At 47.5% G+C, this 144,179-nt stretch overlaps 1 protein-coding gene across 3 annotated transcripts; it reads right to left on the reverse strand.

Moving 5' to 3' along the window:
- Positions 1 to 1,416: 1,416 nt before the first annotated feature.
- Positions 1,417 to 69,110, reverse strand: SH3BP4 (SH3 domain binding protein 4). 3 transcript variants are annotated; one of them, XM_067298668.1, is made up of 6 exons: positions 69,058 to 69,110; positions 60,519 to 60,672; positions 22,998 to 23,263; positions 16,802 to 19,164; positions 4,892 to 5,080; positions 1,417 to 4,562 (listed from the first exon to the last, which is right to left on the reverse strand). In XM_067298668.1, exons 3-6 carry the CDS (start codon positions 23,113 to 23,115, stop codon positions 4,338 to 4,340), a joined length of 2,895 nt encoding a protein of 964 aa, XP_067154769.1. In that variant the 5' UTR covers positions 23,116 to 23,263; positions 60,519 to 60,672; positions 69,058 to 69,110; the 3' UTR covers positions 1,417 to 4,337. The 3 variants fall into 3 exon arrangements, with proteins under 3 accessions (XP_067154769.1, XP_067154770.1, XP_067154771.1); XM_067298669.1 differs by lacking the exon at positions 60,519 to 60,672; XM_067298670.1 differs by lacking the exons at positions 1,417 to 4,562; positions 4,892 to 5,080 and adding an exon at positions 12,867 to 13,179.
- Between the last annotated feature and the right edge of the window lie 75,069 nt (positions 69,111 to 144,179).

The following is a 144,179-nucleotide window of genomic DNA, read 5'->3' on the forward strand; positions in this document are numbered from 1 at the left end:
CACATCTTACATCTGGCCTCAGCCACTTGTGTACCAGACTGCCAAGGCAGAGCAGCACTCCTATGAACTCAAATACACCTCATTGGCAAGCACTAAAGGCAGCACACAATCACTCCTGGAAATCTGGACTCGTGCTCTCGTTAGCTGCTTATGTGCATCCTCCTGCAAGCCACAGTCTACACCAGGCTTTTCTTAGGAGGCATGTTAGGCAAGCTTCACCAGCACCTGCAAATCCCATGCGCTCTCAAACCCAGCACGCAGACAGCCGGGAGACAGGACTGCAGACATGTCCAGGATTTTCTGGACTTCCAGGAATCAGCATTTTCAAACTTCATCCAGAAGCACAGATGCTTTCAGTGAAAACCATTCGAGGGAGTTAAGGCAGCTGGAACCATCTCTTGGCTCCTCACAACCATGAGCTGGGGCTTTCAGGGGAACACAGTGCAACACCTGTGCAGGCATGGGCAGACGGACGGGCGCGAAGCAAGGCCTAACCACATCCCTCTGCATGATGCATCTTCCTTGTCATCTGCAACAAGCAGCAGTCCTGGCTCAGCAAGCCGGATGTGCATCTCTGTGCCAGACCGCAAGATGCATTTGCCAAAGATTAAATCAAACCATCATGTCTATCCTTCATCCTTGGCAAACCGAAGCCACCACCAGAGCCAGATAGCTAAATACCTCAGCTTCATGTCCTGATATCTGAATTCAGCTCACACCAATGACACTGTGAACGTCAGCCTGAGGTGGGAGTCCAAGTCCATGTGGTTGGGGCATCAACCCACTGGGACTGTTAAAAGCAACCTGGCAGCAGAGATTTGGGAATATGAACATTACACAATTGGAAATTCTCTGCCTTGATGTCTTCAATACAACTCTCTAACAGGAGACATGGTAAAGTCCATTTTTACACATCCACTCACCTTGTGCAACTGTCTTAATAGCCTTCGGCTGAGGATAAAATACATGTTTTCTCCATTCAGAAAACAGCCCCAAAAAATCTTTGGAAGATATTGCACCAAAACAAATCTTGCAAAGGGGCAACCAAATCTTTTCCCATTTTAAAAAATTTCTTAAGTCTTACCTAGTGCTTGGACACAAACAGCAGCTTGGGAGGCTAGAATAGACACACTGCTAGAAAGTCTACACTTTGCTTTTCTCTCCTAAAATCACCAAGCTGCAGTGGGATTGTTTTCAGTGAATTTCCTCTGGAAAGGTCAAGATGGAAATACAACCTGAACTGAGATTTGATTGAGATTAAAAACCAGGCTTGAAACCCAAAGAATCACTGGCTCTAAGTGCAGAAAGGTGCTCCGAGAAACAGTTGTTCATATGGTGAAAACCTGTTAAATTAATCCCACGCATCAAAACCGCCCTGTGACCATGAAACAACAGTAGATGAGTTCTACTCAGTAGCACTGGAATAATAACAGCTTTAATCACAATATTTTTTTCCAAAAACTTTTTTCTTAAAAAAAAAAAGAATTAAATTTTAAGTACAATAACCAGTTACTGCACAAACTGTAGTAATGCAAAGCCCAGACCGAAGTTTTGGAGAAGGGCTTGACATTTAATGGGCAAAAGGCATTTGAAGGATGTACACTCAGTCCTAGTACATGAGGAGAGACTGGACTTCTGACCGAGGATGGGGACAAATTAACACAGCGGTTATTCCATGGATCCCAAAATGTGACGGCTGTGCTCATGTGGTTCTCAGGAAGGGTGAGGGCAGATGCATACAGTAGAAGAGCTGAGCATGGTATATTTTAGGCTGCCACTGAAATGTTAAGCCAGGTGTACAGAGTACCTGAGGTAGTTAGAAAAAACAAGGGGGAAAATAAAATGCTGGACTTATTCAGGGATGTTCCTAACTTGTCAGAACTGCAGGAGGCTAAAACTTCTGCCCTGGGGGCTAATGGCTGCTTAGGAGACAAGCAAGGCCTTTGCCCCTGCCTCCTTCCTCATTTGCCTCGAGCAACCTGGCCTGGCTCAAGTCCTCAAAGAGCCTCTGCCAAGCGTCAGTGAGGCCATTCTGCAGAGCTCTGGACCAGCACAGCTCTGTTCGCAGGACCAAAGCCTCGCACACTACATGCCTTTTGAATAGCAAAAGCCAATATTTGGGTAAAGCACATGAGAAAAACTGCACAGCATGTCCACGAGCTGGTCCATTAGCAGATCTGCCTGTCAGCATGCGCTCAACCTCTCTCTTACAGGAGGTGTTCCTCATTGCAATGGAGATTTTTGCTTGGTGCATGGAAAATATGCTCTTATGGTGGCCTGTTCTTGTAAATATAAAGCAGATACATGGGGGGCTCAGGTGCCTGACAGACCCTATTTCTGTGCTATGGTAAGTTGCATAGGAAACTCCTTAAAGCCCCTGAGGAGAAATTAAGGTGCTATTTACTTTTTGTCGGGTCCAGTGAGAGCAACTGTTTCCAGGGATCTGTTTTCGGGAAGAGGATATGAGAGCAGACAGGCTGTTTTTTGCAAGAGGACCATTCCCTTCAGAGACTGCCTTGCTAGCATGATCCACCGGTGTACCAAGAGCCCATCAAATGCCCACATACTGCCCAGATCAGGCACACGGCATCAACCTGCCTATATCTTAGGTCACAGGGAGAAGAAGAGCCGTACAACACGAGCCAGCCAAATTGTTCCAAGCACAGCTCTGGCAGGGGAGCTAACGTCACCTGCAACTTCCTAAGCTTTGCAGTGGAGAAACAAAAGGCTAATGTTATCATCTCCTGCAACTGGCTGATAAATGCCCATCCTGCTTGGCAGCAAGGCCACAGTAATCTGTTTCTTGTGTGCTCCTATCAGTATAAAGTTCTGGGATTTAAAAGATGCATCTTTCTCAATTTTGGGTGGGTTTTTTTGGATCAACTTGAAAGAAAAGCATCTTTAACGACTAACCTTTCTGTGGTAGCAGCGTTTTGCTATAAAGGAACTTTGCACTTAAAATAAAGTCATCTTTCTGTGCAAAAATATTTTCCTCCCATGTAAAATATTTCAAAGCTGGGGAGCAGGAGGAAGAAGGAAGTCATTCAAAAGAGTTAGCTATAAAAAGAAGGGGAAAAGTATGGGCACTTAGTGCCACATAGTACTACTTAGCTCAATGGCACCAGTTTTATAGCAAAGAATATTTACAAGTTAAACTGGAATTCAGTAGCCTTGAACAGCCCAATTCAAAGCCCGCTGAAATCAATGGCAATGAGAATTAAGTCGCATAACAAATCTCCAGTGAGTAACAAGTCTCCAGTGAGCTTTGGACTGGATTTCAAGTTAGGTGAGACATTTTCTCTTTTTTCTTCTTTTCTTTAAGGGACATGTAGATCACAACAATTCCCTCTGCTTTTTTGGCCACTTCCCCAGAACATGAACTCCAGGGGAGAAGTGGCCAAGCACAGTTTACTGTGATGGCAGGGTTAACCATTCCCAGCATCTTTCCAGCCTCTATTACAAGGCAGCAAGGAGTGGGTCTCTGCTGAACCAAAACTCTCTCCAGCTTCTTCCAGATGTCCCCTGCAGCAACCAGCTGGGATGAACCATCCCCTCAGCCAGGTGTGAGGGGCAGCACCAGTTCTCCTGGTTAAAAATGGTACCTGTGCATTTGAAAATAGGCAATGAGCATCTCTCCATCCACAAAAGAGAAAATGCATGTTCGCATGTACATAAACAAAAAAACAACCAAAAGGGTCATGGGGGCTGTGAACAAGAAAAAAAGCTTCTTTTCAGTGTAAGAGGCTTGCTGGGTTGAAGACATCCCAAGTTGATACGGTGTTTTACAAAGAGTCATGCCTGGTGGTTAGCCAAAGCCTGATAGCAGAGGTGGGGAGAGGGCATTCACTGTGCTTTGTCTTAAATACGTATTTACATGATTCATGTTCATCTCAAAAGTGATAATTTAAAAGCAGTTCCTACAACATAAAAAACAGCAACAACTTCCCCCTAAAGTGGTTACAACCTTTACTGCCCACTAAAAAATTAGATTTTTAATTGCCTAAAAAATGTGTTCTCTTTTTGTGATCCTTCGCTCCCACTCCCCTCTCCACCCCTCGCCAACTTTAAACTTTTTAATAGAAATAGTTTAACTGGTATCAATTCTCTACCGCACAGAAAAAACATCCGCTCTGGATGCCTTCCCACTAGGAGGAGAGATGTCTCCTGCTGATTTCCAGTCCTGGTGAGAACTTGCAAACTTTGGCCTCTTAAAACCTGGGGAGAGCAATCTCCACTTATTGTTAAAATTAACTTTAAAAAAAGGGGAAAAATGCAGAAAATAAAGACACCACCAAAAAACAAGATGTGGAAGAATGAATTGCTACAGGAAACCCCTCTTAGATGGCAAAATCTTCATGGTCTTGGGGGCTGAAGGCAGCTGCCCGAAGCATGTCCAAGGAGTTGACGAGGATCAGCGTGCCAGTGAGATGTTTCCAGCGCTTGGTGATTGGGTTCTTCATTTTGTCCAGCCCTATGTGCAGCTCCTGAATCACGTCGCGGTAGCTGTCCCCGATCTGGCCACTCCAGGTGAGCAGGAAGTCATACGCTGGTTTCCACATGGCCTGCATCACACAGGAGAGAGGGAAGGAGAAAAGCAGAACTTAATGCAAAGCTCAGGCTCTAAACAGTTTGCCTTGGCAGCTGCTTTTCACTGTATTTGGGACAGAACAGCCAGCAAGCGAGTAATGCTATCCCCAACATGCAGTGATCTCCGAACAAATATATTCCAGGTAAAAACACCCCAGAATGTCCTCAGTATATTAAAATCCCATTTATTCCCTAAAGACACATCAGAAGAACATGCTGTAGACATCTAGAGCACTGGCCATAAGCAAAAACAATCTCAGGAAATGCATGAAACCCTCCAACACTGAGAACCGTCCATTCTCACCTCGCTGTCCACCACCCCCGTTTTATCCCGGTGTGGGGCCTCATAGGCATCCATCTGCTGCTTGGAGACCTTGACTAGCTTCTCAGCGAGCTCCCTCCAGCGCTGGGCCACCTCCACGGCCGTGGTCAGCAGCACGAAGTCCTGAATGAGCCTCACGACCAGCCCCTGACAGTCCATTTTCAGCAAGGCCTGCAGGACCGTCATGAAAAACCAAACAGAGAGAGTCAGGGAGGGTGGCAAAAGGCAGGTTACCCAGGGATTACTCAAGGAAGTCTCTCAAGATGTCACCCCCAAATCCTCCCACCTCCTTTCCGGCAACAGCTGGTGAAATTAGGCCAACAGGCTCAACAGAGCTGTAATCCCATTAATTGAATGAAGTACCCTACCCCAGTTTGATGTGGTGTGTAGCCTGGGCTGGCCAGCATAACCTTATTTTCCAGGCAATCACTCAAGATGTTCAGTCCCCGCATAAGCAGTTTAAAGCATCTCAGAGCTGAGAAAAACAGACGCCTTTAATCAAGATAATTAATCCAACATAGTCAACACAGCTTGCATCCGCAAGCCTGGAGAACTGTTCCTTCACTACAGACAGCAAGAGGGCCCAAGGATTTCCCCGGAGCAGCTATAGGTTAAACAGACCATTTTGGGACAAGGCCTGGACAGCAGTTCTGGGAGAAGATGAGCTGGGGTGAGACCCAGGTGAATGGCCAGTTCAGAGCATTATAGGACCTGACCATAGCAGCCACTTTGCTTGAGACGCTCTTATTCCTTTCACAGCCACTGCCCCTTCCCTAGTTAGTTCAGAAACCATCTCCTTAAATCATTTACTGACTTAAGTGCGAATGACTTTGAAGAGCTGGGGAGGAGAAAATGCTTCAGCTAGGGAGACCCACAGCAGGAACAGTTTTCCATACAGCAGTGACTTTAGCCAGGAAAAAAGGACAGCGTGGGTTTGGAAATCTGCTGAGGGTTGCTATCTTTGGGTAATAACATCATGTTAATGTCTGCTCAAAACGAGAAACAGGTTGCAATAGCAGAAACCTACAATATGGCCCAGGAAATGAAGGGTTTAAAGGCAATTATCAGGCCACAAGACCTGACCAACAGCTCACTGAGGGCTCTCCAACATTTGCCAGAGTCAAATGCTTGTAGTGCAACAACATAAGGAGCAAACCCTGTCCACGGATAATGTCACCTCTTGAACCTCAAGTGATTATTGAAATGTGTTTTAAATTATGAAACAGGCATCCCTTTTTTAAAATGTCAAAACAAAGCAGGCAAACCAAAGACCGTCCCTTGGGTGATAGTTTACCACCCAGAAATGTTTAATCATTCTTCATCTCCCTCTACACTGCCTGCCCTGGGATAGCTCGCGGCAGTCACTTCCACAGGTTAATCGCAGGCTATAAAAAGGAGTTCTTCAATACGTTTTCTATTTGCTGCCTTTCTGCTTTGTCGAGTACCCTCTTGATTTTATATTGCTAAGCACTGGAGCCATAGAGAGAGCAGAATTAGGACTGCGGGTCCAGGACGCCAGAACACCAAGGGCACTACACAGCATTTTAGCAGGGGGATCTCATTTTACCAAATGCAAACTACAGCTCAGGGATAAAGAGGGCAAAACCCCAAATGACTCTTACTCTCACTAGGGAGACACTACCACCACAGCAGTATTATAGCCATCCCAGCCACAGAGCCGGGGAGAAATTCTCTGTGGTCTGAACACGGCAAGAATCCCCCTCCTTTCTCCTGCTAATTCCTCTCTTTTTTCATTTCAAACGCACTTTGGCAAGCCTGTGTCAGGCACTGGCATTTAGGCAGTAGGATGCACAGCCAGCGGGCGGCTGAGACGGGGTTAACATGCCATTACCCTGCAATGCTTGCCCTTGCCCCTTTGCTGCTGTCCCCACAGCAGAGGCAGGGGCATGAGGCTGTTGTCACACCAGCGCACAGGCCCGAGCACCTCTCCCCATACACGAGGTCTAGGCGAACCCAGCTGATTTCACTCCAAAGCAGAGCAGGGGTTAAATCCTCCCATACGCCAACTCTCAGGGACAGTAACAAACAGCTGGGAGAAGAGGGTAACATCTGAAACCACTCCAGCAATTTGCAAAGCAAATATATGTCGATTCCCTTATCTGTTTCCAGCTTACGCAAAGCAAAGCAGGGCTCGAATCTAATTATGGCTGTGGACCAGCCTTAGCTTTTCAAGCAAAGTGCTTACACGGGCTTCCTGTATTAGCGAGAGAAGTAATAAACTCTCTTGTTAAGCAAGCAAGGAAAAAACATTTGAAGAGCGTAATTTTTTTTATGGGTATTAAAAAAGCATTTAGATCTCACATCTGTGACGTGCTCATAACTGCCTCTGCAGAGGACTCCAAGTCCAGCTCTCCGGCAATACTATCTTATCGAGCAGCCAACAGATTCACTGCCCTCTCATCTGGAGCAGCAGGACTCAGATGGTCCTAGAGAGGCCTGGAGTTAGGTCCTCTCTGAAACCACAAGTACAAACCACTATAAATCATATAAATGGCACAGCGGTACCATGCCCTCTGCATGCTCTTCTGGTTGCACATGCTGGAGTTCACTCTAGCTGCCCAGCTGCAGTTTTGTGTGTGATCAGCTGACCCTGGTCGGAGTTGGACACAATTTGCTTCTCAGGGCTAAAAATGGTTGGGCGAAACACACCTCGGTTCACTAGGAAAAGAGGCAAAAAGGAGTAACGGTGGGGAGAAAGAGGAGGGAGAAGAGAAAACTCATCTTCCTGGAAAACATGGGCTAAAGCACCGCATCCAAGCAACTTTTGCCCTGGTGTCGTGGAGAGATGCTTGCTCAGCCAGCTGCACGTTCAGGCACAGGCTGAGATAGGGGATGAGACACCTCTCGTTGCACGCGATCGGGACAACCCCCCCCCTTCTTAGAGGTCTCAGTGAGGGAAACGAGGGGCAGGAGCTCGTCACCCATTTGGCAGAGACGGTGGGAGAAAAAGCACCGAGGAACCGACAGGAGGGGCAAGAAAGTTGACCCTCAGCGCCGCGAGACTCAGCCGGCTTCCAGCAAACGGCGGATCTGCCCCGTCGCGGCCGACTCGCCGCCCGAGCGCAAGCATCTGGCTGTGTTTTGCAGACAGGTTAATCACTGACGTACAAACGCCGAAACGATCTGGTATTTAGCAAACAGCAGGGCAAGCAAACACTGCAAGCGAGCCGCTCTTATCTCTTCCCGGAGCCAGAGTAGGTAGGAGGCAGCGACTGATTGCTCCCCGCAGGCGTTTGAGCAGGCTGCTAATCGAGTACAGTGCCAAACGACAGGCAGATGCCGAGCAGGGGAGCGCACCAGGACGAGGGGGAAACGCACCCGGCAACCAGCTCACGCCATGCTCTCGGCAAAGCTCTGCTTGCCGCTGCCCGGAAAGGCTCCTTGGTCCGTCGCTTGGCTGCGGACATTCAAAATAAATTGAAATTCAGGGAAGCAGAGACGCACATGTTGCAAAATGGTAACCAATGCGTTAATAAACACGTTTGGCTAAACTGCTGTGGATTTTCTTCCCTGGATAACAGGGGGGGGACGATAGGTTTGAAGGGTCTTTTAAAAAGACAGCTTTCTTCTTGCTGGCCACTAGGAACAAACTGTAACTAATGGGTGAAAAGGGCTGGTGCTGGTGGGGTTAGTGCTGCAGAAGGTAGATCCTCTGGGTCTTTCTGCTGCTCACAGCGCACAAGAAAATGTCACCGAGTAAAGCAACTGTGAGCCATGTAACTGAGCACTGTAGAGTGACCCGAAGCAGCAGATCTGAGAGAGACAAATTGCTCCCTTCAGCTCAGCAGGTTAACTCTGAAACCTACAGACAACAATAGAAACACCTACCGTGTTCACTTTGCCTCTGGTTATCTCAGCTGGGAAGGCTCAGCAGGCAAATTATTCGCCAGTGTGCGCCGGGGGTAAAACACTGCCAGAACGGTGTGGTGAGGCGATGCAAAGGGAAGGAAGAGCCATGGCATTTGCAGATAGCGGGGTGGGAGAGAGGGCAGGGCTCGCCAGTCTGGCACGCAGGCCTCCCTGCTGCATTTTTGGGCTCCGCTCTCACCTCCCTGATGGCCCACAGCAACACAAGACCCTGATGCTCCCGATTTGCGGCAATTTCCCCTGTTCAGCACAGAGTTCAAGGACAAGCCGCACAGGATCAGGTCCATGTTCATTCTGCCGCAGAGGTGCCGGAAGCGTCCTTGCTTTGCCTGCCCCATTGTGGAAAGCTTCTCTGAACGGCAGAAACCAGGGAGCTGGGAGCATCGTGAGCTCTAGAAGAGCCAGGGAAAACGAGGGAGAGCGGACGGTGTCAAAGCTGTAAGGGGACAGGGCAAAGAAAGAGCCGAATGGGCCTGGAGGCCCTTCAGGAAAGACTGGGCACACAGCCTCAGAGGAATGGGGCCTCTGCTCAGATGTCAAAGCCAAAGCAGGGAACTAGCAGTAACGGTGAAATATTTTTCATCCATACACAAAGGAACCTCCACAAAAGCCCACAGCGCAGCAGGGTCTTGTAGGGACAGCACGGAGCAGCTTCAGTCACCAAATGCAAACGTGCCAGGCGATCCCTGGCCAGTTCACAATTCATTCCTTTTGCCACAGAAATACATAAATTACAAGCAGGCTCGGGGGTCTTTTGAAAGCTGTGACTAGCCCAGCTGGGATTAGCAGAGTTCACAACAGACTTAATCCTCCAGCAGGCGCTTTTGGGATTACTCACCAATTCTTTTTCCATCCTCCTCACTCACCCTACACAAACCTCCCAGGATAGCTGCATACACACACCCGGCTTATACAATCGCTCCCTTCCAGTTTCCCCTGGTACCCAGCTATGTTCACTTCTGAGGCTTGACCTACGCCGTGCTATTACTGCCACTGCTTTAAAGCTGAGCGTTGTCAATGCTCTCCAAAGTATTCATCAGCTGCAGAGAGCCTCCGAGCCTGCTCCACCAGATGAGCGTGCAAGGCAGCAAAGAAGACGGTTTGATATTCAAATTCCATTTCAAAGCGGCGCAGAAGAACCTATACTTAAAATGCATCCGGCGAGGCAGAATTTGCATCGCAGCTCTGAAATGCAGAATCCCATTTCCAATCCTCTAATCATGGAAAACAGCATCTAAGCAAACACGTCGCAGAGAGCCCCGAGGGGGTTTCAGCGCAAAGCTGAGGAAACAGCTAACAAATGCTGGCTGTTCTGCACAGTTTGGGGTTGGCAATTCTGCATGTGTTTCCTGAACACCCCTTTGGCCCCCCCAGTTTTGCTTATACGTGTTAGCTTATGCAGAAAGCAAGAGAAAACAAAGGGAGTAGGCAGCTACAGAGACTGGCTACACGTGTGGCTACCCTAGGCAGCCACTTCTATGCATGCACAGCAGCAGAAGGCCAGTCACGGCACGCTTAACGCTCACTTTTGCGAGCACAGCTGTCCCATCCCAGCTCAAGGGCCATCAAGCCCTACCCTCTCTCACACATGCATGCATGCAGTCTCCCATGGCCTAACTCTGGTCTTGACGCACGCTTCTCTTGGCGATTTGGTGAAGCCCTTTGAACTTTTGGCACCTCCTTTTTCCCTGCCTTCGGCAAAACCGAGGAGTAAAAAACTTTCTTCTTTGCCCCAGCCGGGTAGAACGACGCAACATTAATTCGTGTCCACCAAGTGAATCACAAGAAGGAAGTCATTATGGAAATGGACTTTAATTAGTTAATGATTTCTTAAACTGCATTTAACTTGGAAAGCACCCTGGAGAGCCGAAGTGTTATCACACATTAATCAATGTCTGAAACTTTTGTAAGGCGGCGTTCAGCTGAGTGGGGGTGGGGAGGAGGAGGAGGAGGAGGAGGAGATGTGGTTACAGTAAGTAGTAATATTTAGTGTCCTATTAACTACCACAGGAATGCGTAAGAGGGCAGGGATTGGGATTTGAGTTAAAAGCTGAAGGAAGAGCAGGAGGGTTTTCAGGGAAGGCACCTGGGGAGGTATGCGTGGGGGAAGCATCCCTGCATCAGAATTTTTTTTGCTGGAAGAGGCTGTAGCCCCATCCAGCAGCTCCCGGCTGGCTCACACATCACACACATCTCAAACCACCGTGCTACACATCCACACCCTTCAATGAAATTATTTCTGCCTCCCACATTAAAGCACGGGCTCTGTGGGGCGGTCTCCTTGAACACGGTTCCCAGCTAAGGTCCTGGGGTGCTGAAGGCTTCATTTCTTTTGAAACAACATTAAGTGCTGCACTCCCAATGGGCTTGGAAAAGGTGGTAAATGCAGCTGCCTGAGACTTTTTTTTTTTTTTTTGCAAGAGCAACTTTACACGGGAGCAAGAGCAGAGACAGCAGTGATAAGGCACAAGAGTCTAACTCCTGTAATGAGGAACACGAGAATGTTAAAGATTTCCTACAAATCCCAGAAAATAAAAGCAGGTTGCCTTTTGCTGTCTGCAGGGCAAGCAGCCTGCAGAAACAAATTGCACAGATGATTGCTGCGAGTTTCTTTGGTGCAACCCTGCTCTGGCCAGCCTGATTGTCAGGAGCTTGGTGGCAGAGTTTTCCCATGCCACTAACAGCAGCTTGCCAGCTGTGTTTGAGGGAATACTTTCCTTTTGTTCTGAGCACACCACCTGGGCCAGGCTGATGGAGGAACGAGGAGCAGAACACTACATTTCTGTAGCTTTCTCTTATTTGATAGGGGTGCGGGGCAAAAAAAGTTATTTAGGTTACGCATGTGAAAAGGCCCTGCTGGAAGCCACCTGCCTGTGCAAGGATAAGCCACGTCCTAGAGAAAAATTCCCACCAACTTCAGTGTGGCACTTAGGCAGATCCTTACGGGAGCAATGTCCAATATCTACACGTGCAGGCGGGGATTTGCTCTCCTGAATGCAGAGAAAACGCAGAAGATGGCTTTCACCTTGGACACCAAGTCAGCACTACACAGACAATACAACCAGCCAGCAGATTGCTTCTGGATGCAGGAGCAATGGGGGACCAGCATAAGCAACTTTTGGCTGGCCTGCTTCACACATGTTAGTGCAAGGTCCAAGCAGTGTACACCCTGCACTGCAGGAGATTAAGGGGACCCAGAGCTATTCGGGCTCATCAGCAGCTGTTTGGGGTCTGTACAAACTACGGACAAGAAAACTCCGTTGCTTCTGAGCAGGGTCTTTTGGTAGAAAAGGGCAACACATAGATATCTGCAGTCACAGCAAAGGACGGAAAACAGAATGGGGGAAAAAATCAGCTTTTTCTGTATGAACTTTAGAAGTAATCTGGAGGAGAAAAAGCTAAATAAATTCTGCAATCTCTGCAAACATACCTAGTGGCATTCCCAGAAGACCAATATTTTCCCCATCAGCAGCATTTTTTGGAAAGGAAGAAAAATGCAAGGCTCTATAAAAACACTTTATCAAAAATCCAGTGAGACAGAAATGCTGCGTCTCATCACATCTTTAACTCCAGCTCCAAAGGACCAGGTAGTGTAGTCACTCTATGGCAAGTTGGGTCTTGTTTCTCAAATGAAACCTGGCATGTTTCCCTGTAGCAACTTGAGTGTATTTGATTATGGTGCGGTAGGTGAGTAACATTTGCAAAAGGACCCAAAGGCTTTTTCCTACAAGCCTGAAACCTATGGGTTTTTTGCACACTGAAAGCTTGTAAACTCTAATGGAGTTTCCTCCTGTCAGCTGGGCTGCAGTAACTGGCCACAGGGGTCCTTTCTGCACATGTGGGAGAAACATATTGCCTTAAAGCTCTTCCATGGAGACATAAGCAAACACACTTCTTTTTCCCTCTGTAACAGCCAAAGAGAGCACACAGCCAGTTACTGGTGGCCCGGCTGGAATGAGGTTTGTCCGAGATGCTTTTGGAGAAAGTACCTCTTCACCCATGGGAGGGAGCACAGCTTAGAAACAAGGCTTATCTATGGGCACAGTGGACAGCTAAAAGCTGAGCACAGTGCAAGCATCTCTGCCAACCTGAGCAGATAACAATGGCCATAACACTGTCAAAGGGCATAGCACCCATAGGTCCAGTTGAGCGCACCACCTGGCAAAGTAAAGTCTTCCTAAGCAGTGAGAAGCATAAGCACAGCTCAAAGCATCTTGCAAATTTGGGACTTTAATTATTACAGGCTTTTTTAGTTAGGCAATCTGTGTGTAATCTGCTTTTGATAGGCAGAGCAGAGAGGAGAGGTATAGCTCCCTTCCTCATGTGATGACTAACTTCGGAAGAACGTTCTCCTCAGTTACCTTCACACACTGCTGCTAATGCTAGGTTAAAAAAAAAAAAGAAAAAAGTTAAATGCAGATTATTTATTAACTAGTCATCATGACAGGGCACGCCATTCACTTGGGAGACTCTTCTACGCTTGGTTACTGGTGTATGCCTCTGCCAGCATGATTTCGTGCAATCAACATTGAAGTCAGATGAGCCTGCTTACTATTCCCCTCCTTTGAAATGAGACATCCAAATTTAACATGAAATGGCCAGATCAGAGTTTAATCCAACTGATTCTTCTCACCAGCAGATGCTGGACAGCAAGTTACAAATAAAATCAGATTTTAACACAATAAAAAAATATTACTGCTCAGTTGTCATCCCCTGAAACACCTATTTATTTAAGATCATGCTTGATCTAATTTCTCTGGAAGCTAAGGAGGATTAGACAGCAGTGAGGGGTTTAGAAGAAGTGTTGTCTTCCACCTGGAACAGGGCTCATCCTTTATCAACGGGCTCAGACTCACAAAGATCTCACGCAGAATAGGAAACAGAGTCAATGTTCAGGGTTAATCTCCATTTGAATAAAGAGAATAAAACCTGCTGTGGGATTCTGCACTAGATTCATCCCTTTGGGAGAAATATGTTTTTCAGGCAACTAATGGCTCTCCCCTTGAGTTAGCTGGTTTGTTAGCATCTAGAGAGCCTTATCTTTCTGTTCATTTACCCATTTAGGTCTGGCACAGTTTTTCCATGACCTACAGACTGCCTTTGATCCTTGGAGACAAGACACCATAATGCTTACAACAGGTTTTCAAAGCAGTAGGGCAAACAGCTCAAAGCCCTTAAGTATTTAGCAACAGAAGTATGTACTTCACCCTGTCGTTCACTGAAGCTATTGATTCAAGGAGCAAACTTTCCTTTGGAGGAACCACAGGGCTGTTTCCAAGGCCAGAAACCAGCCTTGACTGCAGCCTCTGTCGGCTTACAGGGTGAAGAGGAGAGATGAGCTGTGGCAAAACACGGCATGGGACACAGCTGTGCTCAAGGTGCACTGAGCCCACACTGCATATGGATTGGAGGTGCAAACCATCACCCCAAGCTTCACCTGGAGGTGCAGCAGGCAAGTGCAGATGGCAGCAGCACAAAGTCCTTCCTAGCATGCTGCTGGGGGGAGGTGTGGGCTACAGAGTCAGGTCTTACCCCATGCTCCCTCTAAGCCCCCCGAATCCTCTTCCTACCTGCTTGTTCCTTCAGGCGTAAGTAGTGCCCATGCTCTGCTACAGGACCATTGGGGGCTGGGAGGACAACGTGGCTATACCAGTTGATCCCTTTTAAGCAGATCCTGTCTCAGGAAGGTTTTCACTTACAGGCTGCTCTCTCTCTCTCAAACACAGCATCTGGCTGTTGAGGATTTTAAATGGCTCCCTGAGACACTGGCATTTTGGTTACTGCCTTTTTTATTCAGTCTTTATAGATGCCCTTCAGAACAAATGGATGAGAACACGCTGTTCCATCCACAGTGCTGAGCCCAGTGTCCAGCCAGCCTGCTGCTGCCTTCAACGATGGGAGAAAAAAATCCCACGTTGTGCAGCAGTATTTTTCCCTCCTGGATGGCCCTGAAGACAGAGACAACTGCATATGATGGCAAGAACCCCTAAAAAGCAGCAGCATTGGTGGCATTGCCTGGAGTCTGCAGGTTACCGAAAGCCAAAGCTGCCCTATCAGCCACAAATTAGTACTTGCACAGCAAGATTACCCGCACTCTCCTCTAATCTCTGTCTGGCCAGTTAAATGTTTTGCAACAGCAGATCCTCAGCCTCCTGACACAGTGCCTGGCCTATAGTTTAGAGCAATCATGGTTTTGGTCCACTAAAATGGCTAATCATGCCAATAAACATCTGCAAATAGTGGGAGAGTGTCTGAAGAGGTGCAAGCCTCATCTGTTAAAGCTCACTGTAACACCACTCTCTCTCCTTTTGGCCAACTCCATCAGACTAGCATGCAGGCAGTTCCCTTCAAAAAGGGGCAAGAACCCAGCTGAATTTGGAAGAAAGCTGGTCCAAGCCTGCCAGAGGAGCACAGGGGAACCAGCAATATCCTCAGTAATTACAACCTAAACTTCTCAAGTTCTCTGGGCTCTCTTGAGCAGTTCAACCCTGTATTTTAACGTACTTACCCTAAATGAATGTGCACAAAGACAGCTCCAGTGATCACCTTAATTGCAATGTAACAAGTGTGAGTCACAGCTTTCAGAAACTATCTTCCCATTTTCCACATTGACACCAAAAGTTGGACAGGGTTTCTTATAAAGAGTTATTAATTCTACTGCACTATTAGGCTGAGGAAATACATCCACAAGTAACCCCTTGAACATGCTAGACATGATTTCCATGAGTAATGAATGGCTCCACACTCTTCTTGATGTCTTATACCTAATATTTAATCCTCAAAATTTGCCATTCTTATCAAACGGAAGCAGTGATATGAAATACTTTTTAGCTCCAGTCCTCTTTACCTAGGTTACTCATTCATAATTTCATTTTGCATGCTGCATGTTCTTGCACTACTGCCTGTGCACATCACTGCCAAGAGAAGCTTTTGCTATTCCATAATTAAATTGGCATTTTAAAACACATGATTTGCTATAACCCAGTTATCTGCTTCTGCAGGAGAGACTGTTAAAAGTCAAGATCTGCAAATCTCTTCAAGTCAGTAAGTCCTGTCTTTTCTTTGGCTTATTTCCTATGAAATGTTAGAAATTGTCCTCATGAAGATGATTTTTCGTTAAGAGACTTCCTAATGGCATCCTAGGGATACTCACAGACAGCACTTCACCCCAGAGGCCTGCAGAGAGCCTTTTAGGACATAAGGCAGGCTGGCATTTTAGACAATTTGCAAATGCGATCCACAGCTGAACACAAAGCATCCGAACTCAAAGGTGTCCTTGGTTTAGATGCCACTCAAGGAGAGAAGGACCAGACATTATTATTATTAATTTTTTAAAAGAAACAATAATTTTAGGTTGCCTCATAAAGATGTAGCATCCATTCTTCACAGTAGCCATAAACCCCTCTCCAGCATGCTTTGCTCTACTTAGTGATGCAAAATCATGTGAATCAAGAGGTGGCTTGCCTACCGCAATATAGAAACAGCTTTTATGCTTCTTGCTCTTTTCCAGTTTTCTGTGCTGTCATCAGTATTGCCATGACAGTCAAGAGCTCCATCACAGATATTGCTATCACATCTGGGATGAAGGGACTAGCAGCTCTCAGGTGATTCCTTGAAGCATGTCTCATTTATATACCACTGACGACTGATATGTTAATGCCCACTTGAGTGCTCTGAAAATACTGGATCAAAATCACCACTGATGTTGAGGGGCTTCAGATTAGCTACCTTCTGAAGCAGGCCTGTCTGCTCCCCCAACACAATGTTTATGTATAGTATTTTGCGCAGCGGGGCCCTCATTTACAGACCTCGTATCATTAAACTTGCCAACACATAACCGCAGGGTAGAATTTCCCACCTGGCTGTGCTGAGCAGCCTGCAGAAGACCTTAAAAATGCACTTCATTTTTGCATATTGAGTTAGGAAACTTCCAGCTCCCGTTCATACTGATCCCTCTGAATGCATCGCAGAGAATTAAAATGCCCCAGCAGACCTTGGACTCACCGTCATCAGCTCTTTCTGGAAAGATTTCCTGTCCTTGTTCTCAGTGTTGTTGCAGTCTTCCTTCAGCTTCTCCAACACGGAGGCCACTCGCTCCGGCTCACTGTCCAGCTCTGCTCGGCAGAAAAACGTGAGTGGCAAGTTCAAATACCCTAGCGCATCGGCAAACGACCGCCAGCTGCTGAGGTTCTCCATGAGCAGAGTCCTCACCGAGGCATAAATATAGGTAAGAAATTTGCAGGGTCTCAGGATTTGCTCAAGCAACAGGCTGGTAGTGAGATCAGGCCCAGTGAAGTAGCTGGGCTTGATCTTCCCAACCACAAGCACATTTTTGGTGTGCACAAGGCCTATTTTCCCCTGGTAGTAGCCAATATACCACTCCTTTGTCCACAGTTGCCCTTTCAACCTGATCTTTTCCTCACTGAGGAGGGCTATGACATCTCCTTTCTTGTACTCCAGCAAATAGTGGTTCTTGTTTTGCCGCACCACAGTTTTCAGCAGTTTGCCATACTTCAAGCTCAACACTGGTCGGTCCTGAAAAACTGGATACTTGGCAGTGGCAGCCAGAGGTGAAAGGATGATCTTTCCAACCTCATTCTTCTTGAGAAACCGCCTCTGCCCTGTGGGTTTGATGGCACTTTTAGGAGGCGGCTGTGGTGTCTGGACACAGAACTGGGTCAAAATGGCATCCTTGTCATCCTTGACCTGTATCCTCAGCGTGAAGTCCGAGAGCTCATTGGGGTCATGAGATGCGATGGGAAAGATAAGGCGGCTGACCTTGCCCAGCTTCATCTGGAAGCCTCGCACAATTTTGGCTTGCTCACTAGCTTTTACCTCATAGTTGGTCATGTTGGAGAACATGCAGATTTTGAGGTCCTGAGGACGGGACAAAGCGAACTGATGTTTGCCCCAAAGCTGCAGGGCGACAGGAGCAGGATTGTGAGCCTGTCGTGTGACCTCATTCACCAGGAGAGTCTTGGGTGCACATTCATGGCCAAACACAGCCACGACAGTTTTAAAGGAAGGGTGGATGTGTTTTGGGCCATAGACACCAACTGTGATCTTCTTGCTGATGTAATCCCAAACAGTGTAAGGGTAGAGGATGTTCTGCCCTTGGGCTACAGCTGCGATGTACATGCAAGGCTCCAGATTCTCCAGCTGGACTTGTATTGTGTCCCCATATGAATAGCTCAGCTGCATTGGCATGTATGGCCCCTCCTTCATGTCGCTCCGCAGGCATTGCAATCCCACCAAACTCTTGCTCATGATGTCATTCTTGACCTCTGCTGACACCTTCATCTCCAGAATGATGAAGGTTTTCACCTCCATATTACTCAGTTTGATCTGCAGGACTGGGCTGATGGTGCTGCACTTGTCACTGTTCAGCTCCAGTGGTGGATCCAGCATTGCTTTCATGGAGATCTGCTGCGTTTCCCCAGGGCACACATGACCCTCTGGCACATGAATGCTGATGTTGGTGTCTGGAAGCTGAACAGCTCCACCAGAGCTATCCAGTTTGCAGACGATGTTGGTCTCCACAGGTTGTGTCTGACCCCAGCCAGGATTCTGACCAAGCAAATCCAAGTCATGGCAAGACCGGGCCAGCTTCCTATGATTCAGCCATGCGGTCCTAAAATCCTCCCGGCTCTGGAACTGCTCTGGGGTGGGAGACTTCAAACCACTGAAGAAACCCGATGATGTCGGAGTGTCTGACTTCGCTTGAAGAACAGACAGCTCAGACAAACTGTAGGAGCGTTTGCTCCTAAAGAAGGGATTGTCCCGTTTCACAGTCTGTTCCAGCTCCAGCCTGTTTGTGGATGGAAACTCATCGAAAATGTTACCCATGCTGCTATTAGCGGCTGAGCTGGAAACTGCTGAATTAGGAGCTCCCGTGTCAAAGAGCAGCAAGTCAACAGTAGCTTTGGAGTTGGACTCATTGTCAGAGCTGGTCACTGTTTGCAAATTCCCATTCAGAAATGGGTTTGTCTGGACTCCATTCAAGAAAGGGTTATTATTGTAGGTTTTGGCAGAGTTTCTTTTCATGTCAGTCCATTCTCCAAGCAGGTCCAACTCCTTGACCCCCTCGTCAGGGCTCTCCAGTAGATTGTCTATCATCCCACTGTCCGTTAAGGAAGAGTTGCGGTAGTTTACAGGCTGGACATAGGAGGAAGGGATGTAACCCATTTCCGTAGTGTTGTGAGCGTACCACCACTCGCCTCCTGATGTGTCTAAGACGTAGAGGTGGTCCCCCTTGGAGAACTTCAAAGTGGTGAAATTAGTTGGACAGTAATCTTTGATTGCTATTACTTCCTTCGCGTTTCCAAAGGATGTGGGATTGTCAATCAACAAGGCACTAGGGGAAGGCACTGCAAAGTGAAGAAGAAAAACAGCAGTGTAAGCAATCAACAAGAGAGTCGTGAGCTATTCACAAGCATTTATTTCAGGTAAGCAGCCCACACTACTTTAACCAGTAAGGCCAAGTTAGTTTTATATATATCTTTAGGCTTGAGAGACTATTTCCCCCCCCTAAAACCTTTAAACAAAAATTCTCCCTCCACTGCTTTTGATGTGTCTGTATGGTGCAAAAGAGAATGTCTTCTCCAAAGAGATCGTAATCTAACAGGTCGGGCATCAAAGCAGAGGAGCAGGAGCCTAGACAGGAGAGGAAGCAATTTGTCACATCCCCATAGTAGCAACGCAGGTGCAGGAAAAGCAGCTCTCCTCCCAGTGAAGTCAAGTGTCTTAGCAACAAGATCATACAGCCTACCCTTTGATTTAGGGTCTCACGCAGCTGCTTCTGCAGGAGAAACCAGAGTCGGACAGCTGATAGGTTCTGCACAAAAAGGTGCGTTGGTGAGAATTTTGAGGGAGTTGGAGTCAATTCTTACTACGAGCCCTTTCTAGCCGGCACGTGTGGATTTAAGCTCCTAAAAGCAAGTGCTAAAATCACAGGCACTCCCTTAAATTTTCACATTTAAAATGACAGAAGTTAATTTAGGGTGTGCCAGCTGGGGAAGAGGTTGTGTGGCCCAGGTGATCCTTCACAGCCTTTATCCTACAAATTTGGTCAGTGGTATCTCAATCTCTCTGGTCATCATCTTTCTTTTTTTTTTTTTTTAAATCACTGCTGTTTTGATTTTTGTGAATAGTTAACTCTGCTGCTGAAGGTGAACACCTGTTTTTCAAGCAGATTGCACAATAACCTAAGGCAACGGTTGCAGGCTAAAAATGTTTTCATCCTGCCATAATCCCTCTCCTGTATGTCTGAAGTGTCTTACATTTCACTGTCAGAAACAACTAAGGGCACCCACTAAGGGTACTTCATGTTCCCACTTTTTCATGTCACACTAGCCAAAAGCTCAGCATCTTGCTCCCCTAACACATTTATTTCTAAGCTCCTCAACAAATATTAACACCATTTGCAATGAAAGCCATGTAGTTTGAGCCATCAGAAATAAGCACAGCATCCCCCTACCCCAGTGCTGTCAAGGACTAAGCAGCATCCCCAATTTCCCTTTCAGCACGGTGCTTTCAGAAGTCCGGCTGAAAGTCATTTTGCCAGTACTAACAGATCCCAATTACAAACAAAATAGCTTAGGAAAGACTACAGATGTTCAAGCTGTCACCATATTTATTGCTTTTGGTCTCCCGTTACGGACTTATTTCTTTTAAAGGCACTAGAAGCAAGCTGCAGATAATGTTAGTCATCATTCAAATGTTCGTTATCTTACTAGACAAACCTAAGAAAACAATACCTACAGGGGAGAGGAAAAAGAGCTGCATTTCCACAAATATGGGGCAGCAAGAGAACTAGGACAACACCTGTTTCAATAGGCTTGTTAGCTCTCTGGAGGGAAAAGGGGAAATATAAAAATTCACATGGGAAGCCCCTAAAATCCTGGGGACAAACAGATGGCAAAGCAGAGACTGCATCCATACAGTCATTAATTGCAGGTAGTCTGCGTTTTTCGAACATGTAAAATCACATGAAAAAGGAGGACACTTGGAAGGTTAGGATGCCTGACGGCCTTAGAAAACCCAGGAAAATATGACAAAAAAGTAGACCTTTAACAGCCATAGAGCAGCTCACGATGCCACTATGGAATTAAAAAGTACCTTAAGAAACAAGAGCAAAGAAAAGTCTTCAAATATAAGTACTTTAGGGCTCCAATATAGAAAAAAAGAAGAGTGTGTACTCATACTAAACGACTAAAATCATTCATCCACTTCCTGATCCCTCCCTCTCACAGCAGGCAGTGAAAGTCATGAGGACATGTACTCAGCATAAAATCATATTAAAAAAAAATCCTTATTGAAACTTTCTTGTCACCCTGGCAGGATGTCACTATGAATCTAGTTATATATCCTGAGCCCTTTGCGGGGTGAATCAGCTGATCTCCCAGGGATGCTCTGGTGTTTCAAAGAGGCTCCTTAGCTGAGGCCTTTTAGCCTTGCCAAGGTCCCGTAATTTTTAGTGTTGATGTAAAGTCAAGGCAAAGCCCCAGCTCCTGAGGACATTATGTCTGGTGGGGATGCGGAGTAACTGCCCTGGCACTGCAGGAGGGGCTGGGTGGGCATGCACAGGCCCAGCGCTTGCACGGGAGCCACTGCCACAGCCTTCCCGTGGGAGGCAGGATGGGACGCATGACTCCATGGCAATGCCAACGGCATCCAGGCCCCGCTTCCCAAAAGCTGGGGCACGATGCTGCACCTACACGACTCCAGCCATCTCTCATGGCTTTGCTTGCCCTCCTGAAGTGAAAACTGGTCTGAAATCCTGAATAAGTTTTGTTTCCCCCATCCCTCCTTTTTTTTTTTTTTTTAAATGAAGGAAAAAAATGGCAACATGCTTTTCGTCAAAACTGGGAGTGAGTGGGAAAGGCAGAATTCCACAATCTTTCTCCTTTTAATAACTTCCCCCCCCCAATATTGGCTTTATCTGATGTAAAGTTTTTCTTCCAACTGGAAAAAGACAGAGCTCCCCTCAACCCCTCAGAAATAACTTATAATCCAACTTTGAAATATCTACACTGAAGAGCTGACAGGCCTCCAACCAGGAAAAGCACGTGATTTCAACTGCAGCCCCGGTTAGGACAAAGATCTGGCTGCTGAAGGTCTGTAAAACCAAGGGGACATGATTTCACTTCTGTTTTTTCCTTGCTTAACAGCTGACAGCCATTTCCTACGGAGGGGGCGGTGAAAGCACTCTGCACTTAGGGCTTATTTTCTGTTTGCAATAAACAGAGACCTCCACTCAGCCTTATGAATTAAAGTATTCTCCTTTGTTTAGCTTTATCCTACAGCGATAACAGCCATGCGCTACCTGAAGAGATAGATAAATCTGCTGCCTTTCAGTTTCACTGACTATCCTGTTGTTCTGATCATGGGAAAAAAAAAAAAAAAAAAAAAAGAGACAGTAAACAGGAAGGCGTATTATTCATCGCTCCGTCTCTCTCAGTCAGGTTGCCTTTTATTTGTCTCCCCTGTAAAATAATCCTCATGTTTTCCCTCTCTCTTTCTCCCTCCAGGCATCACACGTGCCTCCAAACATACTCGGATTCATACAGTGAGCAGCTATTAAAGGTGACTTGAACTGAATCAGCAACATTGCATCCAGCTTTCGAGCATCCTTTTCCACATGTGTGCATGTGCCACCCACACGTACATCCATGCTCTCCCGCATCCCACACCCCACTCGGGGCTATGCCACACCAGGGAAAAGCGCAGCCCACGCTGGGGATGAGTGGGGCGACGCCGAAGCTCGGCAGCACAGAGGCGTGCTTAGCAGCTGAGCTTCCACCAAGCCGGGAGATACGTGGGGCTGCGCCAGGCTAGGTGAACGTGCAACCAAAACGATTCTGTGCCAAAACGATGCTGTGAAGTTGCGTGTTTGCCACCCCCAACAAATTGCCACAGGCTTTGGGGCAGGGGTGGTTTCAATCGAGGCATTTCCAAGGTTTGTCACCTCCTTAAAGTATCAAGCAAACTCCGCAGAGCTCTTGGGGATGCAGTTTCTTTCCTCTACCACAGGACGAAGTGTAATGATGGAGCATTTTTGGTCTTCCTGCTACTTAGAGCAAATGGGTAAAGGACCATCCAACTCCACAAGCGAGAGGAAGCTCAGCCTTAAATCAGACAGTTTAATTATCATCTGGTGCTCCCCCAGCACCCAGAAGAACATGTAAGACGTGTCCCTCACCTTTGACGTCGCTCAAGCTGTTTTCCGAGAACCCTTCGCTAAGGTCGATGAGCGTCCCCTCCGACTTGCACCGTGGCAGGCCGCTGGAGTTGGCCGCCCGGATCCTCTGAGCCGCCATCTCGAACCCGCCTGACAGTTAGGGAGCGCTAGGCGGTCATGGCCTCTCCGTGGCGGTGGCAGCAAGCTCCTGGGCTGGCAAGCACAGGCAAAGCTGGCTACAGGGATCCTGGAGTCACCACGGCACCCTGACAGCCTGGGGAACCAGCCTGCAAAGGAAAATGAAAGCCAGAACGTCAGGGAAGGCCCCAGTTGTCAGCACAATGCCTACGTCTTGCACGTGCAAACGATGGTCTGCTCGAGCTGGAGAGGAGAGCGCAGACCCGCAAGCACGGCACTGCAACATATCTTGAAAGATGCGAATTAAATGCGTTCCACAACTTCAGCCACATGCCAACCTGGGGGCAATTTGCTTATCTTTTTGCTCACTTCCCCAGCTGTATGCTTCCCTTCTCTCTTTATTTGCTTACCGAAAAAGCACTACTGGTAAAAAGGCATCTCTTCCCACGTGCATGCCAACCCTACAGTGCTGATTCAGGAAAACTTTCTCATATTCTCCTTAAAGCGTCAAGAAAGATTATCTGTGTTACTCCGAACAAGCAAGGCACTGCATACAAATCACCAAAGGCTTTGGATATCGTGGTCAGCCTCGTCTTGCATTACACCGCTGTTCACTAGCTCCCTTGCACAAAACCAGCCCTCTTTCCCCTAAGAGTTACTTCAGGGTATGTTTTTCCCTGGCTCATAAACTGGTCCTTCTTCCTATTTAGTAAGAATTCTGAACTTTAGGGTATTTTTACACTCCTGTAATATGTATTTATAAAATGATAAAGTGCTCCCAGCTGGGGCCTGAGGCTGTGGGATCCCAGGACAGCAATCACCAAGTTAACTTGTAGAATGTTCATGTGACCGGGTTTTGCATGGTAAACCGGGTCATTGCTGCCTCCTGCCACAGTATCAGGATGTTCTGGAAAGAGAAGTGGTTCTTCCCGCTTGCTCCTCCTGGTGATCCCAAGCCAGACAAGAGATTCACAAGCACTCTGACACCTGCCTCCTCTGCCTCTATTTAATCACCTGTGTCTCGCAGGCAAAAAAAAAGCTGCTGAGCCCAACATCTCATAGAAACTGTTTGCAAGGTGTCCGCAGAGTGACTGATCTCAGAGGCGACAAACAGTCTGTGTGTGCCAGTTTGCAAGCCAGCAAAATGGGGGGCATCAAAGAAGCCCTTTCCCCAGTGACCCATAAGTAACCCACAATGAACAAGAGATGCCAGTGGATCCAGCAGGGTGAGGAGCAAAAGCTGCTAGCACAGAGCACGGACATGTCCGCCACTGGCCTCCCCAACAAGACCAGCCAGAGATGCAACCAGCTTTGGATGTCATCCACTGATGCAAACCTCTGTCTCTGCAGTAAAGTGAATTTTCCTCTCTGTCTTGCAGCTTCACACTGTCTTGGTCTTCCCCATTCTCTTGCCCTTTTCCCATTTTGATTACATCCATCAAACTCAAAACACACATGGATTTCGAGGTGCTTGGAATGAATCCAGAAAATACCTGGGCATGGACCTGCTCTTCTAATAACTCAGAAATCCGCACAGTGCTACTGAAGGGGACCCGATCTTCCTCCCCTGTAAAGCGGTCACGAGATCCAAGTAACAGGACGATGCCAACAAATACAAACCAACACTTTGTGGCTGTGAGTCTGGGCTCAGGACGTTCCTTTGCAAACCGCTTGCTCCAGAGGGACACCAGACAGCATGGAGCAGGAAATACCAGTCATGAAGTGATTACATGCTAAGCATCGCTCTCAGACCATGCTCCAAACACAACCCGTGGCCCCTCCAAAACCACAATGCCATCATCATCTCAGCTGGCCATTAGAAGGAAGCACTGCAGTGGTATTTTTAGCTGTCCCCATCACATCACGTGGCTGGTAGGCTCGAGGTTTGAGGAGCCCAGAGCCAGAGGCTCACGAGAAAAGCCAGCTGCCCCCTGCCTATATTCGACCCATGGCTCCCACCACACGCACACACATTTCCCTGGGAGGCTCCCCCAAAATCACCTCCAAATTACAACTCCGCACGCTAGCTCTGGTACCATATAGATGCTAACAGCATCCCAAGGCAGCTTGTCAGCTCCAAATAGCTCCTCTGCTTGCTACATGCCAAGTAGACTGGTCCAGCTCATACTAACGCTCCTCAGCTCCTGGCAAGAGACAGTAAGGCTAAACCTGCCTCTCCAGTGTCTTCCTACAAAGTTTCCAGGCTCATAATAAGTTGCTGCCTGTTCCAGGTTCACCAGTCTGGGATTAACATAAGCCATCCAAAGGGAGAGATGCCCCTCACCCCAGTATATTTTCAGTTTGGTCCTTGTGCTTCTTTCCCCTTCGGCGAAGCCCCTTTGGTGGGCAGGTTCACGCCATCTCTGCCCTCCATGTTGATACCCTCCCTTCCCGCCACGCTGCTGGGGATGACAGTGGACAGATCCACCAGCCACTCCAGCACACTGGAGATGCCCTTTCTAAAGGGCACAAGAATACCATTAAAAATCAAGAACAGGTGGAGAGGGCTGAAACTTCCCCTCTCTTAATGACTATCTTACTTTGCTTGAGCTGCTGCATGGATCCAGCACTGATATGGGGAAGAGGGATAGTAACAGGGGGAAGGCAAGTGTCAAACAGGATTGTTTTGGAAGGAGAAAAACCACAACAAAATAGGTTTAGGGTTCTTTTCTGGGAGGGGGGGGCGGGTGTTTTGATTTTTTTTCGAGAAACACATGCAAAAATGCTCTACAGGGTTAAACACTGTGGAAGAACAGCTGCACCAGTGCCAAGAGAAAAATTAACCCATTCCCCACTTGCTTGGAGAACGTGCCAAGAGTTTGACCAGCACCCTAGCGGCTTGGGGCTGATACAAGTGTGGCTAAGACCTCCTCTTGTGTCACCCACGTGTCCTCTGGAGCTTCGGGGGTGACTAGAAAGGCTGGGGGCACGTGGGTGAGCGGCAGGCCCGGTGCCTCTCTGCTAGCGCAAGGCAAGGCTGCAGCGCAGAGTCGCTGGGGCCTGAGCCACACTTTGCTAGTTCAGGTTTTGCACCAGTGAGCAGGTATGAAGTCTAACTCCATTGCAGCTAATGTACCCGGCACCACCCTGGCTCTAGCCTGGCAAATCATACCTAAAAGCCCACCTGGGTCAGACTCCCTACAGACGTGCCAAATTTTGGCCTGCCTACAAACCGCGAAGACCCCTTAAAAATAAAGCCCAATGCAATTGAAAGTTATGTCCAAATACAAATTCCTTGCCAAACTGCATGAATTCAGCAACCTGAAGAGCTTTTAATCTGCTCTTAACATTGCTTTCCCCTTCCCCCCCACCACTCAGTACAACTTTCTTCCCCAATTGAAAATAAGTAACAAGCAGAAAATAACCCCCCAAACCAAATTCCTTAGATGTCAGAGCTTTGCTACGAATATGAAGATAATGGAAACATGAAGACAAGCGCAGTGCTCGGCTGCCAGTTACTCTGGCTGTAGTTCACTGTAATTAAACCAGTGGGTTTCTCCACAGGCAACACGAGGAGGAGCAAGCCCTGAAGGACTGGAGTGCCCTTTTCTGGAATGCAGTAAAAGAAAATCTGCATTATAGGAAGGATAGTTTGAGCATGAGATACTTCAATCTCTTTGAGACACTTTTACAAGCCATCCTTGGCCGGTATGTCTGGAATGCAGTTAATTGTAAGGATGCATGAGGTTTTTGACAGAAGAAGGGAAAGGAGAGCTTCTGTGCAAACACTTTTCCCTTTGTGAAAACGTTGTTTCAGGTCCTGCTGAGGGCATTCCAGAGGGAGAGAACTTGGCAATCACAAACACAAAGAACAAGGCTCTGAGTCAAGACTGTGCTTATGTGCTTATTGAAGAATACAGACCAGGTAAGAAAGGAGACTTGGAAAAAAGCAGCAGCCATTAGCGAAAAAAAAAAAAAAAGCAATAACCATTTGGTGGGAAGTGAAGAATGGAGGAAAGATGCTCTGTTTAGCAAGTGAGTTTAAAACAGAACAATCTGCTTGGCCAAAGCACGCTGCACCATCAACACAAATGTACCAAGTTTGCTGGAAGTTAGGCAAGCAATAACTGTCCTCCTGTAGTCCATCAGGAGGCCGTTTGGCAAAGAGGTTCCTATAAGCAATCCTCTGCATACACCTCTCCTAATCAGGATAAAACCTCTGTAGGTAACAGGCATAAAGCTCACTGCAGTATTCACAAACTGCTCTCCAAGAAAGTATTAAAAAGCTACCAAAGGCATCTAACCAACCCAGGGCCCTGGCTGAGGAACCGTTCTGGATCCTTCCAGGGTGGTTTAAAGGTTTTACTCCCGTGCCTGCCCAGCTTGCCCCTTTGCAAAGCATGGACACAGGAGACAAGATGTTATTTCTTATTAGTACAAATGACTATACTCAGGTGCCCACACATTGTCCAGGTGGCATGCAAAGACTCTAAATCTTGCTGTCTCCTGCTACTCCCCGAATTGACCTTTCAGCAACTCGATAGGATCTTGTAGGAGTTTTTCTTGCTTGCTGAGAAGAAACACTTGCACCTCCCCAAAGCCTGGCAGTCAGGTCACAGGAGGGTTAAAGCCCAGATACTCAGGCATCAGGTGTGAGTCATCACAGAAAGAGCTCAAGTGGTAAAGTTGTTCCAATTTTGGCAATTCTTGCTAACAATCCTATTAAAAAAAAAAAAAAAAGAAAAAAGAAAACCACACACACTCTAACAGCCTAAAGTTCATCCTTTTTTGGTGAGTATTACATGAAGTTTTACTGAGCAAGAAGGAAACCAGTAACAGATTGGTGATTTTCCTGTGAATCAGAGTGCAAGCCATGAATTTTTAAATATATGCTTGGTAGTCCAGTGTCTAATATGTTCAGTATCAATAATTATAGTTGTACACTGAAAACTCTCACAGACATACCCACAAGCCGCAGTGCTTACAGTCTGCAGTCACGTTCCCTCTTCCAGTATTTGTGTAACTACATGGGAAGTTTTATGCTAAAAGTCTGTGACAGATGTGATTGTGTGGAGAAACATTTGGAAAATTATGTCCCACATGCATCCTAAAGCCTCAAAAGACAGCAAGAACGCACATCAAAATGACTGATTATGAAAAAAATACTTCCTCTCCCTGCAGCAGCATCTCAGTCCTATCTCAGCCCATTCTGGATGTAGCAACATTATCACATGTACACAAGGATGCGGGTGCATGTGCCCCACTGCAATTTTCAGTCTGGACTGTGGGGAGCTGGGGGAAAGCAGCATTTTGGAGCTGACAGCCCCAGAGGATGGACCCAAGCCCTTTCTAAATGCAGAGGCGAGACAGATAACCAGTAAGAATAAGTCCACTGCTTCCAGCCCAGACCATGAGAGGTGAAAAGGGGAGAGTCAGGAGTAGCACAGAGGGGAACAGGACAGGGGTGGAAGGGGCAGGATTTGTTTAGAAATGATTTCTATAGCCAAGGCTGAGACAATGGTTTGCAAACTCCTCTGAAAGCACTTTAAATATAGAACAGGAAAAAAAAAAAAGAAAAAACAACGACATCTGTTTACCCAAGGTGATGAACAGCATCCTAAATGGATGGGGGAAAGCAAACAGGCAATGCGCTAGTGAAGGCAACATCACCCCTGAGGACGCATGTCCTCCTCCGGTGGCGTGTGCGAAGATGAAGTGAGGAGCCCAGAGCAACCAGAGCTCACCCTGGGCGAGCGAGGGAGGAGACAGAGACTCAATCAGCTCCATGCGAGTAGCTCAAAACACCTGCATCCTCTTTTAATGCTAGCTTTTTCCTCCCATGAGGGAAAGGTAAAGCTGCAGGGGGAAAACCAACTCTCCCTTAGGAACTGGATGTCCTTTCCCAGCAGACTCACCCTCCTGAATCCTCCTTTATCGTCACCCTGGGAGTTGCCCATCATGTCACCACATCCAGGACCCAGACGGCGACTCTCCCCGCAGCACAGGGGCTGCGTGGGTATTAGCTCTACGTACAGGCAGCTACATTAGCACTTAACCAGCTCAGTGTTACTTGACGCAGTGCTTGTTTCACAGTAACTCAGCCTGACTGGTTTCTGCAGCCAGGAAACAGACCCCGAAAACTTCCAACCAACAGCGCAAAACAGATGCTTGGAGCAAGCCAGGATCCTCAATACTGGTATTGTACGAGGTGACACAGAAGTTGTTCTCTCCTCCCCACCTTGTTTGCTAGACTTCTGTTCCTGGCTTGACAACACACGTCACAGGATTCATTTCCTCTGATTCACTCGTCAGGGGATCAACACAGCTATTTTCAACAGGGACCTGCAGAACAGATTCAACTTTGCATTAACTGGTGCTACTAAGAATTTGGGGGGCGGGAGGGGGAGGGGGCAAGACACATCGGCAGATGGGATGCACAGGACAAATGCCAATCCAAGCAAAAACCCAAACCCTAGCAGTGCTCCTCTCAGCAAATGAAAGCCTGGCACTTCTCAAGGCTAATTATCTCCACATGAAATTGCTGTCAGAAGCGCCGGTGTTTCAGGGAAAGGCTGGCAGGATTTCTAGGGTCTTGAATCAGCACCGTTTTGTGAATAAAAAGCCATACTTGCTCTTGGATCAGCTTTACAGTAGGAGCTTTCCTAGCACATCCCAGCAAGCATCGGCTGCAGTCCCGCCAAGGCAAGCCCTGCTGCTATACCCAGAGAGGGACGCAGTGCAGCATCGAGCGTAGCAGCGGGTTTGGGACAGTTTTGCAATGCTCGGTGGCCCAGGTGGAGGAGGACCCGAGTCCCGCCAGGCACTCATGTGGGACCAGCGTGGTGGGACGGCAGCTCTGCACGATGAAGCCAGCCTGTTGGGGCTGACAGATTAACTGCTTCCTCCCTGCTCAGCCTCCGGCTGTTGCTGTTTCTTGGCAGGAGGCGCAGGGCAGCCTCTCGAGGGGCTCAGGGGAAGCACAGCTTGCTCAGGCGTGGGAGGAGGACTCCTTGGCCAGCAGTATTAAATCACATGCCAAAATGACAGTTCCCAGTAACTCGCCAGGTCCCGCCCAGGATGATGTGACACAGGCTCCCCCTCCCCATACTTTGGGGAGTTACAGGGCATAGGCTCTCACTCTCCATACTTTGGCTGTGTCCTCTCCTTTACTGCCCACAGGACTCCTGCCAGGTCTGTCTGTGTCTAGATAAGAGGTCAGGGTGGTGGGGGACTGCTTCTTTTCTTGAGAAAAAGGCCAGAGAAAGGGTTAAAAATAACTTCAGAAAAACCTCTGGGCTCACTCAGCCCGGAAATGGAGTCGCGCTCTGGGCTGCTCCTTCCCCAAGCTGCAGCTGCCTGCAGTTCTCAGCATCCTCCTCATTTCTCTTGTCCACCCAACTCTGCAGACCCAGCAAAGTTCCTCACGAATGCCCACCGTCCTCCCCGACATGGGCTTAGGACAACATGTCTGGGCCAACAGCAAATTCCATCCTCCTGAATGCTCCCGCCTACAGCCAGGGCCCTATCAAGCATGCCAGGACACTACTAATGCTGGCCTGGATTAAAGTATACATCAATCTCTCCACGTACAACGGTTATTTCCAGCATCAGCCTTGCCTCCCTGAGTATGCACCTCTAAAAACCTCCTTATTCTGACGTTAGGCTGATAAACAGGGTCCATATCTTATCTAGGGAATTTGGTCACCACTAAATTATAAATGAAAGATGTAGCATAGGCATTCCAGCCACACTAAACCAGATAAGCACAGAAATGCAATTTCAGGCAAGCTACTCATAGGCACTATAAGCTCCACGTCCATGAACAAAGAAACACAGTAAAAATATGGAAACACCTAAAAGCAAAAAGCATCAGGGATACATAACGGGAGAACAAGCAGCCTTAACTTTGCGTTAGGGCCAGAGCTTAGCAAAAATGTCAAACATGAAATCTAGTTCTGATAGCTCAGAGCAGCCTTTGTATGGGGAAGGTCCAAGGCCCTGCCGACATCTGGGAGGAATGGCAGGGATGGCTCACAGCAATCACCCCAGTACTATCTTCCCTGTGCTCTTCTTCCAAGCAGAGCAGATTTATACTTCCCCATCAAATGCTCTCCCTGAAGAAGGAGAAAAATCATAAAGCAGCGTGTCTCCTTGCAAGCTGCTTTGTGTATGTGCATGCTGCCATGAAGACTGGAAAGGGGAAAGCTCAGATTGCCCAACAGCTGGCAAGATGGAGAGCAGAAGTGCTGCAAAGCATCTCTTGCTGTCACAAGACCACCAAGTCCTGTGGCTAGAGCTTCACTAGCCATATACAGGACAAGTCCCTAAACAGTTCAAATCCCCACTCAGTCTCCCTTGCAGACTACATTCTGCTTTCTCTGAGCACGTACAGCAGGAATAAAGTAACAATATAACTTTTGTTAAGGAGACAAAAGATTCAGAGCGGGCCACAGGGTCACTCTAGATTTAGCAATTAAACAAGCAAGGCCAACAGCACCAGAAAACCCATATAAAAGACTACAGGTTGGCCAGCACAGCAACCATAATGATGGGAGAAAGATTTGTTGTGGAGGAAGAGAAAGCTGAGTGCAGGAGATACTCCAGCTGTTGCACCATTGTCACCACAAAAGTCACAATAAAAAACCCAAGCAAGATATTTTGTGAACATTTCCATGCGGAAATGCATCCCTCTCCCTTGTATAGTTGCTGCAGCAAACACAGCCCTAACCAGGGCGACTCGAAGCATGGAAGAGAGGGATGCTAGCAAAGCGTGGAGACTGGTTGCAACTATCATGCTGTTCATAACTCTCTGCATTTATGTAGCAACATTTGCAGGCAACTCTTCAAATACTTATTATTGAAGAAAACCCCACAAACATTAATTCTACTCCAGTTCCCCATAAAAGTTGTGACCAGTTGAAACTTGCACCCTAATAAATGGCAATGGCCAAATGCTATGCTGCCAAGAAAATGAATATGCAATTCTCCCTTCTCACCTGAAATGCAGACATCAGCATCTACTTTGTCAGAGCTCTTCTGCTGCTGGGGTACAATCCCAAATCCACAGAAAAACCAGAATCAAACCTGAAGTTAAACAGTGGTGAATGAAATCTTCATGTGTGCAAAGTTTTGTGCTGGTACTGTTCCTCCCAGTGCATCCCTGGTTGAGTTTAGAAGAAAAAAATAAAGGAAAGAGCCCAACACGCTGCTCCCCTCTACATCCACTCCATGCACACCACGGACAGCATAACATGCAGCTCTCAGCAAAGAGCTTGGGCTCTCTAAACGCTTACTTACACCTGCCATCCAAAGTGATTTCCTAATTAGACCCAGTGACTTCATTCTTTGCACGCTCTTGTGCGTCATGGACAGATGCCCTCATTCCAATCCTGCCCTACTTCCTCCCTGACATACCCAATAAGCCACCCTTCAAGCCCCACACAAGGCATAATCTCCTTATTCAACTCCCATTACTTGGAAAAGGATCAATCCACATCCTCTTTGATTTCAGTGGCTGTGCAAAGACACAGCAGTGATCTAGTTCCAGATGGCATCAACAAGAGCACCAGATCCGTGATTACAAATCTGTAATGCGATGCAAGGTTTGCTGCCACTTCTTGAGCAACTCAACTGAGTTTGCAAGGCCATCTCTTGCTGGCTGCCTAGCCAAGTCTAAACCTTTCACACTGGAGGTGGAGGTGCATGCCCCAGTCCCGTTGCAGGATGCTACAAGCTCTAGGCCATTCCTGGCTGCTTGTGTGCCGCTGCCTTGTCACTGGAAGTGCATGATGGTGACAATTTCAAATAACAGCCTGTGGCTGAGGTGGCTCGTCAAGCCTGGACAAGCCATTCCTGCCTAATACCTTCCTTCCCAGCTATGTCCCTACCAATACTGCTCTGTGCCTTTTCCTGATTGAGCTACTGATTTAACTCTGTGCATTCCCCAGTGCTTTGCTTGGGAAGAGTTTCATTTATAACCTGCTTTCCAGACTGAAAAGAAAAAGCAGAGAACAAATAGAGGGATGCAACTTGGGGAGAGGCAGCAAAAACGGTTCCCTGCTTGTGCAATTCCAACCTGCACTTCTTAAGTGAATCACAGTGCTGTGCATTTAATTCATCCGTGCAGTGCAAGAATAAAAGTCACAGCCTGAGGGCAGCAGGCAGGATTTGCTATCCCCCAAGAGAGTTCAAATACCATTTTTCAATTAAATACCTGTTTTCTAGCTACTGTCTGAACTAGCCTCCCTCACCTGAAGATGCCAACGCTACAGGAACTTCAGCACAATCTGCTGAACTGCTGTGGCAGGTGCTTCATGGGAGCATCCCCAAGCACAGGACAAGATAGACAAGCCCCAAAAAGTGACCCCATCAGAGCTGGCAACCATTGCAAGTGTTCCCAGCTACACAAAGGGAAAACCCAAGTCTCACTGGGGAGAGCGGTACACCTTGGAGTCCTGCAACAAGACTTCACCTGAGACTTGTTACAGAGCGTGACATCTACGTGCTCAATTCCATCACATGCTGCAAACTGAAGAAGCTGAAAGCCAACTTCTGTCCTAATCAACTCTTTGCCATGTCACAAGAGACCAAACGAGCTGTGAGAGGCCCGTCCTGGATTTCCCGAATCAGCTGCAGGAAAATACCCTCCTTCATCACCCTGCCCCCTTTCCTGCCGCCCCCTTTCCAAAGGCCTTGGTCTCCAGGGCTGCAAATTCCACTAGCGCACACACAGCGCTGCCTGCTCCAGCAGGAACGGCTGCTCTCACATGCTTGGCTGATAACCCAGCCTGCTGGGGGGATGCTTTATCCATCCCAGGTGATAAATCACAGCTGCCAGCATTTCCAAGGAGAAGAGATGGCTTGATTGAGAGCAGGGAGAACACATCACTGAGACAGGTGCCAGGCAGGGTCTGGCCTCCTCTCCTTAAAGCATTGACTGCAAATCAAAGGTATGTGGGACCTGCTCTTCCCCTCCTGGCCCTGCTTCACAAGGTTCAAAGGGAAAGGATCACATGGCAGCAGGGAGAGTCCGTGCTCATCCAAAAGCCTAAATGTATGAAAAATGACAGACTGCAGAGAATTTGTGCTGATAAGATCTGGGAGGGCCAACAGGGCTGCCCAGTACCAAGTACCGTACAAGTTGGAGACGGAGCCAGATCCTTCCACAACAGGGCCAAACGGGCAGGGTAAAGGGTGAGGGGAAAAAGCCAGTATGTGCATATTCATTGATGGGGAATGGAGGTGTGGAGGGAGAGGGACTGACTCACTTCCCTTCCCCACCCCCTACACCACTGAGTTGGGTCAAGAGATCAACCAAGCCCAGGGCCTTACTCACAAGGACCTCCGTCCCATCAAGGCACATGCTTTTGCCCACAGGCAATACCAGGGAAAGGAGCCAGAATGACACAAGATGAGCTAACCCTGTTTTAAATACCATATTTGCACACTCAATGGGTAATCCACAAAAAGTATGTCAAACCCCGAGCCCTAGAACGAACACAGACCAGGTGCCTGCACAAGCAAGGTTATGCCAGAGCCCTCTACTGCAACATCTCCTCCTGGATTTTGACTTTGTTCAAGTCCCAGAGCTTTTTGAGGCCGAACAGGCAAGAGCTGTGGAAATGCAGCAGTCAGAATTAAGGAGTTACTGTGAAGGCTTTGAGTCATGCAGCCCCACGTGACTGAGGTTGTTGTTACCCCCTTCCCAGGCCGGAGCAGCCCCCCCACCTCGGACAGACTAAAGCAGGGGTCAGGCTGCAAACAGCAAGAGGTGCAGGTGTGGGAGCAGGGCTTGTCCTTGTAACTCTGCTGTGAGACAGGCATCTCCAGCAGAGGAAGAAGAGGGTGCAGATGTCTTTTTTACTGCTACAAGATTTGCCAGAACTCATTCAATAAAGTCCTACATGCTCTTAGCCCTACAGGACAAGTAGACTCCGCAAAGTGGAAAAAGCATGTCGGTGCTTCACGAGCCCTGCTCATAACATGACATAACACAAGTGTTACCTCTTGATCACACCTAAATATTTCCAAGCAAGTTCAACAGAAATCTTCCATCTTTGACTTCCACTTTTACTAAAGCCAGGCAGCAGCCTTCAAGCTGGGTATACCCTTTGCTTAACAACCTTGAGCTATCAGTCAAATCGGGGCTGGATCCTGCCAGAAACTGAAAGATGGAAAGAGAAGAAAGAACTTCTAATCAATCACTCGTCGTCCTCTTTCGACTTTCCACGCTAAAGCCAAGATCAACTCCAGGCACTTGTTAGTAATTAGTTATAATTCAACCCTTTCTTTTCCAAAGTCAAAATTCCCCAGCTCTGATACAAATGAAGAAGTGTTTTTGGAGTTTTTTTTAAAAAACACACTCACGTTCAGCTCAAGTGAGTTTAACTGTTCACAGTTAGAAATTCATTTTGCAAAGCAACAGTGTTACCCACAGACTGCATTCATCCTACAACAAATTTACTGAAAACACTGCTTTTATTTCAGTTACAAAACCTTTAGTAAATCAAGGACACACAAGCTGTCACAAGACAGTCTCCTTCCAGAAATTCAGGGTATTGCACACACAAGGGACACCCCATTCACAAAAGAGCTGACCACCATCTGCTCAGAGAGTGCCAGCAGACATGTCTGGGAAAGTAGGTCAGTACTAGGCTCAGGAGCTGTCTGAGGCCAGGCTGCTCAGCAGAGCTAGATCTCCCATTCTGCTGAGCCCACCTGACTCTTCAAAGCAGAACAAAACCACTAAATAAATGATTATGCACTGCCTGAACAAGACTCCTTCACAATGGCTTACTGTGCTCACGCTAGCACTAACGAGCTTTATTGAGGTTTGTTTTGGTGATGCATCTCTGCACAGGAAAGGATACACCCAGAGAGCACCAACAGAAACCAGATTCTTCGCTGCAACAGCCTCCAAAAGACCATTTTTAGCAAACAGACTAGACTATGTTACTACCTAATTTAGGGACTCAGTTTCAGCCTGCATATTCCAGATCTTCACCTTCAATATCTTCCTCATGACTACGTGCTACAACACAACCTTCGACAGCTGTCATTGGTCTTACGCCCAAGCACTCGACATGCTTACACCCAGCAGAAGTGATCCAACCATCTACAGATTTGCCTGATTTTTCCATGCTCACATTAACAGATCTTCCAGCATATAGCAGGAGGTGAATAACACAACATCCTCTACACAGGTTAAGTCATCATGGACCCAACCAGGCCCACTGGATGCCCCACTGCAGCCTCTGACAAAACGGAACAGTTTTTCAAACCACCAGTGGCCTCCTCCCACCCACCCTAGCAAGGCAGGCATCTGGGCAAGCAGAAGCTTGCCCTAGCAAGCAAGCATCTGGGGCTGAGATCAGCCCCAGATGGACAGGATTGCAACTGACTCTCAGCTTCCATGACTGGCAGCGTAAAGCCTGTGTGTCCATCAACTGCTGCAAGGAATCACAAAGGTGGCATGGCCCAGAGCCTTGCCAAGGTGCACGTTCTGGGAAAGACCTGTTCGGCACGTGGAACCTCACGCTTATCTCCAACAAGGGACTTCAAGCTTGGCATCAGCCTCGTCAACCACTGCAGAACACCACAGAGAGTTACTCCAGCAAAGGGAAACGCTTATTTGGCCATGGAACAACTATGAGGATCTCCAAACATCTGGCTGTAGCTTTGTGTCAGGAGGGAGAACAAGGTTTTGGTTAGGAGGGAGAATGCAAAACGATTTTTCCTCCCTCATTGCCCATTCCTTGGCACTGCCTCCAGGACTTCAAGCCATCAAGGTGCGACTGCCTGACCACACAGAAGGATTGGCTCTAGGGACCGGTCCAGGTTAAAAAGGAACTTCTTTTGGTGGTACAGCTGAAGGCCAGAAAAACAGCAGCCCTTGGAGCTGGTTCCATTCCCCTACCACAGTGCTTGTTGGACTGCAGCCTTGGGCCACGAGGGGCCACTGTACCGGAGCTCCTGGGCAGAGCTCCTGAAGGCAAGTGTTTTATGGGGGGGGGGGGGGGGCAGGGCACGCTTAATTTCTATACCAACATCAGGCATGAAGAGCTGCCATGGTTGTCGAGAAATAAACCCCCAATTTTGCCCAAAGGACACCATGAATGTTTAAAGACAGGACAGCCTCCAAGAAGAATTGCTAACACTTCAAAATTTCATTTGTTTTAAAACGGCAGGGTTTAGCAGCCAAGACACTGACCTGGGACTACAGGGGCTGGAGTTTTAATTCCAGCTTCTCTCCTTCTTTGCTAGTGGCCTTGGGAAAGGAAAATTCTGGAGACAAAGCAACTTGCTTCACATGATCCTGATGTCTTCCACAGAGCTCTTTGAGCCTTACTAGCAAAGACAGGGTCAACAAGAGCTGGCTGCTATTGCTGATTCTGTAGGAGCCTGGCCCAAGCACTTCACATGTTTGATGCTGGCAATGCCGCAGACCCTAGTGATTCTTGAACGTGCCACTATCTGCAGTCTCCACCCACTCCTTTACCACTTGTGTTTGTAAAAGCCAATGCTTTCATCTTCCAAAAAACAGTCAACCACTCCTTAAGACAACACAAAACATGAGCTCTTTGTACCAGAAAGAACACATAAGTGTGAACTCGTGTACGCCCCGGAACAAGTCTTTGGAGCTGCTGATGTGAGAAAACAAAAGACGTGTGATATTTTACTCTCATTTCTACCAAACAAGAAGGGATTGTGGGAATATTGGGGCCTCCAGTCTCTCCCGCAGCACTCTCCTCTCCCGAGGGTTTATCTTGGATGCCTCCCTGCCCTCCATGAGGGTCCACATGCCATGCAGCACAAACCCTGCTAAGTCTTCCTTGCCAGCAAGGAGCTTGGGAATTGCTTCCAAAAAGCTGAAGTCCAGAGATAAGGAGTTGAAACACTCAGAAGGAAAAGAAGAAGAAAAAAAAAAAGACAGACACACACACAGACACATACATATATATGTATCATCTCACCAAGAGCCGCAGAACAGAAAATTAACTTTCAAAAACATTATGAAAGTTACACTGAGCAAGGAGCGATGGATGTGGGGATGTTTGGAGAAACCTCAGACTTTTAAAATGTATTTTCCCTTGGGGAAGTTACAGTGGCTCACTGCAGCAGCGAACTTAACAAGCGCTGCATCTCTGCAAGCGTACAGCGTGAGAGTGGGGGAGCAGGTATCTATCCCCATCTTGACAAATGTGCTTAAATCCCTCCTCCTCCTCTTGTGAGACAAGTGGCAGAGGCCAAATATTCACACCCAGCACCCCTGTTCAGACATTTAAATAGACAGCAAGGCCGGCCACAGAGCACAGCCTTGTGCTACATCCACCCACCTCGGCCTGTGCCAAATGTTTTGGAAAAATCCAGCCTGTAAGCTTGAACTTGGCTCTGCTTCTGCTGGCTGAGCCTACTGCCAAGCAAGGCCAAGCTAAACACAACAGGTTTGATGGGGGAGAGGTAAAAAGGTGAAAGAGTCAAAGCACGGGGGAACTGCAGCACCGGGGAGGCTACGAAGTTTACAGGGACACATCCAATTTTGGGTCTCCACTGTTGAACAGGATTGAAGTCCAGCTAACTCTTACCAATTGGAATTAGTCACACATGCCAGGGACAGGGACCACAGTAAGGCCACAGAGCAGATACAGGCATGGGATGGCAGGGTAAATTTAAACTAGCTCAACTCTGCTGCAGCAGCATAAGATAAACCAGCTCGAGGCTCTCTCCTTGCGACTGCAGCACCGCTAACATGCTGCTGGCTCTGGGTTCGCGCTGCGCCAGGTGCTGTTACATGAGCTGACGGTGGGACAAGGGCCATGCGCCCTGTGGCATAGCCGGGGTCTAGTGCTTTTGACTCTAGCTCTTCCAGCGAGGCTCCTAACCAAGCGCCTGTTCCCGTATTTGGCCAGCAGCAGAGAGCCAGATGAATGGGGGAACAATGAATGGGGGGTTGCACGTTCTCATGTTTCTCCTCTCCTAAGAGCACTGGCAAACGGAGAGCCGAAAGCTGCTTCCATTTAGGGCTCTTTATGAGCATGGTGCTCTGTGCCAGCTTCAGCATGCAGCCAGGCAAGGGAAGGCTGGAAATCTGGCACATGCAAGTGATTCAACTCACGGCTCTTGGGGGCAAGTGGGAGGAACTGCTGTGAAAAAAAATGCTATCATTGCAAAGTATGTGTTACTGGTGTCTCCTGGCACCTCCAGAAAGGAGATCTGTTACAACCTCCCTAGAGGGTATATTACCCTTTGCGAGCAAAGCAGGAAGGATGGGAAGGTTTCCTTTTATAGCAACAACTTTGGAGCACAAGTCACATTGAAAGTCAATGCTGGAGATGGATATTCAGGTGACTAAATACAGATTAGGTATCTTTGAAGGGGAAAGAGAGCTTTCCCTGAAGAATCTCCTGCTACTGTAAGTACAGATTCCAACCCAGCAGCTTCCAACTGATTTTAGTTATTCAGATCACAAATGATCAGCCACCGAGTTGGGAGAAACCACTGCCCCAGCTTTGCTCATCACCATTTCAAGTCAGCAAGAACCCACCTGACACTGGGCTTGTAACAACACTGAGGCTGGGTCAGGTATGGTCTGAGAGCTATCACATCAAAACCCGTTGAAAGGGCTTGCAAAACACATCACGTCACCGAATGTTCCTTGATTTAAGCCCTGACCCAGCAAAACCCATAAGCAAACATGAAGCACAAAGTTCAATTCAGTGCGTGCTTTGCTGGATCAGATCTCCCAGGCTGCCACTCACATGAGCGGAGTTTACCTTGGGATGACTGTTACAGCTCTCCCCCCACTGCCGTTCACTTCACCCTTTCAAGACTCCCCCACTGCCAGGCACTCAACTGCAAGAGTTACAGATAGGCATATTAATCCATTTACTCCACCAACAGCAGAGGTGATTCAGCAACCACTTCACAAACATCCAAGCAATCTCAGTTGCACAAGCACGAGTGGAAACCTCTCAGAAAAGGGATATCCTACAGAAACTCTTCTCACTTCCAAATCAGCAACCTCAGTCTGGGGCTTGCAGAGAGCAGAAATCGGTGGTAAGTGGTTTGCAGAAGTCCCACTGAAGAAAGAGGTGATGCAGTTCCTACGTGCAAACCGGTACAACTGCACGCATGGAGCAAGCCCTCATGTTAGTGCTGGTCAGTCGCCCCAGAGCCACAACTGTGTGACTTACAGCCACACAAATGGCGAAGGACACCCAGCACTCAAGAAGAATGGGTGGAAGCTAACATTTTTAAGGGGACTTACTGGCACGAACTGAATCCCAACAAGTAAAGTCCCCCGGCACCTTTCTGCAGAGGTACACAGGATGCAGATGGCCAATGCAAGCTCCAACAGGTAAAATCCAACACCTCAAACACTGAAAGATCTCTGGCTTTCACAAGCTCACCCAGAAACTGGCACAAGACCAGCTTTGCTACATGGAAACCCATTTTTCCCATGGGGGAAGAGATTAAAATGTCAAGGAGCAGCTCATCCAGGAAAAGGCCTGACATAAAGATCCTAAGGCAGAAACTCTGGCTCTCCAGACCCAAATTCTTTCAGCTAATGTCCACGTTCCCAGAAGATACCTAGGAATAGAGCTCTCTCCTATCTGAGTACGAGCTGAACACCCATGTGCCTCAGAAACCTAGGCCTAAAAAACTTGTACAAAGCCACATGAGATGCCTATCTATCTTGGCCACATTTCCCAGCTCCTCCTCCGGTGCTCTGTTCCCCAACCATCCTTCTCCCAGCACTTTGACTTGAATGTACACCTTCTCTCCCCAGCTCATGGGACAACACCAAAACGTGAACGACACGTTGCTGGCTGCAGAGCCAATAGCACAGCCATCACAGACTCGTCTCTGATGGGCTCTCCTGACATAGATTCAGCTTGAGGAAATCACACACACACACACACACCCTCTCTCAAGACTTCTACTTTCCTCATGCATCCTCTCCCAGGGTCGCAACATTGCTCCTCACCAGAGCTGGCCACCAGCCCATCCAAGCGAAAGAAATGGTGCTCTCGTGGCTTCAAGCCGTCCAGACCATTCTGACTGAAGCAGATGAAGAGGTGCTGTGAGCAGCATGCACTGCTCAGCTGGTGTCCAGCTTGAGGGAAACACTGGGGTAGCATGCTCCTTGCCTGGCACTGATGGAGTTAAAAAGCAAGGTGTGGCCATTGCTGTAAGGAAAACTGCCTTGCCTTGACATCAAGCGAAGAGCAGCCTTGATGTGCTGACTCTGCAAGGGCAGAAAAGATTCCTCAAGATGCAGTTGCTATCCGCAGGTATCCACAGCAGTTTCTAAGTCAAAAAAAATTTTTCTAAAAATTGTGCCAGTGTGACAATGGTTTAAAACACCTGAAGGCATAAGAAGGTAATGACACTGCTGTACACAGCGAGAATGCTCTTTAAGTTTATAGTGCCATAAAAAAAAGATGACCCTCCGGGGCTAACAGCGCATATCCTATTATCTGACAGCAATGCAGCCAGTAATAAAACCATCACAAGCATGTGAGCCTTGTCACAAGTAGCAGCAGATAATATAGCAGAGAAGCAAATAAAGTTATACTCGTTTCCCTTCTTTCAAAGTTACCGCAGGCTGCGAGATCATTGTCATCCTCTTTGTCCTGCCCAACAACACAAGTCCAACAGATGTCTTCAGATGACACAGTACTTTGTGTGGCCAACGCTGATCGAACTCCAATATAGAGAGCTGAGTGCTTCCTGATAAACCCTAAGAACATACTTCTCCATTCCAAAAAAAATAATAAAAAACAGTAGCGTCTGCTCAAACATCTCCCGTTGAAAGAACAGAACCAAGACAGAATATTTAAACAGAGATGCTCTGCCTGATGTGGTTTGCCCATTTTGCAGTCCTCAGTGGATTTCTCTCCCAGAAGAGGACTTGTCCAGTCTTTCCTTGATCCCAGCTAAACTTTTTGCCTCCATGAAGTCCTTTGGCAAGGAGCTCTGCATGTCTGCTGCCTGCATGGTAGAACCACCACCTCCTTCAGAAACAGGCTCTCACCAGCTTCATCTGATGCTCACTAGTGCTCATATCAGAAGAGACAGTGTTCAGCCCCTATTCACCCTCTCCCTACTGTCCACTCAATTTTCTTTCAAGACAAAAATAATTCCTAAGTCAGGTGGGGCAGTCGCAAAGCTTTTTACATGCAGCTGCAAAAGGACCCCCCACCCACCCCGCCAGAGTGGGGAGCTTGTTTCAGTCAAATGCCCATGGGGACCAACAAAAAGCACAAAAATCTAGAATCACATCCAGTGCAGAGCACCCAGGGGTAAAAGCCATATACTGCAAGTTTACAACCCTCGAAGGGAAACAGAGCCCAAGAGAGCAGTTTCTTGCTCTACTGCAGTGTGCAAAGACTCTGTGGTGAGCTAGCTCTCCTAGGGCATGGACTGGGACGGGTGCTGGCAAACATGCAAAGATTAGCTCAGCAGCAAGGTAGCAAGAAGCAGAGGCGGCTTTGGGAATTGCTGCTGCGAGGCACAAATTAGCAACTTCTGCGCGAGTCATCTTCCCGCCCAGGCTCCTGACGCCAATTTGCGCCCGGAGGATGTTTGCTAGGGTGGAGGAGAGGAGATGGCGCTTCAGGAGCACACCAGGCATTGCGGTTCATCACCTTGCCTTCATAAGCACCCTGGCCCCAGCAACCAGGGCAACTTTCCCTGCTCACTGGGTGAGCTTCATTAATTTGTGATCACCTTAAAAGCACAACCGTGCAAGACAGAGTACCTTCTTGCTTTTGAAAAAAGAAACAGGGTTTTGCTTAATGCTGTCAGCATACAGCAGCTTTGGCAGGGGTCAGTAACAGCGCTAACCTTTCCTTCTAGCCCATACAGCCCCTCTTAAAGTCCTTCCCAAGCCCAAGGGCTCTGCCGACAGCCAAAGTGAGACTGTTCCTGGGTCACATTTGGAACTGAAAGCAAGGAGCAACTACCTTCTAAAACAGGGCCAGGCTTAAACATATGGGCTAGATTAGACAACAACACAAGTTCACGCAGAGAATCTGCGACAAAGTAGAAATGAAGCCCAGATAACCAGAGCCACAAACCAGCCCTTGACCACAGGGAGACATTTTTAAAGAAGAAACAGCCTTATCTGTCAACAGAAATCCCATCTGTGGCTCATATGTATTATCCCCTGCCTTGGAAGAGGAAGAAAATCTCTCCTTTTCTTTTTTCAGCACCACAGACTAATTGGGGAGTTAATCTAAGGGCATGTCTGCATTCTGGCACAGACATCCGCATGAGCTGCTAAGGAGCAGGGATGCTGGGCATGGCTCTTCTGCTTCTGCCTGCACGGATGCGCTCCCTTGGTTAACAAGCCCTTGGTTAACAGAAACATGCCAGGCAGCCGGTACAGATAATGCACAGTTCTGCCTTAGAAAAAAATCATGTGCTACTCCCAATGCAATGCTGTGGTAGAAGAGATGCTTCTTCACTGTCCCTTCCAAGATCTCAGGGCAACATCCACAAAGAGCAGGCTAAGGACAGCCTGAAAAGTAGCTTCAGTGTCCGTGCAGTAGCTAACACTTGCCAAGATGGGCAAGTACAGCCACACAGTCACATTATTCTGGTGCTGTGGCCAAGCCAAGGAGTCTGACCTCTCAGCCATATACATCAGGCTGGGCACCCACCCAGCTTGAAGGCTCCCAGTTTGGAGCTCCCCTTGTGATGGTGGGGCAGGGGCAGAGCCTTCCAGGTGAGCACATACTAGACCTGGGGAAAAAAGGCAAGCAGGAACAATAACCTACCTCCATGGATGCAAGAACAGTCTCATGAATGCACTGTGCACTTGGGGAGGAAGGGGTTTGGGTCACTCCTCTTGTCTCAGACACCAAATTAACCAGGGCAGCAAGCTGGTAAACTAAACCCTGAGAACTTAAAGCACAGTAAATGGCTATCCTTGAGAAAACAGAGGTGCAAGACTTCCTACCACTGTTACTCCTGAAGTCACAGTCCCACCAGTGACTCCCTAGGAGGATTGTTTGGATGCAGATTTGTTCTTCAAACACTGTCAAAAGCTGAAGGGACCAAGTCCCTGAAAAGCTGTGCTTCCCCCAAATGGAGATGATTGCATAGCTTTAACAGCATCAACACTTCAGTCCTGTCTCCATCACCCTTCATTAACTGTCTGATGGAAAGAAGTAGCTGTTCTCAGTTGTAATGAATTGCGGGTGCAATACACAGTCACTTGCATTCCTTGTTCCTAGGTACAATGCTGGGAAACCAGTCTCGCTACTGTGATCAGAGAAGGGCAGGCACAGGAGAGCCACTCACACTACCGGCTGGGGAGGCTGGCACCACAACTGATGCTGTGACACATATAGAGGACAATGAGGTCCAAAGGTAGCTAGCTCTCCAGTTGCACTCCAGCTGGCTCATGGGTCGACACAGAGCCAACTCCATATAATTCTCCTTGCCCACACCCTCAACCAATACACATCTTATCTTCCTGAACTGATCCCTTGCTCACACATTCAAAGAACATCAAAGGCCAATATATGAGCACTGTCTGGTAGCAAAGATCTTGTCATACACTGAAAACTTGGCCCTTGAAACTTGCTGCTAGTTGGTATTTTCTCTGGATAAGGGACTCGGTGCTAAGGACTCAGGACTCAGCACCTCAAAACTAACAGCCACACTCAGTAAGGCCTTTCTACAGGGTGTGCAGGATCCTACCCCTGCTCCAGATTTGAGGGGGACCAGAGAGAAGGCAATGAGCAGTCATGAAAATAAACATGAAAAAAGTATTTTGTGCAAGATGAGAGCATGGCCCAGAGCACCTTATGTCCCAGGCTGATGCCCAGTGACCCTCCTCTCCTGGCAGTCCCATCCATACCACCGAGGTCAGATCTTCACAGCCAGACAAGCAGCGCAGCACAGGCCCACTGAAGGCAGGAAGCCAGGATGAGCTGTGGGAAGCACGCTTCTCCTCCATCAAGCCATCTGCACACAGGAGCCAGTGAGTGCTGTCAAAGTAGGGAAACACTTCTGCTGAAGCCCTTAGCATCTGCATGCTAGTGGGAACTCTCTCCTCCCCAGCACAGAACTGCTTCCCAGAAATGCAAGCAGGAGCTTAAAGGGTCAAGTGAGTTCCACCATATCCTAACTGTTGTCTGTTCTCCCCCAGTCTTTCAGCAGAAAGCTGGGGGTTTGGGCCTCAGCTCATTGCCTGAACATACTCCACGGACATTAAACAGCCAGTATCTAGCAGCTGGATTCTCACTAATGAATAAAACTTGTTTGGATTCTCGGACAAACTCATTCCAGCGATGAGCTTCTGCAAAAGCTTAACTTAACTTTGATTTAATGTTCTTACACACCTTCCTGATTAGTCCAGATACTGACCTGCTGGTGGATTACATGACACTTTCAGCTATGCTGAAAATGCTGACAGGAGCCAAATCTATCATAAGCCAGAGTTATGCAGAAACGAATGCAATCAGCACATTGCAAAGAATTTCCTCAAAACAGTGTTTTTAAGCTCTCTGCCTCAGTGACTTTTTCCAAGGCAGATTCCCCATGATACCTCATTTTAAGCATTTAAACCATTTGCCAGAGCTGGCAGTCTTCTCACATGAAAGTGAGGAAGGAACATGCTGTGCAAAGTTGGACTGTGGATTACTTACTCCATGGGATGCTCCTGATTTGACTGAATGTTGGTCCAAGAACCCATGTCAAAAATGCAGCAGCTCATTCGGAGCAGTAGGGAATGACATCTGGAGAACAAAATCCTGATTTACACCCATTACTCAGAGTGGAGGGGGTGCAGCCAAAGTTTAAAGCAGCAGACATGAAGGCAGACATCTCTTTTGATTCAGGGTGTGCATTAGGATTTGCTGTAAAAAGCCACAAGCAACCAGTGCTTCTGCTGATCTGGTTGGACTCCCTAGCCTGACTTACCCTACAGAAATTGCTTTCTCCTCTGAGAAACTGTACTGCAAACTTGCATCATGGAGGCTCTCTTCTCCCCACTGTTTGTTTTAAACTGCTGCCCCTCTCAGTCGTGGTTTCATCCTTTGCCCTGTTCTTTTGATCCAATCCCATCTGCAAACCCAGTGAGCTGCATTTCCATACAAGAAAGTGTTACTGGTTCAATTTTGAGGACACTTTTAAAACCAGACTCATTAAATTGGCGCAAAAGACCATGTGGCTAATTTTAGATGCTTTTTGGCAGCAAAATCCTTACTTCAGTTTAGCTTAGAACTTGTCCACACATGGGAATTTAAGAGAATCAGCTTTCCAAGCACAGGCACAGCCTCTCTTCACCAGGAAGAGGTTTAAGCTAAACCAAAACAGGCTGCTCTTTACACAATACAAGAGCAAATATCATGCCTTCTGCACCGGTTTAAAGTCACCCCTTAAATTAAAACCCATAAAACCACATGGAGGCTTCAGGTAAGCTACAAATTAACTGGGGGAGAACACAACCTGTGGGTCAAGGTGCCAGATATATCCAGTGAGTAAAGCCCCATCTAATCAATAGATCAAAAACCACTTCCCACAATAACAGTACTGCCACGAGAGAAAAATAAAACACAAAACTCCCCCTCTGTTCTTCAGAGTTCATTGTTTCAGTCTTGCCAGGTAAAAGCAGTTCAATCTCACCATCATGGGTTAGATGGCTGATGGGAAACCAATTTCATTATTTTAAGGTGTGAGTGTAATTCAAGGGGTTTCTCTGCAAAGAAAGTTATGTACTTTGAATTGTTTAATTTTATATTAGTTAAAATGCATTAGGTCCTCATTTGGATGCTTTCAAAAAGCTCATAACTAATGCGGTATGAAATGACACTGCAAGGCAATCCTGTGCAATGTCAAAGACATGCTGCTTCTCTTAACTGGGACATAACCTGACTCTTCAGCAGCCCCCTTCTTCAGGATGATTCATTTGCAGGGAGGGAGTTTCACTTTAGCAAGACTCCTTGGAACAAAAATAGCAAATTCCATAACTCTGGCAAAATCCTAACTCTCCTTAACATCACACTCGTTCCCTGCCAAAGCCAGGCAGGATCTCAGACACAGTCTTCACAGCATCAGTCAATAGGCAAAATTAAAATGATGCTTGCAATAAAAGACTTTCCCCACTTAAAGCTGAACTTCTTTGTTTCAGTGAATTTGGTTTCTGCAAACCTCTGCATTCAACTTGTTATTCCAAGCATTCTTCCAAGCTGTCATCCTGAGGTAACCAAACACATTCCCATTCGTGCATTAGATCAAGGTGACTAACCCCTGTCATCTCCTCCTCTTCACAGGAGCAGCCCTTAAAAATGGTTCTTTCTAAGCCACTGCAGAAAGCGGAGGGAACATTTCTGAAAGACAAGTTATTCTTCCTCAGCCCAACTTTTATGCACCAAAATAGCCCCAAGGTTTACATTTTCTCCTGCGTTCAAGTCTTATGTCAGCACAGCAAATGAGCACACATGTGATTTTGGCCTGTGCCTGTCCACCAGCATTGACAAGGTGGCTGCAGAGGTTTAATTCAGAGAAACTGCAAACACACTTGTCTTGTTCTTTATTTTTTGTTTTGCTTTTATTTTAATCTTGGTCTTGGGACATTCAGGTATTTGCCAAGGCTCAAACATGCTGCGATCTGCCACACACTGCTTTCTCAGAAAAGTCGGCCCCAGGCAAGGCTATAAGGAGATGTGCCCAGCCCTCACTTCTCATTTAATGCTTCCCCATCAGCGTAGGTAAAAGCTGTCCAAGACAGAGGCCCTGAGCAACCTGGGCAAGCTGCTCACAGTTTACCTATTTGAGGCTGAAAGAGTGCTAAATTTATCACCACTGAGATTTCTATGGCAACAGACTACACTGTCCAATGTTGGATTACTGCAACTTGTCTTAGGGATGAAGTGGAGTTGAAAGAATGAGCTCCAGTATGGGGTAAGAGTCTTATACCAACACAAAATTTCCATATTGGAGAGAAAAAGCTGCTGCTGACAGTCATCCAGAGGGATACTGAAAAGCCTAAAGTTTTTCAATTTTCAATTGTATCTAGAAGAATGCTTTATCTTGGAAAGTAACAACTAAAAATAGGTGTTAAAAAAAAAAGAGCCATGCACACTGGGACAGATCTCTAGTGTCAGCTGAACAGCAATTTGTAGCAGCAAAGAACCTTTCCAATTTATTTATTTTTAATGGAAGGCAACTTCAATCTGACCAGCACACCGGCAGGTCTGCTTCAAGCTTCTTTGATATCTATGTCGATATATGTGTTTTAATTGCAGTTCCCTATTTATGGCACACAGTCTGAATTCTGTCAACGGACCTTCCAGCTAAAGAACAATATGCAGGGACAACCAATACACCTGGAGACCATCCATGACCATCTTCACAAACTGGCCTAGATAACACCTACTTTTCTCAGCATCTTTCAGTAACACAAGAGATTTTCTGCACTGTTGGATCATATTCTTCCATATCTCAACAGTGTTTCGTTCCAGAAGCATGCAAAGGTGGTCTCAAAGCTCAGGTCTAAGCACCTGCTAGGGAAGCTCGCCTTTGCCGTTGTGCAAGAACAAGTAGATGGGCAACACACACTTTTCAGGAGATAAGGGAGGCTCTCCAGCAACACCAGCTGATGCCTTTGTGCATCTTACAGGACTTTGCACTTAAATGGCAAAGGTAAGGCGCTCTCTCCTGCAGGTCACACACAGTCTGTGACAAAAACGACACTGAGCACTGAAAGTCCCAGCGGACGTGCTGGGACAATGCTATGGGTTGCTGGAGCTACGTCAGGGTCCAGAAGGCTAATATGACTACTAATTATTCCCCTTCCTGTAGGGCAACAAGCTGTGCAGGCCCTTCAGAGCTACACCGATGAGGCAGCTGCACTGAAGCATGTGCAACACAAAACAACATACTGGAGCACTCAGAGACCCCTGAGCCCTTGCATGGGTAGGCAGAATTAGACATTGTCTCAGTGGGAAAACACAGCCTAAATATCAAACTGATGCAGATGGATTTTTTTTTTTTTAATAAAAACTTGCTTTGATGACAAAAAAAGAAAGTGAAATCCAAAGAATAATTGATGCACTGGGACAGTTTTAAATTTAGAAAAAGGAAATGAGTACTTGATCTAGAGAAAAGAAATGGAATTTATTTTATTTTATTTTATTTTTATTTTTTACACAGTCCTGAAGGAAAAAAGAAAACCAAAGAAACACCAAGCCACCACCACCACCCAGTTATCACTAGGTAACTTCCATTGACATTTCAACCCCTCCTGCTTTTACACTAAATTCAGGAGGGTCTGTGCATGTGCAATTTCAGAGAACAATATTCATTGCTCACAGAATCCACATGAAGAATATCAACCAAAACACATTGGATATAGTCACAAGAGACCCAAGATTTCTCTCTTAATTTATTACTTACTACTGTCAGATTCACTTTCAATAGGACAACTAACAATGTTTTAGTATTTCAGTATAAAACAAATATACTGAGGTGATCAAAAAAAGCCATTTGCAAGTTTTATTGACTGGAGTTTTACTACGTGGAAAGAGACACAGCATACAAATGTAAAATGCACTCCTTCAGAAATCTTTAACTTCTTCTGGTGCATTATTCATTTAAGCAGCTTTAGTGCAGAAGTCGAAGACTGTTTTAGTCAAGTAACTCATCGTTATCTGTGCCTCATCCCAAATTTCTCTAATATTACTATCATTTTTGTGCAGCAAGAGAGGTAAAAAATTGACTTCTCTTTTACGATACTTAAAAGCAAAAGGGAGGAAGAAGTGTTCACACTAGTATATAGGAATGGTGCTTGTCAGGCTTAGACCTTGGGGTCCAAATGATTCCCACACATCCCATTCACAAATGTATTGATAAAAAGGGAAATAAAACTGGCAGCAAGGCCAGACATCAGAATCAGGCACCCCAGCCCTTCCCCGAAACACAGGCACAACCTTCACCCTTCCCATGCACTACCCAAGGCACTGGAGGAGAAAAAACAGCCTCGCAAGAGCTTCTGCAATGCTTTACACGTACTGTATTTCAAAAGCATTGCAAATTCTACATAGCCTGGCAAATGAGAGCAATTTTCCTATTTCAACCTATTTTTTGGACCTAATCAAAAGCAAGATCCAAGGTGAGTGCCCCCAAAAAGGTGAGGATAGGATTAAAAAAAACCCAAAACAACAAAAAAAAGTCTTTCACCACTCATGGAAACCACCAGCCAGCAGCATGCTGATTATTTCTGCACCAAGGCATGACAGTACAAAGTGACCAAGTCAGATATCTGGTACTGGGATGGACAGAGCTTTAATGCTCTGTCTTCATGTTTCACCACAGAAAGACACTGGAGGCGACTTCAATAAAGATGCTGAACTTGATCTGCTTGGGACCACGTTATGAGCTTCAGCCTAAAGGCTCTGAATTCCAAGGTCTAGGCATAAAATTTATGGAGAGCTGGGTATCTCCTACACCAAATCTCCAACACAGCTTAAAAAACAGAGGGGTAGGCACAAGAACTTCAGATGCGTCAAGGAGCAGACCATATGAGCCCACAGAAAAGAAATCCACAGAGGATTTCACAGAACTGTGAGGCTCAGAACAGTCTTGTAAGGGAGGAAATGCACATTACCAGACATGTTTTTAGACAGCTCCAGCTCATTTGCACAGACAACAGGCTAAATGCTCCTGCCTGCTCTGTTCACACCACCTGCCTTGGGTTGCACCTTCAGAAACAAGGGGGTTTTTGGAGGAGGATGTGCACAGCTAACTTCTGGAAGGCTGTTCTGCAAGCCCTCCCTTCTCAAGATTCTCTTCACTGACCATAAACACCCAGCTCTGGGGACGTCATCTACAGCTCCCGTCCCCAGTGCACCAGTTACAGAAGCTGGGAAGGGTTTTTCTATATGCCCTCCCCGAGTATCAACTGCCAGGGGTGTCAGACACCGGGCTAGACAGATCTTTGCTCTAACCTGGTACAGCCTTCCTTATGTTTGCTTCTGGCTCCCAGAAGCTCTCCAGGTTAGGCTCAAAATTAGTAAGCTCACTGAAACCAAAAAGTTTGTGTTTAGCATCCTGGACAGAAGTTTGTCTTTCTCCACAATGGTTGTGTGTATATGCAATCTTTCCTTTCACCTCCCAGCGGAGCAGTACAGCCCAAGGAACAGCATTATCTAACAGTACAACTAAGAATAGCTCCCAACCGGCAAGGAACAAGAACTTAAGAGAATAGCCTGGGTTGCTGCCAGAAAGCACGTTTCCTTTGTACCGCTGAGCCCGCCGTCAGCCAGATACAAGGCAAACATGGAGCAGAGGCTGCTCCAACAAGGGCTGGGTTGAGTTTGCTCAAATCTCATCACGGCGCCCACGTCCGCAAGGACAGTCCCGCGCTCGCAGCCACGGGGCTGCTCCCGGCGCCCAGGCACAAACAGGGCCTTTTCACAGTTTCCGCTCAGGTTTGGCAGTAAGCGGCTTTGCAGGTTTTTTTTCCTCTCTAGCCAACTACAAAGCCCAGCTGTGGGCTTTTCATCTGCTGGAGAACAGCATCCGTGTTCCGCAGCCACACGTGCACGTGCCCAAGCACAGCCCTCCTGACTCCAGGCCACAACAAGCTCCACGTTTATCTCCTTTCCCTTCAAATCAAATCAAAGCCATGTTAAAAGAGCTCAAACAGTGCTGTTTGTTTTTCTTGTGCTTGCAAGCCCCCGTGAGGACAGCAGCCCCATCGGGACACAACCTAGACAAACAAAAGCTACTTGAAGAGCAGACCTGGGAAATAGCCCAAAGGAAAGGGAAAGATAGGAGGGAGGAGATGGGCAGAGAGGTAAGGGGACGTCCAACAGGGCCAGAACCACTACCTGGGTCTGGCATGGTACCAGCTAGACCTTCCACCCTCTCCAAACTTGCTGCTGTTTGACAGCTTTAAAGACATCACACCCTGATCCTGCAAGAGGATCCAGGAGGGAGAAACCCTGCATCCAGCAAAAAGCCCCCCACCCCAGACTTCCCACCAACCCACAGTCTGGGGCCAGAGCATGGTTCTTTGAAAGCAGCTATCCCAGGGGCTTCTGGAATGGGAGAAATACCTCCTCCCTCTCTATCCCAGCCAGTCTCCCTCCAGGCTCGCACAGAGAGTGCCCTAAAGACAAGCAAGAGGTAGGAAGAAAGGAGGCAAAACTTCTTTGGAAAGCAAAGCAAGCCTGGAAAACCCACTGCAAGGAGGGGAACCGCTAAGCAAAGATGACCGTGGCAGCAGAAAAGCCTGTAACACAAGGTAATTACAGGTTGTATTGCCACTGGCTTTTCAGCCTGCAGTTGGGGAGCTGCTACCTCGAAGCATCTACCTGGAAATGCAGCTCCTGCATGTGGTGCAGGCCCCAGGAACATCCCCAGGGCACTTCTCTTCACCTTCTGCCATGCTGTGGAGGAAAGAAATCTCCATGCTTCCCTACCAGCACTTCCTCAAGGTGCAGAAGAAAAAGGAGGCTATTTAAACCTCCCTACTTTCTTCCCCAAAATGTAAGAAAACAGAGGGGGCAGGGGTTGCAACCCCCCCTCACAGTTTTCCTCAGCAGCCTGTTTGGCATTTCCCAGCCATTGCTAATCTCCACATCTGTCACCACTCAAACAGCATCCAAAACCGCATGGCGACAACCAAACACCACTTTAAGGCACATCTTACCTGTGGGGCAACCCAGCAATGGGAAAGGGCTCCAGTCATGGCTCAAGCATCACAACACTTTGCTTCATAGTTTTCCAGCTCCAGTTCAGAGTAGCTCCCAACTCACTGGCTAAGTTGGATGGAAACAGCCGTAGAGATGTTAACAGTCTCACTCTACCTCCAGCTTCCTCACTCACCTCTGCTGCAGGAATTGGGCAGCACTCACAGAGAATGAGCCCAGGAAGCACAGGAAGAGGAATTTACAGACCTCATCTGATGAAGGATCTGCTTCTGGCTGGGAGAAGCACAGCCTGGACTTGCAAGCTCCCAGGAGGGAGTTGTACAAGCAGCATAACCTATTAAAAAGCCACACATTCATCCACAGCTCACCCGCAAAACTTGCACTGCCTCCCTGGGAGCTTCCATCCCTGCAGCCAAGAGACATCCTACATCCCTCTAGTTCTCTCCAAGGACTCTTGCTCCCTCCCCAAGGCTCACACGGTACGCTGCCAGCTCCTGCTTCCCGCCGCAGCACCAGGCGAAGCTGTAGAAGATTCCTCCTGTGAGAACAGGGAGGATTGGGTGAAAGAAGAAGGATCCTCTGCCTTACACCCACACAGGGAACCGGCAGGAGCACGCCTGTAATTACACACCACAACACTTGTGTTTACATACAAATACCTTAGTAAGAGAGGGCAGCAGAGCAATGACCAGCCAGCTCCACCAGTATTTCTTCCTGAACGTGTCTCCTACAGCAGGCAGAGGAAAAATGAAGGAACAGGAGGATTCAAAATCCCAATTCCCTCCCCCCCCCCAACCTATATGCCGAGGAGCTGTAAGCAGCATTTGTACCTGACACAGAAGCCCATTTTGGGCTCCCAGGCAGCTTCCATACAGAGAATTACCTTCTGCCCCTGCTTTCACAAGCTAAGTTGCCTAAAGCAGCATTAATTCAGGGACCACCTGTCCTTTCTGAAAGCAAAACACCTCCCCTTCTCCCTCCAAGCACACAGACCGTCTGACACAGCACTGTCATCAGAGCTTTCCATTTACAATCCACTAAAAATTAGGCCAAACTCCAAATACTTTTTTTTATTGCCTTTATCTTGCCTGCCCATCTGCAGGACAATCTGGACATAGTTGTTGTTTTTTTCCCCGTTTGTTTGTTTTCCCCCCTCAAGTGCCCAAGATCATTTTGGAATCCAATTTCTAAAGACACAGGGACCACAACACCAGAGATCTAGGTTCTACTCTCGGATCATACTGACCTGCTACACGAACTCCAGCAATCCTGGTGCTCCGCACCTCAGTTTCCTCCTCAGTACAATAAGTTCTGTGGTATCCACCTGATATCTAAATCCTTTGAGATATGCAGCTAGGCAGAAACACCCAGTCCTCGCAGGGAAACTGCCACTTCCACAGCCCACATTTCCTAAAGGATGCATAACTGCTTTTCTCCTTTGGGACTTCCCACCATGGTCAGGTAGCAAGAAAAACAGTAATAGGAAGCAAAGCAGGTCTCCCCAGGGACACTTGTAACATAAGACGATTCAGCCTGGTCACCAACCCATTCTCACTGAAAACAGAGGTCAACGCACAGAGGTAAAGCAGGGACAGAAAGGTCATTCCCATCGCGGGTAAAACACACAGATGGAGTTAAATGCTCGCCTTCCCAAATCCCTGGTGCACAGCCCTGCATTCCTCTGCTCAAAAAGCGTGCTGGGCTAAACTTCTTCCTTGCTGTTTCCATGCCTGGTCATGTCCCAAATCCTGGACTCAGCGTGCGTTTTAAAAGCTCCTATTAATAGCTAGGGCAGAAGCTGAAGAGGCGACAGCTGCTCTGGCCAGTTGCACCTCCGAGGGGCTGCAGGGCTGTCCTGCTGTGCTGGGTAGGGGAAAGCTGGGGTGCCAAAATTTCATTTCTCCTTCATCTCTTTGGAGGGCAAGGTGTTAAAAATCACCAGGCACGGGAGCAAAAAAGGCTCTGTTCGTCTACCAGCTGAAGCAGGGACTAACACTGTGACCTTCAAACCCCTTGATTTCAAGGGATTTTAACCACATGCTTGCCAAACTCACAGCCAGATAATTTCAGGCATTAGTGAGAGGATGCTCTCATACAGCCCTGAAAAGAGTTGGCACCGTGGTGCGGGCAGAAACCAAATGCATTAACTCCATGCAGCGAATGTGTCCTGCGCAGTCCCAATCCTTCTGTACCCTGGGGCTGCCAAGCATGGCCAGCATTCAGGCACTCAGCGGGGAATCAGACAGACATCTCATGAGGAGCAGTTTGACTCTGTGACTTTTCGTGTTCGGCACTTAATTTTTACACAACTGTTTCCTAATCTGCACCAGAACAGACTTCACTTTGGACACTGCCTGTGCATCAGCTTGCCTGCTGTTCTCCATCAGGTATCTCACACCAAGAGACGCGAGGTGTGTGCCTTGTGCACAACAGATTTGCTCCTGGCAAGCAGGGAGAAAAGGAGCATGTGCTCATTGTCACTGCTGTCACTCAGCGTGTTCTTCTACAGCGTTAAAAGAAATGGAGCCTCTATGTCCATGCACGCTGCCAGAGCAGGTGGGAGACAGACAGACGATCCTACTCCAAATCTAGAAGCACCCTGCCTTAGCAAGGCCTCTACCTCCTCCGAGCAACTCAGTGCGCGTTTCCTGGAAAACATTTCCTCTTTCCTGCAGGTACAAGAACAGGATGCTCCGGGAAAACATAACACCAAAAACCTGGTACCCGTCCCATCAGCACTGAGTCAGAGACCACAGCGCATCCCCGAGGGAGAGGGGACTTGAACAAGTTCGTCCCCCTTTTACAGGAAAGAGCTACGACCTTGTTTCATGGGATTTAATGAAGCACTGCAAGAGCCCAGATGCACTGTCTGACTGGTTGAGTTAATTAAAATGTTTTCTGCAGTGATTAACTTTCAGGAACAGTACTCTGTATTATGCCTTTCGGAAAGGCTCCTTATGAGCAGCAAAGGCGTTCTCTTGGGAGCATGGGCCACACCTCAGGAGCAGCATGAAATATGAGAACAATTACTTGGAAACACTTCTGATTCCACAGAAATGTTTCTCAGCAGTGTTTTCTGACTCCAAGCAGCTTAAAAAAAAATACCTCAAACCTTCTTCTTTTTTTTTAATTTTTTTTTTTAAAAAGGATGTATTTCATCAACAGACCAAACAGGATGCAGAAAAGGGAAAGATTCTGCATGCAATGGCTGCATGTGAACACGTAGGCTTCACAGGGCCTGTCTGGCAAGTCTTTCTCTGGGCTGAAAAAAAGATCTAAAAGACACTCAGGAAGCCAGTAGCGGATGTGGGAAGAGACCCATCACCCGTGTCCCAACCCCAGAGCATCTCTCCCTCATCCTAGCATCCAGCAGAAATGATAACCTCCGGGATATAAGCAATGCTGCCTGCAACTCTAAGGTGATAAGCTGGCCAGGGCCAGAGCCAGCAGTACACAAGCAGGCTATCCTAAAAAGAGACATTTTGCTGATGAGGCAATCACCAACTCCCAGGGACAGTAAATCTTTGTCTGTCGGCAGCAATTGTCTAGAGATAACCAAGCAACATTTACAATGGTCAAAAGAAAGGTGTGCTTTGTGGCTGCTGTGTTTTTCTCCTAGACTAGGTGAACAGCTGCCACAAAGAACTGAAAAGGAGCCGCATCCTGGAAAGTTTGTATCAGGAAAAAAAACCCTACCATCATTCCAGGGCAGCTGGGTATGGACCAGGGCCACTGCAGGAAGCAACCACAAAGCAGCAGAGCAGGTGAAACACTATTAAAAACAAGTGACAACTGCAGTGAGAAGGAACGCTGAAAAGGTTAGTAACTGGCTTCATTCAGTTCAGCATAGTCCTCAGGAGACCATTACACCAACTCTGCTAAACATGTTATTTAAAACTCAGCCCAGGCCAACAAGTGCAAAATGAGAATCTGATTTGTTGAAATCAAATTAAGTATGAACAACCTGAATCCGATCACGCAAACTGAAGCAAAACTTCACTGGTGCCTACACTTCACTGGTACTGCAGTTACCTGGGCCATAGCATACTCACAAGCCCAAGCAAAAAAGCCCTACAGAACAGAAAGGAAGGGTGTAAGGACAGGGTTAGGCTAAAACTGGGGCCAGACCCCAGCAGCAAGCAGGACAGACACTTTGCCTGGCCTGCAGTATAGATGCCTGCCTGCAGAGCCACAGGATGCTTTTTCTCCAAAGAAAGACCTAGGACAGGATGGAGACACAAGCTCACCTTTATTAAAAAGAAGGGCAACCTAAGCTACAACAACCTAAGCTCCCATCAGAAAAGTCATATATATCTTCAAAAAAACTGACTGAAGCTATAATATACCCACAGACAGGGAACACTTCTAGAGTCCCCTGTAGATATATTTTCCAAGACAGGATTTTCTGCCTCTGAGACCAGCAGCTCCTACTGCGTTTGGCAGGACATCACCAGTGCTTGCGAACCCAACGCCATGGGCACGATGTCCCGGGTGCAATCTAGGCTAGGCGGTAGGTCTTGAACTCCATGTGGCACCAGAGCAATCCAAGCATGCTTGGACCTGCTGGAGGAGGCAGGCAGCAGGGACTTCAGGTAACCCGAATCACCAGCCTTGAGAAGAAATGAACCTGAGGGAGCTGCCAGGATCCATGTTACCTGTTCAACACAGGATGCGACCATGAACCCAGCTCTGTCCTGTAACAGAGTAGAGGTACCTTTGGCACCTCATTCTTCTAGCCTGGCTTCTAACTCTCCCTTTTCCAGCTCCCCAGGATCTGCCTGCTGTAGATCTCAGCTAAGAGAAAATTTTGGCATAAACCTAGTAGGTTGAGGAAAGCCATCCACCTGCGATCTCAGCTTTGGCTTTCAAGCCCGTGGGAACTTCAGTAAAATCACTCTACAGAAGCACTCCAGCCAGCATTGTGAATGCCCAGCAAAGCCATTAGAGCTGAATGGGAAGACAATACACAAGTGTATTTAAGTCTGGTTCAAGCCCGGTGGAATTAAAGGAAAGACTTCAGGAAACAACAGGCTGGGACCTTTGAGCAGGCCAAGAGATAGGTTGCTGGCCAGCATGAGCTGGGGGAGCTCCCACAACTTCAGAGCACACAACAGCTTGCCATGACCCATTTTGTTGGGGGGACCTCATGCTTTCTTTCTTCTTCCCACAGCTGTTGCTACTCCTTTCATATAGCCATTGCTGCAAATTTCTGCCTGCCTTCAAAAAGCTTAGCGATGGGATATAAAGGTATGCATAGCACAACTGCAGTGCAGAGAGTGTGCAAAAAGTGGCAAACCCAAATGTTAGCAACTGTTGCAGAAATATACTTCCTCTCCTTAGTCTGAGAAAACATAAGATTAATAGGACAGGAAATTCTTCAGGAGGTGCTGCTTTTTCCGATGGCTGCTCCAGTAAATTTACAAACTACAGTCTCCATAGGTGAGGAGAAGCCCCCACTCAAGACGACAAGCTGTTGGAGGTTATTGACACCTATGTATTTTCCTCTTTTTTTGAGTAACTTCACAAATGATGGATTGTAAAGAATCAATTGTTCACAGATCAGGTTCATTAGGAATTATCTGCTGTGTTTTATTATGGACTTTAACAGCTCAATCTGCACCAAAGGCAGCAACACACACAGGAAAAAAATCTCAATAGCAGTTCTTGAGGAAAAAAAGCCAGAAGGTTCTCGGGGCTGGAGGCGTGGTGCCTGTTGTTAGGGGAAAGAGAACACTGATTTCTACAGCTCAGAGTGCATGCAAACTTCCAGCTGGGAAATGCTGTGCATTCAGCCTGAAAGCAACCCCACCCTGGTACAACTAATCTGATCTCAGTTTTTCAATGCTGTAGTCAGGATGCAATAGACTGGGGAAAGAGGCTGGTGAGAGGGAAATAAAGAAAGGAAATGCCATAGATGTGAGGACGCTTTTCTGGCAAGGCAAAGTTTTGTTTTGTTTTCCTCCCTTAAGTTAGTTGCCATTTTCTGGAAGCCGGATCAGTTGCAAAAATAAAAAGTTTCTTTTTGTTTAATTATAGCTCTTGTAACCCTGCATCTGAGGGACCTCGTTCGTATATGCAGCATTCTCTCTGGCTGCTGTGAGAACGAACGTGAACAAAGAAAACAGCACAGCAATAGGGAATAGTGCGAGAGTTAAAGTTTAACGTCTCCCACAAACACATGACTTGAACTCATCACTGAAACAGACTATTTTTATTCCCCAAACCAACTTGGCAAACCTTACTCCCTCCCGACAGCCAAAACTCAAAACGATAGCAGAGCCTTTCAGACTTCACACTATGATTTTGCACTGTTCATTCTGAATTACCACAAACGTCTCAAACAGAAGATTAAGACTAACCTAAAGCCAGGAATGTGAAACTTAACCAGTTGAGGGCTGTTTTACTTCACAGTTTAACCCTCAGATCAAGCAAGAGTGGAGAAGCACAGAGCATGGGTACATGGAGGTGTGTGTGACCTGGGAGACTTTGGCTTCAGTTCCCAGTGTGACTAAAGACCCTTCTGCTTTGGTTTTCCATCTTCTGCTTGCTTTGTTCCCTTCCTCCATCCTTTTTCTAGACTGGAAATGCAAGCACCTTCTCTCCGTTAGCGACATGCAGACTTGGCATGACTGTGTCAATCAAACAAGCCCCAGTGCCTCAGCTGGCCAGTGCGTTTGCCAAAGCCACGTCTACACTAACAGGCCCGGGACGGCTGGTCTGCATCCAAATAGTCCAACCAAACCCCACGTTTTTTTTCCAAATTCAAACGCCGCCTAATCCAATTTAGCGCAACTTGTGTTGGGAACTGAGAGGCAAAGAGAACAAACCCGCCCGAAATCCAAGTAAGTGTGACCACAAGGGGCTTTAATGCAGTCTCACTAACGCACCTTGAAGGCATGCCTTTGGGTAGTGCGTATCAAGCACCCCAGCGCAGCCAAACCCTACCCAACTGGAGCCTGCACCAAGCTTGCCTTCAGCAAAGCAGGTACCCTGCCAGTGCCAGACTCTTGGATATAAACAGCTACTCTGTGATAAACAGCTCCGCTTAACACAACAACTCATTCAGACTGACGGGAGCCCAGTCTCTGTCAGGATTTACAATTCCAGAATGGCAGCTCTAAACCAGGTTAAGGCTGCATTCACTAAAACAGGTTTTTTCCTGCTTTTAAATACACCACCTACACCTTACCTTCGCCAAAGGTTCCCAACAGCCCAGCTCTTCAGGTTGACAGGGCTGCGCACCTCTTCCCACCATGGCTCTCCCTCCCCAGCTCTGTACACCGAAAGCATCCTTCAGTCCAACCTTTCTGGCGCTCTAGCTGTGGCTGCGTCCTTCCACGCATGACGAGGGCAAACAAGGTGCCTGCAACCCGCACAAACGTGAAAGGATCAAAACAGAAAGGGGGCAAACCTACTGTAGCAATTACTTGTTTGTAAAATATTTCCAGCATTATTTCTTCACCGAGCGAGCCAGGGGGCTCAGAAAGCCTTTTTTGTTCCTAAGGAAACACCCGATGCTGTTAAAATAAGGGGGGAAACACACACACACACCATTCAAGTGGTTTTGCCCTAATCCATAACCTCTTGCACCTTTTATTTGCAACAAAGTCAGGCTGAGGAGGCAAAAACGGAAAGAGGCAGCTGCTAGATTTACCTCCGGAGAATTATACACCTACTTTGTAGGCTGTGCAACATGGGGAGAGGGAGGCAATAGCTTTGTAAGGGGTTAATTTGGAGCATGTGGTTGCTGGCACGAGAACAACCCACCATAACGACTACATACCCTACATACCGTAGCAGTGTTCCTCAGCTGTGTTGAGAGGATGTTTTCTGGAGTCAGCTAGAAAACATCTGGTTTTACTTTGTGGCAGAGATCTCCGCTCCAGAACACACCAAAATGCTGCCAAGCAGCTCTCCAGAGTAACCTTCCAGAGGGCAAGGGTGGTCTGAAACCAGAAAGAGGACAGAAAGAAGGTAACTTTCCAAGTCTGCAGAGAACCATTGAAAGGAAAGGCTTTTTACTGCTATTGCATGTTCCCCTTTGTAGTTTAACAGGGCTGCAAAACAGACCTATATTACTGTCCCTCTAATCTGCACCAAAGTGCCCGGATGACAAAGCAGCGCAAAAGATGAAAAAAAAGACTCTGACACCTTACACACTTGTATTTTAATATATACAGGTTTGAGGCTACAAAGATACTTTCACACCTCTCATCAGTGTCTGCACAGAGAGGAATGTGTCAAACCAACCCATCACCATAGAAAGCAACAGAGGATAACCCACAACTCACAAGGTCTTTTTGCTAATGGGTCTGAAAGCAACATCTCTGCCAGGAGCCAGGTAAAGCTGGGGCACCTGTTCATGTAGGAGAACACAGAAACATTCAGCCCTAGGACTTTCAATTCATTTTCTTATATCAGTAATGACAGCGTTACACTGCCCAAAAGTTCACTGATCTGCCAGCTGGAAATGACCACCACTCAGCACCAAAAATAAACCTTTGCACAAATCCAAATGAACTCAGCTGGTCAAAAATAGAAACATCTTGCATGAGGGGGAAAACCGGCCAAGGAGAGTCATAACAGAAGAGCAACAGTCTGGCTAGCCTACCGACAGTGTGGTGGCAGAAACCTAATTTCCACAGAAAAATGGGATAAAAATGCAGTGAGGGCTGGGAATGCTGCTTGCAGGACACCAGCTAATGCCTCTTCTCATCAGTTGATGTTCTCCTTCCTAAAATCCTCGGGGCAGGGGAGAATTTACCTGTCTGTAAATGGAGCATCTCTTGGCTGGTACATGACCGCTCTTCACTCCCTTGAAGCCCACTGTCACTGTCCCCACCACTCCATCCAGGTCTGCACTAGAAGAGTCGCAGTAGCTTTTCTAGGCTAGAATAAAGCCAGCACTGCTTTACTGAACATCCGCCCGCAATACTGAGCAAAGCATTTGCAAACTGAGTTTATACAGGGGGCCTTGCTGAGAAAGGAAGGCAACTTCTTCAAAAAATAAACAACCCAACCCAAAACTTGAACCTTCCTAGCACAGTAAAAGTACAAATCCGGAGACCAGAAGAAAGACTTGGAAGTTTTACGGTAAGTTATTTCACACTTTAAAAATGAACGCCACCCTGGAAACACTTTCACTATGTACAGGGACAAGGGAGTCTGAATTGCAAATCAGCCAGAAAAGCAAAGGCACATTATCAAAATCTAATGGAGGAAGGAGGACGGGAAAAAAGAGAGTGGGGGTCCTTTATCTTGCTCTCAAGCTTTTCTTTACAACCCCTTAGGAGCAGAAGTATGCTGAAATAACTTGACTCCCAGAGCTGAGACTTGCAGTGTTTGGTGCTTTTCATCAAGAATTGCCAAATGGATCAGCAGGCGGCAATGCTCTCTGAAGAGATTAGTCTAACCCCAAACCACATAAAAAACAAGCAACTCTTTCGAAAGAATACAACAGGCAATTAATAAACTCTGCCTCCAATATGAGAAAACAGCCTTGTGTATTGGCTGATCAAAAGAAATGGAGAGCTTAAGAGTCCTATACCAGAGACAAAGTTGTTATAAAGACAGTGTAACACTTAACTGATGCCCCAGGGCTATTGAAAAAAATTAAGAAACCCAGACCAGAATGAGAACCATGGAGAGGAGAAACACCAAGGGCAGCCCTTGCCTCCTCAGAAGTCATCCTTCAGGGAGCATGGCTCTGCAGATAGCTGCAGTGTTATTGGAAAAGGAATGTCACCTGAGCATTAAATAAAAAACAGATCCTACCATCTGATCTGCTGGAAGCAATTCTCTTTGCCTTGCTTAGAAAGCCAAGTCTCTGGGCTGGAAGGAAAGGAGCTTGTCAGGACATGCATATGCCCACTGAAGTACCTGCTAGAATTAGCCAAAGAAAGTTACAGGTCCTGCAAGTGCCTTTTTTTTTTTTAATGCATTATTTATGGCTACCGAATGAACTCAGGCTGCAATTCACACTTCTGAAATTAATAAACCCTGCAGCTTACTAATTAGAAGCAAAGTTGTCCTTGCATCCCTGTACGAACCCTTCAAGTCTTTCCGGGACACAAATCAGATGCATCCCCTCCGCAAGGAACACTAGGGAAGAAACAGCCCTCCCACTGCTCCCTGACATGCCTCATGCTTTCCGATATCACTCCACGGTTTTCTTTTAAGTCACGTCCATGGCTGATCATAGGCTTCCTCGTGAGGCGCCGAGAACGCTGTCCATGTGCTCTTTGTCCTAGCCAAGGCTGGCACAATGCTTTTGATGTCCTCCAACAACGGGACTCCTGTGCCTAAATGCTGGCCCGTTAGGAGGGTTAATACAATGATTGTTCACTCGGCACTTGCGCACAACGAGTAAGCGAACAGTGGCTGGCAAACCACGCTGACGGATAAAACAAAGCATCCCCGTTCACGTGGTGACCAGGAACACGCTCCAAAAACAGAGGCCAGAATCCAAATGAAATGAAGGATATTTGTTCAGCACTTTTTAAGCTGAAGCCTCATTTTGTAAGTTTTAGGCAGCAGCCTAAATTGGTCCATCAGCTGGCACGGGCAGCAGAGACCTCTCAGGTATCAAGGAGGGGAAGCAGCATCGCCCAGTAGGCAGGGAAGAGCCAGTGGCCCTGGGCTGTACTCCCAGCTCTTCAGCCTCACAGGCTCTGGATAAAAGCCTGCAGAAACCAAGTTGCAGGAGATCATCCATCTTCCGGACCAGGCTCTCTCTTATAAGTATAGATAAGGGCCCGCTACAATGAACCAATCAGCCTGGCAAAGGGCGTCAGGTATAACAGTGCCGTAAGGAGCAGGCTATCCATTTGGGATGCAGGGAAACATGCACTATGGATTATGAAAGCTACCAATGAAGCCTGACATTTGTCCTGTCCCATTGCCTCCAGGAATTCCCAGGCGAATGAATGACCAACCTCACAGCACCGGGCAGCTTTTCCTGGGCAGCTGCCCACAGGGCCAGCTGGTCCAGAACGGCACCGCAATGCTCCTGTCCCCACCAGCGACCTCCCTCCAGTTTGGCCTAGGTGTCCTGGTATCCAGGACGGCCAAAACCACTTGACCAAGAGCCTTTTGTTTCCATGTAAGAGCAATCCAGACCAAAAGCCCTGCAAGGGTGATGGCGGCGATGGATATTTCTTGTGGTTAATGAACATAAGTACATTTTTCCAGCAGACTGATTCTACTCTTTTAAACTCAGCTCGGCAAGGGAACCTGTACTGCACCCCTCCACCCGGTCATGCTGCCAGAGGATCAAATGCCCTCCCAGGAGGGCAATGCAGAACAGCAACACACAGCAAGGGCCGCCCTTTGCTGAGTAACATTTCAGCAAGCACTGCTAGCTTCCCCCCCCCACATAACCCAAAGCCTGCTCTTTGCAGGGACGGCACAGCCCTGACCTGCTGGAAACGCCCCCCAGCTTCCTAACCATCTCTCGGGGAACATGCAGAGCAGTTTGCAAAGCTCAGGTATTTTCAGAATGAATTTGGAAAAGGTTAGAAAATACAGGTGCCAACCAGAAGGCGAGAGACTCGGAGGTGAGATCACGCCTGCATTTATTCCTCTGTTTATTTCAAGGGCAGTTGCCTTCAGAAATCCACCTACCAAACCAGAATGCAATGCAACTTTCAGACCTCTTCAAAATAATAAGTAGCATGCAAATTCCACTTTATAGCCTGACCTCCCCAGCTGTTAGTTTCCTCTGCGCAGACAGGCTTCTGTGATGAAAAGCTTCTTGCTGTATTTAAATGCTTTTCTTATTAAAAAAGACAATAACAGTTTCTAAACCATCTCCTTGACAAAGATACGAGCTCTCCCAAGCAACCCCAGCAGGCTAAAATAAATATTTTGTTTCACAAATAGTTTTCTTCTCATTAAAAGGAAAATATAATTACAATGTCAAGCACAGAGTCAAGGAATGGCTTGCAATCGCTCTGCGAGGCACCACACTGATGGTTATTCGATTAAAAGTAACAATGCTTTTATTTTTTAAAGAACACAGTCTCTTCTATGGCTCGCTCAGAGATTTTCTGGAAAGCCAACGTCTCCGGTGGCAAACTTCCCACCGGGCACCCTGTCACCAGGCGGTGTCCTGCATTCAGCAGAGCTGCTTCATCACTCAAAAGCCATCGAGCAATCCCTTTCCAACCCAGCCCATGTCACCAGCTGCAAGCAGCAAGCTAAGACCACAGACGACCAAATCCACTTTTCGCCTGTGCCCAGGGGAGGCCAGGCAGCACGGTGGGTAAAGCACTGCCAGTACCACCACCAGCATGCTGCACGGCTCTGGGCAAGTGCCACTGGGGAGACGGGGAGTCAACGATCAGTAGAGATCGCCCAGGGGCGCAGACCTCCACAGCAAGCCTTTGTAAGGTGCCGGCGATCAAACTGATGGAAAGGCCAAAAGAAAGTAGCGTATCACTATGCAAGACTTTGCACAAGGGCACCTGTGCAAGGATTCGGTGCCAAGAGCAAGGGCCCGGCCCAGAAAGAGGTTAAACCCACCTCTTCCAGAGCTGAGAGTCACCAAAACGTTTATTTACAGCTCCTGAAGCAACCTCTGTACTACCAACCATACAGCCACACTCAGCGTGCTATTGAGCAGCGCTGCTTTTAAGAGCAGCGTCTCACATTCGTTTTAGAGTTAATGGCTTGCAGCGTCGCTGATTACCAGGGGATTCACCCATGAAGAAACGGCACTGTGTCACTCCCCTCACAGTGACCATCACCTCCCTCGATCCCCAACAGCTCCCAGGCAAAATCATCACCCTTTTGCTCTCCTTATCCAGGATGCTGACTCAGCCACGTCTGCGATCGTGCCCTTTGCTTTCCGTCCTTCAATGGACTTGGTGAGGCAAGGAGATTAGAGCTACACACAAAATCAGATGACGGCCAGGCTCTTATTTTACCAGACATTGCAGAAGCCTATTATTCTCAATATCAGGGGTTTTTTTTAGTACGTTAACATCATGTTGCTGCATTAGCAGTTAGGCACTAGGAAACACAGGACAAGTCCTTCTTCCAGAGTGGATAAGGATGTTTTTCCATCTAGACACAGAAGCTGTCGACAGGACATACACCTCCCTTCACCTTTTACCGAAAATACAAGCTGGTACTGCTCAAATTATCATTTGCCATAATTTGATTATTGCAAATCTCAGGTAGCATTAGCCAGAAATAGCTTGGAAATAGGAAAGGCAGATTCAAAAAGCAACTATTTGCACTTCCACTGTGTAAAGTCTGGGCTGCCCCCATTGGCATAAAGTGACTGTCTCAACCACAGCTCAGGAGAGCTCACAGAAACAAGATAAGCACCATGATTCACCATCGCTGCGAAGGAGGCAAGGGTCTCCAGCCAAAAGGATAAGGGTCCTGACATAACATTGCACTGAGCTGGGGAAGTCCTTGATGCAGGACAAGAAGTTTTCCCTGAGCTGCATGTGTTTAGAGGACCGGGGGGGGGGGGGGTGCAAGGGGACGCCAAGGGCATCATATACACTTATTCTGCACTTACACTCCTCCTAAGCATCCCCTTCTGGCGACTGTCAGAGCATGGATGCTGCGCTAGACATTTGCACGCTATTATATCCACATACCTTTACAGATAACACAGGCTCCGTAACCGAAACTGATAAAATACATATGACAGCAGCTTCCCCATGACAGACCCAGGGGTTAACCGAATACGCAAAACAGCACACTAATGTCATGGTCTCCACCATCCTGTTCACATCACAGGAGCCCTTGCTCCAGCTGTAAATAACACTGATCTGCCTGCACTCCCTGGAAGACTGAAAGGACACCATGTCTGGTATCACCGGTATGCCGAATGCGAGGGAGGAAGAGCATCCACAGTCAGTTCATGCCCAGATCTTGACCTGCTTCAGACAAGCTCAATGAAGCCTAGGCAGCCGTGCTATTTCCAAACAGCTCAGAGCCAAGGTACGCACTCTTCAGCAGCTTTATTCTGCTTTTTCACCAGAACAGGGCATAAAGCAAGACTCGTGGAGCCAGTACACCTTGGACTGGCAGCAGCGTTACACAATGGCACAGCTCCCAGGAGCGAGGCACCAGGAAGCCCAAAGTAACTACCGACAGCATCAGCTGCCCAGAAGGTGTACCCCAGCATCAAAGGCTAAGGCTGCGACACATCGCCCACGTCACCAGCTCGCATCTCTCTGCATAACCCACCTTCTGCACAAGTTGTCATCTCCTGCCTAATCGCCAGCCTACAAGCCATCCTGTCACAAAGGCAGCGGCTCACGATGCCACCTGACATGCTTGGTCCTGGAGGTGTTGCAGAGAGAGTTAAGTGTCTGCAGGAGCACCACAACACCGGAGGCTCCTGTGCGGTCACATATGTCCACTTTCCCACCGCGTGCATTTGAAGTCCTGCTCACCCACATTCACCAGCACAATGCAAACATTAAAATTGGGATGTGAAGGAGATAAAATATCTTACGCATTCACCACGGTCAAAGTGCTGGAAGTTGGGAGCTGCAGATAAACACTGTCAACTCCTACCTTTGCAGTCTAAAGCTTTTGAGAAGTGGTCCCCACGCGGAGCACACCCTCTCTAAGCCTACGGATAAAGACTACCTTCAGCAAGCACCAGCATGAACCTGCCCACGGGGCTCCGGGTATGGCTATCTGCTCATTCTGCTGCCTCCCTGGCTCGCCGAGAGGGCCTGGGGCTAGCATGGTCCTTTGGGAGAAAAGTGCTGCTCCACTGCCAGCTCGGCCCGTTATTTTTCCACCTTGCGCTCTTTCCACACTTGATTTTCAAAGCCACACCTACCATCTTTTCGATGGCTGTAGCAACGGCTAAGCCGGCGGTGAGTGTGTTAACCCCTCACGAGGGAAGTTTGGCTTGGCAGGGCGATACGGGAGAGGCCCCGGACAGGAACGTGCAAATTGGTGTTTCCTCACCGAAAACCTCTTCATCTGACAAAAGCTAACACCAGCCTGATCCACACAGCAACGGCCACAAACAAATCCCTGCCTGAGGGATTGCCCTCTCTCCAGGGAAAATCCTTCACACCGCTGATTTGCCTGGCTCATAAATAAAGCCCAGACTGGCTGCAGGATGCATGTCCCCAGCAGCACCAAACCATTGCGCACCTTCTCCTCTCTGCCCCCATCCGAAGTCCAGCAAGAGCAAAGGGCTCTTTGCTGCATCCCGTAAGGTCGGTAACTCCCGGGCCGATGGACACAACGTACCACCGCACCTTTGTCAGCACTTCCACTGCTTGCACCCAGCCTTGGGTGAGCAGTATCTCCTGCTTGCAATATCTCCCCGGGGCACCATGCAAGGAGCAAAAGGATCGGTGGGGAGCAAGAGGGGAACCGGGGAAGACAAACGCAGACGCTCTCTCCATCGCTCTTTTACTTTTTTGGAAAGGGAGGATTAGTTTTAAGGAAATGCTACGGTAAAGCAGTCAGGATCACGGGAGACCAAGCCAGCTTCAAAAGCGAGGACGCGAAACCTCTGCAAACACAGCGGCACAGTCCCATCAGCCTGAGGGGTCAGCCGCAGCTCCTAACACGAGGAGCGAAATGCTCTGCTTTCTGGCAGTGCCGCTGCCCTTGCGATTCCCACGAGGCCAAGCCCAAACCGGGCAACCCCCCGGGAGACACAGCCAGTGCGACGCTGATAAAAACAGGAAAGCCCCAAACTCCCAGACCCCAGAGAACACGTTTCAACCAGGACAACGAGATCAGGAAGAAAAAGCAGCGCTGTCTCCTCCAGGCTCAGCTGCGCAACACGCTAACAAGTTTAAGGACCAGACACACGAGGAAACGCTCGCGCGGTGTTTCTGGGGAAGGCCGGGTCAGGGCGCCGCGCAGAAAGCCCGTGGCATCCCCACCGCTACGCCAGGCTCCCTCCCAAGCCAAACTCGCGGGGGTGCGGGCTGGCGGGCGCCCCGAGCGGGCAGGGCGCCCCGAGGCGCGCGCGCGGCCCCGCCGCAGCCCCCGGCCGCGGGCAGCGCTCGCACCCGCCCCACGCGCGGGGCTCCCCGAGGTGTGTGCGCGCGCGTGGCGAGGCTCCGCGCGGGCGTGGGCCGCCCCGGGGCCGCGCAGGGCTTCCCCCGCGGGCACGGCGGGGCGAGCAAGCGCGGGGAGCCGCCCGCGCCGGGGTCCCGCCGCCCGCCCGCCCGCCCGCCCCCGCTGCTGCTGCTGCTGCTGCTGCCCCGCCACAAACTTCTCCCTCACGGCTGCCGCGGCGCCGCCCCGGGGCCAGCCCTGCCCGCCCCGCGGCGAGCATCCCGCCGGCGCCCGGCCGCGGGGGAGCGCCCGCCCGCTCGCTCACTCACCCTCCCTCCCTCACGCCGGTCTCCAGCCCGGCGGCGGCAGCAGCGGCGGCGGCAGAAACCCCAGAGCGGGTGGCGGCTCGCGCCTCTCCGGCCGGGCACGGAGCCGCGCGCCCCGCCCCGTCGCTGACGTCACGGGGCGGGGCCGCGCGCCCGCCCCGCGGGGAGCGGGGGGAGTACTGGCGCTCGCGCCCCCGCGCGAGGGGCGCCCTTGTGTAAAGGAAGCGTGCACAGAGGGAGCCATGTGCCTGTGCCAACGGGTGTCGTTGTGCAGAACACTGCCCCGGGGGATATAGGAGCGTCCTCGTGCACAGGAGTGTCTTCGTGCGAAACAAGAGTTTGCAGCTGGTATGGGAGCGTCCTTGTGCAAAGGAGAGTCCTCATGCAAAAGAAGCCTGTGGGAACGTCCTTGTGCCAAGGGGTGTCTTCATGGAAAACCATGCACGGGGGCTTTGCAGGAGAGCCGTTGCACACGGGAGAGCCCTTGTGCGGAACACTTCCGTGTGGGATGGGACACCCAGCAAGACAGTCGGTGTGCCGCGGTGCGGAGGTGTGGACATCCCTGCAGCACCATCCCGTCTTGCTGCCGCCCAGGGCAGCAAATACAAATAAGAATTCAGCGGGGGGTGGCTGCATTCAAGCCGTTTACCTCCTAGACCGGCGAATTTAGCTTTTATGATTTTTTTGCATTTTCACGTGCCTTTGTTAAGCAAGTGAAGCGGCAGGCGCAGCACATCCCCCTGCAGCCAGCATCCCAGCCGCTCTTCCCCAAAGGCACCTTGGCTGAGGAGCCCCCAGTTGCTTTCTGAAGCCATTAAAAAAAGAAAAAAATCCAGGTATTTTTTCACTTAGGGTTATGTCCTTTTATTTTACACCTGCTGAAAGAGGTGTGTAATACATGTACATATAATAAATCCCTCTTTTCTGGGGTTCCAGTAGGTTGCCAGCTATTAGACACTCTTCTTCAAATCCCAGCACCTTGAGTCACGGGATCATCTCCAAATGGCTTATTTCATGGCCATAATTTCACTTTTTATATTCTAGAACTGGAAAGTAAAGAAAACAAGTCCCTGACATACTGAATTTAAATTCCCTGACTTTTCAGCCACTGTCTTCTTCCTCTTTCTGCACGGGACCAGCAGCTATGGGATGAGGGGGAAAAAAAAGCCTTTGGGCTCACTAAAACCGCATGGACTGGTGAAATATCCGACACCGGCCATTTCAAACCCATAACCTAGGCGGTTTTGCTTTCTTTCCAAAGAGCCGGCTTTGGCTAATGCCAAAAAGCAGTTCAAGCACTTTAGAAATTACGGGCACACTAAGGTAGCAGGAAAAATATCCCCATGCTTGGTTGAGCCTGGAAAGCAAATAGTGCTCCCTGCACCGCAGTTCCCTGGCTCCCGTGATCCCCATTAGCGGGTAGAGGAGTTGAGCAGGGCTGGCCAAGGAGGCGAAGGGCAGTGGGGACGGTGGTAAAGTCGCTGCCGGTGCAACCTGCCCCACCAGGCTGGGAAAGGGGACGGAGAGGTGACTTCTGATGACATCCCATAGCTGCCGCGGGAAAAACGAAGCCTACAGCTAGAAAAGCAAAGGGGGAATGGTGTCGAAAAGGGCAGGAGGACGCTGCTGAAATTACAGAAGGGAATCAGCGCAAAGGGAAGCCCCGGAGCAGGTGCAGCTTCGGAGGCGTCAAACAAAATCGGCCCCCTGCTGCCTGGAGGAGCTTCGCCGGATGGAGGGGAAAACGAGATGGCCCGCGCGATTTAGGTTATGGACCCAGGTGGCAACACCGCCAACCCAGCCTGGTGGCATGAAGCCCTGGAGCAGCCACCTGCATCGTGCTGCTGGACCAGGAGGGCGTTGCACCCCACCGACAGGCTGCAAATACGGGGTCGGGCGGTTGTGCTGCCCTTTTAGGAAGCTGGTGTCTGTAGTAATAAATACACCAAACAGGGGATGGATTTAATGCACAGCAAACCATGGCGACCACATCCACTGTTCAGGGGCAATGGGGCTATCAGTGTTGAAATACTCCTGGAGCAAAAGCAGCTGGCCAAGGAAATTTGGGGCAGGTGGTGGAGATAAAAAGCCATTGGAGCAGCATTAAAGGCCCTTGCCATCCATGAGAAGAACCAAGCTGCTGGGACTTGCAGGGGTGATTAGTGGGAGCTCTCCGTGCAGATGTGAGCAGCTCCCGGGAGCTACAAATGGGTCCAGGAGAAACCCAACCGGGTGGTGGGAATTAGGGATTTACAACAAGGCGGTGGCCAGGGTCACTCGGAGAAAGGCAGGTGGACCCCCGCGGGAGCTCCTCCTACCTCCCCCTTGTTTTTTCCTGGATTTAATTGGGTTCCTGCTCGTTGCGATGATTAAATTTCCTCTTCCTGGGGCTGGCTCCTCCTGCGCCCAAACTTACGGCCACTGCAACTGTGCACCGCATTTTCGCCGGGGCAAGCAAGACAAAAGCAAGGCCACGGGGCAGACCTGCGGCGCACGCCCCGCATTGCCAAGCCCGGTCCCAAAGCGCCTGCGAGAAGCCGCCCAGAACAGCTTTGCAGTCCTACTCCTCTGCCTTGACCAGTCGTTTCTTATGCATCATTTACCGACTGCACATGAAACGCGCAGTATAACCACTTCAAAGTTACTTTAAGAGCTAATTTATGTTGCATTGCTTTGGCAGGTTTGGGTTTATCAAAGGAAAGCTCCTCAGAGCTGGCTAGCCCGGTTCTCTAATTGAAATGGGGCATTTTGATCTGTTTTTTTGGTGGAAATGTTTTTGGCGGCGCTCGCAGTTGTGGGGTTGCTGCAAACAGTGGGGCTGAGCTTTGCTGATGCTGGGGGTGGAGGGAGCTGCAGGAGGCTGCTTTTACCACGGCATTGCACAAGCAACAGAGGACCACCATCGCAACATAATCTAGGGGAACTGCTCCAAAACGTCATTATTTAGCCTCCTTTTTAGCTGGTTTAATGTGTTAATTAGCTATGTATGGTATACCTGACACCGTAATGCACCAGACCATATTCTGTTGAGTAACATAACTTTATTTGCATTTACGCACCAGTGAGATCAAAGCATTATATTGTCTTAGTTAAAATATCTAGCTGACACTTTAAAGTCCAAAAACACTTGTCTCAAAATTTTATTTTTTCCATTGGAACTGCAGAAGTATCAAATCTACTCACCAAAACAGTCCCTGATCCCAACCAGCTGATGTATAAGAAAGGTGATTGCCCTGCTTTCCTGTTAAGTCATTCTTTATTTCAGTTAGACCATGCCAAGGGTAAATCACTCCTTCCTCTATATTCCCCAACAAAGCTTTAATTTACTAATTTTCTCGGCCTTCCAAAACCCACTTCCATTCTCATTCATTTTAATTATCTACTAAAGAGCTGAAGACTGACAACACTCCTGAGAAGACACTTGGAGGAGATCGTGAAGATCTCTGGACTTGCTCAGGTTGGAGATGGAGATGAGACCCACACATCAAGTGGGTTTGGGGGCAAAAGTGCCTTTCCAGACAAGCTGGATTCTGGGAATGAGGAGATGTATGTGCATCTAGAGTTTCAGCTCAACAGCCATGTGATCTTTCTGTGGTAAACCCAAATCTCCAAGCAGTAAAATGCAAAACTTAAATTAACTTGAAGCTGTCCACTTCATTTAAAATCAGCAGTTCATGCACAAAGACCGCTGCCCAGCCGAGCTATTTTAAGGGATCTGCTTTCATTTCGCATGGATCAGAAAAATGGAGAATTGGACAAGACCTTGGCATGCTTTCTCATCTGTACAGGTTTGAGATGTGTAGTAAGGTTTGTCTATCCTGCTGCTGCTGGTCGGAGATTTTGTTGCTGCCCATGGCTGGTCTCCCAATATCCCAATATAGTCAGGGTGTCCTCTTTAACGTCTGACCTCAAATCCCTCTGTGGAAAATTGAGCTGATCCCTTTTTACCTGCTCCTCAGCGACCAAGGGAAGGACTGACCTGTTATCATGAAGACACCCTTGTACGTTAGCCCCGAGCCCTGCTCTGCCCTCCTTCTCCACCTTCCTCTAACCTTTCTGCCTTGCCCTTTCTTATTAACATATTACAAAACGGGAGAGAGCCCAAGTTATGCCTTAAACAGGTTGCTCATTAGGAAGGTCCCAGCAGAGCTTTGGAATCCGGCAGGCGAGTTCAACCCCAGGCTATGCCACCCACCGGTTGTGCTGTTACAAAAAACCTCCTTATTAAAAACACCAGACTAGGTGTGCTCGTCACAGCCTCTGAAAACCCCTGGAAAGCATTGCTCAACACCCAGATGAAGCTCAGAGCAATAGGAGGCCTTGGGCCTTGGGCCTTCACCCCAGTTTCATTGCTGTAAGTGGCAGAGATGTAGGCCGCTGGGAGGGCAGTTCCTTCTGGTCTCATTACTGGAGGGGAATTGCTGGTGCATTGAGACGTGGCTACGTCCCAGGCGGCTGAACTCGTTCAGATGCCTCCGCATGGGCCATGGGCAGGGTTTGTTTGAAAGCCAACACTGAGAGCTAAGCGAGCTGCTCCCCTAGCTTGCAGTGAGAGCAGAGATGCTGGAAAAATAGCCACGAAAAAAAGAAGCCAAGATCTGGGCTGTCTCAGGCTCCAAAGTTCACGGGCATGGAAAAAGAGTCTCCCACCAGCATCCTTTGACCAGGCACCAGTGTGGGTTATGCTGGGCTTCTGCCTCTGTCCTCTGCCCTGCAACCAACGCTGCTACCCACAGCGGAGAGGCTGTTTCACCTTTGGAAATGTGTCACTCATGCTTCCCCTCTCAGGAACTGCTCAGGAAGTGATACTGGTGAGCAATTAGAACTGAACAGGATGCCCTAATGAGCTCAGGCTTTTATACAACACTGGAAACAATCTTGGAAGAACTCCATGTTAAAGTTCGTTTAAGACTTTCTCTGTCTGTTTCCCTATGGTGTTTCTCAGGCACTTCAGAAAAGCACCTTATGAACTGAATTGTCTTAGTTTGCCTAAGGGGCTGGTCCAGGACATACCTGTGACTTAGCTGCAAGAGCATATCTAGCTCTTTCGGAAAAAGAAGGGCTCATCTTTGCTTTGGGTTGTGATGCTACCTTTGAAATTGCAGCTAGAAGCTCAGCATCTATTTGTCTGAAACGTTGCACTACAACAAAATCCAAAGGACAAATGGATGAGATGAGCACCAAACTTAGCAAGAGCAGGACTCCCCTTGGCTTCAGCAAGCCAATTTCAGAGATTTGGGCTGAAGGGGCAGAAGGATGCTGAAGCTTCAGCTTCCAGCTGAAGTGGTGGCTTGTTGAGTGAGCATTGCTCACGTTCAGTTCTTAAAACCTTACAGACAGGAGTGTATGCCAAGTATTCACAAATCTAAGCCTACCATAAAATCCTGGCCTTCACTGTGAGCGTTAAAATTCCCACTAAGGCCTGGATTTGTTGCAGCCTGTTGCTACGCACTTGGAGTGTACTGAGGGAGTGCATTTCCCATTCTTCTTGGATTTTGGGAGGAGTCCAACAAACCCCTTTGCCCGTATCATGATATAGATTGCCTTCCGGTGCTGGGGAAGAGAGCGCATTGCTGCCAAGGTACACTTAATAGCGCTTCATTAGTACAGCAAACCCAGCAAACTCCCTGGTGTGAGGTCTTCCAGGCCGATCTTCCCCTTTGCGCGAATGAATTACTGCTGCCAATGATTAACGATTGCCTGGGTAAGCGAGATGAGCCTCTTGGCAGCTGGCTGTTTCAGGTCTCCCTCTCGGTTCATGCCGTTTCAAGACAGATACGGTCCTATGGAAATGGGTGGTCAAGCTATTGCTGGCTCTCATGGGAGCAGGGGCTCTTTTCTTCAGCATCTTCATGGCAAGGAGCAAGGCAGGTGAGGAGAGGAGCTCCGGAGCATCGCTGATACAGTCTGCACTTACAGGGATTTGTCCAAACGCTCTTTGGTTAGGGTGCTTGGTTTTATGACTGGTATAAACTAAATGAACGATTCAGACAAGATTTATTTTGTATGTATAACTTTCCTGCAGACTTGATCTCATTTAAAAACCAATTGCCCACAAAAGTTTCTAATAAATAATTCTCAGTGTATTTCAAATGGGCAAACAAAGCATCATCTTCCTTCTGCTAAACTCCCCAAATGGATTTTTCTGCTTCATTTTCTGAATTAGATTACAACTGAGCTGTAATGAAAGCAGGAGAAATTTACTCCTCTGACACAAGTCTCTGCTGTGGACGTGCATTTAGGCTGGTTGTTTTTGTAGCTGGAGTTTGGAGGATTTTTTTCATTCCTTCCTGGGCCATGCATTGCAAAATTACACAAGATCTCCCTCTATTATGATGGCCAAAGGGGAAAGCGATAGTTGTCTACGCTACACTGGTAAACCTGTTTTCTTGTTTTGCTTTTCCTTGATACTCCTAGCACAATATCCCCAAAGCCTGTGGAAATGTTTTCCTGTGTAATCATTGCCTTGGAGCAGGTGAACAAATGCATACCCCCTCTCTTAATAAATTTGGGGTGATGTTGTTTGAGCTGCCAAAGGGGGAAGAGCGTTGCAGGGGGACTGCGAGCTACAGAAGCCCGTTTTTGTGGCTGTGCGCAACAGGCTTTCGGGTCAGCCGAGCCACTCGCCAAGCGCCCAGTCCCTCCTTTCATGTGAAGCTCATTGCCTTGATCAGTGCTTGCACAAACCCTACAGGCCCCATCTGTGGGGTCTGTAAGGTGAAGTTAAACACCCAGCCGGGAACGATCATTTCCCACGAATAACACGGGTAATTTTTTTAAGCCTCATGAGGAAGTATGCAAAGCAAATGACAGGGCTTCCTGAATGGCTTTAATTTCTTTGGCTGCATGACATCTACTGCACGAATGAATGAACAAAAGAAAACAAGGATCCGGAGGTGAGAGATAAGTGGGGCCCAGGCCACAACCTCACACTGAGCATGGGCTCACCTTACTCTGCCTACCAGCACCTAAGCACCTTCCCCCTCCTTTGCCCTTTCTTTTGGGCCTAGTGGCTTTCTCTGCCCAGCCACCGGTCCTCACTGGAGCTTACCCCCATCAGGGCTGGCCCTGAGCTGGTGGTACCCCACAGAGGGAGCTGGTCTTGCCTTGCTGCTGCCAGGCTCGTGACTGGAGTCTGCATCCTGCAGCAATCCCAGCTGAGCAGTTTCCAGGCCAGCACCTCAGTCACCAATAACGCAGGGTGTGTTGAAGCTATCAATCGGAGAGAAATTTTTCCCTATCGCGTGATACTGTCTCCCATAACATCCTCATAGGTAAGTTCAGGAAATGCGGGCTAGATGAGTGAACAGTGAGGTGGATCGAGAACTGGCTGAATGGCAGAGCTCAGAGAGTTGTGATCAGCGGCGCAGTCTAGTTGGAGGCCTGTAGCTAGCGGTGTCCCCCAGGGGTCAGTACTGGGTCCAGTCTTGTTCAACTTCTTCATCAGTGACCTGGATGAAGGGACAGAGTGCACCCTCAGCAAGTCTGCTGATGATACAAAACTGGGAGGAGTGGGGGATACAGCAGAGGGCTGTGCTGCCATTCGGAGAGGCTGGACAGGCTGGAGAGCTGGGTGGAGAGGAACCTCGTGAAGTTCAATAAAGGGAAGTGCAGGGTCCTGCACCCAGGGAGGAATAACCCCATGCACCAGGACAGGTTGGTGGCTGACCTGCTGGAAAGCAGCTCTGCAGAGAAGGACCTGGGAGTGCTGGTGGGCACCAAGTTAAGCATGAGCCAGCAATGTGTCCTTGTGGCCAAGAAGGCCAATGGTATCCTGGGATGCATCAGGAAGAGCATTGCCAGCAGGTCAAGGAAGGTGATCATCCCCCTCTACTCAGCCCTGGTGAGTCTGCATCTGGAGTGCTGTGTCCAATTCTGGACTCCCCAGTATAAGAGAGATATGGAGCTACTGGAGCGAGTCCAGCGAAGGGCTTCTAAGATGATTAAGGGCCTGGAGCATCTGTTGTATGAGGAAAGGCTGAGAGAGAGCTGGATCTCTTCAGACTGGAGTAGAGAGGACTGAGGGGGGAGTATTATCAACATGTATAAGTATCTAAAGAGAGGGTATAAAGAAGACAGAGCCAAAGTCTTTTTGGTGGTGCCCAGCAATAAGACGAGAGGCAACAAGCACAAGCTTGAAACACAGGAAGCTCTGTCTTAACATAAGGAGAAACCTTTTTACTGTGAGGGTAACGGAGCACTGGAACAGGTTGCCCATAGAGGTTGTGGAGTCTCCATCCTTGGAGGTTTTCAAAAGCCATCTGAAGATGGTCCTGTGCAATGTGCTGTAGGTGACCCTGCTTGAGCAGGGGGGTTGAACAAGATGATCTCCAGAGGTCCCTTCCAACCTCAACCATTCTGTGTGATTACCAAGCCCAGGAATTAATCAGTCCCCTCTGGTATGTGAACAAAGTGCCTGCCAGACCTGAGGAGGGTCTTGCAGTTTCTCTGGCACTTAGGGCAAAATCCACAACATCCCTCCCCTCCACACACTGCCCTCAGTTTTCCAGTGGCCCTGCACCATTCTTGCCACCGTCACATCCACCAGCCTCTCTGACATGCATTAAATGGCATGACTTTGATCTGTCAGGTCTCTGCTGGCTCACTCTTTCCAGTGGAAAAGGACATGCAGTGGAGTTTTCTTTTTGGAAACCTTTTGCCATTGTAATCCATTTAATTTGCAGACACATCCACAGCCTCCCTCCTTGTGGAAGAATATTAGGTGGGGCAAACTACTTTTTTAAATCAACTGTTTCCAGTAAACAGCACTTTTGAGTTTTCTTTGTCTCCTTTCTGCTATAAGGGAAGCAATCCCATCATAATTTCTGTCCATAAATCCCACCAGCTGGCTAAACCGAAGTGCTGATTGCAATGGAGTGACTGCTATCTATGAGTTAATGCTGCGGTTTCCTATACAGAGTTTATTTTCCTCCCTGAGTCCAATTGCACAAAATAAAATAGCTTTTGTTCATGATGGATATTCTCCTGGCAACGGAATGACGGAAGCTGCAAAAAACGCCAGGGCTCAATGACAGCTCTATCTAAAACTAACCACCAAGATTAGTCCATTTTATCGTAGTTAAGAAAGAAAGAGCCAAGCTAATGCAAAGGGGGAAATCACTCCTATATATGATGGCTCTCTGGATGGAAGAATATCACTGCATAGCATACAAGGCATACAAAAGGGCACAATTAAAAATGCATCATGTTAATGTATTGTGAACCTCAAAATGAGCTTGTGAGACTAGAAATGGGCTCAAACCTGCATCCTGTCTGCTCTCAGCTAAATTACAAGTTCAGTGGGATTATGGGATTTGCTGCAGTGAGTGAAAAGGCCTTGGAAGATTTCTGTGGGTCGGGATCAGGGCCAGTGATTGCAGAAGGGAGTTAGAGGGGAAGGAAGTCCTGTTTTGCTGCTAAAGAGGACTTTGGTCTTTAGCACAATGATCTCCTGCACTGTCCTTTAAGGTGTCCTTCAGAAGTTCGAAGCAGCCCTTTCTCTACCAATTCTGGCTGCCAACCTTTAAATTTCCTCTGATGCATCTGAAGAGCATTGGATCTTCTCTGGATCTTCTCTGGGGAAAAGCAATGGGGAGCAAGAGCCATTTTAACTGTGCTGTGGAGTGACATGTCAATAATTTATTTCCTTCCATCGAATCACTGTCAGATCCCCTCCACCTTGCAGGCAGCAGCAAGATAAAATAGCTACCTGTTTCAGCCTTGTCTTACCAGTGTAGGGCACAGTAATTCCACATGTTAAGTGACAGGCAGCCTCATTTATGAAGTTTGCTGAGCTCCTGTATTAATCAATGTAGTTAATTGAATTGATGATTGTACTTGCTCGCTTTAGGAGCAGCTGTTTCACATCATTAGTGCCACTTAATGTGATGATCTGTCGGAAGGGCTGCCCACAGTTATTTCCACCCTGATGCAAGCAGGGTGAAATCCCAGACGGATAGGACCACTTTGCTGTGGCTGGTGGCGGATTGTGTGCCAGCTAGCGAGCATCACTGGATCGCACCCATTTGGCTCTGCAGCAAGCCCGTCTCTATCTGTCAGCTGTCACCTCCGTCCCACATCAGGAGTGGGACGCTTGCTGGGATGGAGACCATGGCCAACCACCTGTGGCAGGAGGACTACCACTGCGGCCAAGGGGCCTTCCCAGAAGAGCTGCAGGGCTTTGAATTTGTCTCCCAACGAAAGGCAGCACCGCCTGAGCCACCGAGAAGGATATGAATGGCGAGATGGCCAACATGTCCCCCTGATGCTTTCTGGCCGGTGGCATACACCCTTTTAAACACCCTGTGCTAATAACTAATGTCAAAGGCATGGTTTCCTTTCTAGGGCATCTCAACTTCCCTCCAGGGTTCAGAATAAACAGTCTGATTTCTTTGTGGCCCCAAAGCTAATCATCGAGGTCTCTTGTCTATCCTGCTTACTTTGAACATCTGCTTCAACTCTCTGAGAACCAGAAGCAAAAAAAAAAGTGGTGACTTAGGTTGAAGGAGGTCACTGCGACATTACGGGTTGTCCTTATGGTGAGAGACTGCATGCCCTCTGCAGCCTCACTGAGGGGTGTTTGCTGCACGGAGCTGCAGGAGCAAAACTGCTTGGCTGGGGCATCTCCTGCTGAAAAGCCCCTTCTGATGCACCCCAGCTGTGGTCAGCAGCCAGTCCCAAATGACGCAGCAGCTCCCTTTCCACAAATAGTCTTCTGGAGTGTCCTCAAAGCATGACAGCTGCAGCTGCCGGGCTGTCACCAAAGGCCAAGAGGGAGCAGAAATAAACTCTGAATGTCCGAACCGAGCGGCTGAGGATAATTCGCTCCCTTATGACTCGGCCCTGTGGCTCGTCCTGAGCATCCTTCTGCAGCTGGGCCCTGCTGGGCTGGTCCTCAGTGCTCTCTGCCAGGCCCTTCCTGGGTCTCCTCATCCTACATGGCAGCAGAAATGGTGCAGTGAGTTTTGGGACAGGGGCACACATTCAAAAGATGCTGTGTTACAACCATCAGTCTCATTTCTAGTGCATACTAGCAGTTTGAACCACCAGATTTGAACCCAAGGGCTAAATGCATCCTATATAAATACAGGGTGAACCCAATGGAAACAGTGTTTTCTCCAAATTTGTGCCAGGGACCTGGATGCAAGTCTCCTGAGATAAAAAGAGAGTTTAAAAGTATTAACACCTTTGGCTATCAACTATTCCCATCACAGAGTGTTTGGCTGTCAAAAGATAAGGGAAAAATAAGAATTCCCAGGCCTTTCTAGGCAGATAAAAATGAGAGTGAAGAATTAGCCCAGAAATCCTGAAGAAATCAGAGCCATAAAACATGTGGTAACAAGGGCTGGCACAAGACCTGCCTGAGCACATGCCGGATCAGCAGTGTCATGACGGCAGTCGGAAGACGTATGATGATGATTTATGGCAATAGTGTCTTTCTAAAGCAAACATGGAACGCCGAGGACTGGACGGTGCAAACAACACAGCACTTAACAGAGCCCCGCACTGCTGAACATCCCCTGCAGCGCTCTGGGTGCTTCTGCTCTCCCCGCTGTGCAGCTCATAAGAGATGGTACCTCTGAAACCAAATGCAAAGTTCCCTGATTAGAGAGTGAAGGTGAGCATGCAAAGCTAGGAATGGCCAGGAACACCACAGCAAATTTAATTCCCTTTCCTTTGCATATATGGCATATTAGCACTCTTCAAATCCACTCCTGTATGCTATATTTTTCTGCTGCCCCCATTCAGGAGGGACTGTCCTCACAGGAAGGAGCATCTGTTCTTCTCATCCTTTTTCCATCTGCAGTCACTGGGTCTTGTTTGCTGAATACCATCCAAACCCTGGCAATTATCTTTTTCTACTGGGCATTTTTGGGCTCTACTAGAGCTGAAATCTGAGTGACCGCATTTCCAAAGCAACAGTATCAGATGGGAAGGCATTATCCCCATTTTACACATAAGCCAGGCCACAATGCTAAAATTTGCCAGCCTGTCCATAATACAGGGTATTTTTCAGCAGTTGCTCACCCAACTTGAGATGCTGGTCATCTGATTTCGCATTGTATAGCATCTCATGAATGCTAAGGACTGTGCAGATAGTAACTCTATTAATGTGAAGGCAGCTGCCCCATCAGGAAGAGATGTTATTTCCCACAGACTCCTCTTAGCATCCTTTTTGAGCCAGCAATGCAAAATTCCTTTCCAATGATGTACTCCAGTTCCTGCACGACTCAGTTCAGGTCACACTGTTTGCTGAACAGAAAACACTTCTTAGCTGGGGAGAAAGTGCCGTTCCCTTGGCTTTCCTCCAGAGCGTCATGCCAGATGGGCTACATTTCGCCAGCTGATTTTCAGGCGAGGCTAGAGGCTTTCTGTAGAAGAAGAGCCAAAGCTCTGATCCCAAAGACTTCCAACTGAAAATCTCTCTAGGAGGAAAACTTCCCAGTAGACTGCTCTGAAAACTCACATTCCTCCTAAATATGTTATCACTTGAGTCAGATATAGCTTAAAGTCTACATCATTTGAAGATTTGCATTTCTGTGCCTGATATAATGACATGCTAGTACACCCTATCTACTGGTCATGTTGGCTGTAGTTTTCCAGTTGAGGCAATGAAGCTCATAAGCTTCCTAAGCAAAGCAGTGCTCAGAGCTGTCTCCAAAGCAGCTCACTGGTCAGGATGACCCAAGCACTCATGTCAGGACCAAAGAACTGCAAATCTTTCCCTTGCTAAAGTCTGAAAAAGTTAGGAGAGTTTCACATAGGGCATGGGGTTTCTCACCCTTCTTGTTCAGAAAAACATTGCAGGATATTTAACGTCCAGGTGGGAGCAGGACCTTGATTTCACTCCTCTGACATCCGAAAGCCTTCTGTTTGACCCAGAAGTGGCTCTGTGAGGTCCCATTTGGGAAGGTGCTGAGCACAGTCTGCCCAGGACCTGGAGAGCATTCAGGACCCTGCAATACTGGATGCTGTAGGATTGCAATTCTTTCCCTTTTTTTAACTCTGGCTGCTCTACATTGGGCTGCATGAAAGAAATATCCTTGCTAAAATCTTCACCCAAACCATCTCTTTCTGTGGGCTCCTGTATAGCCCCCCATGTAGCTCTTTTCCCCCCATCTTCCCTGGCCTCTCTGCTACCTTTACAGGTCTCTAGCCCCAGCTATCTAAAATTGCCTCCAAGATAAAAGTGGTGACATTTGTTGCTGCCATATTCAGGTAGCCTGTTGCTTTCCCTCCCTCAACCTGTGCTGCCTTCCTCTCTTTAGCCTGTGCATGACTCTTGCTGGGAAATATCTACTTTTTTTCTGTTTACATGGGGCCTACCCAAAGGGTTGGACAACTTCCACCTGGAACAGAACTGACAATAATTAATAAAGAGGGAGAGCATCCAACTGGGAGACGGCATGGGGGAAACCTGAGCACACTGACTTTCAGACCAGCACGTCCTCTGAAAAGCTTCAGGGCTGTCCTTCCTCCTTCACATCCATGCCAGGACCCTTTCTCTAAGTTGTGTAAGCTAAAGGCTGGGGGTGGCCAAGTTGCCTGCAACAAGTGTGACCTCTGTGGTCTGCCTGCAGACTCAGGAAGGCTTGGCTTCATTGCTAATGTTCAAGTTGCTTTACGTTTGCCTCCACAATGCTGAAGGCTAAAGAGGCTGAAACCTGAGCAGAGGGGCTGCAGCTCCAGGACACCTCCCACGACTACCTGCCTCTGAATCCAAACACTTCCTGCCACGCTGAACTCGCACTGTTGTGAGCGACAACCCCTTTGGGCTTCTCACATGAGCGGGGCTTGGCTCACAGAAGCACAGGCAGCGTGGGATTGCCCCAGCAGGGCCAGCTCGAAGATCTTCCAGTACCCCTCAGGGCCCTGGCTGCATTTTAAATCCTGAAATATGAGCAAACCCTCTGTTCACTGGGCAATACGTCCTCTGTCCCTGTCCCCATAACAGCACCCCGAGGAGGTTGTTGCTATGGCTGGGACAGACAGCATTTTGCAATGGTTACTGCTACCAGGTACTGCACACGAGGGCCTGTCCTGGGGATTATTACACACTAGCAAGGGTAAAGAGCAACATGATTAAGTTATATCATTATAAAATGATGTTAAATGTCAGATGCTCATCCATCTCCACTGCCACAATACCAGGTACTCTTCTACATAGCCCTCCACAAATTGTACTGCTTATGGCACTCTTAACAAAGGGTGCATTGTAAAAGCTCTGCCTGGATGAGATTTGAGCTCTTAGAGATAACCGCTTGGTTGTTTCTTACTTGGACCTCAATACCTCCTATTGCATGTTAAAACACACTTCCTTTCTGTGCCACTAGATTTTCTTTTCAATGCTTCATTATGTTTCAAGGTCATGGCATATCAAGCAGTTTGGTTGACTGCTCTGGAAAGAAACTGAGTTACAAGAATTTTTTGTTTAATAAATGCATATGCCAAGCTTGAATTACTTTCTTATAAGCATGTAAAGGATAATGGAAAACACTTGGGTTTACATTTTTTTCCTCTCTCTTTTCATTATTCGGGCTCCTTTTCTGTGATGATGAAATGCCCAATTCTTTCCTTTTCTAGCTGGCAAGTGTTAGGCTCTCATTGAGTTTCCAGTGGAATGGGATTATTTGCACAGGTTTTAGAAACTGTACCCTTTCTGCAATACCAGTAGTGATCGGCCAGCACCAGGCCAAAAGCAGAGCTTGCCTTTTAGCAGGTATCAGAAGAATTGCCACTGGAAGGAACAGGGTTATTTTCAATTTAGAAGAGGAAAGACTGACCCTGCAGGTTGATAAAGTAGACAAATGCAGCAGAAGTGCACAAAACCAGCACTGATTATGGCTACCCTTCTCCCAAAGATGTAACGGGAGATGACAGGAAAAAAAAGCTACTTATAGCTGAGCTAGAGCACAATACATTTTATACTGGGGTTCTTCCTATGACTCCCACAGAGTCCAGCTGGCGTCATATGGGAAAAGCAGACTGGAGAATTAGGCCTTAGGGCAAAATGTTGGTCCCTTTGAAGTCAATGGCAAAATTCCCATTGACTTCAATGTGGTCAGACTGTCAGCCTTAGCATTAAGAGGACTTTGCAAACCTGCTGAGAGCAAAGCTCAGGCAGTCTCTGGGGCGCGTCTGATGGCGTCCCTTTGGCAGCTCGTTTGAACTGTTAATGAGGGCTGCGGGTCCACGGCATTTTAAAGCTCTGTGGCTCCAATTTTTCATGCGGGAAGTAGCACAAGTGTAAAATTAATACCCTGGTGCAACACTTTTGAAACAGCTTGTCCACAATTTCTACTCTTTCAAAGCCCAGTCACCAAAATGACCCAAGAGGGCAGACAGCTTTGTGTGTTTGGCCAGACCTCTGGTCACCAACACAGCGCTAAGTACCTGCGGGATTACAGCCAATATCCAATCTGCCTCCAGCAGGAGCTTTGCTGGTTGAAGCTTGCAGCTGAAATTATATCTCTGTTCAGGTAGCGAGAGTTTATCAACAGAGAACAGAGAAGCCTGGAGTTTGTCCTCATCCAAATGATGCAGTGACCAGCTGATGCCAGCTGCCTTTCGAGGGGAGGGTCCCGCGTTATTTTTGTCTCTGACAATACTCATCCCTTACTCTGACCTGTCTTCAATGATGCTGTGGCTCCTGTTGCTCCAAAAGTGTCTGTCAAAGCAGCTTTCTGTGGGAAGAAGTGTTTCACAGGGAACTGAAACCTTCCCTGCAGACATGCCATTTCTGCTGAAATGCCAGCTGCAAGCAAGACAGCCAGGCCAACTGGTTTTCCACCAGCTTTCCAGTTAGGTCTTTCAGCAGATTTTTGGCAGATCCCCTGACAAGGAGCCTGGGAGCGGGGATTTCTTGGGCGCTGGCCTCTGGGAGGAGCTGAGAGCCTGCCAGCCCTGCGTTCACATCCCCCAAATAACCCCTGTAAATCTATTTCCATTCTTCCAAAGCTGAAGCTCTTGAAAATGTCTCTCGCACTTATTTGGCTCTCAGAAAGTCTGGTTATTTGACCACTACTAGCTTTCACTACCCCTCCATCCTGTTAGCCTGATGTGTGCAGACACTGAGGTTCGAGAAGCCACACTGGCTGGGGGGCGGCTCTCCTCCCTGTGCAACCACTGGGGTAATTTCAATCAAATCTGCCACAAGCATGGCGATTCCAGTGACAAGCATGTCCTGACAACATTTGATGTAAAATGACATCTGCGTGCAGAAGAAAGATCCTGTAAGTGTCTCAGTGAGGGAGAAACTGCATGAGAAGCTCATACCTTATTAAACATCAGAAAACCCATGCTGAGAGAGACATAAAAGTCCCTAACTTGAGAAAAGCATCAATCAGATCATGAAGTTAATCTCGAATGCATAAGAAACCTGCCTGCAGAAGCTTTCTCGTGCTCATCCAGCTAGCAAGTGTGCAATGCTCACTTTTTCCGTTCATGCTAGAAATGTGTTGTGCCGTCACTGGCATTCCCCTTTTTATTAAAAAGATGTAGTAACTAAATCTCACTACATCATCCCGTCTTTATTGCCTTTTCCGCTGGAAATTCCTGGGGCTGGCAGCTCATTGATGGGGCCTTGGCATCTGAAATAAATTCTCTGCTGTTGCAAGGGCGATGTACAGAGCTGTGATAAAAGCCCCAAATCCATTGCTGGATGAATTTTTATAGACTATGAATAATAGAACGAGCAAGTAAACAGCCAAGGATTTTCCCCTGTGCATGCGGGAGCATCTCAAATGCAGTGGAAAGCACAATCAATAATTGAGTGAGAAAGCAAACTGCTCTGAGCTTTCACAAAGCACAGTCTGAGCATCCAATATTTATTTTCAGGCCTTAAATAATGCATCTGAAAACACGCCTAACTGGATATATTAAGGGAAACAAATTTATGTCATGAAAAGTTAATTGGCAAGAGCACCTCCGAAAGAAAATCGATAACAGCCACAAAAAACACCCCTCAGCTCATCTGCACATTTCTCCTGTTCCTCCTCCTAAGTTAGGGTGCTTTTATACCATTACTTAATGAGTGATTTATTATCAATTGGCTAATATAAGCAGATTTCACTCTCACTGCTGTGCTCCCAAAGAGGAACCATTACACCCCAGCATTTTCTCCTCGCTGCCATAATGATGATCATCAGCAGGGCAGCACGGTATGGGGATGGGGGTCAGGGAGCCGGAGGCCAAATCCTAGTTCTGCCACAGATGTCCCATGTGAACTTGATACATCAGTTCATCTCCATGGGTGATTTTCTGTGACAGCCTCTTCTCTCTGGGCTGAGGGGGAGGGATCTGGGTGCTGTGTTTTTTACAGCACCTACTGCAACTGTAGCTTGACACTACGGGAGTGAAGATGTTCCCTCTCGGACAAAGAAGTTTTGGCTGAGTGGTCTGAGAGAAGGGCTTTCTGGTGTGAAATAAGTAAATGAATCGTGTCCTGCCACCCGAAGGCCAGCAGGACTCAGTCCACGAGATCTCTGCTCCTGACCGTGCTCCTGAGTTGCTAGCTCCATATTTGCACACCTGGATTTGGCTCCAATAGTGAAACGTTGAATTTCCAAGAGCTAGTTCTTTAGGAGTCAGCAGAAAAATCATTTCACTCAGCAGACATGTAGCAGATAAACAGCTACTATAGGCAAATGGAAAAAAAAAACACCTGGTTTACAGAGAGGTGGAATAGGCCTGGCGTGGCTGGAGTCTCACAAGGCATGGAGGTGAAGCCGTATGTCCAGTGCAATGGTCACACAAGCATTTCAAAGGATCCCTGGTGCTCTGACGAGTGAGATTATAATTTCACTCGGTTAAAGAGAATATAACCAGAAGATGAAGGGAATGAGGACTTTCTGCCACCAGCTCATGCACCAGTGTTTCCCATGGCTGCACCCCAACCCCATACTGCAGTCGACATGGACATGCAGGTTAGACATCTGTAGGAAGGTCCTTGGCCATGTCTGGCACGGTCACACAGGCACTTCCTAGCATGTCAGCAGCAGATAAAATACCTGCTGTTTAATCCACGATGGCTTTAATGCTTGCACATTCCCCCCCCCCCCCCCCCCACACACACACATATCCTTTACTCTCCTCCATCCAGGGCATGCAAAAACAATCTGCCATGCCAGAGGAGCTGCTGGCAGCCAGCCCCGGAGACACGTACTGGCTTTACATTTTGATCCTGGAAGAGACACAAGTCCTATCACACGGCATCACGCGGCTGCTCTGTGGTGAGGCTGCCCTGGCCTCAGCCCAGTGCTGCAAACTCCAGGACCTCTTGACTTTCGTCCTTCGGCAATCCTGTTCTACAGAGGAAAGCTGCCTCGGCAGATCGCTCCTTCTTCTGCCCCCAGGATCCCCCAATGCCTGTTCCCACAGCGGGGTCTTGAGGGACAGGCTGCTCAGAGTGAGCTGTCACTGCCAGGTCAGGATTTCTTATTAGAGGACCGAAACTGATAAGATAAGAAAGGTTCATAACCTCTCATCACAGGACAAGAATTGTCATACCCAGTAAGGCTTTCTTGCCTCTGGTGTTTATTTGCTGTTTTATCTGGCATCAAGCAGTAGATGAATTGCCTCCACTGGGATTTTGAGTCAGTCAGATCAGAGGGAATTGGTTTTGATAGTTTTGCGATAGAAACATCTTGGGCCAAACTCATCCCCAATTAAAGCTCACTGGGGTCAGCGTAGCTGCCCCGGGGCTGAATTTGGCTCTGGCTGGCTGGGCAAATGCAAACCAGAATAGCTTGGGTGCAAGCTGTGTTCTCCCAGGTGGAAGGGGATGGTTTTGTCCATAACACCCTCAGCAAGATAAGCTTAGAGGGCAATGCAGGGAAAGACAGAAGGACAGAGAGACTGTCTGTAACTGAATCAGACTATATTTGCAAAAGCAGATTTTGCCAGTGTATATATATCCTCTAGGACTTTGGCTGACACAGAAACACAGCCTTAAAAATCATAAGCTAACCCAAGACAGCCATAACCCAAATGCTCTTGTGTAAAGCAGCCTAGACTAACAGAACCAGCACTAATGCTTTTATAAGAGTTATTTCTTCCTGGGCTTTTAGAATAACCAATGTTGTGCTAATATGGAGCTCTAAGCATCCACTTGTTATTCCTCAACTCTATTCTTAGAGCAAAACTTCTAGATCGAGTGAAGAAAGTCACAGCAGGTTTCTCTGATTTTGTTGATGGATCCCTGGGAGGCCTTGAGGCTCTTTCTTGTGATTTCTCACCTGGTGAAAGGAAAGGAGGACTCACAGGCCAAGTCTGTTGGGTTGTTAGCAAAGTGCAGAAGCTCCCTGCAGCAAGGACAAACCATGGGAGCAAGAGTATGGCAACACCGCTGCCTACATCCAGCGTGGAGAGAGCTGTACTGTGCCGCCAAGTGCCATATTAGGATAATGAAACCTCTTCAAAACAGAGTCAAATGGAGCTTGCAGCCCTCTCCCCACATTTCAGACCTTGGGCTTCACTCTCCCGCTGGGTACCATGTCATGTGTTGCCAGTCTTTCAGCCTCCCCCCTCAAAATCCTGCTTCTCAGGGCCACTCCTCAGAGATGGGATGTCAGTTTGGGATGTTGGCATTGCTTGAGCCCAAAATTTTGTCTACAAACAGGTCCATTCCGAGAAAAGCTGGGTGAAGCACTTTTAAATTGGAACTGGGTGGAATTAGCCTCTTTTTAAGGTTGTTTTGCCAGAGCAGAGTCCCCTTCCCCCAAACCATAAGCCTGCAGGAAACTTCATGTTTCTTGTGCTCTTGTGGCTCCTGGACTGGTCAAATGCTTCAAAGGTACAGAGCAAGATGAATTTATGGGTTTGCCAATTTAAAGAAGTCGGTGATGGAGACCAAAAATGAAATGAGAAGGAGCCTGTACACTATGGAAACCCAGTGGAACTGCTCAGGCAGCTGTCCCATTCACATTTTTTCTGAAGAGACAAGTAAATAATTTGCTGTGCTAATTCCCTCTATTTCATTGAGATGCAGACTCTAAGCACCCATGCTTTATTCAGCTACAGGGAACATTAACTGTGGAGATCTTCCCCTATTCCTGGGGCTGCTGGCACAACTGCTGAGATTCACACTGATCCAGGGCTTGACACATGGCAAGGACTTCCGCTTCCTGCACTGCAGCACCAACTACATGGACTGCGGCCAGCACTGGGCACTGTCTTGGCAGATGTGCATGTGTGTGTGTGGCTCTTCTTCATGCATCACAACAGCATCTGGCTCCACTGCATCACAGGAGACCTTAACCAAAGTGCTTGGGGACATCAGTCACCACATTGAAATTCAGCTTGCTGAATCTGGTGCCACTTCCAAAATTATTTATTTCAGGGGTTGGGCACAGAGGCATGGTGGAGGGAAAAAAATCAAACTTTTCCCTGGAAAGCAGTGAATTTCCACTAAAATCAGTCAACTGTTTCATCCAAAACCCCAGTTTTCTGTTAAAAGACTGCACAGGCAGACCAATTTTTTGAGCAGCTATTCAGCTGATGCTGCCATCAGCTATGACTCTGCTGGCAGGAGGAACAGGAGCCTGGACCTGCGTCCTTTGGCCCAGTCCCCCTTCAGGGGATGTCCCCAGACACAGCTAACCATGTGCCATCACACTGCACAAAATCTCAACCCAACCTCAAGGACCTTTCCCAGGAGCCCACTTCAGCTGGCCACAGCCTGGTTGACATGTCAGACCAGTTTGGACCCATACCAAAACTCCATTACTCCTTTTGGTTTGGGTCCAAATCCTTTTTATTCAGCTTTTGGGGCTTGGGAGGGAAGAAGGTGGTAAATAAACATTTATACAACAAACTGCTCAGTTTGTCTTGGTGGCTTCATCCTCATGCCTAGTGAAAGCCACAGCTGAGCAGGAAGGAGGCATCATGTTTGTAAAGTACATTCATTATTTAGCAGAAGATACTTAAAAGAATTAAAAATGTAAGCTAATTCTTCCGGTTCCCTGCAGACAGCTTGCCTGTCTGAACAGAGGCAGGTGGCTCTTTTTGTGCATATCAGCTTTTCAGAAAATGAAAGACTTGAGGTAGGACTGAACCAGTGATGTGAAAAACATGCATTCTCCCCCACCCCCTCCATCAATGGATAACATTGTGCTGTGGTATTGGAAAAACTAATGTGGCTTTTGTTGCAGCTGTGACACGAGAGGCTGTCACAGCAATTTTTCCAATATTATCTAAATTTGAAATGAAGATACCATTTTAAAAGTATATCAGGAGTTATGTCCTAGGGTAATAAAACCTTAGGAAAGCATAAATCTGATAGGAAAACTGTTACAAAAATACTATATCCTTTTCAAGGTGAAATATTCTTCTCTGTTTTGTTGCCCACAATTTACCCATACAGTCTTGATTAAAAATTCCAGTAAATCATTTGTAAAGTCAGAAGCTTGCCAGTTTGCATACAGATAAATGGCATGTTTCATTTCACTATTTTATTTATTTACTTAAATTGTATGAAAAGTCAGGTCTGACTTACTCAAAATCAACAAGAGGAAAATGAACAATAGCAAAGGAAAGTTTAGGACTGAGCCATTTTGTAATTAGTACAAGTAGAGCTCATGGGCTTTCGCAATACTCTCATTAAACACATATAAACTATTATTTATTATATAAATGCTATATATATACATAGGTATGCATTTATTTTAATGCATATTGAAATGTTATTTACCCCTTTCCTCTCCTCCATCAAACCCAATTGCAGAAAATAGGGTTTGGGACCAATCTAAGCACTTTTACTCACGTTGCTGGAAGGTCCAGAAGTCCAAGATCACAGCCAAATGTGTTAGGTGCTGTACCTGCTTTGGTTACAGGTTTTGTCTCTTGGATTGTGTCTTTCCTTACACGCAGGAAAGTCATGCTGGATTATCTCCAGGACCACCTAACTCCACTGTCCCACTTCCAGCAGCAGTCAGGACCATATATTTCAGAGGATGGACCAAAAATCTTGCTGTAGGCAGATGTGTGAAAACCCACCTACACTGTGATAGCTAGAGGCTGATTTAATTTTGAAGCCGAGAGGTTTGTTCCCTCCCACTTGCCCACTCTACTGCTGTTGGTGGCTGACTGTTGCTCCTTGGGGTCTCTGGTCACTCTCCTGGACCTGAAACAGTGAGTGCAACGCATCTGGGACAGGCTGTACCACTAGGACAACGCATCTGCATGGGCACAGTGAGAATATGTAGTACTTGTGGTGAGCCGAGAAAGCAATCGAAAACTGCTTGTTATGCTGCAGGAGTTGGTGCAATGGTAGCTCTGGCACAATGCTTCTGTTCAGCCTCTGGATGCTTTCTTTGGATCTTGCCTTTGTAGTGTGGGTATGGATAAGTTCACCTCCCTCAATTCATTTTCTTTTTTGGTTATTTTTTGCCTTCTGGGAAGCTTGGTCTTTCCACCAGCTCCAGCTCATGTTTTCCTGGTGGATTTGCACCAAAAAAGAGCTGTGACTCTCCTTGGTTAGGACAGAATGAGATGTCCCTTCCAGACCTAACAGCAATTCTGCTTCATATTTTACATCCCAAAATACAGCATTTTGCTTGAGTGGCATTTTCATTAATTCCAGGGTTTTGTAAAACTCTCAAGAGACAATTGTCAGAGTTGTCAAACTCAAAACATCCCCTTAGCAACATACAACCTTCTTCCTCCTGCAATGTCTGCTTGCTGCACCAGAGGTTGTTGAGCCTTGGATTCAGGTGCAATCACATATTTTAAGGTGCAGATAGGATCACCTTTTCTGATTAGTGTCATGCTTCACCAGACTTCCTAAATAATTGCCATTCACATTCATGTCATTATCCACCCACCATAGGCATAAAACCACTTGCTCTTTGTTAGACAAATCTGTTATTTCATTTACTATCTTAGTGCAACAAACTCTACAGATTTTTATCCATGCATTTCTTCTAAAAGCCGTGTTTTCTGTGATCAGATCAGATATGTGGCCCAGTGAATCTGGCTTGCCACATTTTCAGCTACTTTGAACATTAGCAATGCCTCAGTCTGCAAGCCAAGCTGCAGTCAGCCTCTTTGTGTAAGAGCATGTTTTCAGCTTGTTGAGGACAATGATTTTATGGTGTAAGTCTCCATCAAGCTGGAGAAACCGTGCCACTGCACATTTTCGCTGAGATTGCCCTCATCTTGTCTTGCTTCTAAGGGTACTGCAAAGTTCCAGCACCCCACCCTCATTGTCTTTAGTCTTTCAAAAGGCATCAGACGCAAGAAGCGCAAAGAATCTCCAATTTGTCTGAAGTGTTCTTCCAATTAAAGAAGCCTGGAAGAGCAAACACTTCAGCCCTGTGCTGTGTCAGAAAGCTTTGGAAATCATTGAGCAAGGAGAGAGTGCCTTCTTTTGCAAAACTATGGGGAAAGATGTCATGAGGTGGCCCTAATTTGAAACAACATTAGATAACTGGCATTTGCCTATGGACACAAGCAATGTCAGAGGCATTTCAGTACTACCATGCACAAAACCTATTTGTCTAATTCCCTCTTTTAAAAATGAACAGTTTTAAGTGGCTTCATTTTAGCCCCTTAAAAATGCACCTGATCTGAATGTCTGGCCAGCATGGTGAGGAATGACAACCATGCACAACCCTGTCAGCCAGACCAGCCCATTGCTCCATGTTCTGGCTCCATCCCGCATCCCATAGGACATAGCAGGATGTGTCAGGAAGAGGAGGAAGATGTTTGTTGATGACCCAGATAAACAACAGGTTCTTCTCATCTGTTTGCCTGATTTTCCCAGTTCTTCCTTCACTTTCCAAAAAGCTGACAGTTAAGAGAGCATCTGGAGGCTCTTGGGCATCTTGGATGGTATAAATGGGGCAGAGGCTTCACGCAGCTGAAGCCCTGGGCTTCCTGGAAACTCTCCTTTACAAAGAAACCCCCTCCTGGCTGCGCAAATGTCAGCAAGGAGTAGGACAGACAGGAGGAACCTCCACGGTGCAGACACAAACAGCTAACCTATGCCAGTGGCTGTCAAGACTGTCTCCATCAGCAGAGGCTCCTCCAAATGGCCACTGGAACCAGCAGGTACTCCAGCTGATGAGGTGGCATGGTTCTGCCTGTCTCACTGGGACATTGTTCCAACCACCAAAAACTCATCTGCCTTCGGCAGCAGCTGAGCTGGGAGAAAAGGCCCAGCATGCACAACGTGGCCCACAAGGATAGACAGAGTCTCTCTCTGAGGTGCTTTGATTCAGTGGTTGAGTGAATCCAAGCACAGTTCTTCCCTGTGTCACATAGCAGCCTGCACGTCCCATGATGAAGGAGTAAGTGCTCATGCACAGGGCAGGCTTTTTTAAAGCCACTCTAAGCCTCTTAGAAGCACGAATCCATTCACCCCCTCTTTCCCCCTTGCACAGTATTTACCAGTGGAGGGATCCATTTGATTCTGCCCGGACCACACCACATGGCAGCTAAGCACTTCTTACTCCAGAATAAGCCTTATTCCTCCAGAGTGGTGTAGTGTCACCATACAGACAGGGATTTGCAGAGTAGGGAAGCAAGCGTCCACAGTCTCATGGCAACTCTGTGATGGAGCAGGGACTTAAATATGGCCCTCCAACAACTCAGCCAAGCGCTATTTTCCTTTCCCTACTCCCAGACAGAGCCCAGAGATTGCAAAGAGCCTGAAATAATCAACAGCTCTGTGGTATCTTCAGATGTTTTACCCCCAAATCCAATTCTTTTCATGTGACACCTCCAAGCCACACGCCCTTTCACAGATACATACAGATGACAGCTGCATCCTTTGAATTCCAACACTCGCTTGTAAAATACAGCCCAGCCATTGCATAGTTGGGTTTAGGCTTTTTTTTTCTTTCTTCCAGTCTTGGTGGCTATCACTATTTTTAGCTGTCCTATGGGCATTTGTGGGAACTCATCCTCAAAGGAACGGGCTAGAGGTGGCTGCAGAGTCTTTGCCGTGCAAGATTAACCCGGCCACCCCTCTCTGGAGAGCTGTGTGCATCTTGGGCAGGGGGACAGTTTTGTCTGCATTTCTTATTTTTCGTCTGGATTTTCATTTTCCTGCCTGTTCACAAACAGTTGGTGGGTTTCAAGTGCCACTGAAAGGAGGGGTGAAAAAAAACAGTAACAAGAACATTTGACTGGGAATAAATGAATGAGGTGTTTTGTTTGTGCTTGCCTTTCCTCAGCCAAAAAGCCCCTCTACCATCCAGTGTTTCCAGTCAATGCAAAGATAAATGATTCTCATGAAATTAACTCCATTAAGACCAATTGGAAGTGCAAGAAAATAATCTCATGTGCTCCCTAGTGAGAGTCCATTACTCTGGATGTTTACTTTAAATGTCTATTTGTTTTTAAAGTCAGTTGTGGGAGCATGATTTCATTAATTTCCCCCTTGGGGAGTACTTTTTCTTCATCTCTCCATCAGCAGTATCCCCCTCACAAGGGCAGGGATCTGTCTAAGCTCACCAGCCTTCTGGTCCCTCTTGCTTCCCTACAGGCCAATACAGCAGGGAAGTGATGGGACAACCCTAAATCGCTCTGCATCAACAGCAAAAGGCTAGCAATCACAGCCACCAAAGAGGCAGCAAGGCCATGGCATGTATCTGATATTCAGTGTAGCTGGAGAAATGCTAATTTCTGGTGTCAGGGTGACTGAGGGCTGGGCTCTGCTGCTTCTCTCACATTAGCTGGGTGATGGGAAAGTAGCTCAACCTTCCCTGGATGAGTCGAAAGTCCACCAAACCCTGGATCCCATAGCTAAGCCGTCTTAGTGCTGGGCCAATGCTTGCTCAAGTGCTGGCCCCGTTTTTGGAGCTGATCTGGAATGGGTTGTAGTTTGAAATGTGTATCTCGCCCATCAGGCGCAGAGCAGCTTCCTGACAGCTCTCGAGCTTCCTGTGGTGGTGGAAAGGAGAGGAAGAGATCTCACTGCTGCCTCTGCTCTGCTTTGTGCTTGCGCAGCTCCCTTCCCACCCCAGTTTGAATGTAGGGTCACAGCGCCTGCGGGAGCCCAATCTGAGTGTGTCCCCTCATGCACCCCGCTGCTCTGATCTGGTCCTGGCCTGATCCTGCCAGCGCTCTTGCAGGTGCCTTGCAGCACCCTTGGGTGCTGCTCTGCTCCTTCTCCTGCCTCCTGACAGAGGGCTGAGACACCCCAACACACAGACGAAGGAAAGGTGACCTCTCAGCATCAGCTATCCTGCTGCCACTGCTTTCTTTTGCCCCTAGAAGACAGGGTGGGTCCTGAGAGGAAGATAAAGCATTTTACTATGTGATGCTGCAGGAAAAGTCCTGGCACCCTGTACATCTTCATCAAAACCTATTTACTGAAGGCTGCATCCTGTACTCATACCTGTAGGCCCATCATTCAAAGGGCTTCCCAGCTCCTTCTCATGGGAGGCATTACACAGTATAACCCTGTACCGAACACCAGTGAGCTCCCTTTTAGCTCCAGTTAGGATTATTTTTTCTGCTGCTGAGGCAGGAGGATGGCTCAGAGCTTAACTATACTGGAGGCTGGGGCCTGTCTTCTCACTGACCTCTTCATTTTATTCCTGGTCATTTTAGCCTTGCTTTCCATCCATGGGAAGTTGGTACAAAGCTGCAGATTGGCAGAAAGCAGGTAAGGATTTAGCACAAAGAGCTACGGAGGCATCTGCCATGCAGCCTGTGCTAACGTTTTGAAGTTGTGGCCCAGCTGCCTCTAGATTTGCTGGGCTTCCCCCAGGGAAGCTGTGTTAGCAGCTCGGGTGTGAGGTGAGCCGGGCAGCAGGATCCTGAGAAAAGGAACGTGAAAAAGGCAGTGGGGTTTTTGAAGGTGGCTTTGCACTTCTCAAGGGCTCAAAGGACATCCCTCCTCCTCTCCCGTCTGGTAGTCAGAGTTTGCTCCTCAGGAGCTCAAACATACTAAAGGTATCTCTATGGGTACAAACCTGGCCGCTTATGAGGAAGAGAAGGGCAGACATTTTATCTCGCTTCTATTTCCCCTCCTTTATAAAGGCTGAGGCAAGAAGCTCAGAGCTGCCTCTTTCTTCATCAAGAGCCCTCCACCCTGTGGGTTCCTCCCCACCTCCCAGCTCTCTCAGATTCAAGTGCAGTCTCTCAGCTACCTGTTGCAAAGGTACCTTCAGAGCCACTTCATGTGGGCCTGGATGACCTGTGTAATAGTTCTCCAGCTCCTTTCCCATGTGCACTGGGGACAGGGCTGCAAACAGACCCAGAGAGTGTGTGGAAGGGAAGTGGGGCTCCAGCCAAGTTTCTGAAACAAAGGAGGAATAGCAACTCCCTGGGAGTAAATCTTTTTTGGCACAAAGGAGTCTAGCAGTGGCTAGGCACTCTTCTTCCACTTTTTTAACTGGAAGGCAGGTGAAGCACCACCTACAGCCAAGAAGGAAGCTAATGAGAAATCAGGGGCTCTCCCCTGCCCACCAGGGCAACATGGCTCATAACCTCATGTCTCAAAAGGGAGAAGCTATGGTTGCCCCAGCAGCTATGCCAGAGGGTGTGCACCATGGTGTAGCACCCACCTCACTGGGCTGAGAGCTGTGTAGGGCGGGCAAAGTGGTACAAAGATGCTGGTCAGCCCTGTGGCTGATGTGCAGATGTGGGTTACAGAGGACCAAGCAAATACAGCTTCTGACAGCAAGGTTTGAGGTCATTGGCTGGAGTGGCTGCTACAAAGAGTGGGAGATCTGCCTAAAACAAGGCCCACCTCTGCTTTCCTGGGTGCTGTTTTGATGGCTCCATGGCTGAGGCAGTCATTGCTCCCAGCCAATTTCAGCTTGCCCTAAAATGCAATAAATTGCAGTGATGCTCATTCCTCAAAAGCTCACACATCTGTGAAATATAAGTTTTGCCAGCTATCTCTAGCAAAACTCATCATGCTCATCTGTCTGGGACACAAATCTTCCAGAAAACCGCCAAACAAAGAATTTTGCATATCACAGAATCACAGATGAAGAACTTCTTCCATTCCCAGGACCTGAGCATGCTGCATACTGAAATTGCTAAGACAGATGTGACAAATGAAAGATTGTTTCCCCATCTGCAGTGCTGGCTGAGAAGCCAATATCAGAGGACTTGCAAAGCTAATGTGGCAATGCCAATGGCAGTTTCCGTTTCTCCTCGTTTCAGTCTCTGCAGAGCCAGTGAAGCTGTGCAGGTTAGTACTGCAGTCAAGGAGGTAACATCTGCCCATTTGTCCACCATCTTGGTCTTTACTTATTCCTGAGTGAGTCACAGAGGAGCTCCACCACCCTTCAAAAAACCTCTGTGCCTGCCTTGCTTTTGAACTCTTAGCTTTAAAACCCTGGTTGCGTGACTGTTAAAACACAACCTCCTGGGTGGCTTTTTACGATCTAGGCTCTCCATGCCCCTGAGTTAGCAGTAAACACAAAATCCAATGTGTCGCTCTCAGTTTGGTTTTTAACAAATAGTTTAATGCTAAAAATACTTCCACCACTGGCTAACACCTGGAGAGGGAGGTAGCTGCTCCATCTCTGTCCCTGTTGCAGCCCAAGCAGTGCGACAGGAGCTGTCGGCTTCCATTCTGCTATGATGCTGTCTTTCCTAGTGGGTAGGAAAATCCCTTCCAACCGCCTGAAGGGTAATTTTCAGTTTATAAACATTCACTCCTCTCCTGATGGTCTCTAAAGCTGGGCACATTCATTGTTCGCAGCATGTGGGCGGCCAGAGGAATGCAAAAGAAATTGCAGTGGGGACCTGGGATCAAGAAAACTCATTAATTCTTGGCCACTTCACAGCTATGCAATCTGGATGCTTTTTAGTTCAATTTAATCTAATCTGGATTGGAATTGATGTCCCAAAGGAAGAGAAGCCTGTGAACAACCACTTTTCCAGTGTTGTTTTGATTACAATATGATTTCCCAGACCAGCCATCATTTGTACAACTGTGATGGGAGGGATGAGAAATGTTTTCCAAGGTGCTGCTAGAAAATTGGGGGCATGAAGTTCTGCTCAGCATCACTAGAGCTCTGAAGTGTTTGGAGGAATCTGTTGTAGTTGCTATAAAGCTCTTACACAGGAAGGAGAGGTACTACGGTTGCTTGTCAAACAGCAAAGTTTGTCAAAAGTTTCCTTGCTGTAAAAGGAATCACAAGTTTGAGAGTTAGAAGAAGAGTTCAAACACTGGGAGCCTGCTCCTCTGTCAGTTTGCCTGGCTCTTTCACTAACCGCCTTTACCGCAAATTGTGTAGCAGAGCCTTACCAGGGTAATGGGACTTGAGATGGGAGTCAGGGCCCTCTGCTCAAGAAGGTCTTTAGCATCAATATTAACTGAAATGTCAGAAAAGATGAACTACAAGAAAAGAGATTTTTTTTTCCCCCAAAAAAATCACAGGAGGCACAGTCTGAGAGGATGAGGGAGACAAGGAGGTTCCATATAAAGCCACAGAGAAGGCTGGAGAAGAACCATGTAAGGTGAGCTGTGAAGTCAGTGAGAAAAATGGCTTCTAGGGAGGAGTTTCTGTGGCCAGGAGAATTTGCTAATCTGGATTTGGGAGCCTGAACGTGTATTTTACAACAAATAAAATATTTGACTGAAAAGGTTTTGCTCAGTTCACAAAAAAAAACAACAAAAAAGAAATGATCCAGCCCCATTAGCTTTCCTGGCCTTCCCAGGAGCTCTTCTATGCCACCAGAACGCATCCCCTAGGAGAATTGTGAATAGTTATGGGTCTCCAGGAGTTTGGCAGCACGGGAGAGCCAGGCTGGCAGGCTCGGACGTGCTTGGGCTGGAGTTTCAGCTGGGCTGTTCTCCAACTCCTTGCAGAGGGGGACATGGACAGTAGAAAATGGAAACACTAAAGAAAGCCAAGATGCTGGACTTCAGAGGGGGACAGGATGTACCAACTGCTGGTATCATGCAGACCGAAGAAAATATTTTCCTGAGCAATCAGAAAGATGCTGCTAGAGATGGTTTTGTTTACTTCTTTTGTTTTCTCAAGTGCATCTCAGGCTTTAAAAGATGATGTTGGCTAAGCCTCGTATCAGAGTACCAAATATCCTAGCCAGGTTTGCCTCTGCTGGTCCTGCTTCCCCAGGAGAGGGGAAAGCAATGGCATTTCCCATCAGCAGGTTCAGCCTGACCTGACTACCCACCCTCCAAGGTATTTCTGCCCACACCTTTTAGTGTGGACTGCCTTTCTCTCTTTCTCCTTTTCTCTTGTTTCAGTCAGGGTTTGGGAAAACCAGTACGAATGAAGAAATGAAAATAGCTGATGAGGCCTCACAGCTTTGTTTCTGAGCTCCCAGCACCATGATGGGAACCAGCTCATCGTCACAGCCCAAGGACCACAGTCCTGTCATGGACTCATTTAAACCTGGCCACCCGAATCTGAAGGGAGGGACTAGGCACAAAGCAGGATGGGAAAGCTGAGGTCTCCTCACAGTAGAACAGATGGAAATCCTCCAAGCAGCAAATTCCATGGAGAGTCAGATTTCCCACTTTTAAGAGCATATTGAAAGGACGGACACGTTTAAAATCTGACTCCACTTCCAGAACATCCCTTCATGAATTCTCTATCCATTGGTGATTTCCCTAGATATCATAAACTCATTAGGCTGTTGAGACCTTAAATACCTAATGTGAACTAGAGCCAGAACAGACACAAAGCCCTATTTGGGATCCCTTCATACATGTCAAGGAAGGAAAGAAGCCATCAATCCGTTCTTTTGTCTTTCCCAAGATATCCTTTCTTGCAGGTTTCAGGTTGCAAGCCTCCTGCAGAGAGAGCAATGCCAAAGAAAAAGTTGCCTCATACAGCCTAAGACTCAGAGAAATCACAGTCAGGAGGGTGGGAGGAAGGGCAAAAAGGAGTTTTTGCATTGCTGAGCTAAGATGGTGTCATATCATGTCTGCTCCTGCCAGCCGTCTCTTTCAGATGTTATTTCAGTATTTTGTATGTAAAAAGTGCTGGAACAATCACATGATTCTTAAACTATACTGACTGGAAAAGGACAGAGCAGACCCCAAACCCCCAGGATTGTGAGTGGAGCCAACATCAGCATATCTTAACTATTGCTTCTCAGTGACTCGCTTTTTAATGCTAATATCCTGTGGAAAAATGGTGCCAAGAAATTGCTTGCATTCCATCATGGAACAACAAACCCACAAAAGCCAAACCCTCTGACCCCATGCCTTTGCCTGAGCTGGGGGATGGCTCAGCACTCGCTTTCATGTCATTGATTCTGCCTGACATGTTACTTTTCATTTCCAGAGTAAGTCATGGCAGAGTAGCCCAGCTCAACCCCTGCTTGCAATTGCTTTGTGCATCTCAACGCCAGGCAGTTGCTGGGTGCATTTTGGTCCTCTCTTCCCACCACATCCTCCCCAGCTTCCGCTGCCTCCCCCCAGCCTCTCATTCCCTCTGCATTGTTTGAAAAGCCTCAAGCTTACTTTGCCCTGTAATTCTTGCAAGGAAAAAGGATTTGGGAGCATTTCTTGGCAATCACTGGTCTCTGCAGTGTTCAGGTCCAAAACAGGAGGAGGTCTGGGCCCTGCTGTTTCACATCTCCCATGATGGCTGGGTTAAGCAACATAGCTCCTGCAGACATGGAGCAGTGCCGGTTGTGACTGTCAGTGATTTAAGAGCAGAGGCACTAGCAGGAGGCAGGCTGTGCCTGCTGCCCACCAGGGAGGCTGCAGTCCATAGCTGTCCAACCTTGGCTTGTGGCCACCTTGATGGGGACCAGAGTGGTCCCCACTGTGCCCCCTTCCTGCCATCTTCTCAGTTTCCCTGCTTGGGGGGGGAGGGGAGGAGAGGTTTGGCACATGTCTATCTCTTGTCTCCACAGGGAGTTGAGAAGTGGTGCCAGGGCCTGAGCCCTTTGCCCAGCATTTCCTACAGGGAGATCCTCCAAGATGAACACCTGCCAGGCCTGAGCAGAGATGTCCTGCAGTGCTGTTTCTTTGATACAGCCCTTGGAAAACACTTGCAGCAGTGTCATCAGCATCTGTCTACACTCTCCATGCTACCATAGGAGGCGAAGGGCTGGTTTTCAATGCCTTTGGACCCTTTGCATGAGATATCAGTGCCTAGAGGGCTGCAAGGCCTCTGCCCTGGTGCCAAGGAGCTATTCTGCATTGCAGGAGCAGAGCTGAGAAAACAACTCAGGGCAGGCTTGCAGGCCATTGGGACATTGGCAAGGGACTGCCCTGATGTTCGCTGGTGTCTGGCCAAGCCAAAATGCAGCCTGAGAGTGAAGCACAGACCTGGGTCACCCAGGGTCAGCTCAAGGTTAGACATGACGCAGGTGCTGGAGGAGGAGGTTGATCCAGAACCAGCTGTCCTGTTCCTGCATCCTGCAGAAAGCACCAGGTTTTGCACAAGCTCTGCCTCAGGGCTACCAGGCTTCAGCCAGGAGTGCTTCAGCTATTCCTAACAGTTTTAAACCTAGCTGATAGCTAGGAAAGCCTGAGCTCCTTCCTGGTAAGCAATTAGCTCTAATTAACAGACAATTAGAGGGCTCCTATTCCATTATAGTAAATCAATGGGAAAAGAGCCACAATCACTATGCTGATGCAGCAGCAACTGAGAAGATTGCAACCCTGGGATGAACCTGCATTCTCCAGTCCTGACAGCTTTCTGTTCCTGGTCCACAATTCCCTTCTCTGATTAGGTCCAGACACCCAATGAGGCTGAACATCAAACAGCTACAGTGAAAGATCCTTTGAAATAACTCCATTTTTCTGAGTGGAGCCATTCCTTGGTCAGCTGAAGCTTGCTCTGAATTCAAATGACGGAATGCTCATTTCCAAGTGAGGGACAATGACAAGCCAAACACTTTAGAACAATGCCATGCCAGGGCAAGACACTCTGCACATGGTCTGGCAGGGTAGCTTATCAGCTTGATAGAAAAGCGGGAAAAAAAACAAGCCCTGCTGAATTCATGTTCCTGTATAAATCTGAAAAAATTGTTTAGGAGACAGGCGAGAACATAAAACAGAATGAAAATACTTTCATATTGTTTAGGCACTTAATTCCAAGGAAGATGTCCATTGACAAAGCATGGCAGGGTGCGCAGTGTTTATCAGCCCTTCAATTTACTTTGGCACTGAGGCCATAAACCAGAACACAACAGTACTGAGTCTCTGAAGTCCAGAAGAAATCTCTTGGCTTTGGAGAGACTCTGTAAATATTAGGATAAACTGTATCTTAAAAGGCTCAATGCCTTTGATTTTGTTCCCATGTGTGGCTTCCTCCATTTATTTTCATCTTACTGTCTCTAATGTTGACCTGTTCCGCCTGTAGAGAGGGCTGTGAAATGAAACACCAATACAAGTTGCTTCTGATGGAGCCTGAGCTCCAGCAAAGAAATTGGCAGTTATATTGGGAGCGGTATTTCCGCCAGAGCCTCGAAAAATGATTTTTTTCTAGTGGCAGAGTTGTTATAGATATGATAATCCAAGGATATAGGTAAGGTGAGGTCTGTGGGGAGAATTGATATCTTTTTTTTAACCCGGAAAATCAAAAAACCAAGCCAAAAAAGCCCAGTCAAGATTTTAGACATGCAGGGCCTTCACAGTATCTGTCTCATTATGAGAAGGTTAAGAGTTCCCAATATCTGACTACTTTGAGACTTTAAAAATGAGAGCGGAGAGTGTTTCCTATTTACACAATTCTGAGATCTGGGGCTTTAAATGAACAACACACAGGGTTAGGCACACAGCAAACTCATGCAGGCTGACAACACCTGTATGTCTCTAGTGGTGAATGTAAGACCTGTGGATTGAGACTGTGTAGGACTTATAGGTTGGATAGTGTAGAACCTGTGGGTTGAATGGTGTAGGACCTATAGTTTGTGAGGACGTAGGACCTATGGGCTACCTGTAAGTTGGGAGGGTGCAGGACCTATGGGCTAAATGGTGTAGGACCTGTAGGTTGGGAGCATGTACGACCTATGGTTCTTATGGTGTAGGACATGTAGGTTGGACAGTGTAGGACCTGGACATTTGTTGGTGTAGGATCTTTGGGCTGGGACAACCTTATTGCTGCAGCTCTGGCTTTTCTGCAGAACCAGCTTGTTAACACCCGTTTTGGAGACACTGTGTCCCACTGTGGCCTCCAAGCTATAGGAACTGGCTTATGTCCTTCCCACAGGCCTCCAAATGGTAGCTGGATTTGTCCACGTGTCCTGAGAGCAAAGGCCCCCCAATCCTATTACTAATCTTCTGAGCTGGCAGCAGCTTATTGTTAGTGCTCCTAATGCTCTTAGGGCAGAGGTCTGTCATAGAGCCTTGCCGGTCTAATCACGTTCCCCTTGAGAGCATGGCAAAGTTCCCACTGACTGCAGCGAGAACAGAGACCTAGCTATTGTCTGACACCTTTGAAATTTTCTGTGACTGAAAGGAGCTATTTTTGGTTAAGGAAGTTCAAAGTGAGAGAAGGCACGTGGGAGGAGGGTGGACAACTTCAAAGCTCAGCTCTGAAGTCTCTTCGGGCAGGAGTCCACGGAGCTGTAGCCAAAGCAGCACCAACCAACCTCACTTTGAAACAGGGTCCTGAATGTTATTTTTATGGTGGAAAGGCCCTTCTGGAAAAAGAAGGTTTCATGAGTTTCCCACTGGGGATCAGCCACTTGGCTTGCTGCTTCTGCAGTGTAAGCTCTTCTCTACTCAGGTCTCCTCATCCCAGGCGGCTGCAGAGCTATTGTGCATTATCCAGGTGATTCAGGGCATAAAAAAACAGATAGCAGTGCATGTTTCCATTTTACAGTTCCCTTAGTACAGGGTGTGAACACCCTGTTGCTGAGAGCCCTGTAGCTTGTGTGAAGCTGCCCTCACTGGCCTTGCAGACCAGGAACGAGCGCTATGCAGGTTGAACATGACTCAGGCAAGCATGTACTTTCCTGGCTGGGCTAAGCCTGGGGTTAAGCACATCGCTGAGTTTCGTGTGTGCATGCATATGTACAGAGCTGCAACGTGTCTTCCCGGCCAGAAATGACATGACTGAATATTATAGCCATTAGACTGTTTCCCATAAGAAATAACAACCCATTCAGCTGATACAAAACCATGAGTGGTATTGTGATATCTCTACATAATGATATTATTAATGGTTGCCATTAACAAAGAACATGATGTTTTAGCACAGAGTGAGGAAAATGTTCCTTGCAACTGTTAATATTGCTATTAACCCTGCAGCTGGGATGTCTGCTTGGCTAAATCTTCCCTACTCCGTCCAAGCATTAATTATTAGGAACATAAATTTGACTGAAACATTAAAATCAATTTCTTCCTCCATTTGCAATTGGCACCTTCCATGAGTCATGCTGGTGATATGAGTTTTCAAAAGAAGCCATTGAGCTGGGAGTATAGGGGAAAGGGACTCTGCTGCTCTTGCTTTTAGCAAGAGAGATGTCAAAGAAAATTAATTTCAGTGTGGAGTACCTATCAATTACAAATTGTTAATATTTGGGGCAGACTTGTAATAGCTAACATAGCTAACAAACAAGCACCCGGTTTGCAAGGGTTACTCTTTGCACAAAGTTGCAAGAGAACTAATAGGAGGGGGCTGTTTCAACACGAGGAGCTGAAACTCAAGGGCAAACTGCAGACCATCAAGCAGGATTTCAGAGCTCTGGGGATGGTGGTCAAGGGTCTGGGAGCCCAGGTCATCTTCTCCTCAATCCTGCCAGTGAGGGGGATGGATGAGAGGAGGAGGAGACGGACTTTCCAGGTTAACGACTGGCTGCGCCGCTGGTGTTGGCAACAGGGTTTTGGTTTCTACGACCATGGGACCCTGTTTGAAGATCGACAACTGATGGCGAGAGATGGGATCCACCTCACGAGGCGGGGCACGCGGGTCTTTGCCAACAGGTTGGCCAACCTGGTAAGGAGGGCTTTAAACTAGGAAAGATGGGGGAAGGGGAGAGTTATAGTGCCAGGGTAGTTGGCAAAAGACTGCTCAAGTCAGGATGCCTCCAACAGGTGAATGCAGCCAGGGAAGTGCGCATGGGATGTGGCTATGGAGGACCCTCTTTTACCCCTCCTGGGAAACCTGCATGCTCGATCACCTCCCTGAAATGCCTGTACACCAATGCACGCAGCTTGGGGAACAAACAGGAAGAACTAGAGATGTGTGTGCGGTCGCAGGGCCATGATCTCATTGCCATTACAGAGACATGGTGGGATAGCTCGCATGACTGGAGTGCTGTCATGGATGGCTACGTACTTTTTAGGAAAGACAGGCCAGGAAAGCGAGGTGGTGGAGTTGCTCTTTATGTGAGAGAGCAACTGGAATGTATTGAGCTGTGCCTAGGGGTGGATGAAGAGCGAGTCGAGAGCTTATGGGTAAGGATCAAAGGGCAGGCTAATAGAGGTGACACTGTTGTGGGTGTTTACTACAGGCCACCTGATCAGGATGAGGAAGTGGATGAGGCCTTCTACAGACAGCTGGAAGTAGCCTCACAATCCCAGGCCCTGGTTCTCATGGGGGACTTCAACCACCCCGATATCTGCTGGAAAGACAACACAGCTAGGCACAAACAGTCCTGGAGATTCCTGCAGAGCATTGGTGACAACTTCTTGACCCAGGTGGTGGAGGAGCCAACAAGGAGAGGTGTGCTGCTGGACCTCGTACTAACAAACAAAGAAGGTCTGGTGGAAGATGTGAAGGTTGGGGGCTGCCTTGGCTGCAGTGACCATGAGATGGTGGAGTTCAGGATCCTGCGAGGAGGCAGCAGGGCACCAAGTAGGATCGCAACCCTGGACTTCAGGAGAGCAAACTTTGTCCTCTTCAGGGACCTACTTGGAGGAATCCCATGGGTGAGGGCCCTGGAAGGAAGGAGTGTTCAAGAGAGTTGGTTAATATTCAAACATCACTTCCTCCAGGCTCAAGAGCGGTGCATCCCTATGAGTAAGAAGTCAAGCAAAGGAGGCAGGAGACCTGCATGGATGAGCAAGGAGCTCCTGGCAAAACTCAACCAGAAGAAGGAAGTCTACAGAAAGTGGAAAGGGGGACAGGCCACTTGGGATGAATATAGGAATGTTGTCAGAGTATGCAGGGATGCGACGAGGAAGGCTAAGGCCCGTTTGGAATTAAATCTGGCTAGAGATGTCAAGGACAACAAGAAGGGCTTCTTCAAATACATCAGCAGCAAGAGGAAGACTAGGGAAAACGTGGGCCCTTTGCTGAATGGGGTGGGTGCCCTGGTGACGAAGGATGCAGAGAAGGCAGAGTTACTGAATGCCTTCTTTGCTTCAGTCTTTACTGCTCAGGCCAGCCCTCAGGAGCCCCAGACCCTGGAGGCAAGAGAGAAAGTCTGGAGAGAGGAAGACTTTCCCTTGGTGGAGGAGGAGTGGGTTAGAGATCATTTAAGCAAACTTGACACTCACAAATCCATGGGCCCTGATGGGATGCACCCACGAGTGCTGAGGGAGCTGGCGGATGTTATTGCTAAGCCACTCTCCATCATCTTTGAAAGGTCATGGAGAACAGGAGAGGTGCCCGAGGACTGGAAGAAAGCCAATGTCACCCCAGTCTTCAAAAAGGGCAAGAAGGAGGACCCAGGGAACTACAGGCCAGTCAGCCTCACCTCCATCCCTGGAAAGGTGATGGAGCAGCTCATCCTGGAAGCTATCTCCACGCATGTGGAGGAAAAGAAGGTGATCAGGAGTAGTCAGCATGGCTTCACCAAGGGGAAATCATGCTTAACCAATCTGATAGCCTTCTATGATGGGATGACTGGCTGGGTAGATGAGGGGAGAGCAGTGGATGTTGTCTACCTAGACTTCAGCAAGGCTTTTGACACTGTCTCCCATAGCATCCTCATAGACAAGCTCAGGAAGTGTGGGTTAGATGAGTGGACAGTGAGGTGGATTGAGAACTGGCTGAATGGCAGAGCTCAGAGAGTTGTGATCAGTGGTACAGAGTCTAGTTGGAGGCCTGTAGCTAGCGGTGTCCCCCAGGGGTCAGTACTGGGTCCAGTCTTGTTCAACTTCTTCATCAATGACCTGGATGAAGGCACAGAGTGCACACTCAGCAAGTTTGCTGATGATACAAAACTGGGAGGAGTGGCCGATACGCCAGAGGGCTGTGCTGCCATTCAGAGAGACTTGGACAGGCTGGAGAGGTGGGCAGAGAGGAACCTCATGAAATTCAACAAAGGGAAGTGCAGGGTCCTGCACCTGGGGAGGAATAACCCCATGCAGCAGTACAGGTTGGGGGTTGACCTGCTGGAAAGCAGCTCTGCTGAGAAGGACCTGGGAGTGCTGGTGGACACCAAGTTAAGTATGAGGCAGCAATGTGCCCTTGTGGCCAAGAAGGCCAATGGTATCCTGGGCTGCATCAGAAAGAGTGTTGCCAGCAGGTCGAGGGAAGTGATTCTCCCCCTCTACTCAGCCCTGGTGAGGCCACATCTGGAGTACTGCGTCCAGTTCTGGGCTCCCCAGTACAAGAGGGACGTGGCACTACTGGAGCAAGTGCAGCGAAGGGCCACAAAGATGATTAGGGGACTGGAGCATCTCTCTTATGAGGAAAGGCTGAGAGAGCTTGGCCTGTTTAGCTTGGAGAAGAGAAGGCTGAGAGGAGATCTTATCAATGTGTATAAGTATCTGAAGGGAGGGTGTCGAGAGGATGGGGCCAGACTCTTTTCAGTGGTGCCGAGCGACAGGACGCGAGGCAATGGGCACAAACTGAAACACAGACACTTCCATCTTAACATGAGGAAAAACTTTTTCACTGTGAGGGTGACAGAGCACTGGAACAGGTTGCCCCGAGAGGTGGTGGAGTCTCCTTCTCTGGAGATATTCAAAATGCGCCTGGATGCAATCCTGTGCAACGTGATCTAGGTGACCCTGGTGGAGCAGGGGGGTTGGACTAGATGATCTCCAGAGGTCCCTTCCAACCTCAGTGATTCTGTGATTCTGTGAAACTCCTGGGGGATCTGACAGCACCGAGCCCCATGATCACCAGCAGGCTCCTGACAAGCAGCGTGGGGCTGAGACAAGATGTACAGCACCTAACACAACAGAATAGCCCATGCTCCTGTGTCCCCACTGCGAAACGCAACTCAGGGTGGGTAACAGAAATTTTTCTGCTACCGCCAGTGACACATAAAGAGATGGGAGAATTTCTGACTGCCAGTCCCTGCTCCTCTCCCAGCTCCAGAGCAAACTGGACTGCCAGGTGTTGCTTTATCTTTGACGGATGGCCACAGAAAGGAAAGGCTGTAAATTGCCTCTCTGTGTCATCCTTGCTGTTCGGGCCTGAGGGGCCCATCTCAGCACCCTCCTGCAGGGTTCAGAGACCAGCCCACCCTAGCAGTGTTGGATCTGGGATTGAGTGGCTGACCAGGTGCCTTTCTCCTGCACTGGACCCTCTGAGAGTGAAGGAAGGATGCACATGGAGCTGCCCCTTGATTTCAGTACTCTCAAAGCTGGAAGTTTTATGCAATCTGCCACTATCATGAGTGGCAACACTGCTTTACCCCTCCCAAGTCTAACAAGCAGTCTGGCATTTTTCTACCTGTGATATGCAGACCAGAAAAGCAAAACCCTTCCCATTTTGGACACTGGCCCAAGCTAAAGCCCTAAAATAATGGGTCTGGCTGTAAGGACCAGGATATTCTTTTCTCTCCTTCACCTCCTCAATTTTGGGGGTTTATGAATCTGGCCTTGGATCGCCCCAAATCACAGGGAGTGTCGCTGCTTTGCCAGCACTTCACTGGTGTCTGAGGAGTACAGTCCCACAGCTGGATGTCACACACACCAACCCAAGTGGCCTGTCTTCACCAGCTTTTCCATATCCAGACCTGGAAAGGACATTTTTGCATCTGACACTACCTCTGACTTCCTAAACTGGAAAGGCACCAGCTCAGAGATGAGAACAGTGAAACACAGGATGCCACAAGAGCACCATCTCTGAGCTAAGTAGGATGTTACTAAGGGCAATGTGAAGGGCTTCATATCTTCTTTTCAGTCTCATTCTGGCATCGAGTCTTTTGAAGTCTGCTTTGGTGCTTCCTGGGTTCACTTACTGCCATCCCTGTGACTCTTAGGTTGTCCATAGGGTGGTCCTCCATGCTGGCGGCAGGACCTAAGAGTAGATATAGGGAGTGTATCAGTCGAGAGCTGCTGAGGAAAGCAGGGATGATGCTACAGCAACATGTCCATTTCCTTCATTGCAGCAACTGTGCCACGGTGGGCTCCAAAGCCTGAGAAGGGAAATAGTTCAGTTTGTACATCCCACTGCAATGTGTCACGGCCCCATTCTCCTCCAGAGAGCAAGCATCTTTCTTGGGCAACAATACTGCCTGTACTTATATAACATACAACAGCAGGAGATGACCTTACTGCCTGGAAAGAGAAGCTGGACATCATGCTTGGGACATGATATGGGAACTGTGATCTGCTGGGGCTTTAGATCTGTAAGGAAAGTAGAAGAATAAAGCTACAGCTCCCATAAAATGCTATAGTTATTTTTCACTGATATATTTTATCTCTGGGCTGAAGAATGAGAACATTTTTTACTTAAGGGCACTTGGCGTTTGTTGATTTGGCTCCCTTTCCCCTCCATGAATATTTGTAATGGTTGCTAGACAAACAAAAACCTCACAGACACTTTTGATTTCAGCTTGGTTTCACTGAGACCTCAGTTTTCCATTAAAAATAAAGGTTCCAAATGAGAATTTGAATTTGTTGTGAGAATTTGTTTATGTGTTTGGTGTGTAGAAACCAGCAGCAATTAAAAGCAATACAGTGCATGCACAGCACTGCTTCTTCTGGGGAATTTTTCCATAGGTGAGCAGTCCTTCGCACCAAGGATGCCTTCCCCTGTTCCATTACTTCTGCACTTCCACAGCCTGATTCTCATGCCTCACACACAGATGTGCCTCTTGCTCCCTCCTAAGCAATCCCCATCTCTTTGACATTGTGTCCTGCCAGTGTAGAAGTCACACGTCTGCAGATGTGTTTTCCTCCCCTCTAGCTGTTACCTGTTAAGACCAGAGAAATACTAGTTGCTGAACCTCTCCCTTGGAAATTAATTCCCTCAGAAATTAATTCCCTCAAAGTCGCTCTGAGCACAAAATTAGTCTCACAAAGATGGACTGCCAACAAAGTCAAGTGAAAGACCACACAGTGCCCTTTGCAGCTCTTCCAAGGGAGCTGCCAACCCCTCTGTGCCCTCCCACCAAAAGCACCCAGAGATGAGCAGAGCACCCACCACCCACACCTAAGCTGGCAAGGCTGGGCAGAGCTGGGTCATGTGCAAGAGGTTGTATTTCTGGAGGGTTTGCTTGAACCCTGCTCCAGCGGCAAGCTGCAGAGAGGATACCATTGCAGCGAGTGCTGGCTGGCTGGACCAAGGGCAAGAGGAGGGTACAGCTGTCAGCTGGACAAATGCAGCATGAAATGACTCTTGAAGTGGGACTAGGGCTCACAAGAGCTAATTATCGGGAGAGGGTGAATTATCTGAATTATCAGCTGAGGGAGTCAGTCTGTCTCTTTTTCTGTGTATCCATAAACCCTGTGAGCTCAGATTCCTCCCTTTTTATTGAAAGACAAGGCCCTCTTCCAAGATACCTCTCTAAGATGCCTGGTGGCAGCATACTTGAACTAACTCAGGCAATAGGATGGGAAAGGTGATATTCTCTTCAGTGTCAGTAAGAGCAGAGCTAAGCTTGGGCTGGTTTTGACTACTTTCTTTCCAGCTGCTCAAAAATCACTGCAAGTGAATTTTTGCCTCGGCAAGAATACAGACACTCAGCCTTTCCTAGAAAACTTCTCTTGGGAGGTGTAAATTTTATTGCACAGAAAGCCTGGCAGTGAGTGGAGAAACACTGTAAGTAACTGAGAGCATCCTGGGCATGCACCCAAAACTTCATCAACAATAGGATTGGGGAGGGGAGGTAATGGCATTCACCCAGTGCAGTCCCTAATGACTTGCTGGTGGCAGGGCTGGTACCTGGCATGATAATGAGCCTCTGCTAACGTGAAGGTTTCATAAATCTGATCCCTGCAGTGGGTGAGAGGAGACAGATGGGAGTCATTTAAGATGACTGCATTTTCTCTCCCGGGTTTTCAGTTATTCCTCCCCCCTGCCCAAAACCTCACTCAAGCTCTGTTTGCAATTGCAGTTGCTGGGTTAAAACACAGTCTGACTGCAACCCCACTGGAGAAGGAATGTAAGCACCAGGGTGCATAGTTTTTGCTAGATGCAGCATTTCCCAAGGTCCTAGGGCAGACAGAACTGGCTCCCCAGCATCAGGGGAGTCTTTCCATCCACTCTGAGATCAAGTTAATCTCATCTGCACCTGGACTGGGGGTCCTATGGACAACTTGGTTTTCTACATGTCCCAGTGCAATGCAATAGCACTGAGATACTCAGTCCATCGCAGCAAGCCCCTTCTTCATACTAGCAATTGTTATGTATAGTTTACAGCATGGTGGAACCTCCAGAGAGAGATTTAGCTTTCCCTGGCACCCTGGTTGTTTCATCTGTAAAGAATGGGTGTTTCTAGCAAATGAAGAGTCTTGGACTGCAGAAAACTTTCGTAGCTATACCTTTTTTTATAAGACATGGAAACCTAGACACCACAGGACTAGGTGCATGATGTGATGGGGACAACTGACACAAGCCATCTGCAGCACCACAGTTATGTGCAGTCTAGAACTGCTAAAACCTGGGGAGTAACCTCCTGAACCTCAGCCATGAAAGCACGTTTCCATCAGCTCAACAATCAAACCTGCAAGGCGACTGCAGACCTGGCCCAGGGGTCGTGCGGTGTATTACAGACTGGCAGAAAGGCAGACCTCCAAGCACAGGTTATGTCTCATGCAGGGCAGTTTAGGAAGCCTGGATGACTGCAGGAATACCTTCTGTACAGATGCTGTATTTGAGGACCTGCTTCCCCAAAGCATAGTTCTGCAGGCTTGAGTGCTGTTTACTCCAATAGGACAATTTACATTCTTCAGTGATTTGCTGAGCTCAGCCATGTATCAGTTTCCTGAAAGATTCACATGTTTGGCAAGGGAGGTTTAGAAGCAATTTCTTTTTTATTGCATTTTTTGCTTATTACTCTTTACTCTGCTAATAAATAAATTCGTTCCACAGGCTTGACATCACTTATGAGAGAGGAAAAAAAAAAAAAAAAGAAGGCAGGATATGAAAACAGAAAAGAAAGCAGAGCCACAGGCAGAAGCATTGCTCATAGTCCTTTTTCTTGGCCAGTTTTCCAAATGCCAGGCTCTTTCTGGATTATTTGTATCATAATTCAAGCAAAAAACTTTCCTTTGTGCTGCTCTTGAGCAGCTAAAATATCTCATTCACCTAAGCTCAGAAGAAGTGAAGGTAAAAATATTATTTAATAACAAAAAAATGGAATCTCTTAGGAGACATAAATGCTCCATTTCTGTCTTTGATAAGGACGGACAGCAAGCCAGCATCAGCTCTTGGTTCCAGCAGCTCAGAGGTGCTCTGATGTACAGACATGGTGTACAGATTTGGTGTAACCCAAGAAAAGGGGACGCCTGTGAATATCAAGGCTGGATCTGCTTTGGAATCTTAACAGCCAGCACCTTCAAGGTTAGGTGTATCAAATGAAATATTTTGATTCTTGCCCGTCTCTGAGCTTGTGCCATGAATAGGAGGTACTCTGCCATTTTTATCCATGGAAAAGCCCTTAGCCAAACTGGTGAAAAGACAGCCACCGTGTTACGAGAAGTTGCAAGATTAAGCTCTAAATGAGTTTTTAAAATAAGATAAACTCTCTTGCTTTAGGTCATGAGCTAGTGAAGACCTGGAAAAAACACTCTTGGGAAGGTTATTCCATGCCTGTAGACTTCCAAGTTTCTTATACCTTCTTCGAAGGCACTGTACTGAGCTGGAGATACCAACATTTTGATCTAGCAGACTCAATGGATTTAAGGAGATGTTAACTATGGATTATTTTGTTTCTTTTTCTAATGGCTTCTATGCTAACTCTTCTAAGGAAAGGTTCACAGAGGGCTACATCCAACACAGTTGTTTGACTGCTGCTCTTCTCATCCGTTAGCTAATGAGCTGCCACAAGCTCAAACTCAGAATAGGATTAGGTAGGCATTGCTTATCTCAGATAAAGGAAACCAGAGAGCAGTATTTTGGAATCTCTAACTTCAAGTCAACAGCAAGGCCTTGGCTACTTAGAAAAGAAATGAGGCATTCAGACCTCGATTCATTTAAATATATACCTACATTTAAACGTGGAACTTCATCAGGGCTGTTCCTAAACTTAAAAGGAGGTGAAGGCTTAATTACATTGCTGAACCAGGGGCCTCACTGTGGAGAACTCGAATGTTAAATGTCAGCATGAAGACAGATTCCTATGGCTGGTTACAAATCTTTAGGATTTATAATCACTTTATATCCTGGAAACATTGACAGCTTTAAATATAGCGCTGTGGCTGTGATAAATTGTTTACATTTTTTTCTTGTTAGCCTTTTGTAACTAAATTTAAGGTATCCATTTCGGCATGATCCAATTACGGAAGTGTAATCAGAATGTCTCCCCATGCAAGAGGCCGCATCTATTTTTGTCCATGAAGCCTAAGTCTGCATTTCTTAGTTCATGATTTATGTCAGAATTTAAATTAATAATAAGGCGTCTGTCCACAGGCAAATATTAGTATTGCAAGACCTATTCAACATGAACTCTGCAACCAGCCAGGATCTCCGAACAGCCAGGATTCAGTTACAGTGACAGCACAGATCCTATTTCAAACATCACCTGGCTTTGTGCAATTATCAGCAATTCCTTCTCAATAAGGAGAGTCTGAAACTAATAGCATGTCAGCTTAAACTATTGAACTCCAGCAGATTCATTCCTGAGACAAATAAGGCCATATTTCAGCTAGATTTCAGCCAGACTGCACCTTTGCCTGCATTGCTGATGGGCGTATTTCCACAAATATTTCCATTGACAAAAGGCAGGTGTCCTGCCTTTGTGGGCTCAAGCAGGCAGCTGCACATGCACAAATACGACCACACATACAAACCCAAGGAAGCCACAAAGCTGAAAGGGAGACCACACTGTTACCTAGAGGTGGGCCCTGACCTAGGGACACAGCAGATATGGGATCATGTCCTACCTCTTCATTGTTTTTTTTGAGCAGACATTCTCTCCTGCATTAATAAACAGAGAACTCATTGATTTCCTTTGCAACATGCTTTGAGATCTGCTGATAGCAGAAGCAACATAAGAGGCAGGAGCTGTTGTGATGATCCAAATTCAAGAAACCTTCTGCAGTTATTGTTGTTTAAAGCAGCTTGTCCTGTAAAGTTAAGAATCTGTTCCTTTAACTCTCTAGGGTCCTTGCAACTTCAGCTTACCAGTGGAAATGCACTTTCAGTTTTCTGTCTGTCAGGTCAGCAATGCTTCCACTGCAAGAACTTCCACTGCAAGCTGACAACAAAACCTGACACTAAGACACCAACAGTGAAGGATAAAACCAACTGAGTGCCAAGTTTTTCATCAACCAAGACAAAAAGTCATTTTCCACATGTGATTACCTAAGAAGTTCATCTCTGAGTCCAGCAAATACTTTCGCAATTGGCAAATAACTTCATGTCACAACAAGTGCTATGGAGCTGCTTAGTAGATCTAGAGAGAGGACGAAAGCTTTGCAGAAATGCAGGCCTTAGCTGGAACATGCATTGTCACCTTACATTGCTTCTGAACAGATGGCAAAGCTGCTAAAGGCAGGGACAGAGATCAGAAGATTAAAAGGCACAACTTTCACTGAGTGTAATGCATAGCCTCCCTGATTTAATAAGCCGCACACAAGATAAACAGCCCCACATCCTCTTCTCATGGCCCAGAAGTTTGCATATCTGCCCACATTAGTTTACTCAACGTTGGCCTGAGATGGAGAGCATAAATGGACCTTGCCAATCAAGAAGTGTGCTTGCAGGGTTACACTGTGCACATTAAGATCTGCAGGGCACTGAGTTCAATGCAGCAAGGTGGGATAGAGTGATGTTTGGATAGCTACCTGCCAGAAACTGGGAGGGAAAAGGAAGCTTCTAGATGGAGAAGTTGCGAGATGCAGCGAGGAATCATGGCCATATCCAGGGGTGACCCACAAGCTTTGTTCACAGCATTTCTGAAAGAACTTCCCTTGATAGCTTTGTAAATATGGAGTTGTTTCAAATACATTGTTCTAGGTCATAGCATGAAGTCCCCATTCTACAAAGACCGTGTCTCCTCAGAGACCAAAGCTAGGTCCACAGTGCTGCTGGAGAGCAGGCCTAAGCCTATGTTCACCTCAAGTCTGTGTGGGTGCAGCCTGAAGATTTCAGGTGAGCACGCAAGAAGGCAGAAAACTCTAGTACACTCTTTTGTCTAGGTTCACGCCTGCATGTGTGAGTCCTCCACTATGTATCCCACAGGGCCTTGCACGAGCATCCGATGGCTAATGTCTGACAAGCATCTTAGCTGGCTTCCTACCCAACAGTGGCAGCTGTACTACCACTGTCCTCGCAGCTATAATGTGGAAGCAGATACACAGGAGGGGATGGTAGGAGTACCTAACAGGATCTCTGACCAGTGTCTCCTAAAGGAGATGCAGGACAGATGCCGACTGAGTAACCTACCACAGTCAACAGCAGCACAGGAAACAGGATCTGAGTCTCTGAAGATCCAGATCAGCAGTACCATCCGCTGTACCATCCAGACCTAACCGTTGTACCATCCTTCCTCTCAAATGGCTGAAGCTAGGAGTCTTGCATCTGATTTGCTCTCAATATTTCAGCCCTGGTATGCCCCATCACTAAAACAACCCAATACATCCATTATAAAGTTCATGCTGACTACTTTGCTATTAGGAAATCCAGCTCTCCTGCGGTTTGAGGCAAGATCTTGAAAACTTGACAGTCCATGAACCAATGAGATGCCTCTTGCTGGCCCTACAAGAATGTGCAAGTACTCAGCCAAAATCTGAACTACTGCAGTTCACCATCCACCCAAAACTGTTTTCAGCACAGGTCACCACAAGGTACCCAAGAGAGCCTTGTTCACCTCCATGGTCCCTTTTCATGCACAAGGGAGTAGCAGGGATCACCCCCAGACAGCAGTGAGCTCCACCTGCCAGAGGAGATAAAGGTCTGAGTGTAGCTATGTGCTTCACTTCAAAGATCATGCTTGAGTGCTGGGAGTTGCTGTTCACCTGCTCCATGGCTCTGCTGAACCTCATGGGCACAGCAATCAGGGGAGTGCTCTGGCCAGCAGCTTTTAACTGTCACTGCAATAAAGCTCTGCTCGTTCCTCCTTAATCCAGGCTTCTACTTCCCCCAGACCCCCAGGGAATACAAGAGCACTGAACTCTTTGCAGGTGCAGGAGGAGACATTGGATACTAGCCTAGCTGTGTTTTGAGATGACATTAGGAATGTAACTCAGCTAGCAGTGTGTTGGAGGTAATTGCTAGTCCACAGCCTGAAATGCGTCTGCTTTATTCTCTCAGATAAACAGCCTTGTCTCTTTGCATCCCAGTGCAGGTGTGTGTAACCGGATATAGCAGCACAGTGCAAATCAGTCACTTCTTTTTCAGTAACTCTCTCTGGTATTCATACAGCCCCAATGGCGTGGTATGCCAAATCCTCCCCTTTTCAATTATACAGGCTCCTGCCTTATTAGCTCTAGGTTATTGGAGGAAGACTCCTCTCTTGTTACCAGAGTTGAAAGATGCACACTGAAAACTGAAGGCTGCTGGGAGGCGAAGCACAGGCTCTTGCTTAAGAGAAGCAGCACCCCAGCTTCCACTGCGGACAGACCCACATTATCCCTTGGCGCCACTGAGATCTTCTTAGGCAAGTCTCCAAAACCAATCCTTTGAGAGCCCAGTGAGGAAAACCCTGGGCCCAACCAGCATCACCACTGGTCAGGCACAGCTGGGAATGAAGGTCACTCGGAACAAATGGAGGTTTGACTTGGGCTGCCATGGGGACAGGGCACAGCAGGCTGAATGAGAATAAAATGACATATGATACAGAAGCAAGGCACAAACCTCCCAGAGGGAGGAAAAAAAAAATCCAATGGAATTATATAATTTAAAACTACCATAATTATAGCCAATAGGCTTTTTTCCCCCTCCCCAAGGCACCCCAAACCAGCATTTCACATGGGTCACGCTTTTGTGCGCAGTGTGTATACAGCCAAAAGCACAAGTGTGAAGAGCTGAGTTTCTATCAGGCTCACAAACCCATCTGTGAATGCCTTGATCCCAGAGGGGTACTGTTACCTCAAGTTTCTGCTCCAAACTGGAGGTGCATTCCATTAAGGCCTCTATAGTTACATCCAAAGGAACAGCTTGCTCTACTAGCCATGCAGCAAGAGCAGCAAAAAGAAAAAACCTCTGTTCTGTGGGTGTGAAGTCAAGGTATCTCTCAAATGTGTTTTCCTTTAAAGCTACCAAGATGGAAGACAGACCCAGAAAGATCACTGAGCTTCTCAATGCACCTTTCTGGAACCACTGATGCAAATACAATTCACACTCCATTGCGTTAACACCACTCCTGTGAATGCTAAGATTCCTTCCTACCTGGATAAACGCTTTATTTTACAGCTGTGTCAGATCATAAAAATATGTGAAGAAGAGGAGAGCTCAGACCTTTGATAGATCTCTTGGGGATGTGCCAAAGGCAACAATGAAAGAGGAAATTACAGGAAAGGGGATGTGGCTTTTCCTTCTCCCAAAAAGCCCACTTGGTGTGATGCTCCCAGTCCTGTTTGTCTCTGTCTGTCTGTCTGTCTCTGTCTCCCTTCCCTCCCCTTCCTTTCTTCCTCCCTGTTCAGTGGCTAACCCTCAAGTCAGGTGGAAAGTGAGGAAGCAAATGTGATTTGGGTCATTGTAGCAGTGGAGAGTTACTTCCAGAAAAATGGAAGAGAAGAGGGGACATGAGCTGTTAGCACATTAAAAATGTAAAGTTTTTGCAGAGGTTATCTACTCCTCTGGTTTAGCATTATCGTGGAGGTATATTTTCTGTGCCGTTTTTACATAAAACAAGCCAACTTACCAACCCTTACATTTTGGAAATATCAGATGGAAACTTTCCTTTAAAAAAATGATCAAGACACAAAAATGTGTTGACAGTTTTGGTATTGTTCCATCTCTCTTCTCTTCAGGCTAAAACCACTTGGTAAATTCAAGAGGCAGAAGGAAGTCAGTGTTTCACTGAATAGCTCAGGACTCAAAAATCTCATGAATCTAGGAAAAGGCAGCCAGATGGGTCTGACCTCCTAAATAATTCACCAGGACCTTGGCTGCCAGTGCCCAGCCACTGCCCATGACCACATGGGTAGGCATCTCACAGTGCCGAAGATCCTGTACCAGCATCCCCATCCTGCTCTCAACAGCCTTTGCCTGGCTCTTTAACCCACTCATCTCATTTTCAGTGACTTCACTTTCTTGCTGAGTGTAAGTCCAGATGCACCAAGAGCCACTTGGACCACCAGTCAAGAGGATCCAACTCTTGGAGACCCACTCGTGATGAGCAGGGCTCCATTTTATTGCTATCAGCCCCATTCCTCTGTCACTGGCTGACAGCCCTCTCAATAATGAATTTAACAAGGCTTTAAATTAGTTCTGAAAGCTCCTCTTCATTGACTTGGCATGATGGAAGAATTCATCTATTCTATTTCTGCCTTTTCCTTTTTGATTTGCCTCTGGGAACTGCCACTTCCTTTAAATCATTTTCACATGTCCATATAGGGGGAGATTCTCTGGAAAAACTGACATAATCCAGAAAGTTACTACCTCATTTGCAGAGCCTAGTGGCCCGACATGAATCTTAGAGCCACGCAGCCTTACCTGTGCATCTCAGGAGGACTCTGCAGGCTGCAACTGAGATTAATTAAGTGGTGAGTAAGCACCACAGCTCTCCCCCAGCCTGGCGTCGGGAGCAGAAAGCTGACTTTAGCAGACAAGAATGGCTAGACTGCAGGAAAGGCAAGCAATCTGTATCATATCAGGCAAGTGTAAGAACTGCTTGGTTTCGTTAAGGAAATCAATCCTCCACTGCAAGGCTGAAAAAGTAGGGCTGGACAAAGGGAACAGCGATGTTATCAATCTTGGTTTCAGTTTGACTCTCATGCGTGTCCTCTGCAGCACTCTGAATAGAGGAACCCTGAAGCAATGCAGGGACACATCGCTGGTTGTGACCTGGGCCTGGCAATTAAAACCTTGCCACCAAGCTGTGGGAACTCGTAAAAGATATCTGTTCTCATCTGAGCTCATTACCCCTTAGCTCCCGTTAGTGACAGGATGAGAAACTGGCACATCAAAAGCACTGTTCACCTGACCTGCGTTGATGCCCCATTAGGGGGAGACGGACCGTGCCCCAGCGGTGCCCATTTCTCTTCAGCACCAGCGCAGCAGAGCTCAGCTTGGCTGGTGGCTCTGCCCCATCCTCCACGTTCACATGGGCCACCGCTGAGGAGCACACACCTGGGATGCCTGGCTGCAGGGATATCCCATCTGCTACAAAACACAGTCCTCCCCTCTGCTGACCAACCCCAGCAAGCCTGTGTACATCGCTCAAAGCCTGCTCTAAAGTCTTCTGCAGCTGAGAAAACTCGAGAGAGCATCACATTTCCAGAGGTCTTGGGGCCAGCCCCTGCTGAGGCCATTATGTTTTCATCTCACAGTGCTGTTTTACACAGTGCAGGGCAGGCTAATAGCCACTTCAGCCAGCCAGGAGGTTTATCCTGAGTCTGAGAAAGAGTTCCCTGCAGTTCCCTCATCCAGACTGCAATTTGCTGTTGGGAAGGGCCCTGTTTCCCCAGAACTCAGTTCATAATTGTAAAGTGGTCCCCAAGCTGCTTTTCCTTAAAATGGATCGGCAAGCTCAGTGTTAGACAGTCACAGATGTTAAAGGAGCCAGGCATATTGTCAGGCAGTCACTGCTGTGAAGAAAAAAACCCTCCAGATTAATGCAAGTTTATGCATAGCCTTAATCAGTTCAAGTTACTACTGAATCAAGGTGCAAGTTATCAGCTGACAGTCCAACCTGTCCCCAGGCATTACTGGGAAGCCCGGGACAGCATTTTCCTCAGGTATCTCCAGTTTGCCCTAAACAGTTAGGTATAATTCATTCATCACGCAGAACATACCACTTTCTAGCTCTGTTTGGCATAGGCAAAGCCTGATACCTTTTCCCTCCAGCTTGCTCAGCCTTCGAAAGGCGAAGGGGAGCCAGTTTCCAAAACATGTTGCACCCCCTCCTTCCTCAAACACGTGTACAGGCAAGAGGTCATCTGCTTAGATCTCTCTCCTTTCATCTACCAGCTGTGGAAAGCTCCATAAGATGGTACCCAACTCTACCTATTCAGCATCATTCCAATATCCACCTGAGCAGCAGAGGGAATACTGTTTCAAGATCTGCCTTTCCTTACTGTTTAATAACATCATTAATGCAGCAGGGTCCAGGAGTCTCACAAGACCATTCCACTGCAAGAGGCAGCCCTCCATCTGCTTTCTCCTCAGAGGTATGTGTTTTTCTCTCTCCATTTTTCACACTGCCTTCTTTCCCAATGCACTTAACTGACTGTCTTTCCTTCACTCCTCTTCTACACTCATTTCTCTCCCTGTCTGGTGACAAACCAAGACTCAGTATCGTTCATAGCAAGGTCAAAACTGGCTGACAGACATGAAATGATGGGCAAACATTTGCTGTAAGACAGCCCAAAGCTGGTGGGGACAGACGACAGCAGCAATCCGATTTTCTTCACAAAGGGGACCAAACCATAGCTTTGTCTTAGATATTCCTAACTGAGGGTAACATTGGTGACATTTTCCCCTATCCCAGCTTGTTTGCTCAGAAAAATGGAGGGTTAAGCAGTGGTAACTAGAGACAAGTTTATTTAATTGCATTGCCCTTATTTCTTATGGGATCACTCTTAGCAAAAAGTCATGTTAAACAGCAAAGCACGATGCTTTCCTTTAAGGATGTATTAAGGGCTTCTCACCTCTGTTCAGAGGCCAAACACAGCAGCGCTGAAAGAATGTGCAAAGACAAGCTATAAACTCTGCAAGGCAAGTATTAAAAAGCAAAGACAGAGATACCCCAGGGCGCCACACAGCTCCCTGATGCAGGCAGCAGGGTCTGAGCTGCAGTGGTTATATCCCACTTTGGTTTTCAAACAGCTCATTTATTCTGTCCTCTGGACTCTCTGCAGTTATTTGTTCTCCGTTTCCCCAACTCAAGGCATGCAGCCTTCACTTTACTCTCTCACAGGTCTTGACATGCAAGGAACCAGAAGAGTTGCGGCCCAGGGACTGTCATTGCAGCAGCTGCTGGTACTGCTTGGAAATCCAAGCCTTTAGGAAGTATTTGCAGAGCTCAGATTGCTTTTTAAACATAACATCTTCTGTGATCCTTATGAGTTCCTTGTCAGCCAACACACCCCGCAAAACACATGCACATGTTCTTAGAGAGCCTCTAGCTGGTACTCAAACTCAAAACTGGGCTTAATTTTCAGCTGTCAAAGCTAGGAAGCAGAAGGAATCACTGAGCCCTTTGCTTTAGCTAGGGCATAAACCAGGATCCTGTTGGAGCTCAATTACCAAGTCAATCCCTTGTAAGATCACCATGGTACACTTGCATTGCTACCAAGTGAGCTTGTAATAACTGAGATGGAGCAGTAACCAATCAGCATTGCTTGAAATCCCTCCAGGACCAAAGTCAGAGGGAACAGCAGAGGCAAGCTGGGATCCAGGTGGGCTGATATAAATTTGGTAGGCTAATACCAACAAAAAGAGTCATAACTCCTTCAAAGGACAAACCTCCCCAAATGATTTTTCTTCCAAGATTCACATTGTTAACTAATTTCAGCATCAAGAAAGATTAGGGTAACATCTCATTTTGGAATAACATCAGCCCCTGAGGACCAGTCCTTTAAAATTCCTATGATGATGGCAGCAATTCCAGCATTCCAGCAAAACTAATGTTGATAGAAGCCCAGCTTCCCCAACGTCTGGACACTGGGGAAAAATAGCAAATGCAGAAAGCAAGCAATCAGTGCAGAGTTTATTTTAATAAACTCTTGCAAGTTAAATAATCTCAGTTCTGATTAGCACTGGAGATAAAAAAAAGTAAATATTTACCAGAGCATCTTCAATATCTTCATACAGTCAAAAGGCCAATTTCTACATGCAGCATGTCAGTACTACTAGCTATTGCAAACTTTGAACTTTCAGCACTCAAACAGCTGCAGAATTATGCAAGAAGCTTAAATATAATTATACTCATTAAAAAGTCAACATGTTAGGATTTTATTTGCTTTCTGTTCCAAGTTTAAGACTTCTAAGCTTTTTCCCCCCTCCCATGTGAGAATCACATCTCCTTTAACAAAAGCTGAGATTCCCAGCTATTCACTTAGCCCCAGGAGATAGCTTTTAACAAAAAAATAGCATGTATCATGATGCCTGAAGTAAATGAGAGATGTGAGATATACTGTAAATTCCTCACCAGCTTCAGGATAGCTGCTTTTGATTCTCCTTCACTTTAGTAACCTTTCATTCCAGCCCAGCATGTTTATACACCAGCCTGTCAGTCACCTGCCTTTCTACTCTGTGAGGTTAGCACAGGTGAAGACAGACTATTTGTATCCAGGTCACAAATGCAAAAATCCTCACCCACCTGATTTCCCCAAGAGTTTTAAGCAGACACCTCAGGTCTTGCCAGCCTTCCTCTGTACAGTGCTAGCCACAGTATGTCTGACTCTACAATGAAGCAACATCTGCCCTGAATTGCTGATGACACCACTTTCCTGTAAGCCCTGGATATACTGTCACTTCAAAAAGAAACCACTGCCCTGGTTCCTTTGCCTGATTATTAGGCATCTTATTCAAGGAGGCTTAAAGCTAGTCTTAATTAACAAAAGCACTATGAATGGGTTAGATCTTGTCTTATCCTTGGTAATAGGATTACATCTAAAAGACCCCACCATGGGCACAGTGCTGAAGGTGCATCTGCTCTTGGGGTAGAACAAATTTGGGATGAGATGAAGAGAGCAGTCTCCCCCTGCCCCTTATCTGTCAAGGCTTTCTGCTGTGTTCACATCTTTCTTTCAAAGCAGCTGCAGCTGGAGCAGTAGATAAAGTTACCACAGACACCAACTGCCTTTTGGTCCATGCCTCTAAACTCACCCTCCAGCAATATCTGCCCCCAGGACGGAAAGCTGCTGAGCTGCTGCTCTTGCCACCAGGACTAGATTATTTCTGGATCCTCAAGCCAAGCTGGACACAGACCACACATGGTGCTAGTGAAGTGAATAATATCACAGTTTTGCACTCATTCCCCATTGCTTTCTTCCCCCTTCTTCCCAAAGACAGCTTGCAGGATAAAATCCTCCCCAAGTCCTCTCTGCAGCTGTGTCACTCCATACAGCTGGCCTTGGGAAGGTCCCCTTCCCCCATGCAAGATGGGAGCATCAGGCACAAAACCTGGGCCTGGGGAGAAACAGAGGTTCAAGGCAGTTACAAACAATGTTGTACAACCTGAGGGATGAGCACCAGCATCCTGCTGGATGCAAAGCACTCACATGCTGTCACCTAACACAGCACCAAACAGTTCCTGCCAATATTGCAGCCATGGCATCATGCCCAGCTCTCAGAGACAAGGAATGAAGCTGGGGCTGGAGACAAGGCTACAGCATGGGACCAAGGGGGTCCATCCAGGAGACAGAATTGAGGACAGGCCCAACTTCACCATAGCTCAGGGCAGGATTGGGTGATCTGGGCTGAGCTTAAATGGGGTGCCAGGATCCATGGGGGTCCCAGGTAGGGCTGTTCAGGGCAATTAAGGCCTGTTAGTGCCCTCAGGGACCTGACAGCCAGGATATCACTTACAAACCTGAGTCTACCATTCACAGTTTTAACACCTCCCAGGACGTTTTGGATCTGTCGCTGATGGAAAAAAATGGGGCTCTTGGGGCTTTCAAGAAATCGTGAAAGGCATGCAGTCAGGGAGCAACACAGCAATAAAGACAACCTGAAGAAGCAAAGAGGCATTTTATTGCTTCAAAAAGATTGATAGATGCAAAGGCCTGAGTGAAGGGAAGGAGGGAGACTTTTCTCCACTCCAGTCAGTGAGAAATGCCAGTGAGGACCTCTCCTGGAAGCAGGGTCAGGCTAACCTGATTGCAAGAGCACATGTAATTATGCTCCATAATTCATGCAGCTAACAATCAAGCATGTGGTGTTTAATTCAGGCAGGAGATGCCTCTTCGATTTCCCAGCCTTGCTTCAATCTAATGGGAAACACATGCTGGGACATCTGCACTGGGGTGAATGGGTGAAGTCAGAAGATGCAAAGATGACATCCTGTGTGCACTGAAGGTTTGGCTCCATGTTTCAGGGCTGGGGGATTTCCCCCGTGTTTCACGGCAGGCAACACTTTTGGCCCTTTGTGTAACCCCAGGAACAAATGTATTCGTAACTGGTGCCTTCTCAACATTGCCCTGGTGAGTCAGGGAGCAACAGGGCAAGGTGAAGAAAACTCATCTCTCCAGAGCTGCCGGCTGGTGGGATGTGCGTGCAGAAGGAAAGACAGAAACCCTGAGATGGAGGCTTTTATTCAACACAGCTCTCTCTGTTCAGTCTATGCCACAGCAGGGCTATCAAGCCGCAGCTGAAACCCAAGCCCCAGACTCCCTAAGCACCCAGGGGCTGATGCTCCTGGTCTGCAGAGATGGGCAAAGGTGAGGAGAGGATGTGAGCCGCCAGGGCAGTGTTGAGGCCCACTGCAACCCTATCCGGGTTGGCCACCCAGTCTTTCGCAAGCAGAAACAAGCTCCCCACTCCAGAGCCTTGAGATTCACATCTTCCTCAGGCAAACCTCATGTTTATGCAGCAGTTAATCCGCTAACTGACACGGTGTTTATTAAGCAATGAGTACTTTGGCACGTTGTGAGCTGTGTTGCTGACTGAGGAACAGTTCTGCCTGCCCATTTCAACACCAAGCCAGAAAGCAAGCAGGCAGGTCCATTGCAGAAATGACGCAGGCCTCCTCTGCCTGCTGGCAGAGCTCAGGTTTCCAGCGGCTCCTCCAAAGCACTCAGCACCTCTAAATACACAGTTTCCTGCTCCCTGTGCCTCCAACGGAAGGAAATTTCTTGCTTTTCAGGGCATGGGGCAGTAGTGACGCACAGGACTCTCAGCAGGATACAGGTCTTCTCCCTCTGCATTTTAGCACCTCTTGTCATGCCCTTGCCAAGAGCCTGTTCTTAAGAATTAGCAACACAGAGAGTAAAATTTAAGTCAGTTAGATCAGAAGTGATTCATAATAAGCCTGTAAAAGTCATCAGCATGTTGGGATATAAGAGGTAAAATCTACCTAACATTTAAGGGAAGAGACAGCACTGCATGTCTTTCTTGTGAAACTTCCAACACCTCTTCAAGCACCACCTGCAAAGACCAGGGCTGGCAGAGTTTAAAGGAATGAGGAGGAATAAAAACCTCTTGCTGACATTCTTAATGCACCAAAAAAAGGACCCCACAAGCCTTCTTCTAGACAAAAGTCTGTTTCAAGTTGAGATTAGCTCATTTCAATGCAAGCAGAATATTCAACACTCTCTGAACAGGCCATGCACTAAGAGTTCACACAGTCACCGCTAAAAATGGTGTTTTTACTGTCAGAAATCTTGAACTGAGAAACAAACATCTGAGCCAAGTAGGATTTTTGACCTGCTTTGTTGCTGGACCACTTCCCATTTAAAGTCTTAGGCCGAGTTTCCCAGCAGGCCAACCATTTGATTTGGCAAACGTGCTAGGGCCAGACCTGCCTTTCAAGTAGTGCTGAGCCATTAAAAAGAAAATACACAGCTCCACAATACAACAAAACCAGCTGTTCTTGAAAGGCAGTCAGGAGAGACAATAAGTCTTCTAATGTTGGGAAGAATTAGCAAGCCTTTCCTTCCCTCTGAGCCAATATAAGGAAGGGAAAGTCTCAGCAAATGGCCTGTAACACGGACACTCAGAGTAAACAGAGGTGAGCTGGAAAGCTGTCTCTGGACTGAGCCCTCAAACAATGAGGCCCAAACGGAAGTGGAAGAGCAAATATTAATGTTCTGCCATATTAAAAGCACTGGAGAAAGCAGAACAATGCCTTCAGCAAGAGAACATCTTGAAGTCTTGCCTCCCTTTCCCCTCTTACTCTAAGATGTCATCTTAGCACCCATGATTTCTTTGGATGAAGCAAGCAATTGCCTAGGGCTTCCCACTGCCACCAGAGTGCAGGTGCCTGCTTTCTCATGTCAGAGTGAAGGAGAAAGTAGTTATATATTTATTCCACCCACCCAAGCTCTGCTCCTCCCCATGAAGCAAAAATTGGAAGCAAATGAGGATCCCCTTGATCTTGACTATGGCAACAAACTCCCATCAGCTGGGATGAGGGCAGAGTTTGGACAAAGACTCACAGGCCTCACAAACTCACAAACTCCAAGAGACTCGACAAGCTGGGAACATCCTCAGGCAGAGGCGAAGATGAGATCTTGGCCTGTTCTTCACTTTACTTCTTCTCCATCAGCATGTCACTAATCCAGCCTGGCTTTAACAGACCTGCTGCTGTTCAGTTCACTTCCCTTTAGCACACCAATATTCAACAGTGGAGATAACCACTTCTGCCACAAGACCCCGGCATCCTCAGGAGCTTCCTCAGCTTCTGCCAACAAGCCCACTCCAGTGCTGAAAAAGAGAAGGGGCTTTGTTGGGATACAGCTTTGGAACAGACAACCTCCACCACCAGAAGGGGGCTGCTGGCACGCCTTTCGCCCCTGGGATGTTACACCAGTGCATTGGCAGGACCGAGGTACTCTCCTGGCCAGTGGGCCCAGAGCCTCATGAGAACTTATGGGGACAGTCCCAAGAAGGGTGAGCTTCAGCCTCCAGCGAGGGCTGAAGCCATATGTTGGGGGGAGACTTCTGCAGGTGTCACTGTAGCAATGGCATTTGCTAAGTTTGAGCTCTGGGCAGATGCTTGCAGAGAAAAGAGTCTCTCCTGGATGTAACAACAGCACCTGGAAGGATTTGTTAGCAAGGCAAGTGATTAGTAATTGCAAGGGAAATAAAAAGCAGGCTTCTTTGTGCTCTGGGGCTCAGTTTGGTGCGACAGTGTCAGGCTGTCCCCTACTCTGGTGCAGATTTGTGCGAACTGTGAGCCCTGTTGAAATAACACAGAAAATGCAGCTGGACTCTTATCCCAGCCTAATCATCCCAGAGGCAAACAAGACCAAGCAGGAGAGAAGAGAGTCCTTGTGTCTGACCATTTGATATATGAGGTTGTCATGGAAACTGCAGCATAATTAAAGCCTCCCTCTCTGCTCTCAAATGCTCCGGTTGTGTAGGAGATGGGCTGCATCTTTTGGGGCTTTTCCATTATTATTATTGTTGTAAAGCAAGCCGTCACAATTTCCTTTTGAAATCAGGCTGTCTCAGCAGTGTGCCCATGTCTCAGCAAAGCTAGTCTTTTACTGTCTTCAGACAGCACTTTTCTTTCATTGCTAATTAGCAGCAATGACTGTCCTGAGCCCTCCTTTGGTCTGTCTCCTACAAAGCAACAACAAGGACAACTACACATGGCCTCCCAGGACACAGTGCCAAGCTGAAAGAAAACCCTGCCTGTTTGGAGTTCAATGAATATTTAAGAGCCTAATCATGATAGGCAGAGCAAGGCCATATAACCCCACACCACATCCATGCTGACGTTAATAAATTGTGTGCTGTCAGCACTTACAGTGTTGAGGCCAGCAGCACTGCTCAAACCTAGCAGGGATTTCTTGGACTGCTGTAAAGGTGTTGTACAGTGAAATGCTTTGGTTGCCTGCAAAACAATGAAACACCCTTAATACTAAAAGTGCCCCAAAGGGACACGGGGGTGCTGGTGCACAACAGACCACAGCAGGAAGCACAGTCCCCAGATGGAGAAGGATATGCGAATCCCACCTCCCTACCACCTGTGGGATGGCGTTGGGAGAGAGCATCCCCTGGCACTAGGGAGAGCAGACATGAAGGGCATCTGGGGGGCACTGGCACAGGGAAGCCAGGAAACCAGGGGCGTGCTACGTTCTCCCAGTTCAGCTAGGAAATGGTCAACAAGCCACCTTCCTGGCTGCGTGCCCTTGCTTTTGCTGCTCAGCCGAGCCAGAGTGTGGATGTCCCAGTGCACAGCACAGTTTTGGCAGGGCTATGTCCACCCATCAGGGTTTTTGATTAGCTGCTGTGGGAGTTAATCACCTGCACTGCCTGGGAAATAGCCATGGGTGAGAGATGGCTGGCTCTCCCGCCTAATTTTCAGAACTGTTCTTTATAAAGTGATGCAGAGATTTACATATAATCAGTGACACCAGGTGAAGAGAGGGCTGGGATACAATATATAACCAGATGGAATGATCTATAGTCATGCATAGGTATCTCTGCTTCTTTGTAATGAGCTGTGCTTGAGCCCATACAGGCTTGCTTTCTGGCACATACGGAATATTTTAATACAAAATGGTTTTTATTCCTCTTTCCAATTTCCAGATGCAGCTCAAAACTCAGGTTTTTTTGTTGTTTTTTTTACAAACCTCCTAGTGTGGGATGAATCACTGTTTTATCTTTTCATCTCTCACATTCTTTCCATGAGTCAAAAGGGTTCCAATAAGTTTTAACTTAATAAAATCATATGAATATACTGAAAACTCTTGATAGCAGTTTTTCTTCTGTGTAGCAGCCAGTAAATCATGCTGTACACTGTAACAGTGCAGGTTCATTAAATTGTCCAACTTTAACGTTATCTCAGTGGCTGAGATGCAGGAAAGTCTGGGAAAACACACAATACTTCTAGGGGAAAATACTTGTTTTTTCGTCAGTATGCATTAAAGCCTGACTGCCTAGGAACGAGTCATCTCAGGGTAAATGCACCAGCTTCAATTTCAGGAAAAAGTAAAAAAGAGCAATATCCATCCTAACAGTAAAGATTAGGCATAACCCATCCTCAAGCCCATGTTTTTGCAGAGACCTCTGGCAACAACCCCCCATAGCTGACTGCAACAGCCTGTGGACAGACAGTGCTCCCAGCAGCTCCTAAAATGGCTTCATACAATGCAAGGGAGCTCGGGACATCTCTTCGTGTCCTGCTCAGAGAAGTCCCAGAATATGGGTACTACAGTGCAGCAAGATGGTGGGACAGAGATAGGAAAGAGCAAACCCTAGGGTGGGGGTGAACCATGTTGGGGGTGTCTCAGCCTAGCAGGAGTTGAAGTAGAAACAGTGTCAGGGGAAGGCTGAAAGAATTGCAAGGAGACGTACCTTTGATGTGAAGTCACCAGAGAAATGTGCTCCAAACAGCGTGAAAGAAAGACTCCCTCAGCCAAGGAAAGTCATAACGTCGAACTGAGCAATGATCTTTTGCTCCCCTTGGAGCACTGGCAAAGTAAGGCAGTGCTAAGCCTTTCCTGGGTTTGGAGCAAAGTTACTTTTGAATGGCTAAACCAGGATTTTCCATGGCCACGTTCAATGAAAAGCACTGTTTCTTGAGGACAAAACACAGGGTTCGATCTCCAGGCATGAAAATGTGCCCAGTGTGGCTATCCCTGTGCAGTCTCTCCCCTGCATGAAGACTTTCTCCACCACATCCCATTCCTCCACTAGTGTCCATGCTTTCTGATGACAGCTTTCCTTCATAGTCCTACACATGAAGAGCAGGAAGCACCCTGAAAAAATGGCTTTCAGAGAACTGCAGCCTACACCTATGCTTAACGTTTAAGAGTAATGCAATAAAAGAGTGGAAGGCAGGGATACTGGTATCCTGACATGCACTGCAAGGCCCACAGGTAGCACAAGTGGGAAGGATGTTTTTCGCAAGAGCCAGGAAAAGGCCAAACAAAAAAGGTCAGAGGAGGGAAGGTAACAAGGAGAAGACAATGGAGGATCAGACCTGGGCTCACTTCCCCAGAAGGGGAAGGAGAGGAGACAGGGCAATCCCAGACTGGGGAATGAAATCTCACAGGAAACTACAGGAAAATACAGATGCCAAAGAGTTTACATGGCTCAGTGGCAAACTAGCCAAATTCATGAAGAAAAGGCCCACAGCAGCTAATAAGCACAAGGCTCTGGGTTCTACTTGTCTCTCAAAGTCCTTAACAGGCTGGTCATAGGGAAGGAAAAGGGCCACTATCACACCACAGTGGGAAATGCACCCTGGCCTACACCAGCCTTTGGTCTGACCCTGCGTGGCTGGTCTTCCAGATGTTACTTGCTGTTAACAGCAGCCCACAGTGATGGAGAGTAACGTCCCAGAGATGAGGACTGACCTTCGAGCTGGTGTGCAAAGTGTGGACATAAGGCACATGCAGTACAAGCCCTCTGAGAGGCTGCTGATGAGCTGTGGTGGGGCACAGTTGGTATTTTCCCCAAAGAACATTGTGCTCAGCTGTAATGTGTCTCCCATATTTCCAGCAAACAGAGAGCTGTTGGGATGTGCTTGTTCTCTAATGGATAGCTTGCATCGCTACAAAGCACTACACACTGCTACGATTATAAATAAGGAAAAAGGCAGCTAAATCACTGTTCCCCTGTCATTGTATAACAATTTATTTTACAGCCCAATTTCCTGTAGCCGGTGCAGTTACCATCAGGCTTATATGTAATCTCACTCATGGAAAAAAGACAGTAAAAAGAACATTATAGGATTGCACCATCAAGTGTTTAGATTTTAAATTGTGCTGGAATAAAGCTTGCTTCAAATATCCTCATTCTGGGAGCCTTTAAGTGACTCCTCAGCACACAGCACTGGAGCTCTGGGCAGAGGCAGAAATACAGGGGCAGCACTCAGTGTAGCATCCAGCTCTCCCAAGGGAGCATTAACCCTGCTCCTTCCAAAACACCCTGGCCCTTGTCCTGCTCACCTCACAGTGTCTGCAACATGTTATGCCAAGGCCCTGGAGGTCAGAGCATCCCTTGGGCATAAACCTTAACAGTCCACGGACTGGATGAAGCAGGGGCACAAAGGCAGTGTGTGATCATGTGGAAGGGGAGGTTGGGATATGATATATCCTAAGCTGGGAAGTCTCATAAGCGGTATCTGTTACGGGGGAAAACATGAACTGAAAAACATGACTAAGGTGGGCATTCTCAAAGAAGCATTTTAGAGGATCGGGGTGCTCCAACCCAACAGTCTGGACAGACTACAGTCACCAACAGATTTCTGGGATTTGTGGCAGAACGAAGGCAGAATTTAGAAATAAAACACAAGCACATAATAAAAGGGAAGAAGGCAGAAATAGTAGTCACTGCTGGGTTTATAAGAGCATGTTGCAAACAAACAAAAAAATCCGAGAAGGAACATAGGTCCTTTATTCAATGGTGGTGATAAAGTTGTCAATAATGAGATAGAAAAGTCCTAAACTCGCAATACGTTTGGATAAGAAAATATCTTTCCAGTCCATAAGCTGGTATATAATATCCAGCTGGTGTGAGCTTCAACCGACCTTGATAAAACCCCTGGGAGTCCCATCAGGACTGGCCAAACAGCTTTCTGGCCTCCTGACATGGGCTTGTGAGAGCACAGGACAGGATCTGCTGCTCCCACTCCCACACTGGGCACATCCCACAGCTGTCAGAGACTGAGCGCTGGGAAAGTCTGTGCTGGGGGCAGGCAAGATTTGGGGAATTAGGCAGTGAACTCTGGAAAATTTCTCCTCATCATGGATATCTTATGATTCCCATGGATGTATTTAGTTCTGCTGTTACTGCCTTCTGAGGAACTTCACCCAAGGCAAGCACCAGCTACTCTTAAAATGCTTGGACTTATTTCTGCATCCTCCTCTATCTCACGATATAACAAAGTCACTTTTTGATCCAACTGGAAACCACAGAGAGCAGGCTCATCAATACGTGAGCTGAGTATATCCACTGGTTTTCAAATTTCTGCCCTGCAGAACATGGAAAAAGAGCTACAAAAAATGAGTCTCTGGAAACTAATTTCATACAAGCTCATCCAGTTGTGCATCTTTATTTCTGGAGTGATTTATATTGACAGGGAACTCACTCCATCAATAAAATAGGGATCTTTTGTCTTTAATTAAAGAAGTGAATTTAGGCTTAGAAGATTTTAAATTAACATAGACAGCAGCAAATGAAGGTGTCACTTCTCACCCTTGTGGGAGAAATGTGATGGCTGTAAGTAGGCTGTACTTGCTTCCCTGGGAAAAGTTTGGATGCAGGCATACAGTTCCTCTTACTTTCTGAATGTAGTACCCCAGAGGAATACAGCTGTTTAATCATGTGGTGCTTTTCCGTTGCAAAGCTACCTATATCCGATCTGTGGAGGTGACGCTGAAAGGCTATCCCAGAGTCTCTACGGGAGCCACCCATAAAAGCCACCAGCTTTTACAAAGCATGAAGGAATCGAGGACCTCAGAGTCTGCCAATTCTCCATCAGCCAAACACGTCAGAAACTGCCCATTAGGTTAAAAGTAATTAGCAGGAGAGAAACAGATGGAAAGCCGCAGTCGCCTGGGAAACCCAACTATGCCAACAACTTTAAAAGTTCCAGTGCAACAAAAGAGTGCTGCATTTCAGTTTTCTTCCAAATACCATGAGAAACAAGTCAGAAATGAACTCATTGCATGCATACACACACACACACACACACACACACACACACGCATATATATATATATATGCATACATACATATACAGACATGCATACATACACACGCATATACATATACATAGATAGATAGATACATACATACATATATAAACTATCAGGAGGTGACCTGATTCTGGTGATGAGGGCTGGGCACACACTTAGTGATGCCCTGCTGAGCCCCCTTAAGCCATACAGGAGGGACAGAATTACAGACTTTGAACTCCTGGCTCTGTGAGAGGTACCTCCAGCCCTACATCCCTTTGCTTAATACAGCAAGAAATAAAGGTTAGCATAAATGCACAATAAACTATACATTAGGGTAATTAAACAGGCATAGATAAGACCTTTCCTCCTCGCTAGCAATAGGAATCACAAAATTTTAGAATGGAAACCAATGATTCACTTATATATTTGGAAAAACAAACAAACAAACAGAAGAATATTAAACAAGAATAAAATTAATAGATTTAAATCATCAACTTAAATTATGATGAAAATCACTGAGTGGGAAACTGATTTAAACAACCTACTCTGACAATAAAGCATGAAAGATACAATACATTTTCCTAGTGGACTTTCACTACTATCACAAAGTAATCTATGTTTTAAATGCCAAAAAACCTATTGCACTTTCTCCATTCCAAAAGCTGCCTTGCAATTTCAGCTTCTGTGTTTATGCAAAATAGTTATTGCAAACTTTGGTCTGATTTCGTATATCTTCTTTATATGATGATCTATTTTAATACTTGGCTGTCTGTTATCCCCCAAAATCCCAAATCATCCTTTATTTCCTAAAAGCACATTCATTTTATGTTTTATTTTCCTTGCTGATGGAAGGAAAGATGCAGGCTCGTATGTCTGGGTAGACACCTATGCTCTAATGGTCAGGCAAGGGAGTTTACAGTGGAAAATACAGCGTAGGGCCATATTGTGGAGGAACCGTGTTTGAAATGTGCCACTGGCTAATGTCAGTGCCTGTTAGGTTCCTGAGAACCCCTGTGCGAGGTCTCAGCTAACCCCTTCCTCTTACTCCAGCCAGCTTCTCTCATCTCCCTGCTCAGAAATCCCACCCGTATTTTTGTCACTAAAACAATTTGGACACTGGCTGAGAACTCTTTGGAGAAATTATCTCACAGGAATAGGACTCAGCTCAGGAGAAGAGGACAGAGGAGGGAAAGGTGAAACAAAAGAGAAAGGAAAGGGGGAGGAAAGTAAGAGTCAGAGGAAGACTGAAACTTGTGTCCCATGTGATTGCGAGCAGGGAGCGGGGAAATCTTCTTGCCATCTCATCCTGCTGTTTTCATACCTGGAGCTCAGTAAATCAGGCTGAAGGGACCCACCTAGCTTAATAAAGCTCCTGCTGCTGTGCGGATGAGGTCCACCTTCTTCCAAACCTGCTAACACCCCTGTGGAGGATGTGACAGAAGAAGCAGTGTGGCTCTGCAGGGTGCAGGCCCTGCTTTACTCGCCATTAATTGTGCAAAGTCTCGAAGTAAAAGAGACTACTGCTTTTTTCCTGGGCTCCCACGGGGAAGCAGCACATTCCTGCTCCTCCAGCAGCACAGGCATTTCAACCAAGCCAAGACATTCATGGACAGAGAGAGGTCCTTGCCTGGCATGAGGTGGGACCCTGATGGGCAATAAGTTGGCATTTAGCATACTGCTTCTCACTTAGCTTTTTTGGCCTTCATCAGGCCAGGTTTTATGAGGCAAAAAAGCCAAGGAGAGGAGAAGTGAGTCAGCTTATGCTCTTACACAGTTACAATCTCAATATTCAGTTTGCCCTGGGATTTGCACTTACAAGGAGGGCTGGGCTCCTTTACTTGCATGCTTAGGGAATTGAATAATTTTTCAGTATGGGTATCCGCCTCTTCTGGAAATGAGGGCTTTCCTACTCAAGCTTTCTAACCGGGAGGTCAGACGGTTATTTTTCTTTTGCTATTAGCATGGAAAGTAGTTTTTCAAGTGCCCTTTCATTCCCCATGGCTTTCTGAAGCTTTCTCCCTCCCAAGCTTTGCAGATGCTGGTGGTCCAAGACTCCCACCCAGTGCACAGCTGAGATGTCCCTGCCTGGTAGCAGCCAGGAGACCTGCTAGAGGCAGGACAGGAGCTTCCATGGCTAATGCACAAGCCCACGTTTGCTTTCACTCCCTGGAGAGGCCATCCTGACCTTGTCCCTCCCCAGTGGCACCCTGAGCATCTGGCAAGGAGGGGGCACCCAGGAAGGGCAGGCAGCATCTTATGCATTTCCAAGGGAATCTCAGAGGAGTTGCCAGGAGGCAAAGCAGTGGTCCAAAGTGCCTTGTGATGCTAATACGCTTTTCTGTCAGGGCTTTGGGATATCCTCAGAGACAGATCCCCGACTCCTCTTTCAGGGGAGTGAGATTCAAAGGGAAGAGTGGGAGGAAGGGAGAGCGACCAGGTGCACTTAGGTGCAAAGGCAGACAGACAGTCGTGCAGGCTGAGAGCACAGGACGGGAGACACCATTTCAGACCCAGGTATTAGTCATCCTTTGACACTTTTTTGCCTGTTGTGATTTTTAGTGAGAAAACAGCAGCCACCTGCAAGAAGCTATTTGTGAGCTATTTGAAACCAGAGAACATCAGACCTTGCAGCTGGTGAAGGCAGAGTTAAAAGTGAAATTCTGTCCTCAAGTGAAGTCAGCAACATCCACTGCCTCCTGGCCAGGACTTCTTGGGGTCCATTTTCTCTGCACCCTACTGAGAGCTCCTAATTCTCTCCATGCAAGCCAGTGTTTGCTCAGAGCAAGGCTGTGAGGTGCTGGAGCTACTGCTGGTGCCATGCAAAGTCTGTTAGGGAGATGAGCCCTGGTTTGTGCCATCCTGAAGCTCCCGAGCCTGTGCCCAGGTTATTGTTAATACCTTGTCTACAGCAGCTATTGAGAAAAAGGGGTGGCTGCTCCTTCTGCTGCTTTCTCTGGCCTTTGCCATTGGATCTGCTCCTGAGAAAAAGAGACATTTCCCCTTGCAGGTCCTAGGAGAAGTGGGAGCAATGAGGGAGCTCAGAGGAGAAAGGCAGCCGCCTTTCTGTTTCTGGCTGTGATCCATCTCTCCAGTCATCCATGCTGGAAATTGCCACAGGCAGGAACATTTGTACCTTTGCTGTAAGGAAAGGTACTATGAGGTAGTTACAGTGCTTTAAATAACGAGAGGGTTGCGTCCTGCCAGACATCACCTCCTATCCCAGTCAAATACTGGACTTACATGTCTAATGGTCATGTGTTCCTCTGCAGCTTGCCCTAGATAATGGTGGGCAGCTATTGGAGACACCTAGACAAAAATCTCCCCATAATCTGCTGCTCCCAAATGGCCAGGAAATGGCGATTTTGTGTGTGCATCTGGTGGGTGTGCAGATATGGTAGCCAGCTTACCTCGTGCTGCTTGTCCTGACAAAATATATAACCCATTAAGCCACTTGAAGCAAACAGGGCCAGCATCAGCCCTGAGGATGTGAGCAATGCTGTGTGCATTCCAATGCACACTTGAACACAATCCGCCCCTGCCACTGACCACTTTGCCCGAGCGTCATTTCACTCCGGGACAGCTGATTCTCCAGCACAACGGGTCAGTTTGGCATTGTGAATTGCCGCTCAAGGCCGGCAGTGTGCAGTATTCAGTGACACATGCCCAGCCAGGAATGCAGTGTCTGAAACAGCCGGCTGAACTCATTCCCTGCTGAAAATGTGTTCTTGTATCCGCATATTTTACAGGTCACTAAAGCTTGCCAGTTACTAGACAAAAGGAGAGATCATCATGATAGATTGCCTAATTGGAGCTCAGGCATGGACTAAATGGGGCAGGAGGTTTCCTAAGCTGTGGGTTAGCAAATTAAAGCATTATTTGTATAGAGCTCATGGCACCTCTTTGAAAAGGTGCATCCCTTTTGTCTATGTTCAGACAGGATGGAAATGGCAGAGAAGGGCAGCAGTGTACCCACGACCACCTAGGGTGCAGGGGGAGCCAGGCACTGGCATGGCCTTTTGTCAGCAATCATCCACCTGTGCCAGGCTAACATGGTCAGATCCAGCTTTTGCACCAGATCTCTGGCTGCCCCCTTTCTGCAAACAGGGAGTTTAGAAGAACACGGAGATGCTCAGGGGTGTTTCTTCTAGGATCAAAATTGGCCCTTGTGTCAGGGAGCTCTCGTGCCATGATGGAGTTAAACCCACTTCATTTTCTGCCACCTTCACGTTCAGTTATGACCCAGCTCCCTGCTTTGCACAATGGGCAGATCCTGGCTCTTCTGAACACCCCCTTTGCCATCAGACTAGAGGAATGAACTCTCCCAGGCACAGGCAAAGATGCCCCAAGGCCATGTAAAGAAGCAAGTGAAACTGGAACTTTTGGAAATCCTGTGGCTCCCCAAAGCACAGGCAGAACTGGTGACAATGTGATATTTTTTAATGCTTTTAAAACGAGAGAGTGCAGTTCAGGGCTTGGCTGGGTGATAGACCTTGTGCGACACTAGCAAACAGGTCACAGTGAAAGCATTTTTAAAAAGGAATATGGTTCTTTGGTTATTTCCCTGAAGGTTTTCCTGTCATTCTCCTTTATTTCTGTAGTGTTCCTGTGATTTCAGCAGCTGAGTCACAGCTAGCTTCAGAGGGCTTAGAAAGTTCACAACAGTTAAGCCTTTTTTTTGGTGTTTACAGTGACTGCTATTGAAAATCAGGGCTGGAGTTTTTCACTTGGGATAAACAGACAGAATTTGGCAAAGATCTGAAATTTGGGCCAAGATCAATGGGAATTAACAATGAAGACAAAATGCTCAGAACAGGAGGGAAAGTGAACAGGGCCCTGGGAGAGGGAGGCATGTTTCCCAAAAGGTGTATAAAAATGGGCATTTTTGTATTTTCCACAAAAAAATGAAGCACCTGACCTTGATTTACCCCAGTCTGTGAACATATTTGGTGCATGACATTTTGGAGAAGAGATGGATTGGATATCAGATTCTTTGGTTTTTGATGGAGACTAAGGAACCTTGTCAAAAACATTTTTTTCCCCTAGAAGTTGGGGCTGAAAAAACATTATTTCTTGGTCCAAGCATCATTGACAACTTGTCTTTCTGGTCTAGTTGTCCTCTTAGCTGGAGATGCACAGGAGCTTCCTCCAGCAGTGTAAGAGGCAGCAAGGATTAAAAGCTATATTATGTTCCCCTTCCTGTCACGGTCACCAAGGACAGATTTTAGGAAGATGTTGATGTCTTTTGCTGAGTTTTCAGCTGGATCAGTACCCTCATCTGGCTCACTAAGCCAAAACACTGCAGCTGGCATAAGGAGCAGTGAGGAAATATGCCCAGGAGCAGGCAAAGAGATGACTGTGTTCAGCATCTGCACAGACTTAGGTCTCTTTTGAACCCTGGCTGGGTTAACACACTCTACCAGTATTTACACACAAAGGAAGATCCTTTCCATTTAGGGGAATAGAGTCATGGTGCCCCTTAAATGCGATATTGCCAACTCACAGCTTTGTTGCTGTTGCTGCAAATCCTACATTATGTAGTATTCGCTTGAAGCTCCAGGCGCTGGAGTTCAGGTTTATCAAGTTTACAACCCTTTGGGTTAAACAGAAATGACTGGCACCATTATCTGAACATCCAGTAATGGAGCAGAAGCAAAAGGCAAATTCAGAAAAGTAAAGTTTAAAAACAACCCCAAAACATTATGATTTTCTGAGCACCAGCCTGGTGTCTTGGAAGAGCTGAGGTTGATGGATACAGCTTAAGAACAGCGTGGTGCTGGAGAGAAATGGATGGCCGCAGACCGACTTCTCCTTTAGCGGGAAAGCAGGGAACCCAGCAGAAAGAGGAGGGGAATTCTCCTTATTATTTTTCCTTACAGACTAGGCTCAGTGCCAATAGTGCTGTTGGTATAAATAATGGAGCGTGATGACAGGGACATTTTTAAATCACCAGCATACTTTTAAAAGCTTCTTTCTCCCGGTATAAATGATGCTAATGAGAGAGGTCAATCAGCTTCCATTTGTCCATGCTACACAAGCTGGGACATTTATTTCTTTTGACAAGAAAACTCCCAAAGCAGAATTTCATTTTTAAGGTTGTACAGCCAACCTGGTTCCCTTCTGGGCAAGAAAACATTTCCAGGAACTGGGACTGGCACTGCCATGGGTTCTAGTGCCCCAGAAGATGGCAAGATGTAGACTAGGGCAAAAGTACCCTAGGACAAAAGTAGACTGGACAAAAGTCTGCAAACCCCAAAACTCCAGGAGCTGGAGCTTTAAGTACTAATACTGTGAGGATCACAACAAAATCACAAGAGCTGGCACCTCTACAGGTTTGGGAGCCCAGTTCCTAATGCTGAGCACCAACGTTTGTATGAGGATGACCCAGACACCTCTTTCTATTCAGCCCCAGCTGCCTAAGAGGTTCAAACACATAACCAGTGATGTTTTCCTCTTATTTTTCTGCTCCTGTAGTCCCTAAAAGCTTTAGCTTCTGAAGCTGCAGGGAACTAAACTAACATAGAAGTTACCCAAAGAAGAAATGTCCTCCTCAGGCTCCAAGGAGCTTTTCATCAGTCCAGGCTCTGTGTCTTGCCTTGGAAATGAGTGCTGCGAGCATGTTCTCAGCTGGCAGGAGTGGCTGGAGCCCTGGCAGGACCAGTGGTACTCAGCAAGTTTTCACCAGCTGATGATGTGCCTGGAGGCTTCATATTCCTGCATGTGTCAACAGGACAGGAGTAGCTGTCAGCAGCATTTCCTCTTCCTTAACGATGATGGGTAGTTAAATCCCAGTGGACGTGCTAAGCACTTTTTTCCTCACCGCCCTTGCTGCTGGCAGTGGTCAGCTTGAACAGTGCTGCTCTTGGCACCTGTGTCCAAGATGCTGAAGGTGTGCTGCCTTCAAGGTTGTATCACGGTGTGCTGGGAACATCCTGTACTGCAGCAGCCCAGCTCTGCCAAGCATTTGGAACATGCTAAGAAATGAGCTGGCAGCCCATAGGCAGGAGTAGGGGCGCACCAAGGCAAAGAGGGGATGCTGGTGGGACTTTGGTGCAGAGGCTAATGTCTTGGCAAATGGCACATCAGAGAGGACAAACTGCAGCAACATCCAGCAAGCCTGGAGTATCTTTGCAGCCCTGGTCCTGTGTCCCTTGTATCCCAACCTCCCCCTCCAAGTAGGAATTGGTCCCATTTCCAGAAGAGCAGTTGTGGGGCACAGCAAGGCTAGTTGGACCCAGGTCTCCTCTTTCCTGATATATAGGCTCTGAATGGTTCAAGGCACGGAGGGAAACTACGATGTTCGCAATACCTGGAGGCATCATAATGTAAAAGGCCAGATCCTTCTCTGACCTCTTCAAACAGAGGGCTCATGGCAAACTTTCTCCCTCTCCAAGCCCTATGGTACCAAGGCAGCCACCTCTGAACCATCTTGCTACATGCCCAATGCTCCTCTGAGCCCCATTTGCCCCACAGACGTGTGAGACAGAGCTCCTGGGGAACCACGAGCCTTATCTCCCCACCTGGGAGGATGGCTGGAAACACCTTCACATGCTAGATAGACCTCAAAATACATTTCCCGGTGCAGCCAAATCCCTGAAGTTTGAAAGACAGTCCCTGGGGAACCAGCTTTCTTGGAAGACTGGTGTCTTTCCTTCCTTTTGTGGCAGAAGGAAGTGGCTCGGGGACTCCCATCTTCACAATAGAAACCTGGGCTCCCAGTTCCTCTTCTAAGGGCAATTTAGATGTGTCCTTTTGAAGGACCGGGCTTTCAGGTCTGCTCCACTTCCCTTTTCAAGGGGGGAGATTCTACCTTCTCCACACAGATTTCGGGGGGGGGGGGGAGTATGAAAATGAAGCTCAGAGGGGCAGAGCTCAGATCAAAGAAGAGGAAGAGGACATGGCTCCTCTACCACATTGGTGCAATTCCTCATGGAAGGACATGGTGGATGCTGAAATATTCCCTGGGCTCAAGGGGAGGGTGAAAAGCCTATTGGGCTGAGAACGGCTGGAGGATGGGAGAGTCACATATCCTTGCCATGGTCTTCCCTGCACATCATGATGTGTTTCAGTCACTAGATACTGGGATACCCACCAAAAATGTTAAAGTCCTTCAAAATCTCTGTACTAAAAAATAAGCTGGCAAACTCGGTGGTGTCCTGAATCGCAGGGCACTCAGCTAGAGACAAATGTACAAGTGGAGCCACTCTGGTACATGCTGCATTAGATGTCCCCATGTAGGCGTTTACAGAGAAGAGGCTAAAAATACACAGCACACCATGCAGCACAGTTGCGAAAACACGTCAAGTAACATTTTCAGGAAAGGCATATCAGGGCAATGGACTATTAATTGAGCCCCTTAGGTGACTCCGTGCCTGTATCCAATGTGCTTCTGTGGTGATACAGGCAGGGACTTTTCCCACCATCAGGGAGAGCAAATGCAAGGAAGGCCATGTAAAATGGCTTTCGGCACCTGGGTAAAGCTAGATTAGAAAATGGCAGTCACTTCTATTTACTGTCACTGCGTTCTGTTATGTGTATCAGGTGAGGGGAGGAGGACAGCCAGGAAAACAACAGCACCTTGGCTGCATGCTGCTGAGCTGCCTCGGTCAGGCTCTGCCGCCTCCGCTCCGCGTTACCGAAACTTTTCCTCTGGCAATTAATAAATCTCTTGCTGGTGGGAATGATGCCAAGTGAGCTCCTGGGGCCTGTACCTGGTTCTCAGCCCCTCAGCTGGTTACAGCAGGGACTTGCCCCTAGTTATTTGCCTTATTTAATAGGAAAGAGGCGGTTTGCAGGATTCAGTGGTGGTTTGGTTCCAGCCTAAGAAAATAAAGCTGTGTGAACTGATTTATGTTCATGTTTGGTGTAAATCCCTGACCAAACTGCCTTGCAAATGCTTTCCTAGCAAATGCTTTCCTACACCCTCCTACAGAAATAACAATACTGACAGCATCAAAAACTTCAAAGGGTCAGCCTCTTAAAAATTATGAGGGTTTCATTCAATAGTCACACTTCTTACATCTCCAGTCTGTAAATATCTGTACAAGCATAAAACTTAGAAAGATAGGAATTTTTTTCCCCCCAAAGAAAGCCAAGTTTCACAAATAATCTCTTCTCTCAGGGTTTAGACTCTGCAGAAGAATATAAAGAGACACTGTAGCACTGAAAGAGCTGGTGTCACTATCAATGTTTCAGAAGACCTGACTTTTTGCATTATTGTCACAGATTGCTGGTCGACAACAAAACCTCTTAGAATTATTCATCTTTGAAAAGAAAAAAAAAACACCTGAAACAAGTCTAAATTTTCTAAAACATTTCACTTGGGCAAATGGGCTCCATGTGCCTGGCACTAATTAATTAATCTCCTCCATCTAAATTGCTTCTTCTGCATCTCCAGTCTACAGGAAAACTTAAACAAGACCTGAATGCACAAGAGGGAAAGCTGAGTTTATTTAAAGTATCATTTTATAACAGCAATCTTCTGTCTTGATTTTGCATACATAAAAGTGTGTGCTTTGTGGCTCTAGTCTAGGAGTTGTAAAATTTGCCTGGTGTGTTTTAAAATCTTGAGTCACCTGCTTGCAATAAACTTTTTTTTTTCTTTTGTAACTCCTAAAGATGTCGGGGATTGGTGAAACCACCAGCCTTCAGCATAACTGTGCTTGGGGCTTGCTGGATATTTGGCCTGTCCCAGGGGGTAGTTGGGGGTGAAACTCCTACAAACGCACTGCCCTTGTTTTGGCTATGAAAACACAGGAATGAATTAAATGAATGATACACAGACAGGAGGTGGCCCTCCGGTTTCTCCCCATTATTCCCAGGCAGTGCCTTGTGGCTGAACAGCAAAGCTTTAGTTAAATTGGATTTAAAAGCATATTTCTTATGGCTTGTCATCCAGGGTACATGCAGGTTTTAAACCAAATAGCATTCGATGGATTCCAGACCGTGTCACTGAACGTGCTCAGGGAACCGTCAACAACACAAAGATGAGCTGTTCACCACTCTCCCAACAACCCTCCTCCAAGCCGTTCTTGCAACATCAGAGCCAGCCTCCGAGAGACGTGCTGACCCCTTCGCTCCCTGCGCTCTGGGCTGATCTCTGGGCCCAGCAGACCTTGGTCTGACAGTGCTTTTCCATGGCGAGGGGACAAGGTTCAGACTGTGACACCAGAAGGCAGAGGAAAGGAGTTGGTGGCACTCCCAAATTGGATTTAGTCTCCACGGAGGCAGGAAAACTTTGAGCCTCAAGGTCAACTATTTTAAATACCCAGCTGGGGAGGAGGATGAGGCGCTGGGAACTGATCTAAAGCACTAAAACTGTAGCAAAAGCAGTGTAGACGCAGCCCCGAGGCAGATGGGCAATAGTCTCTTTGCTGAACTTCAGGCGAATGCTCTGGGGCAATGGAAACCCAGGCGTGAAACTGCAGTCTGATCCAGGGAAATGAACAGTAACCAGGACCCTTGGGGCCATGCATGCTAGGAAGGCCTGTGACCTTTGGCTTTCTGTCCCCAGCTACTGCTCAGGGCCCCACTAATGTGCACCCTGCCTAGCAGGGCAAGTCCAGCACTAGGAGCAACTCAGGTCTGCAAGAAGGTCATGTTTTTGTTGCTTTGATGGCTAAGGACACAATTCAAGGACTATTTCCATGCAGTAGTCAAATGCTTCCCTCTAGCGACACAAACAGACAAGAGCAAGAGTCCCACTAAAGTGCAATTACAGTAATTGTAGGCGTATCTTATACTGCCGTTTAGGGCATGGGGTTTTTGTGCATGAATCCAGGCCCTGAATCTTTGTAAGTTAGACACAAGGGACCCGTATGCATTCAAATAACCCTTCTCCAACCCAACTGTGTGATGTTGTGCAGTTGCTTTGAGTACTGGTGGGCACTTGTGGAAGCATTACAAAAGAGTCTGTTATCAAGAAGGATACGTTTGGGTGGTTCATTTGTTCCCCTTTTCAAAAGCCTGGGCCGGATGAACTGTGCTGACTGAAAGGCAGTTGGACACAAGTAACAGCCTCTTTATGTGTGTATTGAAAAAAAAGGAAGATGAAAAATTAAAGCTCATTCCTCTTCCTTGCCTGCAAAAGGCAGCAGGGCAGGTCCTTTCCCAGACATCTGTTTACTGCTCATGGCTTACGGGACCAGTGCAGAGTTGCTGAACGGCCAAGGAAAGTGTGCAAGAAAGAAAAAAACAAGCAAAACTGAGCAGCAACACCCGTGGAGACTGGTATGGTTCAGATTAAAGCGCAGCTGCACCGTCCTTGGCATCCCAAGATCCCAGCTGTTGCAGGGAGGGCTCAGAGGAGGTGACACCAAGAGCCAGGTACATGCTTTCTCCAGCAGGGATGAGAAGGACCATCCTCTGCCTTCACAAACCACAGGAAAAACAGTGTTTGGTGCTGGAGCCTGTGATGCAGAATGGTAAAGAGACTGGGAATGACATGTGGAGGTAGTGAAAGGGATCTGGTGAAGCAGATCTACATCCCACGGATAGGCTTGTACCCACTTGCCCTTCAACATGCCTG

Source organism: Apteryx mantelli, chromosome 6 (assembly GCF_036417845.1).
Source record: "Apteryx mantelli isolate bAptMan1 chromosome 6, bAptMan1.hap1, whole genome shotgun sequence".
In the NCBI taxonomy this organism is placed as follows: Eukaryota; Metazoa; Chordata; class Aves; order Apterygiformes; family Apterygidae; genus Apteryx; species Apteryx mantelli.

Bases quoted from the DNA above. Each gene is read 5' to 3' on its own strand.
- SH3BP4 (XM_067298669.1), bottom strand. From the start codon at position 23,115: ATGGCGGCTCAGAGGATCCGGGCGGCCAACTCCAGCGGCCTGCCACGG. The intron at 5,081-16,801 runs GTGAGTCCAAGG...ACGGTCCTGCAG, and splicing joins TCCAGAAAGAGCTGATGACG to GCCTTGCTGAAAATGGACTG. The intron at 4,563-4,891 runs GTGAGAATGGAC...TGTGTGATGCAG, and splicing joins CGGGGGTGGTGGACAGCGAG to GCCATGTGGAAACCAGCGTA.